Below are 136,324 nucleotides of genomic sequence, written 5' to 3' on the forward strand. Positions count from 1 at the left end.
TATTTTAATCACTTTCTAACAACAGTTGGCTATTTCATCTGCATTAGGAAGTAAAAAAAAAAAACTATATATATATATATATATATATATATATATATATATATATATATATATATATATATAGTTTTTTTTTTTTACTTCCTAATGCAGATGAAATATATATATATATATATATATATATATATATATATATATATATATGTATGTGTGTGTGTAAATGTATATGTGTGTGATAGTGTGAGATGTATGAGTTTGTGTGTGTGTGTGTGTGTGTGATGTATAACTTTGCGTGTGTGATGTATGAGTTTGTTTGTGTGTGATGTGTGTGTGAGTGATGTGTGTTTGTGTGAGATGTATAAGTTTGTGTGTGTGATGTATGAGTTTGTGTGTGTGATGTATAAATGTGTGTGCATGCACACGTGTGTGTGATGTATGAGTGTGTGTGCATGCGCATGTGTGTGAGATGTACTGTATGAGTTTGTGAATGAGATGTGCTGTATGAGTTTGTGTGAGATGTATGAGTTTGTGTATGATGTATGAGTTTGTGAGTGAGATGTACTGTATGAGTTTGTGAGTGAGATGTACTGTATGAGTTTGTGAGTGAGATGTACTGTATGAGTTTGTGAGTGAGATGTACTGTATGAGTCTGTGTATAATGTATGAGTTTGTGTGTGAGATGTATTGTATGAGTTTGTGAGTGAGATGTAATGTATGAGTTTGTGTGTGTGATGTACTGTATGAGTTTGTGTATAATGTATGAGTTTGTGAGTGAGATGTACTGTATGAGTTTGTGTGAGTGTGTGTGTGAGAGAGATGTGTGTGTGTTTGTGTGAGAGTGAGTGAGAGAGAGAGAGAGAGAGAGAGAGAGAGAGAGAGAGGTGTGTGTGTGTGAGAGAGAGAGAGAGAGAGAGAGAGAGAGAGAGAGAGAGAGAGAGATGTATGAGTTTGTGTGTGTTACAGTATATTTAAAACGCATGACATGATTCCCAAAGTAATTTAACTATTTATCGGTCAGAACATAATAGATTGGGGTCATGTGATCATGTACAGATATAAATCTTCTACATCCCCTTCTCTGCTTGTTGAGCCTGTAAGACTGACCGCCGATTTCTCCATCCACCCATTTTACGTGTTGTCTCCCCATGACAATTACGAGGTCGAATGCGACAAAAAAACACGGAAATGCCTTCTGTTGCACCCTGGGTAATGTAGTTATTCGCAGACCGTGATGACGCTGGCGTGAGGCCATGTAGAGTCGAGTCCGATTTGATTCCATGCAAATGGAGTTGAATTCCAGAATCAATTGTGCAGAATGACGAAAACGATTCGTGTCTAAATAAAGCGTAACGTTCCCTATATTCCATCTGCATGTCAGCTCTGCAGTTTTGCATAGAGTAAGAAAACTAAAGTACTATATCTGAGGTCTTGATTTAATCTGAACAATCCAGATAAACAAATGCAGTTCAGTTAGCAATGTAATTTATATCACTAACTGTAGCTTCATGAACTTAACTGGCTATTACGGACTACACACCTGACGATTACATGGCTTTTTGTGAAAAAAATAAACAAAACAACATTGCCAATAAACACGCAAAGGGCGATTTGTTACACACAGAATTCTCCTACTTGGAGCTAGAACAGGATCCTCTGTGCGGAGTCGACACCCAACTTTGGTTTCGAATCTCGGTTACCAATTCATGGAATCGGAGAACCGACACTTTTGGGATTTGAAGACTTCCAGCACTTTGAGAGGAGGAAGATGTTAGAAATAGGTCAGAAAAAGTGGTAAATATACAAGCAAAAGGTTTACAGAGTAAAATTAGAAACGCATGTAGACACTTTGGAAAAGAGGTATGGACACGAACCCACTGAATACTGAACAAAACGACAGAGAAGCGGCGGCGGCGGCGGCGGCCACAAACTCAGGCAGAAACCTCCGGGGTTCAGGCAGTACCGGTTCCAGCACGGAGACTTTAGACAGGTGAATGCTTTTTAAACCCATTAAACTCGGTTAGTGTGAATACACGATGTTTCGGTGTCACGGAGTGTGTGTAAAGATGAATTCTAACTGCCTTATCTTCATATATATTTCTTGCTTTGCCTTTTGTTTGTGTTGCAGTCCTACAGGTGCTCACGTTGAATGGTGTAAACAGCTATTTGCAGCCACAATGTCAAGTCAAAATCCTGGTGCCGTGACCTCAGAGGCTCGAGACTATAAGGTGAGCAGGACAGTCACATACACATGCATTAACAAATCCATCAGTTATCCAACACCACCAAAATAGCAGTCTATCTAGTGTTACATTGTGCATTTTGCCTTTAATTTTGCAGTCTTTAAAGTGTTCAACTTCATATTTTATTAGTTGATCATTATTCTCTTTTATATCAGTTAAACCACTCGCATTACAAAATGGCATTGAATTGTATTTTTTCCAGGCCAGAGTTTATAATGGAGACTTTGAAGCATTCAAACTTCTCTATTTTTTATTTTTTAAATCCTCCAAAGGTTAGGTGTGTTCTTTATAAAGAGAGACATTATACTTTAATGATAAAGTAGGAAAAACAGAGAAGAAAAGAGACAGAGAGTGCAGCATAATCCCTGTTTACATATGCAACTAGAATATTATGTAAAGATTATACAGCTCAAAATATAGGTGTAAATGCACCCAAAATACACATAGATCCCATTGCTGCATGACTGAGATACCAGTGCGCATATATATCTGGTGACTGTGGAGGCCACTTGAGTACAGTGAACTCATTGTCATGTTCAAGAAACCAGTCTGAGATAATTCCCGCTTTATGACATGGCTTGTTATCCTGCTGGAAGTAGCCATCAGAAGATGGGTACACTGTAGTCATAAAGGGATGGACATGGTCAGCAACAATACTCAGGTAGGCTGTGGCATTGACACGATGCTCAATTGGTACTAATGGGCCCAAAGTGTGCTAAGAAAATATCCCCCACATTACACCACCACCAGCAGCCTGAACCGTTGATACAAGGCAGGATGGATCCATGCTTTCATGTTGTTGAAGCCAAATTCTGACCCTACCATCCGAATGTCTCAGCAGAAATCGAGACTCATCAGACCAGGGAACATTTTTCCAATCTTCTGTTGTCCATGTTTGGTGAGCCTGTGCAAATTGTAGCCTCAGTTTCCTGTTCTTAGCTGTCAGGAGTTGCACCCGGTGTGGTCTTCTAGCCCATCCGCCTCAAGGTTCGACGTGTTGTGCGTTCAGAGATGCTCTTCTGCATATCTCGGTTGTAACGAGTGGTTATTTGAGTTACTCTTGCCTTTCTATCAGCTCGAACCAGTCTGGCCATTCTCCTCTGGCATCAACAAGGCATTTGCGCCCACAGAACTGCAGCTCACTGGATATTTTCTCTTTTTCGGACCATTCTCTGTAAACCCTAGAGATGGTTGTGCGTGAAAATCCCAGTAGATCAGCAGTTAATGAAATACTCAGACAAGCCCGTCTGGCACCAACAACCATGCCACGTTCAATGTCACTTAAATCACCTTTCTTCCCCATTCTGAAGCTTGGTTTGAACTGCAGCAGATCGTCTTTACCATGTCTACATGCCTAAATGCATTGAGTTGCTGATTAGAAATTTGTGTTAACGAGCAGTTGGACAGGTGTACCTAATAAAGTGGCCGGCCGGTCGGTCGGTGGATGGGTGTGTGTGTGTGTGTGTGTATATATATATATACATACATACATACATACATACACAGTATTTACCTGCCCCTCCCAGTACTGATCCATGACTCACACATGCCTTCAGAAAAAAGTCAAGAGACTTACGTAAAAACAAGAAACCACACAACACAAGTGAGTGGTGAAGTGCAATGGACTGATTACATGCATTTGACAACAATGTACATGTATGTGGTTAAAATGAGGATGAAAACTAGAAAACCAGAGCCAAAACACATGGAAAGTGCAATGAAAAATGGTGTGAGAGATGGAAAGGAGGAGATGGAATGAAAGTGCAAAATATGGAATAAGATACACAGGTATAAAGAGGGTAAGTGCGGGAAACAGAATTAATATATATTTATGTAATATTTTTTACTCCCCTGCAGCTGTGAATCATGTAATCATGTGAAAGTTTCTTTGGTGTAAGTCCTAACGTTCTCCTCGATATTATCACTCCACGGTCCACCCACAACTTGCTATTAGCGGTAAGTTGCAAGAACAGAATGAGTCACATTTGGTGGTGTTCAATCCCTAAATAACCCTGGACTCAGTAAGTAGAACTCCAGACATTTAGATAATGGTGGATTTCTTGACCAGGCTTTCTCTTCAGTAATACATTTGATTTCACTTTGTGTGTACTTCTGTTTATCATGTTTATCATAGGAAGAGGAAGAACCTCAATTTGTTTTGTTTTGTATTTTACTAGATTAAAACTTGAGAATTTTCTCTTGTGACATTTCCTATTCTGTTCCTCAATTTGTTCTTAAACTGTAAGTTGGCAATTCTCTATGCAAAGTTCTATAAATTGTTCATTGTTCTCAAATCACAGCACTGACTGCAGTGGGGACTGGTTTCTGTACTATAATTCCTCTATTCTTGTTTTCTCTTCCACTGTCCATCTTTCTTTTTTGTCCATTTTCTTATAATTTTCTGATATAGGATTATAATGATGGAATTCTCTTGGACAGCGATGCCCAGCATAAAGACTTCTGCTTGGCAAGTCGTGTGTGTGTCTGTGTTTGTTTGCTTGTTGTACCCTGTGCCCACCAGACAAATATGGTTTTGGTGTAATATATGCTGTTATGGTATAAATGGAATCCTGTTGTGTACATTTGGGCACCACAGAGACAGATTGTATGGAGAGAAAGAGATGACCTTTAAATAATAATGAATAGATGAATAGACAGAATAAGATAAGCATGTCATATTACAATGGCATTATAGAGTGTAATTGTAAGGTTTAGGGAAGTTTTGTGAAGGGAAATAATTAAATGAAAATTTACAAATATAAATATATTATAAAGATCAGTGAACAGAAAAGAACAAATGTGACCATTACCATTTATATTTAAAAGTGCCTCAGTTCTATAAGGTACACTTTAATGGAGTTTTAGAAGGTTACCTGGTTAGATCAGCTGTTTGCTCCAATGATCCATGTGATCATTACATCATGCATTTCCAACCTTTTAAATGCATTTTCATACTCCTTGTTCCAGTGTTTTTGACCGACAGAGGTGGAACCCAACAAGGTTTATTGCTGTTGCAGATGCGTCCTCAAGTTTTAGCATGTTCTGAGATGCTTTTCTGCTCACCACAATTGTACAGAGTGATTGAGTTTGTCTTTGTACTTGTCCTCTTTCACTATTAACTTTATTACCCCAAAATTAATAGCTAATATTGTATAGGTCCCCCTCATACTGCTTCTCTGACTCACCGAGACATGTAGTCCACAAGCCTTTTTATTGCTTCTTGGTCCAGTTCCGATGGACACCTGCCTATTGTAGGAGATTTTAATGGAAGACAGAGGACAACATGGGCAATGAGACTGTTCTGCAGTTACATAGCCTCATACACAACAAGCTGTTGTGTATGAAGCTATTGTTTCAGCAATTTGTGCTAAAGTAGTTTTTTTGAGGGATCAGACCAGGCGGGGTTGCCTTCAGTCCCCACGTGCATCAGTGAGCCTTGGTAGGTGCTTGACATTGCATACTGTGTAAAAGTGTAAAAATCATGCAACAGCTGCGTAATGCTGATGAGCCTAGTCACCCAGACTGATCACAATAGCCAGTGCCTTCTTAATAACAAGGCATTCTTTTGTTCATGGTAGTGAGTTTTGCCCTTTGACACACAGCTGTACATTGAATTGAAAGACTGCATTCTCTTCAGCCTTTTAAGACAAAGACTGTTGTCAAAGATGTTCCTTCAATATGGCAAGTTACAAAAATCACCAGATGTATGTTGAGATATAACTAGTCAAAAGTTCTGTCATTTGTAAGGTTTGGATCTTCTCTAGTGCATTCATTATTCTCTAGCCTCTAATAACATGCATGTATGTGTTCTGTAATACTCCCAACTTGGTCTTGATATATAATAATGTCATTCTGTACAAAATATTTTTGTTTACACATTGTCTTTTTTCCAAATTTCCACTTTTTATTTGTAGCATCTTCATTCTTTTGTAAATAAGTTGTACAATAGTGGTGCATTTACAATTTTCTTCTATTCAGAAACAATAAGGTCAACAAACATTTATAATAGACTGCATAACCTTGTAAACTGTTAGCAAGACAAGGTAGGCAGGTCATGAGAGACTCTATAATCCTCTGTGGAATCAGCATCTTGTCCTTGGTGCCCAGAAGACTGCTTTTGTATTTTCTCTTCTTTGTTGTTTTCCAATATTATTTTAAGAGCATTTAAATTTGACAGATTGATTTTTTCCCATATAAGCCTGAAATAATCTTTAACAACTTAAACAGATTCTTTGCTTTAAACAGCTCTGGCTTTTACAGCCTTTTACAGGCAAAATTATAGCCTTCTTTTCTTGTTTATTTTTGTTCTCCAGACATTGGGCAGAGCCGTGTTACTTTGCAAGGGAAACATTGTGCAGTATTCTTGTGCAGCCACTGCTTTCATCTGCCATTCATTTTTAAGCTTTGAGATTTAACAAGTAACAATTTCCTTAATCCATGTGTGTTGCATTGTCATATTACTATACTGGAATTGCCCCTGTATTTTTTACAACCTCTTCCATAGTTCACTAATTGCTCTTGTCTTTTTGCATGAATGACTTACTTGTGGTTTCCTTAGCCTTCTTTTTCTGTAGCATTTAACTCGCACTACAAGAGTGTGGTCACAGTTAAATTAAAAAATATAAAAATAAAAGTGTACTCATTTCATAGTGTGAATGTGGTTTTTGTTAGGCACTGAGGGATGGCAATAAACAAGCAATGCTGGAAGAGGCTCCACGTGTACCTGGAGAGACCATCAAAGCTATAGGTAAGGTAATTTTTGCAATGTGATGGTACTGATGATATATATCATTAAATATCATGTCTTTTCATCAACAGTTATACTCCAGTCCATAACAAATTGGACATCGACAAAGTTATTGTATTTGAGCTGTTAAATATTTTTAAACTTTGTTAAATATTTTTTAATTTATTGCTTGTCACCCAAAGCCTATGAAGTATTTCGGCTGAGTTCTAAAATCACATTTTTTCGCACTCCTGAAAAATCAAATTTTTAATAATAATACTAAAAAAATCTTATTGTTTATTATTTAATGTATCCAGAAATATTGTTTCAAGTCACATGAAATTTTGCAAAACAGAGACAAACTTGATTTCTATCCAGCTCATTGCTCAGAATTCACCACCAAAGTAAATGTATTTTTCTCAGTTATTAAATGGGAAATGTCTAAAATGCTAAAATGTGAATGATATTGTGGACCCCACTTTAATAGATACAGATGCTAGAATTCACATTTTATTCTTAATCCACTATATTTCGCTGACTTTTTGTCAAAACCTGAGGTCATGTTAGTGAAAATTGGAAGATGATTTTTAAATATGTGCTCTTTGATGGCCAGATGGGGAGGTTGACTCGCTTGGAGAATCATGAAAATTTGTGTGTAATATGTTTAAATTTGCATTGCTTAATTTTATCTCCAGTATATGGTGGTAGATTGCTAAAATAACAATACATTTGTCAATTTCCAAAAATATTTGGATTTTAACGTATTTCTGTAAATTCTCTCTCACCATTTTCTGTTCATCACAACCGTTTACAAGTTACATTCAATCAGTGTTTAAAAATATTTTATATGTCAAATTATCCCTAATCTGATCAAATGTACATAGATATATTAAAAAATATGTAGACATGTACCTGCAAGTCCTAGATTTCTGAGGTGAGCGTACCTGCAAGTCCTAGATTTCTGAGGTCATTTCAGATCAAGTGGGCAGATGCTGGTTGTTCATTTTAACAGTATCTGTAACATATGAAAAACAAACTCTCTCTTCACAGAAAAAAATGTTATGTACATTTGTCCTTTCTCTGGAGCTGTGAGTGGCACATTGACCATCACAGACTACAAGCTTTACTTCAAGAGTCTCACTCGAGTAAGATGGTCTTCCTTCTCTTTATCATGAGCTTTGTTTGCAAACATGTTTAAATACCTGAAATCAACAGATTTGTTTTTGTATTTTGCTTGTTGGCTTTTGTTTGTGCGGTTAGACTTGTGTGTGTTAATCATTAAAATAAAACATCCTACTTAAAAAATGCAAACATCCTGTAAAGAACAATGAAATTTATCTGCATCTAAATTTGTCTTGGTCTAAATATCTAGCTTGTTATCAATTTCATTGTTTGTTTTGTTTTTTGTTTTGTTTTGCCTGAAATTAAATATTCTTTGATGCAAAGGAGGTGATATGGATTGGAGTCGAGATACTGCTTTGGTTTAGAGCTCCTACCCGTTCTATATCTTTAAATTTATATGCATTTATATGCATATTCCTTATTGTTTTCGGTCAGCTTACTGTAAATGGTTTGTTTGTGTGTTATACCCACACACCTCTAGAGATTACTGCTTTTATGTGTAACATACCTGGAAATCTAAATCAGATTCTACTTCTGCTAGAATCCTCCTTTTGTATTGGATGTAAACCTGGGAGCTATAAGCCGCTTGGAGACTATCGGGGTGCAAAGCCACGGAGAGAACACTCAAGCCCTAGAGATAGTCTGCAAAGTAAGAGAGAGTCCTACTTTCCACCTTCACTTGTATACATCTAGACTCATTCATTTAACATGAACTGTTTCTAAAAAAAATTCCATGTTCACTTTAAGGACTTGAGGAACTTAAGATTTGCCTATAAAAAGCAAGGACAGAGCAAGTTGGAAATCTTTGAAACATTATCCAAGTATGCATTCCCTCACTCCCATGACTTGGTAAGGTTCACAGTAGTTGTTTTCTAACCTATTAATCAGTATGGTTTACCATTTGCTTTTCCAAGAGTTTTTATCCTGTGTTTTAAGGTTGCTGAAAGAAGTAAGCAAATTGTTACTGAAAAGTTAAACAGTTTAATGTTTTAGAACTTATTTGGGTTATTGTACTGTATTTGCTGACTATATTTTAGTACCAGACTTTATCAGGATTAATTAGGTAAAACCATGCTAGCTTACTCATTACTTCCAGAACTCCAACCAACAGTTATATTAAGTATATAAAAATATATTTACCCAAGGAACAAGCCATGTTCAACTAATTTGTTTTTAAATTTTAAATTTAGCTATATTGCCCACAGTGTTATGAAAATATGCAGTAAATCAAAGTTTTAGTGCTAACTTGTGCTTTCTTGGCCTGCAGCCTCTCTTTGCATTCAAATACCTTGAGAAGTTTCCAGAAGATGGATGGAAGGTTTATGATCCTGTCGCTGAATACAAAAGACAGGTAAAAGCATGTAACAACCCAGAAAGATTTATTGACAGAAGTGGATTATTAACGCTATTTTTATTTGAACCCCTCGGAGCACACACAGCTGCAGGTGGCTTTATCAGGTGGGCCAGTCTTATTGTACAGTATACTAATTGCAAATAGCAAGTTAACCAGATGTTTATTATTAAAAATAATAATAATAATAATTATTATTATTATTATTATTATTTACAGTGAAAAAAGGTACATATTTTAAGTAAAAACCTCAAAGCTGTACTGTAGCAGGAGAACGGACAAAATATTAATCACTTCAGCATGCAAAAATAATAAATAAACTAATAAATGTCTGTAGCGCTTTTATCAAGGATAGGAATTACAAGAGGGTGGGAGGGTTATAAATAATAATAGACACAGAGTTTTAAAAATAAAACTGTAATTAGTAAAAATAATAATAACTGCTCTTAGAATATTGCCCAGTTATATCAGAAACACATGCAAAACCTAATCAACACCTGCAGAAAGAATATAGCACTGTACACATCTCTGAACACACATGTACAGCTTGTTTTATTTTAATAGTGAAAGACTGTGATCCTACTGTACATGGACAATCTAACTGATTGTACTTACAAATGTAAAAGAAATGTAATTAGTGTCCGTGTTTAATTTATTAAATGGTGCATATGTATTGTGTGGGAGTTTGAGTTTTGCAGGAATCCCAATCATCACTATAATATTTGCATTCTGTTTTTATCCTCACTCTCTATCAGAAGGCATCTAATTGCATTCTGTAAATAACCTGCTTGCACCCTTTGCTGGATAACGTTTCATTATTTGATTTTTGGATACATTTTTCTTTTTTAACATTCTTTTCAGGATTCAAAATATATCAGGAATATTAGCTGTTAGTTTCTCATTTCTTTGGGTTTTATATTATGCCTCTGCCAGTAAATGGTGGGGCATTGTGTTTTCAGTTGTTTGGCTATTCCTGAGATTTTTATTAGATTCAAATCTGAAAAACAATTATATTATATAAGTATATTTAAATGCTTATTCAAAAATTCAAAAACATTTACTTTTTTTTTTAATACTGTAAATATTACGGGTTTTATAGTATAAAAAAAGAGACAAAAGAGAAGTCACGCAAGGCACACATCTTTTTTCTCTCAAAGTTCAGTGTGTTTTTCCACTTGTGTAGTGATGTTAAGGTTTTCTTAATGCAAGTTATCAAACCTAGTGAGATTGTGGTGTGTGGTAGTCTATTGCAGGTATTTTAATGTGGTACAGATAACACATTAAAATACTTGCAATAATACAGTACCACTGTCTTGCTGACTTTATTAATTGTATAAATTTAACCTGCTTTATTAATTGTATACATTTATTATAGTAGAATGGCAGAAGGTGTCTGTGAGACCAGTGCCTTTGATGGCCTTGAGTCAGAGTCTGAGAACAGCCCATTTTTCTGTTTTATTTATTAAAACATTCCATGACAGTGTTTCTTTCTTTAGCTTTATGCCTGAATCCACTGCTGGGCCCCTGAGCAAGGCCCTTAACCCTCAATTGCTCAGCTGTATAAATGAGATAAATGTAAGTCGCTCTAAATGTAAATATAATGTGAATAACACTAATGAACTATCAACACTGAATGATGATGAATATAGATTATCTGGCCTCAATTCCTGGTTCAGCTGGCTGCACAGGTAGTACTTTGCTCATTACAGAGTATGTTTATAGGTGGGAAAATGTAATACATGATACAGTACATATAGCATTGGATCAGGTAAACATGAGCATCTAAAGTCTGTATATTATTTCTCAGTTGGTCAGTGTTTTAAAGTATGTTCAGAAAATCAAATCATGACCCAGTCAGTGTGTGTGTGTTTGCTGTATACAGGGTCTGCCCAATGAGAGCTGGTTTATCAGTAAGATTAACTGCAATTACGAGCTGTGTGAGACATACCCAGCCCTGCTTGTTCTGCCCTCTAGCATTAATGAGGATGAGCTCAGGAGAGTCGCTGTCTTCAGGGCCAAACGCCGCGTTCCTGTGAGTCCAATCCGCTACACCACTGTTTATTCTAGTTCTTTAGCTCACACGTTTTGTATATGAAATCTTTGTGGCTTCTTCAATAACTTTATTTTAATGTCAGCATATTTACTCAGAATGATATACATACATTAGAGATGGGTAATATGGCAAAAACATCATCATGATGAATGATGTGGTCATGATGTATGATGTATCGACATTGAAACCACATTTAGCCGAAGATTTAGTCGTTTGTTTCTTTTAATGTTTACAAGTACAAAGAAAACTGTGTAAAACATAATTCTATAAATCACTGCAGATTTGACCACACTGAATAATGGATGAATGAGTTTGTATCTGGTTCATCAGTGTGTCATGTGACATCAAAATGAACGGTGACTTAAGTGCAGATGATAATTCAGCCTTAGCTACTGCTCTCTAGTCCTTATGTACTGTACATATTAAAGAGATATGAATGACAGGCAGCAGTTTACTCGCTTAATACCTGTACTGCTACTTATTCATACGATTCTAAAATCAGTAAATTATATTATTGCAGCAGAATGTTTAACATTTACAGATAACAGTCCAATTCATGTTCACTTTACACATCAGAATAGGGAAATTGTAAGCTCTGTGATTCTGACATGGTTGTTTATGCCAGACAGGTTGGTTTGAGTATTTCACAATCTTTGCTATGATTTTCTTATAGTCTCTGCATTTTACACACAACAGTGTGAAATATCCAGGTGCTCTGTGGGCAGAAATACTTTCTTCTTGGGAGAATGGTTAGACTGGTTCAAGCAGACAGAGCAAAACCTTAAGACAGATAGGGTGCAAACTCTTAAACCCCATAAGCCTTGTGTAAGCTGAGAATAGGAATCTGAGCCTTCGTTAGTCACAGGCTCAATAAAATTGGCCAACTGAATAAAAAGAAAAGTTTGTTTGATACACACTCACACACACACACACACACACACACACACACACACACACGCACACAAAACAGTCTCTAGAGTTTCCACAGAATGGTTATTGAATGAGTGAAGGGAAATAAGATTCATTAGTTAGTAAATGAATGATGATTAATATTTTGTTGTATAAATTTTATATTAATTGATCTTTATATGCCCAGGTACTCTCATGGATTCACCCGGAGAGTCAGGCAGCCATAGTGCGGTGCGGTCAGCCTCAGGTGGGCCCTTTAGACCGTCGATGTAAGGAAGATGAACGATACCTCCAGACCATCCTTGATGCCAATGCCCAATCACACAAACTCTGCATCTTTGATGCCCGTCAAAGCAGTGTGGCCATCACAAACAAAGTAAGCACAGACAGTTGTTGTAAATGAATTATTGATTTATCTTAACTGGTTGAATCCTGAGGAAGAAAATGGAAATGTTTTGTTCTGAAATCAGTTTTAAAGCTACCTTTAACTTGAGATCTCAATAAATATTTAGTGGCTTAATAAAAGTATAAAAGTACACATGTTAAATAGATTCAGTTCAGTTTTTCAGTCTTAATATCTTAGTTTTTTAAAGTTCTTATTAAATTGCTCGAAAAACATAATTTGATTCCATATGTAAACATATTTCTTTGTGAAACTAGAACTCAGGGAAGGAGGGTGTCAAAGGGCTAAACATATTTATAGTGGAAAGAAGTCAACAGTGGTTTAGCAAATTAGCTTAATGTGCCCAAGTGTAGATAACTTGTTTTCAGCTGGGTAGAATTTCTCACTGCATATTTTCCCCACTGTTGTTTTTACTTTCCCAGAGACTGTGGATCTTTTTTCTGCCTTACATCTAAGCCTAATGAGGCCATGAGGGGATTGCCTTCCAGTAATAAAGTGAATTAAAGAAGTGTCAAGCTTTCTGGATACATTAACACTTAGCATGTGTGTTCTTGGTCTTTATAAAAAAAGAAAAAAAAAGACAGGATCATACTTTGATAAAATAATGCATAGCAAATTCGTTCCCCTCTAAATATTTATTTTAGTGATAGCCAAATGACCACATGAATGAATGATTTTTTTTTTTTTTTTACAGGCCAAAGATGGTGGCTATGAGAATGAGAGTTTCTATCCCAATGTAGAATTGAACTTCCTGGAGATTCCTAACATGCACGTCATAAGAGAGTCCTTGCGCAAACTGAAGGAGGTGGTGTATCCTTCCTTTGACGAGCAGCGTTGGTTCTCTTCTGTGGATGCCACACATTGGCTTGAGTACCTCAGGGTGAGGGTGTTTAAAATAAATTAATTTGTAAGTTGTCCTGTGTGATTGTTTCTATCCTGAAAACAATCCTCACTTCATGACCGAGTAACCATGTGGGTAGCTTCCTCAATTTACCATTTATTCTACTTCATTGAGTTCCAAACTGCCAGGGTGCTCTTCTGAACTATTGTATGCCACATATCAAAGTTATTACAAGTGTTCAGGACTTAACCCTAACCATAACCCGGAGATAACACCATCACTGCAGGGACACATATAATTTAACAATAGACAGATCACTTAATTATGCTACATCATCAAAAAAAATCAAGACAAATCAAGTGAATATTATTGAAATTTTTCATGTGAATAGCTGTTGCTTGCTGGTGCAGTGCGGATAGCTGATAGAATCGAGTCAGGGAAGAGTTCAGTGGTGGTGCACTGCAGTGACGGCTGGGACCGCACAGCTCAGCTCACTTCTCTGGCCATGCTGATGCTGGATTCGTATTACCGCTCACTGAGGGGCTTCCAGGTCCTGCTGGAGAAGGAGTGGCTCAGTTTAGGACACCGTTTCACCTCAGTGAGTTGAAATCACCTACTTAAGATGTGGTTGTTTTCAGGTGTTTTTTTTTGCCTTATTTAATAAAAATCTGATTAATGTTTTTAAATTCAAATTTGGATTTGGTGAGTGTGTGTGTGTGTGTATATATATGCATATATATGTATATATATATGCACTATATAGTATATTCTTTCTATCTATCTATCTATCTATCTATCTATCTATCTATCTATCTATCTATCTATCTATCTATCTATCTAATATATTTATTATATATATATTTCTTCCTCTCTAAGATAAAAGGATTTGGGGGATCTGGAGGTGTTGTACACTAACGGTGTGTTTGTCTCTCCTCAGCGTGTAGGACATGGTGATGAGAATCATGCCAACTCAGAGCGTTCCCCTCTGTTTTTGCAGTTCATAGACTGTGTTTGGCAAATGACCAGACAGGTGAGTTTACTTTACATTAATGCAAATTACCCTGAAGAATTTATGAGCTGTTGAAAAGATCCAAATAACCTTTAAATGCTTTAATAGCCAGGATGTACAAAATATGTGCTGTGTGGGAATATGTATCTGTCAGTGAATGAGGAACTGTAGGATTTGAAGCAAATAAGGATAAATTCAATGCTGTCCACAATAATAATCAAGCACAATAAAACTTCAGCCTTGAAGTTTTAAAATACTCTTTTCATATTCTCTTTGAAATAGAATTTGCAGCTTTGTTGTATGCTATTTCAAGTGGAGGTGTGGTTTAAGAATTGTTTCCCGATATGTGGAAATACATCATCAGTATCATCCTTAAAACTTCTGTTGTGCTTCTGTAACCCTGGCCAGCTTTAACATTATCTGGCTCTATTAGCATGTGCATGCACTTCCTTTCTCCTTGGACTTCAGAATTCAGTAGAGGTAAACCGCTGAGGTGCTAGATCTGCAGTTTACTCAGACCATCTGTCACTTACAGTCGTATGCAAAAGTTTAGGAACCGTTGACAATTTCCATGATTTTCATTTGTAAATATTTGGGTGTTTGGATCAGCAATTTCATTTTGATCTATCGAATAACTGAAGGACAGTAATATTTTAGTGATGAAATGAGGTTTATTGGATTAACAGGAAATGTGCAGTATGCATCAAAACGAAATTAGACAGGTGCATAAATTTGGGCACCAGAACAGAAAAATGACATCAATATTTAGTAGAGCCTCCTTTAGCAGAAATAACAGCCTCCAGATATTTCCTATAGCCTGTAATGAGTGTCTGGATTCTGGAAGAATGTATTTTGGACCATTCCCCCTTATAAAACATCTCCAGTTCAGTTAGGTTTGATGGTTACCGAGCATGGACAGCCCGCTTCAAATCACCCCACAGATGTTCAATGATATTCAGGTCTGGGGACTGGGATGGCTGTTCCAGAACAATGTACTTGTTGCTCTGCATAAATGCCCGAGTAGGTTTTGAGGAGTGTTTTGGGTCGTTGAAATATGTCTTGTTGAAATATTCAGTGTCGGAGTAACTTCAACTTTGTGACTGATTCCTCAACATTATTCTCAAGAATCTGCTGATATTGAGTGGAATCCATGCGACCCTCAATTTTAACCAGATTCTCAGTACCGGCACTGGCCACACAGCCCCACAGCATGATGGAACCTCCACCAAATTTTACTGTGGGTAAAACGCTTTTCATGGAATTTTTGTATTCCATATTTTCATGGTTCTTTTGCCACCATGCATAATGCCCCTTGTTAAGACCAAATATGTCAATCTTTTTTTCATCACTCCACAGCACCTTATTCCAAAATGAAGCTGTCCAAATGTGTGTTTGCATACCTCAAGCGACTCCGTTTGTGGCATGTGTGCGATGCACCATCTGCCACAAGTTGGAGGTGGTCTGTGGCCTTTGGAGGTGTTCTGTGGGCTCTTTTTGACCGTTCTCACCATCCTTCACCTTTGCCTCTCCAATATTTTACGTGGTCTGCCACTTCTGGCCTTAACAATAAGTGTGCCTGTGGTCTTCCATGTTCCTCACAGTGGACACTGACAGCTTATATCTCTGCGATTTTGCTGCATATTGCACATTTTCTGTTAATCCAATGTAAACCTCATTTCACTACTGAAATGTTACTGTGTCCCTCAGTTATTTGATAGATCAAAATGAAATTTATGAGCCAAACACCCACATATTTGGCTCTGGACTTGCACAGTACAGTGCCACTTTACACACTCTGTGCACTGTTTACACACCATACTTCACCTGGACATTCTGGGGACACTTTAACTCTGGACTTGCACAGCACAGTGCCACTTTATACACTATTTACACACCATACTGCACCTGGACACTTTAAGGACAATCTTTAAAAAACCATACACATTTATGTATATGTATATTTATGTGTGTATGTGCATTGTTTCTTCATATTCTCCATATATTTCATATTTTTATATAGTTTTTATATAGTTTTTTTTTGCTTTTTTATACTTTTTTATATTCTTTATTCTTATACTGGACAGTTGCATAAAGCATTTCACTGCATATTGTACCCTGTATGTATGTGTATGTGACAAATAAAATTTGATTTGATTATTTTTTATATTTATAAATGAAAATCATGGAAATTGTCAGGGGTTCCTAAACTTTTGCATACGACTGTATAACCATGTCACTGTCAGAATCATTGAGATCAAATTTTTTTCCTCCAGTCTGATGTTTGGTCTGAAAATTGACTGAAGCTTTTGATAAGTATCCGCATGATTTTTTCCATTTCACTGCTGGCACATGATTGGCTGATATTTTGCATGCATGCACAGGTATACAGGCGGGTATACCTGTGTTCCTAATAAAGTAGTGAGACTAGAGATAATATTGCCAGAATTAAAAGCTTTCATTTCCAAAATTAAACTTAACACACATTTTCTGTTCTATTTTATAGTGTCTGTAATAATAAGACAAATGTCTAAATATTATGAGAATAATGTCTTAATATTAACCTAAGTCTGAAATGCTGAAAGTCTCGATCAATCTGATGGCTGCTGCCCTCTAGTGGAATGAAGTGGTGCTGCATCGGAGCCAGCAGTATATTCAAAACAAGAGGAAACTCAGCCTGCCTGGTGTTGTGTTTACTCATGTTTTGTGGTCTGTACTGTGTCCTTCTCCACAGTGCAGATTCCTGAAACAAATGAAACAAATTATATATGTTCAAACAAGAATAGATACCTAAGATTAGATACTTAAGAAGATGCCTAAATAATATAAACACCATTGCTGTACTGGCATGCTAGTTAGTGGCACAATGCTGATGATATATTTACTACATCCCAAAAATTACAGAAGATTACAGAAGAATATTTTCTACTCTGCCCACACTTGCCCCCCCCACACACACACACACACACACACATACATACATACATACACACACACACATATATATATATATATATATATATATAAAATTTTTGCAATTGTTATAATTGCTGAAGGGTTCGTATTTATTGGTACACAGACATATATTTCATGCACATACTGGGTGAACTACTGCTTAAAATAAAACATCCCCAAAAGACATTTTAGTGCATACTTCTATTGCAGCTACTACTGTGCTACTAATACTTAAAATACTACTACTAATAATAATAATAAAACAAGAGTTTTTTAAGTACATAGCCAAAGCTGTATTTGCACCTGTGGAACTGAGGTCTGTTGTTAAGTACTGCAGTACTATGAATAAAATGTGTGCCTGTGTTTATTTTGCTCTCATTCCTCAGTTTCCCTCAGCATTTGAGTTCAATGAGCTTTTCCTCATTACTATATTAGATCATCTCTACAGCTGCCTCTTTGGGACCTTCCTCTACAACAGCGAGCAGGAGCGAACCTCAAAGGCAAGAAATACACTCATAGTTTTAATAGAGTAATTCTCAGTTTTTTCTGGGGTATATTAAATATTTTAGGACACACCTTGGTCCCTTTGATTAAACTAGGAATTTAGGAATCTTAAAATTCACATACAGATTTCTGTTGTTTCTTCCCTTTTCCTTTTGTAAACTCTGTGCTTCAGGGGTACACATATCAATAGTCACGTTAAAAAACGTCACGCAGTTGCTGCGGTATCAGCACAGTTGTCAATATAAAAATATATTGACTACGAATAGAGATCATTAATTTTATGCAACAAACTAACAGTTTGTTTACATTGCTGGTAAAGGTGCTGCTATAATGTGGGATTTTAGTGCATTATAAGAATAACCACTACAGAACACAGTCTTTAGGAAATTCACAGACTAAGCTTTGCCTGCTGATGTCAGACAAGAAGACCTGGTGCACAGTCAGTGTTTCTGTGCATCCCTGAGGTCTTCAGTGGGGTTGAGGTCAGCACTCTGTGCAGGAGACTTTATGGATCTCACTGTATATATAACAGCCTCTTCATGCTGGGCACTTTATATCCAGTAAAAGGAAAATTAATGTTCCAGCATGCAAAGACCTTTCTGTGTATTTCCGCACTGTGGGGTAAATAAAGTTTTTGTTTTATTTTTTATAAATATATACTGTATACAATTGTGTGCTTCCATCTATGTGGCAACAGTTTGGAGAAGAACCTCATACAGATGTGACGGTCAAGTGTCCACAATCTTCTAATATATTTTTATAGTATATCTTTATGAAAAGAATATTTCTGTCTCTCTCCAGGGGGTGTTTACTAAGACTGTGTCACTGTGGTCATACATGAACAGTCAGGCTGAGGACTTTACCAACCCACTTTATCTAAATTATGAACATCATGTTTTGTACCCGATGGCCAGTCTCAGGCACCTGGAACTCTGGTTGAGCTACTATGTACGCTGGAACCCTCGAATGATGCCTCAGGTAGGAACTGTATAGGTAATATTTCACAAAATAGGCTTAGTTACACTATTTTTTAATAAAAGGAATATAGTGTCTCACTAGTGACAAAATGTTTACCATGTTTTACTTTAAATGACATGTTTCATTGTTTTAAAAACATTGTAAAATCCCTCTTTCTGTCAGGTGCCTATTCACCAGCATCTAAAAGAACTGCTAGTTATGAAGACAGAGCTGCAGAGAAGAGTGAAGGAGCTCCAGAGAGAAGCCTCTTCATCTCCATCACTCTCCTCATCTTCAGAGCTTGGGGGAACAGTTATGCAAACCACTGTCTGAAACACACAGAGACATGATCGACTCAGCAGTAATTCTCCTTATTCCACAGTGTTTGCCAGTGCTTGATATTGCTTGGTCAGAAAGTGTTGATTAATGTTCTAGCAGCTTTAGTGGCTGACAGTAGTAGCCGCTGCAGAGCAACTCACAGGATTATATTAGCACACCCATTCTAATACGTTACTATTTCTTTTGCACAGAGACTTTTTTTTTTTTTTTTAACAATTTTCATTGATGTTTATGTAATGGTCGGAGGAAAAAACTGTAACTTTATATTTTTTACCATGGGAGGGTTTTCAGACTTTGTGCCTCTTTTCAGTAATGACAAGCTATATTTTTCTATTTTATTAACTTAATAAGAGAGAAAACTGACTCATGAGGAAACAGCTGTTATTACGTAAGAGATAGAAGAAATAACTTTTTTTTAATTGTTGTGCTTTTAAAAATGTTCATTATCACAAAGCTTTACAGAAATATGATACATTAAGTAGATTTTAAGTTGCTCATTGCCACGTAACAGTTAATGACAATGTACAGTGTATGAAACTTACATTTAATACTATGACATGTATGAAAAATATAACTATACATGAATATAAAATAAATAATTTCTAATTATTAACTATACATTAATAATAGAGTTTAAATGTTCTCAGTCTTAAAATGTTGTGGAATAAAAGGTATATAGCACTTCAGCTTTGCATTAATCAGAAATCATCAGCTTTGATTATCTTGCTTTATGCAGCAATATTAATAATACCAACTTAATTATATGACAACCTTGTTAATAGTGACATAAACTATGTTAGTAAAAGTGCTAGAGATGTGGTATACCAAACGAAATTGTATCTGTTAAATACACTCAACATCCACTATAACACCTGTAGCCTTGCTCAGTTACAACTGATATGTAAAGTCTACAATCCCCCGTTAAATAAAAATGAATGAATGGAAGATGATGATGCCTGGTCCAAACGCTGTATAATTATATTACTGGAAACGCCAGTCGTAAGAACAAATCATTGTTAAATCAATAAATTAAGCATAAGATAGCTTTTTCCTTTGATTCCTTGATGTTGGCTCTTTGTGTGTTCTACAGGGTTTAAATGTGGATTTAAAATGTTTTGATAGCGCCTTCCCGCGCTGTATTCAAACGACAGGTAAGTGGCTTCCGCCTTTCCGACCAATAGCAGAACTTCTCCTTGAATAACTATGAGCCAGTGAACCAATCCTCAGCTTCAGAGGTGATTTTAAAGGCGTGCCTGAGTTGACCAATTCGCACGCTCTCGTGGTGAGCTAGCGCGAGGCTTGTGTGTAGTCTTCTATCGTGAAGAAGCGCGTAGCCATAGTGCGACCTGAGAGACCATAACGTTCAGCCGGATACTTCTGTGAGTATTAACGTGATTCCGCACGCAAAAGTATTTATTTCGGCCTCACTGAAGATTTTATGAATGATATTTAGTGTCTAATTGTTTTTTATTCCTCTTTATCGCGTGTATCAGCAAGTAAGCGCTATTTTTTTAGCTTTTGTATATAAATGGTGAATAAGTGTTCAGTGTGCCACCTGTTTACTTCTGTACCGTTTCATTCGCTTCACACTAAGACTGGATGTCCGTTACACACGTGAAGCACGTCGTGTGTCCGATGTGTTTTTTTTTTTTTTTTTTTTTTTTTTTTTTTTTTTTTAAATGGCCTGGCGTGTGAAATCTCCCTCACGCTAAAGTAACAACTACAGAATAATAATAATAATAATTCCGTTATAAACGTATTAACGAGAGGATATCAGAACTTTTGTTTTTTCCTCGCTTTTGTCTTTAATAACCTTTTAGATATCCGTTAAAAGCCCCGAGTCCCTCTCGCTGGTCATGGCTGGTTTCCTCTGCTTTTGTTACAGACTCTGCGGTGCTCAAAACTTTCTCCATCTTTAACTCACATATCGCCAGCTTTGGTTTTATTATGTTTATTAAATGACCGAAACGCGCCAAGAAAACCCTAAAAGCAATAAAAAAAAAAAACCAAACAAAAGCCCTTCGTGTATCGCACTCGTGTGTGTGTGAGAGGCTTTGTTAGCTTAAGCCGCCTTCTTTAGCCGAGAGGCCATTTTAATGAATGGAGTCCTATTGTAGCTCCTGTGCTGCAGGGAGGGAGAACTGGAGCTGCTGTAAGTGCTTAGAAAAGTGCTTACATGGTCGCTGTTCTGTGTTAAACCAGGCTTATTGGGAAAATCGGGGGGGAAAATCCGATATGCCATTGTTTTTAAAAATTCCATTTTCTATAATGAGTTTGAATTTCACAAAATGGAAGGTGAATAATTCCCTGTAGACACCAAGAGTCTCAAGCGTTTATCAGCCTGCTTCAATCATCGCGTGTTTACTGTGGTGATTTTAATCCTTATTTGCCCCACGCTCTTATTTCTTTATATTTATTTAAGAGTAAGATGTTTGGCTTTTATTTATTTTATTTTTTTCTGTCTAAGGGGTGGAAAAGTGTGTGATGACTGGCACACAGAATATTTCAATACTAGGGGATGGTGGTAGCTTCGTGAAGGTGTTGGGCTACTGATCAGAGTTCAAATCTCAGGTCCACCACGCTGCCACTGCTGGGCCCCTGAACAAGGCCCCCAGTTTCTGAGTTGTATAAAATGCAGGTCTTTTGTGGATAAGGGTGTCTGCCAAATGCTATTAATGGAAATGAATAATTACTGTATTATTACTTGTCATTTTAGGTGTGCACATTTTAATTGCATCCTACGTTAAGTGGCAAGTTGTCCAGACGCCAGGATGGCAAAAGGTGACCCAGCAAAGCCAAAGGGCAAAATGTCTGCTTATGCATATTTTGTGAAGACCTGTCGTGAGGAACACAACAAGAAGAACCCTGGGGTTTCTGTGAATTTTTCAGAATTCTCCAAGAAGTGTTCAGAGAGATGGAAAGTAAGTGGACTTTGACCTTGGTGCAATATATTTTGTAAAAACTCAAAGCTTTAACACGGGTAATAGGAGAGTTATGCAAAGCCGCCAATCAGTTTTTTTTTTTGTTGGTGGTATTGCCAATTTTGTTTACTGCTTTGGAGAACAGCAACATCATCAGCTCCCTGATGTTGGTCTGGTGAACTGCATATATTAAAATAAAAATGAATAAACCTGGAGTTGGATGATGGGTAATTTAAATTAATTTAATAATTAAATATTAGTCTTGTAATTGGCTAATGCAAATTGCAAACGTGCATGGTTTTGATTCTGGCTGCAAACCATGTTGTAATATGATTGTAATAGGATGTGCTACAGTGTACCAGTTGAAGTATGTCTGAGCAACTTCGCTGTTTGACTGTTGTTCTGCCTGTATAACTGAGGAAAGACAAGAACACCCAATTAAACTAGCCCTCCAGCTCCTGCAGATTAGGTGTAACATTCTAATTTAATTAACACCATTTACAGACATTTATTCCCCACATTTATAACCCCACCCCCATCTCCCATAAGGTATATGTTCTGATTTTTGCTTTCAAGCACAGTCTGTATGCTCTTTTCAGTAAAGGAATTTGCCTCCTGCTGTCCTTTTCAGGTTATGTCTCCAAAAGAGAAGACCAAGTTTGAGGAGATGGCCAAGCAGGATAAGGTACGCTATGACCAAGAAATGATGAACTACAATCCAGGCAAAAGGGGCAGAAAGATGAAGAAGGACCCTGGTGCACCAAGAAGGCCACCGTATGTATACTCTTGACGGTTATTAGAATGGACAGGCTGTTTAAACAAAGGCCCTTTTTGAATATGCAAACATCCAAATGTTGTGGCATTTCTCTATTTAAATGAGCTCCTCCTGCCTTTGTAGGTCGGGATTTTTCCTGTTCTGCTCTGAACACAGGCCCGGTATCAAAGCTCAGAATCCGAGCCTGGGCATTGGCGATGTGGCAAAGAAACTTGGAGAGATGTGGAACAATCTATCGGATTCTGAGAAGCAACCTTTCCTTTCAAAAGCCAATAAGCTCAAGGACAAATACCAGAAGGTAAATATCTTGTTTGAAAGAAACCCCAATCAGCATGTTTGTATTTCAGGAACCAACCTTTCCCAAGTGTCTTTGAAATGCTAATAAAATGACAGACCTATGTATTTTAGCATAAACATAAATTGGTATTTATTTATTTTTATTTTTTTCTTCCCTACTTTCTGGTCTCAGTGACTTGGGCAAATGAGTCCATGAACTACCATCTTCACTATTAATGTCAAAAGCCTCTTTGTTTGATCACTGCCTGGAAATATAGGCTGAATATTCTATGCAAAGGTTTGACACCTGTGGGGTGTTTAATTTTTTCCCCCATTGTCAGGACATGGCAGACTACAAGAGCAAGGGGAAAATGGGTGGAGGGATGTCTGCAAGCAAAGCAAAATCCAGGGATGATGATGATGACGATGATGATGAGGAGGAGGAGGAGGAGGAAGATGATGACGATGATGAAGATGGTGATTAAAGAACTTTGTATCCTTAATCTGACACTAGGGGGTGTTGCAGTCATTACTGCCAGTGTGAAATAAAATGAGTCAGTGTATTTGGCACCCATGGATAAGCCCAACTTCTGTAAGACTAAATGTTTTTTGTTTGTTTTTTTTAAATCCTGCAGAAGGTATGGCCTTGCAGTATGCTTTTGTTCATGCTACCCCAAAGTTTTTCAAATAGGGGGGAGGGTTTTTTTTGTTGTTGTTGTTTAGCCATAAACCTCTGGTAGCACAAGGATACATGCATGTTGTTTTGATGACTCCCATCTTAGAATGTACATTTTATTTTTCTATTTTCCCAGCTTGAAGTTGTACAGTTTAAGTTTGGCAGAACAATGTAGCAAAATCCAAGTTTTTGTTGGCAAATTGCTGAAAGTTGTTTTAAGCTCAGCCACTGTATGTAGGGTTTTCCCCTCGAATTGATTTTGAAATTTTGGGAAAATGCACTGAACCATTTGCAGAATGTGTTTTGGATTTAACCAGTTTAACAATGAGTACAAGCTCTATCTGGTTAAATTCCTTATTTGTGCTGTTTTTTATGCATAGGTAAAACTGTTATTTAAAATAAGTTTTAGATCTAGGAATTGTGACTTTTTATTTTTATGTAAAATGTTACATGTGATTTGATTCTAATTGCATATTCTTCTAATTTGTTGCTGTTGTATGAATATTTATGGGAATAAAGTGGTCAACATTGATGAAAAACTTGGTCTTGGATGTTCATTTAAGCATGATTCTAAAGCTTCAACAGCCTTTTCACCTGGTTTGGTAAACATTCACTTAACCAGTTTTAGCTGCATTAGCTGGTGACTAGACGCTGAGAGTTCAGGAAAAACGAGTATGTGCCACAAGCATAACTATCTGGACAACAGCAATCTAGTGAGGGAGAAAGGTAACCTGGGGGGGTCTACCAGCCAGTTAGCCTCAGTCATCTAGATATAATCCAGTGCCCCAGTCCTAGATTAAAAGCTGGTTCTCTTGCTCTCCCTGCAGTCTTACAAGACATCAGTGTCCTTACTCCACTGTAGTTATCCTTTTTAATTATAAACTAGCTCATCTCTGCTGAACAGCTAGCCAATGTGGGGTATGACAAATTTTTTTTTTTTTTTTTTTTTTTTTAAAATATGTCTAACCATTAAACCAGTAAAAACTCTCTAACCATTAGGCCACGACTGCACAATAGTAAACATTTGTTTACTATTGTGCAGTCGTGGCCTAATGGTTAGAGAGTCTGACTTGTAACCCGAAGGTTGTGGGTTTGAGTCTCAGGCCGGCCACGACTGAGATGCCCTTGAGAAAGTTTAATGATTATGTTTGAGATTTCACTCCAATTGTTATAAGGATTATTTTAAACCACATATCACAATTTTTGATATATGATTTGTTCATGACAAAATTCTAAATTAAATTAAAACGCAACACAAAGTGCTCGCATGCCACAGCCAGTAGACACAGGTTGGGTGTGAAAGATTAATTCCAGAGGAATTCTGTTCAGGGACCTTGGAACCACAGATGATTGCTTTAAGACAATACTGGAAGCCCAGCTTCTCAAAAATGATGTTAAAACAAAGCAATTAAATGTGTACTAAAGTGTCTATTTTTTTATTTTGTTCTTATTCAAATTCAATATTTTAGAAAATCAGAATTAATTTTTATCTATTAGTAAATTAAATAATCACATTTTCATAAATACAGAGCTTCAAAACAAACTAAAGCTCGTGCATCACTTAGTGTGTGTTTGTGTAGTCACTTTTTTTATTGGGATGAACGATTAACACTTATTGAACAACAGACTTTCGGTGCATTATTTTGAAAGCACAGTTTCACTGGGAGTATTTGTTTAGTGCTTTTTGCACAGAAAAAAAAATTCACAAGTCTAATGTTGCTAGCTAATGTTGACTTGATTGTAGAAGGGTTTTAAATGATCTCATGAGAAATTAAATAAATTAAAAGCAGACTTATGTCCAGACTTTAAATTAAAAAATTAAATCTATCCTAAGTATCCTAAAAATATAATCCAGAACTCTTAGATTAAATTAGCAAATCCAGGTAAATTTGTTAGGTTTATATAAACATTCTCTTTCTATCTTCCATTTACATACATCATGTAACCTCCCACAATTCAGTTCTGTCAGGTCTGAAACCCAGCACAGATTAATAAATCCTTGGTCATTGTGTCATATACAGACCAATACATCGAGCTCTGACCGCCCCATCCTCCAACCCATCTTAAAGCAAAATAAAGTACGTACATTACTGCATTACACATCCATGATGACTATTTGAACACTCTTGGTCATATGCAGAAATCAAAAACCAAACTGCTAAATAATCAAAGACAGATACACAATGTGGTGACTTATTTGGCCCATTTTAGTGCAGGGTTCATATTTAAACTGACCCATTTGAGAACATGAATGTTAATTGGCTCCTATATGTTTTGTATTCTGTATTAATATAATGTTTTAATCATTCAACTTATATCTATGTTTGTGAACGCTAGTAACCTAACAACATGGCAATAATAATTTTGATATATGTTAATATTTGGTGTAATACTATTATTTAAAAATACAAAGTGTTGAAAGTGCGTTCTGTGCACTAACAGCATTAAACCACCAGGTGTCGCACAAGCTTTCGTCAAATGAGCTCATTTTATGCTTTTTAAATATAATAATGCTAATAAAATGTTTGCATTTTACATGTTTGCAAAATAATGTAAGGATTGTGCTCTAGTTAAATTTAGTTGTAATTTGGCCTGAAAATAAAAATTCATCTGTCAGTATTTCTATGTGACAGAAACTCGTACTGGACCACAGCAGACTGAGAGAAGTTTTCCCCTGTCCTCCTCCTCCTAAACTCAAAGGCTGATGAGTCTTCCAAATTATTAGTGTTAAAATATGTTGACATTTTGTAATGGTTCATTTAGGGTTGTAACTCACTGACAGTAAACTCACTTCTCATGTATTTACCCTGCTTTTTATCTTGTTACACCAATTTTCAGCAAAAACATTGGACACTTAATATTTTGTTATGTTTTTGCCAGCAAATTTTGTTATTTTCATTAAAATTATATATTTAATTTTGAAGCCAAATTAGGGGCTAAGTGTATGACCATAATGTTTTCTTAATTGTGGCAAGTGCTGATCATTTCACAGAAATAATCATCTCTATGTTGTATTCTAACTAACCAGGTTATAAAAGTCACAGGCTCCCTGGTCCTGTTATACCTGCCTATCCTGCATGTTTTAACACACATAAACCTGAACTTTACAGCTCTTTACAAGCCCTTACAAGAAAAAAATATAAAATGCTCAGAACAGGGAACCCCAGAGTCCAGGACCAGGGATGGGACCCTGTGATCTAAGTGATTGTTGTTTAATCTCATACTCACAATTCTTAGCTGTGAGATAGAATCTAAATGGGAAGCTGAGAACTAGGCACAAAGCTATCTAAAGCCTATTGGAAGGAGGCAGTTGAAAGGGTCCATTCATCATCACCCTCTGTTTATACAATTCAAAAGTCTAGCACAGGGTTAATCCAAGTAAGGCAAGGCTCACTGGAATATACCATGGGTTGGATGCTGCAACCACAGCATGTTTTGGTCCTGCTCTTGTGTGGATAAATACTGGGTGTTGGTGTTCAGGAATTTAAGTGATGCCTTCATGGTAATGTTGAAACTGATTATTGGATTATTGGTTGTTTCAATGGCTATTTTTAGAACATCAGACAACATAAATGTCACTTTAACTACAAATCAGAGGGACTTCATTGCTTTTACATAGCCCATAGAAAAAATTTGTTGAGCTGGAAATCCACTACCGTCAGCAACAGTCTGCCTTGAAGATGTGATCATTTTTCTAAAACTAGAAAAGATCAAATGCACACTGAAGGACTCAGTGAGAATGTTTTACTCGAACTGGAAACCCATTTTTCATATTCTGAAGGAATTACCTAGCAGTTATTTATTATATGGGCATGTGTATATGTATGTTTATATCTACTTTTTAGTTAATGTATTTATTTACTTATATTATTATTTTTATTATATTTACTTATTATTTATTACTTCTTATGCATTGTGAAAGTGTGATGAAATGACTGTGTTAAATTGCTTTTGTAATAGTGCATTGTTCATTGTTCATTGTTCATACATTGTACTTATGTGCAGTAGCTGCTTAGGGAGGGAGGGAGGGAGGGAGGGAGGGAGGGAGAGAGGGAGGTTGTTTGGGGGATTTTTGGGGGGAATTGTTTAATTGTAAAATAAAAAAGGGTTTCCCTTATCTAGGTTAGAGGCTGCCACACAACAGACTGGAGGGTGCCATCTTTACATCATCAAATTAATAAATCTGATTGGACGTGTCCCAAATATCAAGTGCCCCATTATATATTTTGAGGATTTCTTACCCTTCTCTAATATTATCAGTACCTGATGTCACAGAGTCTAAATGGTGGATTAGGTCTTGCTGAAGAAAAACCTTGCCTTTATAAAAATCTCTAACATAATTTAACTAACTGACTAATATATGTGTAATGCCTGAATTTAGCATGGACTGTGCAAGCTGTAGCTTTTCACGCTTCACACCCAGTGTAGGAGAACTAGACTTCTTAATATTAATATTATAAAAAAAAGTCCTAGTGTTTGCATATGTATTGTTGTATAATGTGGAACCAGTGACTGTGTCTAATTTGTAATCAGTGATACTGCCTGAAAGGCCCAAGCATTGTTTAGAATCTCTTGTTTTCTAATGATGGGGAGGACAGATAATATAGAAGTACAGCATGGGGCCAAATGAGAATAAGGGTAAATCCAATGTATCCCTCTTGTCTTTCTCATAGTATTTGTGTCAACCTCTGCTAATCATCACACAAGACTTGAGGAATGGCTTAGGTGGTGTTTTGGACACTTTAGGCGATTTTGGATTGACATATTGCAGAACTTGACACTTTCACACTTACACACTTTCCCTACCTAACTGAGTCCTGTTCACAGAGACCAGTATGGAGTCCTAATTCATTTTGGGGGGAAATTAATCTTTACATAGAGTTTATCCCCAATCACCTAAACTCCTTCGGAGCACTTCTCTCAGAGCCAACCACACTCTTACTACCCAAGTCCACAACTCTGATGAAAGAGCATGCAAAAATACAAAAAAAACTCTGTATGAGGACCTTTTTGATTAGGTAAATGCAAAGATCTGGATGGTTCATAGGCATAGTTATTGATTTTCCTGCACATTTCTCTCTCTTTCTCTCTCTCTACCCCTCCCTCCCTCCCTCTCTCACTCACTCATTCATTCGTTCTTTCTGGGTGTGTTTTGAGTGGGACATTGTACTCCAGAGTTCCAAAGATCCCGACTCCTTCTACTCGCCGGCTGTGCCTGATCTATCCCGAAACATGAAAATTAATCACTTTAGCTTTGGGGATCAAACGATGAATATAAGAAGAGCGATGAATATGAGAAACAACAGAGAACCAAAGCATATTTTATATCAGACCAGTTTAGTCAAGTAGTAATATTGGAACATTGTACCATTTTTTTGTTACCTAGGTGTGTCCTATTAGATTGACTGTTTAAACAATAAATAGCTCTTAAAATTTACATTTGCTTTGCTTTCAGATTCAGTTGTGAAGGCTGTATTTGTTGTTAAAAAGCATATGCCAAGATAAAGCTGTTTATAGGAGCGCTGTTTATAGGAGAAAGCCATTATGAAGCTAAGACACTGTGTCGCATACTGTGACAGCTGTGAAACCAAACCAACTGTCAGTGACAACATAAGCATCCTGGACAAGGCAGGTGTCACAATCCACCGTTTGAAGAAGACTTCAAGATCAGAAATACAGAGATCATACTGTACCACAAGATGCAAACCACTCATCAGTAGTAAGAACTGGAAGGTCAGATTGTAATTCACAGTACAGAGATAAGCCGCAATCATTCTGAAACTAAGTTGTGAAACATGGTGAAGGTTGTGTCATGGCTTCAGGCTCATTAATCTTTATTCATGATGGAAGCATCAGAATTAATTCAGAAGGTTACAGTAACATTGTGTCTGCCAATTTACAAATTAATTGAGATAAACTATTGTGCAGCAGGATTTATGTGTAAGTCTGACAGTTTTTATAGAATTAAAAAAGAAAATAATTAATAGTTTGCATATAATAAAGGAAAAAAAACATTAATAAAACACCCAATTCCATCAGGTTCTAAATTTTTATAAATCAAGTCAAGTCAAGTCAAGAAGCTTTTATTGTCATTTCAACCATATATAGCTGTTGCAGTACACAGTGAAATGAGACGTTTCTCCAGGATCAAGGTGCTACATAAAACAAAGACAGGGTTAGGACATAGTAAGTAGTCTTAGCCACATAAAGTGCAACTGTGCAACCTGGTGCAAACAGTGCAGGACAAGACAGTCAATACAGTGGAGGACATTACAAACAAGACAGACAAGACAGTGCAGGACAAGACAGACAAGACAGTCCAGACAAAAGGTTACAAGACAATACACAAAATACAAAAAAGACAGTACACAAAAGACAGTAAACAAAAAACAGCGCCGACCGACCGATGCTGGGGAGCATGACCTCAGGAATAGCAGGAAATCCCTAAGGATGACAACCTTAAGTTTGAAGCTGTATTGCCTGATATCAATATGTGATCCATGTCTTGGCATTCTTCAACCTCCAGAACCACCTTCTTGATGGCCAAAAACTTCTTGATTCTGCTTTATTTATGGCCCCTTACTGAGAGTAATGTACAGCATGTATCGCCCCTCTACCACCGGGAACACAACAGCCCCCAGCCATCTGTCAGTCTACAGAACAAAAGGAACAGAAAAGTGCAGAATATTTAACAGTGGGCCCCACATGAAATTGCTTTAGTATGGCCCCATTAATTAGGCCAGCTATTCTGCTCTCTTTGTTCTCTGTTTTGTTAGTTTGGGGATACACCTGCCTATGGCCAAAATGGAGTCCTGTGGCTTAGTTCCTCCTCTTCTTCTTCTTTGGGTTTTCTGTAAGTCTTGTCTGTCTCAAAGATTTAAAACTGCTGTAATGTTGTAAATGCTGCTAATCAGTACTATAAATGTTTATGTATTCCAAATATGTAGTGTAATGTGCTCTATTCTTGAACAATTTTTTGTCCATGAGATGTTGAAATGTCACAGGGGCTCCAAAAACAAAATGGATGGGGTGACAAATTAAGTATCAAGAGACATTTTTTTCATCAGGACATTCAAGTCAGGTTCGTTAAATCAGTGTTGAAAAATATTCCCCTTGGTTAATTCAGTGTAAAAATGTAAAAAGTAATAAACAATCAATATATTCTAAACAATCAAGAAATTCATAAATGCATGGCATTGGGTATGTGTCAAATTTAGACACTGCATTGACATTTCTGAAGCAAATAACACAAAAACAGACTTATTTGTTCTTCTTGAGCACCAAAACCATTTAAGAGTCCTTAATGACTCCTTGGTCAAACATTGCTCTGAGTTCTTCCCAAAAGAATACATTTTTCTTGTTTTTAGGTAATTGGTAGTGGTGGCTGCATACCACCACAACTGGGAGAGACTCTGTGTGGTGCTCTATAAAATGAGAGGCACAGAAACCAGCTCTTGCCATTGTTTAAGGGTATTAGGGTGGTATATTTGCAGTGCATCAGAATATCCTAGCTACTTAGTGATTAACTTAGATCTCAACATGCGTAACAATAGCACTTTGAAACTGTCATTCTTGAACCTGCAGCAAATTCTCCTGTGTTAACTGACCCAAGATGTATACTTTTGCTGTCAGGTCCAGAACATATGTTCAGATACAGTATATTAACACTTGAGATGTCAGTTTGAAGTTCCTTAAGCATCTAAGGTGGTAAAGACATTGCTGGGGCTTTTTCCTCAGGATTTCAATATGACAAGACCATGAAATATCCTGTGTAATTTTAACACCTAGATATTAAAAACTGTCCACTCTCTCCACTTTGGTCTCATTGATTGTAAGTGGTCCCATTGATTCCTCTCCTGCTTTGTGCACTATCAACAACTTTCTCTTGCTATCTCCAGGTTTTAATCTCCAAGTTTTAAGTTTCTCTATATGGGCCGCCTTGCCATTGTTGATCAGGCCCACCATAACAGTGTCATCAGCAAACTTGAGATATGTCTGCCCACCTGTATTATTTGCAGTCTGTAAGTCAGGAAGTTGGAGATGATATGCAGTTCCAAGGCCTCCAACATGAAGGTGAGAATTATGTTAAAAATTTGACACATACATTCAAAACTACATACAGTATCTCACAGCAGTAAGTACACCCCCTCACATTTTTGTAAATATTTTATTAATTTAATGTGACAACACTGAAGAAATGACACTGCTACAATGTAAAGTAGTGAGTGTAGAGCTTGTACAACAGTGTAAATTTGCTGTCCCTTCAAAATAACTCAACACACAGCCATTAATGTCTAAACCGCTGGCCACAAAAGTGAGTACAACCCTAAGTGAAAATGTCCAAATTTGGCCCAAAGTGTCAATATTTTTTAAAAGCCACCAATATTTTCCAGAACTGCCTTAAACCTCTTGTGCATGGAGGGCATGGGCACCAGATCATTACAGATTGCCACTGGAGTCCTCTTCCACTTGTCCATGATGACATCACGGATCTGGTGGATGTTAGAGGCCTTGCGCTCCTCCACCTTTGAGGTTGCCCCACAGATGCTCACTAGGGTTTATTTCTAGAGAAATGCTTGGCTAGTCAACACCTTTACCCTCAGCTTCTTTAGCAAGGCAGTGGTCATCTTGGAGGTGTGTTTGGGATCGTTATCATGTTGGAATACTGCCCTGAGGCAAAGTCTCCAAGGGGAGGAGATCATGCTCTGCTTCAGTATTTCACAGTACATGTTGGCATTCATGGTTTCCTCAATGAACTGTAGAATGAACCAGACCATAACACTCCCACCACCATGCTTGACTGTAGGCAAGACATACTTGACTTTGTACTCCTCACCTGGTTGCCGCCACACACACTTGACACTAGTGATGTGCGGGTCGGGTTTTTTCCAACCTGCGGGTCCTGCTTTTATGAAATTATTGGCCCGCCCCAGCCCACCCCGCAGTAAAGTGACCCACGGTTCGGGTTGGGGCGGGTAAAGAAATTGTCACTTTACTGCGGGGCGGGCCAATAATTTCATAAAAGCAGGACTACTTGACACCATCTGAACCAAATAAGATAATCTTGGTCTCATCAGATCACAGGACATGGTTCCAGTAATCCATGTCCTTAGTCTGCTTGTCTTCAACAAACTATTTGCGGACTTTCTTGTGCATTATCTTTAGAAGAGGCTTCCCCCAAGCTGACCCCCCACCCCTTCAACCTCTGCAGCAATGCTGGCAGCATTCATACGTCTAGACATTAAGCAGTTTAGACATTATTGGCTGTGTGTTGAGTTTTTTTGAGGGGACAGCAAATTTACACTGTTATACAAGCTGTATACTCACTACTTTAAATTATAGCAGTGTCATTTCTTCAGTGTTGTCACATAAAAGATGTAATAAATAATTTACAAAAATATGAGGGCTATACTCACTTCTCTGTGAGATACTGTACATATGTACATACATTACACATTCACACACATCACTACCATCACCAACCCAAAGTCAGATACATTATCAATGTAAGCATCTCTATCAGCAACAGCTCAACCAATTACAGATAACTACTTAATCTCTGTAACTTATTTCTACATTTTTTCAAACTTCCCAGACTCCTCAGTCATAATCAGCAGCTCCTTTAACCCGGTGATCAATCCCAGAATTCACTAATCACTAGTATACATAAAACACAGAATTGGCAGACTACAAAAACAATGTCTGGCTTTGGGCTTGGTTACTATTGAGACTACATCACCAAAACACTTTCTATAAACTGATACAGTATAAAAACTCGACCTGATACAAAAACAAATACAAAATAATCCACAGGTCATAGCTTGCATAAAATGGGTTATGGAGAATTCGACATCTGCATGAAGTGCACACAAAATAAATCAGAAGTTTACACACATGATATTTGGACTGCACAACAGTTCTTCTAAAAAACCACTTCTAAAAACAAACCAGAAATCACTAAAGTATATTCACAACACACCAAAAAAGACACACATACACACAACACTCACAGCAACTAAAGTTGGTGTTGTACATGGTACTAACATCATCTGATATTCCAACAACTACTCAACTATTGCATATCCTACTATATCCTCAACTATTGCATATCCTTCCCCATATCCCCCATCCAGGTCCATGACATTTCTTTTATAGGTGACCTCGATTAAGACAGTGCAATAGTGTTTTGGAAAGTGTTTTTATTAGTGTTTTTTATTCATCATCACCACAAATGCCCACCTAATAGAAAGAAGACATTATAAAACTGAATGTTTTATGATATACCATCATAAAATGATGCCTTGAGCCACATGAAAAAAAAATTATTTAGTCAAGTGTGCTAGCTGGATAATTTGACCATCAATGGATCTGGAAGAAGAGAAGAAGAAAGGGGAGAGTGGAGAGAGCTTTATCCAGAGATGTGTGGCCCCTGTTATTGTCAGAAGTCAAGTGATGCACTGCACTAATAACACCAGCCTGATGACATGTTCCACCTCCCGCTCCTTCAGTAACCACTGCCAACTGAAGTCCTTCAGCTGCTGCATGTAGAATGTTAGGCTGACCTTGATAAGCTGCAGAGAAAGCTGCAGAAACATCTGCGTTGGTGTTGGTGTCCTCTAGTGTTGGCTAATGCTTGAACACGTTTTGAATATGTTCAAAGAAATATTGCTACTGCTGCATTAAATTTTTTTGAGAAAGGTACTTTGATATGCTGTATTGTGGTCATATCTGGCTTGTGTGTTTTAAGTTTAGACAGTGAATGGGGTCAGACGTATAGTCTTGTGAGCTTTTTTTGCATTAGCTAAAATTTCATACTTAATACTCAAACTCACTCATTTTCTCATTTTCTACCGCTTTACCCGAACTACCTCGGGTCACGGGGAGCCTGTGCCTATCTCAGGCGTCATCGGGCATCGAGGCAGGATACACCCTGGACGGAGTGCCAACCCATCGCAGGGCACACACACACACACACACACACACACACACTACAGACAATTTTCCAGAGATGCCAATCAACCTACCATGCATGTCTTTGGACTGGGGGAGGAAACCGGAATACCCGGAGGAAACCCCCGAGGCACAGGGAGAACATGCAAACTCCACACACAAGGCGGAGGCGGGAATCGAACCCCGACCCTGGAGGTGTGAGGCGAACGTGCTACCCACTAAGCCACCGTGCCCCCCATTACTCAAACTCAAAATATTTAATTTTACAGATTTCCTCCAAACTAGCTTTATTTTGAATTTTGTATAATTAGCCAGGTTTCTGCTAACATTCTATATTGATTGGGCTAATCTGATGTGTCTCTTTTGCTGCAGTAAATTTAGTTTAGTTTTTACAATACTTGTTTTACATATTATACTTTTAATAAATACAAGAAACTTCTCATTATCATTCAAATATATGATTTATTATATACTATCTATTTGTGAAAAATGACAATAACCTGTATATTGTAAAACAATATACATTTGCAAAAACTTGTACACAGCATGTTTTCTTAATTATTATAGAAAAATATACACTTTTGTTTTTACTTCTAATCTCTACATTTAATCCTGAAATGTTTCAGACAAAATAAATAGAAATACTTATCTTGTCAATACTGTCATGTGTTCATGTTTATCACTATCTCAATATATATGATTACAAAATAACTGAAAGAAAATATATCCAGCTTTAATTTTCTTTTTCATATTCTACTAAAAATGGTCAGAATGGTAAGTAGTTTCTGGCATGACTGATTTTTGTTTGCAGGTCTAAAATCAAAACAGAGTGAAAACAGAGATTGTTTAAAGTGTATTTGCTATCGGCTGCCATGGAGGACAAAATTGCATGCTGTTGCTATGATTTTGGCCTCTTAAATCCAAATCCTACGCATCATTCCTGAGATGGCCTCCCACATCACACTAAAGAGTGCCAGTTTTGCTGTGCAAGTTAACATCATTGCACTGAAACACTTGAAGCACATGACTGATCATCTGCCACTAGACTACATTCATTTGGTTACAGAGCATCAGCCTCACTATGCATATTTTTAATTTCTTGCAGAAATGGCCACAAATAATTTCCCAGTTTTCCAGTATTGTATATATTACAAAATAAATGTTACAAAAATCATATGACTGAGTAGACTGTAAATCTTTTATTTTTCTTTTATGAGAAACAACATTGGAGTTAATAACCTCCAGTTATTAACTCCAATTACCAGTGTGCAAAGAAGTCAGCATAAGCTGATTGTTTAAAGACAGTTGATTAGAATACAGATTTAGTATTGAAGACAGATTGAGAAATTGAGGTTTTTGTCAGTTTCATATTTCTAAAGACTGTGGATCAAACCCGCATCACAGTCTTGTGACAAGTCAAAGTCCAAGGTCACAAATTCCAGAAATTGTCACCATGAAACAGTTTAGAGAATTAGAAGTGAAACACAGACAAAAGATAATTCAGGGAAATGCAGATATAACAATGTACAAGCAGTACAGTTCACAGAGTCAAGTTAATTAACAACAATAATAAGGAGGGATAAGCATTCTGATTAGACACTGGAACACTGAGGGGGTGCAAGAGAGCCTATATGGTATCTCACAGACACCTAGTAAAAAATTACTCCAGACTACAAGATTTGCTGGGAAAGCTACTTCATTTTATCTTACATCAATGACATCCTAATCTATTCCCCATTGCAAAAGACTCTTGTGGCTCAACTTAAACACATTCAAGAAAGAAAAATGTTTAGGCTTTGCTAAATTTGATCACCATTTTAATGGTGAGTTTAGTTCCATGTACAGTCCACTTACTTCCCTCCTCAAATTGGGATCCAAGAGATTAAAGTGGATCTCAGAGGCTGAACAAGCTCTGCATCACCCAAGAACCACAATTACCACAATCCTTACGCTCAAGCATACAGACCCTGCCAACCCTTGCCTATGTTGTGCCCGTGTTGCACTCTTTCTGTGCCCATAACCAGGAGGATTGGGCTTTGTTTCATTCCTGAGGATAGTCTGCCCAAATTTTGCTCAGACAGCTCAGCCCTTTCCAGGGTGTTCTTCATTTTCAAAATCCACTAATTCCCTATGATATCAGGTCCACAATTTTCCAGCAGTATGCAAGTGCTTCAGCTGAAAGTGTGGGAGGCAAGCCATAACCAACTCAATCAGGTAACCCTTACCTCCCTAACCTACCTAAGGAGTCTGACACAACTGACACACTGGTGTATCAACCTGGACTCTGTCTTTCAATAAAAAACGTCAGCTCCAGCCATGTTGCTGCAAATTCAACCATTGGTATTTTGGTCTATACAATAGGCAACATACCTCAGACCAGCGATTCAAGGTCCCCTGACAAAGGGAACTCCTCTGACAACCCCCTTGAAACTTTTGGATCAACCAGTGTCAGAGTCAGAACAATGAATGTTTCAGTGACAGGAACCTTTGTTGTCCTTGGTTTTGGAGTTTTGCCTCACCTGCTGCCTGTCAGAGAAACAGTAGCTCGGTGGTTAGGGTATTGGCTTACTGATTGGAAGGTTGTGAGTTTGAATCCCAGGACCACCAAGCTGCTACTGATGGGCCCTTAAACAAGGCTTGTTACCCTTATCTATAAATGAGAGAAATGTGCTGGATAAGTGTATCTGCTAAATATTTTATATTGTAGTCGTTAAAAAGCACTCTCTGCAAGTGTTATAGGAGGTCAGACCAGATCAAATGTATATTCATAGATAATAAGTCCATAGAATCAATCTGTAATATTAAAAAAGACTTTAATTTTCTCCTTTTTGAAATAAATCTGTACAGTAAATGTTCCCACAAGGTAAAAACTCAAATGTATTCCATTCAGTTATTAATCACATGTACCATAGTAGTTGTTTGCATGCTGTGCTGTGCCTTAGAATGCCTTAATGAATGTGGATGTATAGCTCAACCTGTGGTATGTAATAGCTTTATTGATCTTGGAAACTTGGGCTAGGCCAAGACCCTGTCCTCACCCAGTTTGTTTGCCTCAGGACTGCCTGCCTCTCCTTAGGGACCTAATGCACATAATCAGACAAAATGGTTGAGAGAAGAATTTGAAAATCACTAGTAAAAACCTTCCTATAATAACAATTGATAATAAATTCATGGTCCATTTTACTAAATATATTTGTAAGAAAATGTAAGCATCTGATCAAAACAGGGTATTATAAGGGTACTATACAACATTAATGAAGTTATGAACACTCTATGTAGCATCATGTAACATTTTAATGCTTTATAGATATTTAGAGATTGGATATTTTTCATGCCACAGGTTGTTCTGGCTGAAAAAGCAAGCCCATTCTCTCTCTCTCTCTCTCTCTCTCTCTCTCTCTCTCTCTCTCTCTCTCTCTCTCTCTCTCTCTCTCTCTCTCTCTCTCTCTCTCTCTCTCCTTCAGACATGGTGTATCTCATTTTTCCTATCACTTTCAAAGGGTAGCATTTGCTGCAGCAGAGTCACTAATCCAATCTATCCCAGTTAAAATATTTTATTTATTTATTTATTTATTTTCTTAAATATAAATGTGTGTATATAATCTTGGACCTGTGTGTAATCACTAGTCTCATGTATGCAAAGAAGTCAGCAAAAGACAGTTGTTGTTTAAGGACACATTTAAGAACAATAACACATTAATGTTTTAATTCATATCATATTTTATAAGATGGTGTTGAATTAACTGTATTCCTAATATTGGCAATCTTTTCACAGTTATCGGATCTATTGCTTATTTTCTAATTATGTACACATTAAAGGTCATGACCTCATGTCCACGACTCCATGCTGCTTGTTTATAAATGTTCCCTCATATGTCACACGTTCTCATCCAGCCAAGTGACCCAGATGACCTTGAGGTCCTCCATAGAATCAGTTTCATATACATAATTTTCCATTGTACTTTCTTAAGTACTCATTTCCCTTGGAACTAGTGGAGACTGTATATAAAAGTCATTACAACAAAATTCTGTTAGCACACCTCACCCAACAGCAGTAACTAGTGCCGATACTGAGCTTTATTTAGGGACAATCTACAGCAATGACTCACAGTGTTGGTACTGTACCCCATTGAAGATTAGATTTGAGACACTTGAGAGTACTAACTGGATATAGGGCTGACCTAGGCACACTCTTTACAAGAGCAGCTAGGTTAATAGGTTTACTAACATACTGCTGGAACAATATCTAGCAAGAATGCTGTGTTTGGTAAGATTGTGACATGATGAAACGGTGTTAGTAACTGTGCATTTTTCAATGACCAGAAAAAATGTCTTGAATTAAATGTCATATGAGTGGATCATATGAGATGTTAACAACATGTCTAAATCTCACTGTGGGACCATCTGTATTTTTTGATAAGGCTTTTATGTCAAGTGCTTTGTATGTTCCATTATCTGCATACAACAGCATGTACATGGAGCATGCATGGACACTTACAAGCGTGTCTGACCCTTTGCATATGTGCATTATGGAGTTGTTTTAAGGACCAGACCCATATTTACAAGCTGTGGTCTGCTGTGTAACAATGGTGGAAAAGCATACAGCTGTTTATTTGGCATGTTGTGCACCAGGACACCCTGGACCAAATACAAAACTGCATGAATTCAACCATGTTTTTTTGGCATTTTGGATTATCAGAGGACATTGTCAGTGATTAAGGCACATTCCTTTATGCGAAAAGATTGACTTACATTATAATATGGAATTATGAACTGGAACTACAAATGTGGAATCTAATGTGTATATTTTAACATTGCCCTCATATCATACAGTTTGCCAAGCCAGCCTATATTATCGGTAGCACTAGTTAGGCCACTGGTGTAACTGCTGGCTGCAGTGATCTTGATCAGTGATCAAGCAATTTAAAAAAATAACAGTAAGATGCAAATGATGACATTCAAGCCTCTGGACTAATAATAGAGTTGAAGAAAATCCATGCAGATTTGATGTTAGATGTAAGAATAGTCTTATTTCCTAAAAGACAGGTCAGTCTCAGCAGTCTAAAGGAAGGAATAGACATATTCCATCTATCTAACTTCACACAGTGCCATGTAGCCAATATTGTATATATACACACATACAACAATTTGGAGCATATAAGACAATAGAAGTGACTTGTGAAGCTGTTTTAGAGATTCTCTGATCCATTTGCCTAACCTTACAATTTGGGCCTTATCTTTGCCCATTTTACCTGCAAACAACACATCAACTTCAAGTAATGACTGTTTGTTTGGTGCCTAATATATCCCACCCCTTGATAGGTGCCATCATAATGAGATAATCAAAGTTATTTATATCACCTGTCAGTGGTATTATGTGTAATGGCTGATCATTGTATATATTTCTGTAAAACTGATTTGTGTGTCCAGTGTTAAAATCACGATACAAATAAAATTTAAAATAAATAAATATATTTGCAGTTATTAATAAATGGATAAATTATTATTTTTACTAGAGTACATGTTTAACTTTGTGTTTTCATTTAACTGTGTACACTTTTTACAGTTTGTTATTTTTTGTAATAGTTTTGTACTAGTTTATTTATATTTTTCAATATGTTTATGTAGGACATGCATTTCAATGTATATAAATGCTTTTAGCTTTTTAAAAAATGTAAACTTGAATCTTCAGTCAAAGGAGTAATAAAAAATTTACTCAAATGTACTCATTTTGAAATATGGATTACAAATTGTGTATTTAAACAACCAAGAAATTACTGCTGAAAATATCTTCAAAGTCATATAATAATAACTCGTGCCTAAATCAATACCTTCATTCAATGCCACATATTTAGTATATTGTTATTTAAAGGATAATAAACATATAAAATGCAGTTATATTGGTATTTATGACAATTGTGCCCTTTATATTTAAAAATATAATTGTATGCCCCAAATTGATACCAACTTTTGTCCTGTGTTGTTTTGTTGCCCTGTACTGTGTTGTTTACCTAAATAAGTAGATTTAACATTTTGCGACACTCCAGAAATTCTAGTCCTACTAAAATGAAAAAAGAATTAGAGAGAACAAACGAGCACCCTGGTAAAACAAATCACACATGCATCTTAAAGCAAACCACTAGAACATTAAAACATAAAGGGAATCGGACTAAATTTGTAGTATTTCAAGCTTGAAAGGACAGCCTCCTGAGTCTCCTAGTCTCCACCCTAAGTGAAGATAAGAAATATAATCCTAGATTCTTATTTTAATACTGTAGCAAAATTACCAAACCAAACATACTGTACATTAATATTCAATTCAATTCCCTGAGATGATATTAGGAGAAACCTCATGAGGAACCAGACTCAAAAGTGTGACAATGCATAGTGTGATTAAAATAATTTTTCTATACTGTACACTATATAGTGCAAATGTATAATGAGGAGCTTCTAAGCAACTTATTAGGCTGAAATTGAATGTGACTCCACTAACTTAGAGGAATACATGGTATTAGGGATCAGCTACATCAGCAAGTGCATCAATGACGGTGACATAGCAGGTGACATAGGTGGCTTTTGTCAACAGTGAGGGCCAACCAGAAGGGGCCAAACAGCGTGCACACACTCAGAGAATCCACAGGTACTTCCAGGACAGTAGCAACACTCATGTACAGTAGGAGGACCTTTAGGCCATCACTAACTACAATACAACTTCACATTCCTATAACAGTGATGCTTCTTTTCCAGATGCACTGTACTACTTTTGTGCTTGGTTGAAAACATCATAACACCAATTAGGACCACCTCTCCTCCCAACATCCAAGTACTTTGACCCAGAATGTGACACAGACATGACGGCATAACCTCATGGAATATTCCTAGGATATAAAAACCCCAGCCACTGTGCTGTCAACAAACCTTAGTAAACTTATGAGTATGGGAGGTGACATCATTCAAACCCTCATCATTAAATACTCTATGCCCATGAACCCTCCAGATCTACTCCTTTACTTAAGAAAGATCTATTCATAAAAACCTGACTAAACAAATATGTTTTCAGGCTGGATTTAAGCAATGAGACTGTGTCTGAGACCGGAACACTAAATGCAACGCTATTCCATAACTGTGGAGCTTTGTAAGAGAAAGCTTTGTCCCCTTGCTGTAGCCTTTACTACTTCAGGTACCAACAAACAGCATGCACCTTTTGATCAAAGTAGGCATGGCAGATCATAAAAAAACATTCTCTCAGCTACTGTCAGTTGTAGTATTTTATAATCAATGCTTATATATATGGATGTTGTCTTGAGTATCCACAGGGGGCATTAGTGTGGCAATACCACTTAAATGATAAATGAATTCTGAAGAAAATGTTCACTTCTATTTTACAATATGCAGATGTAGATATTCTATAATATCCTTTTATGAATCATGTGAAGAGCGTTCGAAAAACTCTAGCATCATCCTAAGCACTACTGTATGTAGACAGACACTAATGGGTCCACTACTGAATCTTCAGAAGAACACTAGAGAGTTAATGAGCTATTTAGTGAACATCTGGTCTCCAAGTCATCTAATAGAATTCCACAAGTGTTTTATCTATGTGTTACACATGGTAATTTTATGAGAACTGAGGATTAATAACATTATTTAAAAGGAGGAATGGCATAGAGGGAAAAAAGGTATTTGCTCTACTGTTTGCAGATGGTTTACATTGACAAAACACCAAACACCCTTATCCATAGGAGCTTACATTTATGTTCTGAACTAACAACCTTCTGATCAGAAGTCAAACATGTTAACCACTGAGCACCCACTACTAACCTACAAAAACATTATATGCATCACACTTAAGAATGCTCCAGAGATGATCCAGTGCTTTATCTGCTGGCTGTTACTGTGTCTGGAGAAAAGTGTTCTCATCATTGGTGTGTGTGTGTGTGTGTGTGTGTGTGTGTGTGTGTGTGTGTGTGTGTGTGTGTGTGTGTGTGTGTGTGTGTGTGTGTGTGTGTGTGTGTGTGTGTGTTTGAGGGTGGGTGTATCCCAAGGCTGCTGTTCTGTTGGCAAGTGTGACAGCAGCAGCAGAAAGACACACAAATACACAAACATGTTGCTCTCTGATTTATAGTCTGCTCCAGCATAGCCATATGAACAAATTAATGCTATATGCCTGTGTTGTTTTCCAGGAGATCTGAGATTATAAGCAGTAAATGCACCTGCACACAAATCATCATTTTGACTGAGAGAAAACAAAAAATCTACATACATCCTCACCCATATGAAATACAAGTACAAACATGCATACTAATGACTGTGCCAGCCCTGCTTACATCACAATAAGAGGGTGTCAGTTTGAGAATGTTTGAATTTGAGGAAGCAGCCTTTTTTGAGCATGTTTAATGCCATTATCACCCCAGATGAGATGATGACCAGCTGTTGTCAGATTTAAAAAAAAAGGCTTTAAAGAAGTAGGGAGAAGGCATGCTGACAAGATGGGCAAAAACAACTGAATGTGGTGAAGGGGAGGTGGACGTACAGAGAGGGGGGTATTGAGGGATGCTGCAGAGAGGGAGGGGACACAGACAGAGAGACAGAACAGGGGAGGAAAAAGAGAGTAGGAGGAGGGGATCAAGCTGAGGAGAGAAAAAGCCAGAAATGAGTGAACAACCAGAAGGAACAGCATAAGAGAAGGAATAAGAAATAGGGAGACAGAGAGAGAAAGAAGGAGAATGATGTAGAGCAATGGAGAACACACTCCTTCTGGCAACCATGACAACCGAGGCAAGTGCACACCAAACACGGTGGCTATGATACGGGAGAACATGGAACGAAAGAAAATGGCAAGAGCAGCTGATAATGGCCACCAATGTGAAGGATACTTCTTCTTTTAACCCAAATCATTTATGGTGGATTTTTTTTTTTTTTTCATCCTTCTGCTTTTTTGACTGTGTTTTTTCCTTATTCGGTCTATAGTGGTGAAGAGGTGTGGGGGTGAATGGAATGCTTTCTATTGCTGGCCATCACAGAGTGCTTTCCTCATTTTCATGGAGAAATATATTTTTAAGTAAAAGTACTTCTATCTTGATGGAGTTTTTTTTTTGGATTTCCTGAGATGGGCTTAGCCTCACTCACATCACATGTTTCTCTTTTGGAACAAAAAAGCCAAACTGGAAATCACAACTCATCCTTTTCAAAACTGCACCGAAAATCAGAAGAGGTGAACCATGTAAAGATAATGTCTTTGGGTGAGTTCACATTTGCAACCTTGTCTAAGAAAATGTGAAATGTGTTGTTTCAGCCTAAGGCTCAAAATGTCTTTCCCCTGCAGTGTGTAAATGTGTGAATTTTATTGTCTGAATCAACTTACAGCATTTAATAAATTGCACTAACATATCAAGTGAGTTGCACTCACTTAATTCCTAACGGGATTTAGGTTAAAAAAGATTTGCTGTGGGTTTGTGCAACCCACAGCAAGACAAAATACACTGATGTTACACCAGTTTCAATTTACCCTGCAATATCCCCTTATCCAAACTGAGCAACAGCAGCGTTTGCTGTCTGTGTTACTTCAATACAGACGATTCTACTCAGGGCTTTTAGGGACAGATGACCTCTCTCACTCAGCAACCTTTTCAGTGGACACAAACACAATTAAGTGCTGCACTCATCAGTGACTCTCAACCAGTGATTAACAACGTTATGCCTGAAGACCCAAAATTATGGGAGGACAAGGAATAGACTAGGCATCTTTCTGTAAATTTTCAGTGAATATAATCAATTAATATTGGCTAAAATGAGAAAGATGGATACATACAAAAATGCTGTTAAGAATTGTTTTGCATCAGTTCACTGCAACAAAGTGGATTGATCTGTCTGAAAAAAAAAATCACTAAAACAAGGAAGGTTATGCCTTTCACACAGTAATTAATCAGCATAATTGCTGCTCCTGCAACTTCAACAATTAACTAAATTACATCTGCCAAAAAATGAAATATGGGTTAACCTGTGACAGCTATTTTTTAATGCTATTTTCTGTCTTTTTTCTATGACACTGAAAAATTGTAGAATCATCAGAGTGTCAATGATGATATAATCATAGTTGCTTGTTATATGGATGGTGTGTTTCTTTATGTTAATCTCTATTAATACATTTCAAATACAATCACTGAAACTTCTTAGTTGGTAAAATTCTAACACAGTAATAAAACAAAACAAATCCAAAACAGACTGTAATCACGTCAAATAGGTTCAATAACTATTTTGGGGCAAAGTACATAATTAAAATAGACCTTTCACATCTGACACTAGTTCTTCTAGATACAATGGGCAGAAATGTCCACTGCGTGTTTGGTGGTGTAGAATGACAAATGTTGTAGGCCTAAGGAAAGGTAAAAAAAAATCATGTACTTCAAAAAGACACAGTGTACAGTCCATGATAAAGACACACTGCTTAGTGTCCTCTGTTCTGGAGGACATTGTGTTTTTAGGTAACAAATGACCAGCATGCACTATTAAATTAAAGACTAAAACACCAAAGAAAGATTCCAAGGTTTTACTACCCACCAGTCTGCTCTAGGTGTGAAATCTCCATTTGAGAAATATAATGAAGGTCTGCTGTCATTCTTCATGCCTCTGTACTGCAATACTGGAAAGACAACGCTATGGAAAAAATATTTATTTCAGAAATGCCTTTTGCTCTAGTGACACTACAGAAGCCATCACCTGATGACCTGATTCTAACTGAAATCAGGAGCACTGAAGCAACATTAGTTTTCACTTTAGTTAGTCAGCTTAATGTAAACAACAGGTCATTTACCTGTCTGTGACTTTAGGGTGATGATTGCCAGATGGGTTTGTTTGAGTATTTCAGAAACTGCTGAGCTCCTGGGACTGTCACACTCAACAGACTCTACAGTTTACATAAAATGGTGTGAAAAACAACAACAAACAAAAAATAATCCTGCTATTGGAGGGTCTGCAAACTGAAACAACTTGTAGGTGAGAAAGATCAGAAGAGAATGATTAGACTGATCTGAGCTGACAGGAAGTCTGTATTAAATCAAATAATCACTCTTTACTCTTTACTTTACTGTGGTGAGCAGAAAAGCTTCTCAGAACACGCAACACACCAAAACACACACTCATGCAAACTGGATATTTTTTCAACTTAAAACTGATGTGTGTGAAAATCCCAGGTGATTTTCTCAATTTCTCAATCTCACCAACAATCATGCCACAACTAGTCACAGACAGAACATTTCCCCCATTCTGATGTTAGATGTAAACATTATCCGAAGCTTTCAGCCTGTATTTGCTTGATTTAATATATTGTGCTGATGCAGCCTAATTGGCTGATTAGATATCTGTAGATATACAGGTATTCCTATTTAAGTGTACAGTGAGTGAATATTCAATTAGAAAATAAAATGTTCTAAGGAAGAAAGGAAGAACACTAGGATTCCTTTCTGGCTCTCCCATGCATTTCCTACCTACCTAATTAACACCTTAGGTTGAATACAATCTGCTTTTCACCACCATTTAGATTTTAGCTAAGCTTAATAGCCAATGCATTCTCTGTGTGTTCTTTTCTTCCTTTCAAATGGTGCATTTGATATGAATCCTTAGTTTCTTTGGCTGAAACACTGACCTCTTGTTGGATGGCAATAAAAAAATTGCATTTTTAGGCACAGCAAATGTATACGGCATTTTTTTTAATTGGTTCACCTAAACATCTAATGAATGTTCAATCATGCACATGGGTGGGCTGTTGTCTGCTTGATCTCTGCTGAATAAAAAGCCACAGTGATGATTCTTGTCAACAATACATGAATTAAACACAATATACAAATGGTTTGGGCATTGGCCTTCATACCTATGTTTAGATGCAATAAAAATAAGAACTCGATTAACATTTAACATGAGAGATAAACAATGGAGTAGCAAGCCCCAAACGAAAGCTGTCCACAGAGCCCTTGAATAATTAATCCCTTCTTTATGATGCCATCACACCACATTAGCCAGAAGCAATCACCAACCAAAGAAATGAATAGAATCCTGCAGAACACCTGTGATCATAAAATTATCTATAGGTCCCCCCAGTTTTCAAGAGATTCAATTAACCAGTTTCAACCAAAATTATCCAAAGCTTCAGGTTGCTCCAGATTTTTTGGTATGTTAATGAGAATGTAGACAAAATGTCTCCATCTCTCTCTCTCTCTCTCTCTCTCTCTCTCTCTCTCTCTCTCTCTCTCTCTCTCTCTCTCTCTCTCTCTCTTACTCACTCACTCTCTCACTCTCTACTGTGCAGAGTGCATGCATGAAGAGCTTTCTGGTGTCTTGCCATACAATTTTATACATTGATTTCTTTCCTGAACATGTTATTTTATTAAAAATTAAAACCTGCAGGTAAACATGAGATAGTAGTAACTGTAAATAGTTTGTGAGCGAGTGAGAACAAATGAGACCCCATGGCCTCTGAGGCCTGTGGGGAGACACTGTCAGCATGGTGTCAGTTGTGTGCTGGAGGGTGAAACACTGCTGGACGATGCAAGTCAGGTGTAATTTATATCAGTGGTAACGCTCATGGGAAAGCAAAGTCTGATCAACATTAGGACTGAAAGTGGAATTGGATAAAGTTGTCCTACTTCACAAACTTTGGCAGCACAATTAAAACAAGTCCTCTTGGCTGTAAGAACGCCACAGTAGAAACATTTTCAGTCCTATATGGTACTGGTGTTACAGGCAGAGAACACATCAGAGGGGATCAGTTCAGATTAGACGAGCAATTTCTCTAGACAACTCAAAAACACCGCACCAACAGATGGATCTTGGGTTTGTGTAGCGTACACATATATGTGAATACCCAAACCTGATGTGTTAAAGGCATCTTAAATAGTAAAAATAAATTCTCTCTTTTTGTGTCTCAGTCTCAGTCCCCCCCCCCTTGCATTGTTCTACTGCTCCCCATCTCTCTTTCTGTGTGTCAGTGCCTGCTCTTTATGTTTCAGTCAATGCCCTCTCTCTCGCTGTGCATTGTAAACCCCCCCGCCCCCCCATCTGCCTGTATTTTGCCCCCCTCTATGCTGCTCTTTCTCCTCACAAAGTAATGTTTTTTAACTACCATTTTTGGCCACAGGCAAAGGCTTGTTTGGTCCACTGAGGGCTTTGCTGTCTGTTTCCTGCAAATGAGTAATTCCTCTTGCTGAAACACACACATTGGCATTGCTCTACCCACACAGATTTCAGGCATATATAGTGGTACTGGTTCTGGTCTTGGATATCTTCACAAGTACAATGAATCAGTGGCATTAACCCTTTCCCTGCATTGCCCACGCTTTTCCTAAGCTCAGCATCTATTGTCAGTGTCTACTGTCCACTGCATTTTGTGTACAGGTTTGTACTGGCTTACCAAACTATATAAATGGACATATTTTAAAAGAAATTTTAAATCTATGACTCTATACCTATAGATCAGCTTTTCAGATCATCTGTGTATTCAAATTAATGTTACTATTATACTGTGAACAATGACAAATCATTAAAGATCCAGGTAAAATCTGGAAAGCTGAAAAAAATATCTATATGTCAAGATTTTTACACAGGGAGATCAAAGAAAAAACAGTGTGCAGCAGTAAATATGATCAGATGAGTAGCTGCAAGTAAACACCATAATTGAGAATTTGTACAGTAAGCTTGCAGTGTTTGGATTGGCTTGTTTCTCCTGCAGCTGCAAAACAGACTGCAGTACATTCATCTGCATTCACTAGCTCACTGCCCAAGCAGAAAAGCAATCAACACACACTTTAATGCTAGTAGGGGAAAAAAAACATTACCATCCATCATGTTAGGAATATGGGTCAGACCCACTGAACCCATTCTGTATTCAACAAACATCTGAATGCTGTATTCATCTTCTGACAGCTACTTATAAGTCTAAGGAGTGTATGGTGGTTGTGTGGGTGTATTTGTGTGGGGGTATTGGTGTGTGTGTGTGTGTGTGTGTGTGTGTGTGTGTGTGTGTGTGTGTGTGTGTGTGTGTGTGTGTGTGTGTGTGTGTGTGTGTGTGTGTGTGTGTACGTGTGTGTGTACGTGTGTGTGTGTATGAGTGGTTATGTGTGTGTGAGAATGGATGTTGGTATGTGGGCAAAAATTAATGCAAATTCAAGCAAACACACAATGGCAAAGCTTTCTTCAATACACGTGCCTCAATCCTGAGTAGACCTATCATATATGTATCATCCCTGGTAATAATTTAAAAGAAGAATCCATTGACTGCAATTTTATCAACTAGTTTTATGCAAATAAAGTATAAAAATCTCCATAAGGCAAATTTTGGAAAAATAAACTGCTAAATCAAGCACCTTTAGTGGTATCAGTTTAAAGAGAATCGTTCACTGTGCTCCCTTTACGTTCACTTTTCCCTATGAAAACCTCAACTTGCAGTCGGATGATAATTCATAATATAACTACCAGGGTAATGCTTTTCGTTTTTTAATGAGTAGTATGTGAATGTGTATTTAGTTGAATGAGGAAATTCTATTTTTGTTATATCTAATTTAGTTTCCACAGATTTGATCAACAATGTTAGCTTATTAACTGCTCAAAGAAGGCTTGCTTATTGCTAATTATTTGGCCTTATACTACAATCATGATTTAGTAATCCTCAGGAGACTTTTTTTTTTGAAGAAATTTGTTCATTTAGTGGCTAGTTTGTTATTTTGCTGACGGAAATGCTGTGTATTTAAGAAAATAAACCATTTTAAAAGGTTTATCAGCATTACCTTCTTTTAAAAAAGAAACTTTTAAAAGTCATTTGTTTAACCACTGAATGTGCAAGCTTATGACTGCACAGTGATTATCTGTTAGTAGGTCTGTGTATCAGTTCTGCAAGAAGATCAACAGCAAGCAACATGATCACACTGATGATTTTTGTTTTTCAACATATATTTAATGAATATTATGAAAATAAAAATAATATACCTAGCTAGAGAGGATAAAGTTCAGGAATTTTAAAGGAGAGATATTTTTCTTCTTTTTCCCAACCTTTGTGGGGAAGAAAATGTCATCATTGGGCACACACAATTCTGATGTACATATACTATTCACTGCATAATTCACTCCATAATTCCCCTTTCTCTCTCCCAGTCCTTGCAATATGTCTTACAATAGAAATATTTCTGTATTTCACCATAGTGTCATGGACATTTAAGAAACTTCCTTGACAGACTACCAGAGGGCAACCATCCATGTTTGAGTTTACGTCTTCTTTAGTTGTAGGTGTTCAGTTTGGGCACCTGTTTTGTGTTAAGTTATTATTCGCCTTATTTAAGTTACTGTTTTTCTACAATGTCTTGGAATAGCTACTGTAATTTGTACAACACTGTAAATAAACTCATTTGTATCCACCTCCAGCCCTGTTTTGTGACAGAAAGCTATCCTAAAACATGAGGTTGCCACATGGGATGTCACCCCACTTCCTGGTTTTGTGGAGGATGTTACATCATCCCACCCTGCCCCATCATAGTAGCTGCTCTGCCTCCATGCTTGGTTGAGGAAGTCACTCTGCCCACAAAACCTCCTTGCTTTACTGTGTCCTTATTCCCTCTTTGGCCTTGCCATGTACCTCGCTCCACCTTGGGCCTCATTATATATTTCACTACACCACTGGGCCTCGCCATGTACCGCGCACCCACATTGGGCCTTGCTATGTATAGTACTTCACAGTACTGAGAAGGTCTCCATTTCTGAAGGTCCACTTAGGGAAAAAATTTGCAGGTGTGCTGCGGTATCAGCTTTAACTCCTTTTGGACTCAACTCCTTAACTCAACTTGGGGCCTTTATGTATCAGACTTGTTTTTCCAGAATATCTCATAGATGCTTGATTTAGATCTGGGGAATTTTGAGGCCATGTTATTTCCTTGAGCTCTGTCATGTTCCTTGGACCATTCCGCAACAATTTTTGAAGTGTGGCACAGTTTACTATCCTGCTGAAAGAGGCCAGTGTCATTTGGGAACACGATTATTATGAAAGGGTGTAAATGGTCAACAACCATATTTAGGTAGATGGTACATGTCAAAATAACATCTATGTGAATGCCAATATGCAATGTTTCTCAGCAGAACATCCACTATATTGCTTTCTTCTCCAGGTAAATGTACACATACCCAGCTGTTCACATTATGTAAATGAAAAAATGGGTAATCTGAACAGGCCACCTTCTTCCATTGATCTATGGTCCAGTTCTGATGCTCACATACCTATTGAAGGCATTTTCAGTGGATGACAGTGGTGGTAATATGACCAGGCTACAGCTACACAGCCCCAGACCCTGCACTGTGTGATTTACTGTACAGTATGTTCTGAAACATTTTTACCATAGCCAGCATGAACTTTTTTTTATCAATCATCACTAACTGATTCTATAGTATACAATTATAAAGGAAAAATATTTATAATCACGTTACCCTGGTCACCCAGGAAAGGATGAATTCCCTTTTAAGTCTGTTTCTCTCAAGGGAGTTTTCCTTGCCCTTGCCCCCATTACCTCTTGCTCATTAAGGATTCATTTAAATCTATATCTGGATTTCTGTAAAGATGCCTTGAGACAGATGGCCATTGTAAATAGTGCTATAACAAGTAAAACTGAATCAAACATTTTTGAGTGATATATAGAGGTGACAGAGATACTCTGCCAGTATTCCCTATCATACTTGTGTCAGTTTCACATGGAAGAAAGAGTGGGTGTAGCATGTTTATCAGGATCAAACACACAACTCTCTCAATCCACTTATCCTAATTCAGCCTTCTAAGGAGGTATCAAACTGGGAGGATTGCAGAACAAGCACAAAAGAAAGATGGGGAATGGACACATTTTGGATCAATATCACTGCGGATCCAAACAGCTACTCCTTCTTTAGAAATGTATTTATATTCATATGTGAAATGAATGGGTTTTCACTGCAATACAGATTCCTCCTCTACTTGCTTTAATATGTACAAGACAGTTCTCAAGGCTTGACACTATATTCCATATTCCCATATTTCACTTCCATGAAATACCCATAATAACCAGTTAAAACCTTGTTTTAATATTTATAAAGTTATACATCCTGTAACAATATAGTACAATGTACAGTATAGTTCACATTAAAGTCCATAAAACAAATAAAAGTCCAATAGAAAACAAACAAATAAAACAATATAACTAAAAGTATATAAAAAGCAAAATAATAATAATAATAATAATAATAATAATAATAATAATAATAATAATAATAATAATAATAATAAAGAACTCTATTAAAATCTCATAGTCGATGCCAATTCATTGCTGAAAAAAAAATTCGCTCGAGAATTCCTACATATTTTCCATAATAGTTTGTGTTACAATTAAATGATTTTAAGCTTTTATAAGATAAACATTTTTCTACTGTTCTGCATTACCGGTTTTCTAAAAATGTTTTCTAAAATATATAAAAGGATGTTGCATTGTGTTCCTCTCTTTCTAGATTCACAATCATGTTGCAGAATGTTCACTTTCTTATTTAACTCTACAAGGTTTCACACAGTTATTGCACCCAGTGGTCAAAAGTGGAACTGCAACAAGCACTAATAGCACTAACATTTTCAGTAGAGGAGGAACAGCAGACAGAACTCTTAATAATCATGATCACAATAAATGATTATAATCACAATAAATGATTATAATCATACAATCGAATTGTAGGTGTAGCCAAGGAAGAAGTGCAGAGAGTGTGTGCATGATACATACACTGAAACCCATGGAGAATATATTGTTAATATAAACTATTACAAATTAATATTGTCTTTATTTTATCTCTGCGCAGTTTAAAGATCTTATTCATGGCAGTATCTGTGGATCATGAGCCTGCGTGAACCCAAATGTTTTGGGCACTACAATTTATAGACTTCTCTGCTAAAGAATGGTTTATGTATCAGTCAGTCGAAATGTAACTTATTCTTTGTTTCTTTTCTGTCCAGATTTCTGAGACCTAAAATTCTCATGAACCTCATGGCGCAGCTGTACTACAAGAAGGCGAGTTATTCGCCGTACCGTGACAGGATACCACTGCAGATTGTGCGGGCAGAGGCCGAGCTCTCAGCAGAGGAGCGGGCCTACCTAAGCGCAGTGGAGAAGGGGGACTATGCAGGTGTAAAGATGGCTCTTGAACAGGCTGAGATCTATTATAATATTAATGTTAACTGCCTGGACCCACTAGGACGCAGTGCGCTTCTAATCGCCATTGAGAATGAGAATCTGGAGGTAATGGAGCTGCTGCTGAGTCATGGTGTGCATGTGGGAGATGCTCTGCTCTATGCCATCCGCAAGGAGGTGGTGGGTGCAGTAGAGCTGCTGCTATCCTATAGGAAACCCAGTGGTGAAAAACAGGCAAGTAACAACATGTTCATTTAAAAATAATGAATAGTGATTGCTTGTGTTCCATTGCAGCTGGAATAGGTCTTAACACCATAAAAAAGAAACTCTCGCTTTGGAAGTGCAGATCTTTTATACATAATATTTTCAGTCCTAGAGAGCAAGAGAAGAAAAATAAGAAGCTCTAGACCAGTGGTTCTTAACCTTGTTGGTGGTACTGAACCCCGCCAGTTTCATATGCCCATTCACCGAACCCTTCGTTAATTGGAAAAATATAATATGATTTTTTTCAAATTCAAAACATAAGTATATATTTTACTGGTGCACAAAATGGACCGTGCATCACAACATCACTGTGTTCAAAGAACAAAACCATTAAAACACGATTTTCACACAAAAACAAAAACATCATAATGAATATTTACTGCAAATCAGTGTGACTTCTGCTGTTGCCTTTCCGAGACCAGTTCAGAAATGCGTGGATTCACCTTGGCAAGTGCCACTCTCATGTCATTTTCGCAACAAAGTCTGTTCCTTTTCTTCGTTTTTATGTCCAGCATCCTCGAAAATGATTGCTCGCAAAGATATGTTGTAACAAACGGTATGAAAATCTCCAGAGCTTTCTTAGCAATAACAGGGTACGTTACCATTTGTTGACACCAAAATGAGAGCGTTGTTGTTCTGAAGAGTTGCTGTTGGACCTGGCTCTGCTGAATTTCAATGATTTCATCCAGGTATTCATCATTGACATCTGTTGTCTCAACACTAAACGTGAACGGCTGTCTCACCCATGCTGGATAAGACTCTCTTGTAGGGAAGTATCCGTCGAGAGACTTTGCAAGCTCATCTAAGTGCGTGGCAATTGCTTTCTTCAGTTCCGCGAGTAAAGAAATGTCTCTAATTCCAGATACATCTTCGATCTTACATACACAGTTGTCTAGCAGGGGAAAGTTTACGAAGTTATCGTTCTCTATTCATTTCCATAACGGTAGCTTTTTTTGAAAAGCCTTCAGGTTTTCTTCCGCTTCGATGATGTTGACTCCACCTCCCTGCATCTGTTGATTGAGATGATTGAGAGCTGCGAAGATATCAGCCATGTACGCTAAAATGAAAATGAACTCCGAATTTTTGAAGCAATCTGCATGAAAATGTTGGTGCTCTTGCAAAAACAGAGCTAATTCCACACGCAGGGCAAAAACACGACTCAGCACCTGTCAGAACATTTCTTTACACAGCTCACTGAAGATGCGGTGCCTCACGCACATAGTTCACGCATTCCACTACAATTTTTAATACTTCTGCCAGTGTTGGAGGTAAGGTTTTTGTTGCCAACGCATGCCTGTGCAGAATACAATGCATAACAATGATGTGTGGTGCATCAGCTTTTACTAGCGCACCAAAACCGGACTTTCTTCCCAGCATGACTGGAGCTCCGTCCGAACAAACTGCAGAAACCATATCCCACGAAAGATTGTTGTCTTTGAAGAAGTCATCCACAAGTTTCTTCACATCGGCTGCCTTAGTTGTTGTTGTAAGAGGCTTACAAAATAAAAAATCTTCCTTTATCGAGTCGCCTTTCACATAGCGCACGAATACAGCAAGCTGGCTTAGATTGGAAACGTCTGTGGTCTCGTCGAGTTGAAGGCTGAATTTTGCCGGGCTTGAAATCAGATCTGCAACTACTTGAGCCAAGATGTCTTTGCTCATGTCCTCTATTCTGTCACTGATGGTGTCATTTGAAAGAGGAATTTGGGATAACTTAACTTCAGCCGCTTTTCCCAGCATGATATTCGCCATCTTCAACACAGCTGGTTTTATGAGTGTTTCACCAATGGTGTGTGGTTTGCCCTGCTTTGCGATCAGGTAAGCAACTTCGTACGATGCTGTGAGGATCGGTTTGTTGATGGGTACAAAGCTGAGAACAGGCAAAGTAGCCTTTTCATCGAATCTGTCTCTCTTCACCTTGAATTCAGCGAGCGTTGTGTTCTTGTATTTTCCATCTCCATGCAGCTTAAGGAAGTGTTCTCTTAGTTTTGCCGGTGCTAGACTAGACTTGCTCAACTTGGCATTGCAAATAATGCAGATAGGACGCTGACTCCCATCATGTTCCGTTATACATGTGAATCCATATTGTACATATTCGTCTGACCACTTTCTTTTTTTGCTCGACATAGTTAGTATGAATGGATTAAAATATTAAGAAAGAAATCACACGACGTACCAACACGACAGTCACAAGTCAACTACTGGGTGCACCAAATTTCCTGCAGCACAGATAGGCCAAGCGATGTTGCATGATCACCTGCAGCCAATGATGGCCAAGGGGGACGTGTCATCACAAATCATATGAGTCGGGTGCGTCTTATCCTCCGCCGAACCCCTAAGTCTGACTCACCGAACCCCTGGGGTTCGATCGAACCCAGGTTGAGAACCACTGCTCTAGACTGAGTGATTCTTTTCAGTCTAACTGTAAAATCAATCTGGAATAACCTTTTTTCTATTTCGTGCAAGTGGGCAGTGATCGTTGAGGGTGATTTCAAATTTACATAATACATAATGGCTGATGCCATTATCCAATGTGACTTTTAACTGAGAAAGGATGCAGCTGAGCAGCTGAAGTTGAACAGATTCCTTGCTAAAAGACCGAACAGTAGTTAATTGTTAGATTTAGGAGAAGTTGTCTTCTTGACAAAACCATGAATCCAAGAAGGTGTCTACAGTTGCAGAACCAAATATCCAGTTGCAGAACCAAATATCCAGAGTACTTTTGTTAAATTTAGAAATTCTTTCTATAGACCTCTACTGCCACAAATCTCCGTTCAACCAAATTTTCATAAGATAAACACACTAAAAACAAAAACTTGCCTGCCTCTAAAGATTCTGTCACAAAACTTTAATATAAGGCTGATTAGATTGAGTGTCATAAAGTATTCGACTTTGACTTTTCTCTGAAATGGAAACAACCTTAGACAGAATTCAGCAATCAAAAAGTCCAAAGGAATCATTTCAATGTTTATTCCAAAGTACTTGCACATGATATTACACATGATAAACATCCTATCTGTCATATTTAATTTGAAGTCAGATGTTACGTCAAAAATAAAGCAAAATCAGCTTTATATTAGACACATTCATCAAATTCCAAAAGCATTTTTCCAGGGCATTATATTGAATGCTTTCATTAAGTTAAATTTCTATTGTACGGACATATATTCCATATATGTAAGTGCAGGTTTTGCTGTTAGGTAGTATATGCTACTTTGACGAGTCTGGTCTGTTCTGAGTGGGGTCCTTGTGGATGTGATCTAATGTGGTGCTTGTGATCTTGACAATTTTAATTCTTCTATCCCTTTGACAGATGTTAAAGTGCAAATAATTTATTTAGAATTTAGTTATTTGCTTGATAAATCTGAATATATTTCCCTTTAGTCTCATTATTAATTTTAAGAATAAAAAAACTATTGCAAGGAGTTAGATATGGCAAATATGGTGGATGTGAAGCTTTTCATGCCCATGCGTCCCAGCTAGTATTCAAAACAAAAAAAATAATAGCATAATAAATTATGTGCATCAAGGCAATGATAATTGCATTTTTTGATTCACCTACAGGAAATGCACCTGCACACACTCCATCACTTTGTTTTTAAGCAGGAACAATGTGGTTATTACTTCATATCCACCGTATTTGCCAGATCTCACTCCTTGTGACAGCAATAATAATAACACTGCTTTTCAAGCAGTTGTCAAATTACTTTTGAGAGCAATTTTAACCTAAACTAGTTATCTTAACCTTAAGAGGGACAATGAAAACAGGCAGTTATCAATGCAAAATTGTGTGGTATGTTGTATACATATATTTATATTTTTTATTATTAGGTACCTGCACTAATGATGGACACCCAGTTCTCAGAATTCACACCTGATATCACTCCTATCATGCTGGCTGCACACACCAACAATTATGAGATCATTAAACTGCTTGTGCAGCGCAAGGTTACTGTGCCACGGCCACACCAGATCCGCTGTGACTGTGTTGAATGTGTGTCAAGCTCAGAGGTTGACAGTCTTCGTCATTCACGCTCCCGACTAAACATTTACAAGACATTAGCAAGTCCTTCACTCATTGCTTTGTCCAGTGAGGATCCTATTCTCACAGCATTCCGTCTAGGCTGGGAGCTGAAGGAGCTCAGCAAGGTGGAGAATGAATTCCGGCAGGAGTATGAGGAGCTCTCACAGCAATGCAAGCTCTTTGCTAAGGACTTGCTGGACCAAGCAAGAAGTTCCCGTGAGCTAGAGACAATCCTCAACCACCGTGATGACCACAGTGAAGAGCTGGACCCCAGGGAATGCAGAGACCTAGCCAAGCTCAAGTTGGCGATTAAATACCACCAGAAAGAGGTAAGAATGTTAAAGATTTGGCATTATTCGGTGCTATTTGGTAAATGTAAAAGATGCAGAAAATAGGAGGAACATTTTTAAAAGAACATATATCTCGCTTGGACAAACATGTATGAAGTGAAATATTTAATTTCAACAAGGCCAGTTAATACAGTATCATGATATCCACATTAAAATTGTAAATAAAATCAAAAAAACATTGCTAAATCTTGATAATTAAAGAAAGAAAAAAACACATTGTAATAAATTTGGCTGTGACAATAAAAATTATTTACGTATCATTGTATCATTTGAATTATGATTTTACAGTTAAGCTATTGCTTTTTCTGAAACAGAAAACATTTACTGTATATGGACAGTTAGACAGAGTACAATGGAAAATATATGTCTTTGTAGTCTCACAATTAAAATACAGTTTATGTCCAATAGAAGTTTTACATTTAAAGCATACATGAAACACATGAAATGGCATGGTTTTTAAATTTAGAATTGCAGATTACTTAAATCCCCCTGTATGTCATGCCCTATGTGTGTGTGTAAAGTCGTGAACAAAAGAACACCCTTCAACAAGTCTATGTCTTTAATTATTAATATATAATATATGTGTGCTTGTTACCAATATCTATGAAAAAAGATATCGCTAAAAAAGATATCTCCTGTACAACACTTCTTTACTTTATTAAGGTTTGAGGATTTTCAGATTTGCTGGTTGTTGGTTTGGGAACTCTATACTATTGCATGATGACCAAACATTAGAATGAGACATATTATCAAGCATTTTTATTATAATGTAGTGGATAAGTATAATGAATTAGGTGACAGAAACATGAGGGCATCCTGGGACTTAAAGTAGTCAGTCTCTACACTGTCAACAAACCTGAATGAATGTGAAAGAGTGATGAACAAAACAATATCCAATCATCCCAGTTCACCAAAACACTATTCCTAATGATTATTGCAGTATTCCCACAGTATTGTAGTATTTCTTCTTCTACTTTCGTCTTTTCCGGTTAGGGGTCTCCACAGCAAATCATCTGTTTCTCTCTATCCTCAGCATCCTCTATTCTTGCACCGGTTACCTTCATGTCCTTTTTCATCACATCCATATACAGTATCTCCTCTTTGGCCTTTACTCTTGACCTCTTACCTGGCAGCTCCATCTCCAACATCCTTCTACAAATATAACCATCTCCCTCCTATGCACATATCCAAACCATCTCAATCTTGCCTCTCTTATCTTGTCCCCAAAACAGACAACCTGAGCTGTCCCTCTGATGTGCCCATTCCTAATCCTGTCCATCCTCATCACTTATAAATAGAACCTCAAGAACCTCAACTCTGCTTCAGTGTTTCTAATACATTCTAAAACTGCACATGAGGTCATACAGATTTACTCTGCAATCAAAGCTTACTTTTAGCTGCATTTGGTTCTAGTACATGTACAAGCAGGGTGTTAATAAGCATTTACAGTCTGATGTCCTTTACACATTTCTCAACTTTATGAAGCTGGTGCCTCTCGTTTGCCGGAAAAAATAGTAGAAGCTAATACAATATTTGCAAATAATTTCACCCAGAGATACAGTAGCATATATAATATGCATAATCCTTTTAGTACATATTTTGTTACATATGTTTAATAGAATGTTGACTCTGTTATTTAATCAGTAAACAAAACATTTTGTCCCAAAAAAAAAAAAAAAAAAAAGTTAAAAAAGTTAAAAAAGTAGTCTCAGGTCCAATTTGTACAGGTGAAAAGTGGTGATACATAATATATATTTGTATATGCAATGTCAAATGTATATACTGTATATGTATATGCAATGTCAAATGTATATATGTATATGCAATGTCAAATGTGTATATATATTTGCATGATTTTTGCTATTGTTGCTACATATTGATGTGCATTTTTCTCTGATGCATGTTTCTGTCTTATTCCTGCTTAATCTTGCTATGGTATTTAATAATGCAGTAAATAATCTTCAGTTAAAGTGAAGAAATAGAAAGATTTTCTCCTTGCTTGAAATGCTACTAGTATAGTTTGCTGTCACTTATAGTCTAATTTTCTAGTGGTCTTTTTTAATGTGTGTGTGTCTGATCATTCTACCCGGTGTTAGGTTTTTATCTCTAATTATTTTTCTCTTAAGTGACGCTACATTCTCTAGAGCATAGTGAAACGCTGACACTGAAGTATTCAGTCACCTGATCAAATCCAATCATAGCATTTGATCCCCATATAACTCTGGGAAACTATTGATGAACCTTAATAATCTGATATGAATATACATTTGACATTGCATATGTTAAGACACTGAGATGAGATAATTTACTGAAATAATTCACAAAACATTTACTGTAGCATGTATTGCTGTAAAAAAAATCTACAATGGGCACATGAGCATTGAAATCATACATTGAAACATTGAAAAGTAATGGAAGAAGCTGGCCTGGTCTGATGAATTAGTTTGTACATCATATTGATGGTTGGGTTCATGTGCATTTCTTAATTGGGGAAGAGATAGAATTAGAATGCACATTTGAAAGTGGCAAGCTAGCAGAAGCCATATGATCCGTATGAGCCGTATGTTTTGGCATACATGCAGATGTTACTTTAACAGGTGCCACCTATCCAAACATTGTTGTAGACCAAATAAACCGAATAAAACTCGGTTGAAAATTTTGCCCTGCCAAACTGCAAAAAATTTGTTACGGACTGGTTTGAGGAACATGACATAGTTCTAGGTGTTGACTTGGGCTCCAAATATCTTGTTACCAGACACCACAGCACACCTTCAGAGGTCTTGTGAAACCCATGCATCAACAGGTCACACACAGCCTAAAACAATATTAGGCTGGTGGCTTTGATGTTATTCCTGAATATGTGTCTGTGTTATAAATAAAAGTAGCTATAGATATGATAGTGATGAGTCTAATCTGTTAGCTGATTAGTTGCTTAGTTTTTCTTCATTTACTACTACTACTTGTAGGCTGCATGTAATCAACTATATTATTGTTGGCTTGTGGTTTTTAAAATAGGGAAATCACAGCTATCTGTGCATCCACAAGAAAGAGCATTAAGATACTTTTTCAGAAATTGGTCCACAACTTTGGCCATGCCTGCCATTTACATTTTGGAAAAATTACTACATATTGAAATCTGTTGCTTTTCTGTCACTTCAGATTATTTGTTTATAGAAGATGGTAAGGATCACACAATTGTTATTTAGGTTCTGATAAATTGAGGGTGTACTTTTTAAGCAGAATGTATTTTTAAAAATAAATTCATAGCATATTTATGTATAAAAAGCAAATCAACATCAGCAGAGCTGTCCCAGCTATTTATTATTTTTTCAGTAGATTAGTGTGTTGTTATAGTATTCGTATATCTTACATACTGTAACTATGTGTTCTGTCTTTTTCTTGATACAGTTCGTGGCTCAGCCAAATTGCCAGCAACTACTGGCCACACTGTGGTATGATGGCTTCCCTGGATGGCGGCGACGTCACTGGGTTGTTAAGTTGATAACATGTTTCACCATTGGCCTACTTTTTCCTGTCTTCTCCATCGTCTACCTGCTGGCACCAAAGAGCACACTGGGTCTCTTCATCAAGAAACCCTTCATAAAATTCATCTGTCACACCGCCTCATACTTGACCTTCCTCTTCCTCTTGCTCTTGGCCTCACAACACATTGTGCAAACTGACCTGCATGTTCAGGGTCCACCACCCACCATTGTGGAATGGATGATCCTACCTTGGGTTCTGGGTAAGGATGCCTGTTAATTTGATCATGCATGTCTATGTAGTGGTAAATATGTTGAAAGTAATTTAAGCATCCCATGTCTGTCTGTCTTTTCATCATCTTGGAGCCAAACCTAATTGCCTAGTTGCAGTATTTTAATACTTGGATAAAATCTAAACAGTGCTGCAAGGCTTCAATATGTTAAGAGAAAGTCTACAAATTGGTATAGGCATTCATATAAAGGGCATCCAAGTGTAATATTATAATAGTGTGCCATAAGGTCCCCTGTGATAAAATCAATAAAAAGTAATAAAGAGCATCTATGTGCTAGCAGAAGTCTCTCAAAATTCCTTGTTAATCTACGGAGTTTTAGGGTGCTTTCACACCTGTCTTGTTTAGTTCGGTTGAATCGTACCGGTCTCGGTACGCTTTCAAACGAACTCTGGTACTGTTCATTTGTGGTGAGAACACGATCCGAGATCGAATAGACCTAACTGCAAAAAGTATTGCGCATTTTGAACTAAACCAGCTGCCGTAGTGGGTCGTTGGCAATATTTTCGGAAGATGAGCATGTCACAGTTTCGCAAAAGTAATGCTCGCCTCCTCCTGAAGTGTCTTGCGATGCGTCTTCGCCGTTTGCAGAGCATTAAACTGATATTTTCAAGCCGCATCCACGCTTCATTCTGAAAATTAAGACTTTGCATAGACTGCTGTATACAAGCGATGTAGTAGATTACAACCACGAACATAATTGCAGCGCGCAGTCGTCTCTCCTTGGTGTACTGTATACTGTATTTTCCTGTATTTTCCTCTTTTTGTTTACTTCCGGAGTTTCGTTGAAATTTCCCAACACAAAAAAAACAAACAAACAAAAAACACAAAAGGTTCTACAGTGATTAAAAAGTTTCACAGTGATTAATGGTGACTCCACTAAACAAATCATTAGACAGCAGACGTAGACAACATTCAGATTGTAATGACCACAGGTTTTTTTTGTGTGTATATAAACAACTGCTTAATGGTAATTTAGTGCAGCTTTTATGCCCAGTTCAGCAATGAAATTCTGTCCCTGTACTGATTGGCATGGCCTAGGACCTAATGAATATTCAAACTCTCCCCACAACAAAAAGCATCTTACAAAAAATCTCATCTAGGCACCAACAACGTTTATTTACTCTATGAACCCTAATCCAGAAATCTAAATGCCCCTCAAACTGAAGAAGAGCTGCTGTCCTCTCTCTTCTTCAAAAAGCAAAGCTTTTGGCCCAATGCCACATCTCCATCCTTGATTTGCCATTACTGAGGGTTCTGGAGAATTACAGCACAGCCACTCCCAAAGTGCCCACTTCCAGTCTGAAACAAATGGTCTTAAGCAGCTTTTCAATTCTCTGTTAGACCCAATAAAATAAAATAAAATAAAAAAAAAACAAACAAAAAAAAAAAAACACTTTGTTATACTCAACCCAATAATGTAGACACCCATTTAATCATAATCTCAGGTTGCAGCCAGGATCACATACCATTTAAGTCAGAGCTATATAAGCCCTAGGCTCACTAGCCCAAACACACATGGTAGGCCACTATATTTTGTCACACTCACCAAAGATCAGATCACTAGAGTTAAGCTATTTGCCAAAGAAGTCCCAGACACACATAGTTAGTATACACAGGCATCATGGCTCCCCAGAGCAGCAACAGTTATTGGTATTTAGATCTGCACTGTTGAGGGGCAGGTCACAGACAGCCGGCTCACTCCCTTTGGAGGTTGGGGGGTGGTGGTCCTCCTAATGTACCATTCACAGAAGCAGCATGGGTCTTTTATCTCCATCTCCAAGCATGAGTTCTTATATGTACTTACTCAGAGACAATAGCAGCTCCATAACAGATCAAGTCTGCCAAGGCCTTCACATCAAGGCCTACAATCCATTCACATCTATAAGCGTAATAAAATAAACTATAAAAATTTTAATAATAACTGCTACATTAATTTTGTAGTTTCTGAGAAAATTGCCTAAAGGTGTTTTGACTCTCAGAAGTAATTAATTCTCATAAGTGATTTAATCAAATTTTTAATTGTTTCATGAGGACACGAGGAAGAGAAGAAACTTTTCAAGCAAATTCTGTGTTTTAAATCAGATGGTGACATTAATGGTGACATTCCTGAATAACATCTTATAGATGCTTGTTCTGATCTTTGCAGGCTTTATTTGGGCTGAGATTAAAGAGATGTGGGATGGAGGCTTCACTGAATATGTCCACGATTGGTGGAACCTGATGGACTTTGCAATGAACTCTCTCTACCTAGCCACCATATCTCTCAAAATGGTGGCCTACTTTAAGGTAAAATCCTTGTGAGTTCTGCAAAGATAAGCTGTAATATTTAACTACATAGAGATTCAAAATAAGATTTGTGGACACCTGACCATCACACCACATCTTCCAAATATTGTTGACATAAAATTGGAATCACATAATAGAGAATGTCTTTATGTGCTGCATCATTAGAATTTCCCTTCACGTCAGTGGCCTGAACACATTTGGGATTAACTGGAATGCAAACTGCACCCCAGGCCTTTTGTGTTTGCACTCACTAATGTCTTGTGGCAAATATCTATATACCTGTAGTCACATTCCAAAATCTAGTGTTAAGTCTAGTGGGGGTTATAAGATGTGAGAGTCAGGTGTTTCCAAACTTTTGACCATATAAGTGTACCTATCTTGTAGCTTTCTGAATGGATGTTCTGAAAACAAAATCTGACAAGCCTTATTACCATTTCATTTATGACAAATTTCTTGTTTGTGGGGTCTGACAGTACAACAGCTCCCGTCCTCGTGAAGAGTGGGAGATGTGGCACCCAACACTGATTGCTGAGGCGTTGTTTGCCATTGCCAACATCTTCAGCTCACTTCGGCTCATCTCGCTTTTCACAGCCAATTCTCACCTGGGCCCACTGCAGATTTCACTGGGCCGAATGTTGCTTGATATTCTTAAATTCCTCTTCATCTACTGCCTTGTACTCTTAGCCTTTGCTAATGGTCTCAATCAACTCTATTTCTACTATGAAACTGAAGCAGCCGATGAGCCAAACCACTGCAAAGGCATTCGCTGTGAGAAGCAGAACAATGCCTTCTCCACGTAAGTTAGGAAAGCGTCTTGGGCATCATTAAATGTATTCTTTATTGTTTATATGAAGTCAAGCTTAAATATACTGTAACAAAAAATGACATAAATTCAAAACACTGACCATGAGCCTTGTCTCTCAGCTGAATTTACACATTTTTAAGTAGTAAGTAAGTTTATTTCTAAAGCACATTTAATTTCAGCTCTAGCTGAACATACAATCAAAACATAGTCAATAATAATAAAAAAAAAGTACACAGTAAAACAGGTAAAATATAAGAAAGTTAAAAAGGTAATAGCCTTTTTAAATCCCAGCACTTAAATCCCAGTTTCTTTTCAAGTTAAAATAAGAAATATAAAGAACATCTAATGTAGCACAAATTACCTTATAAGAATTCACAATATTGTTTAACATTTTTTATTTCATGAAAGTATATAACCTAAAACCTGACTTGATATTGAGACTTTGTTTGTTGTTTGTAAATGAGTCAGCTATGAAACAAAATTTTGTATCAGAAGAATCGCAATAAATACTCCAGATTCCTCCCCCAGAACAAGTGTGTAAATGGGTGTGTGTGTGTGGAAACAGTATGTTAAAAATCGGAGGATATTTCAACAAATACAAAACAATGGTCCTAAGAGGGATGAAAATGAAATTTCTTTAAAAAAATAAAATACATGAATTATTATCTGTTTTATGCCCTGTCAGCATTCACCTTCTTTCTTTCAACCTTGAAAGAAATGTTGTTGGGGACAAATCTCATGTGGTGTATTTATATTTGTCCTTGAGTCATAGGGAGACAGATCTGTCTTTCTTTTTCTTCCTCTCTGTCTGACTGGAATGCCCTGCATTATATGTCCTTAACAAACTCAACAAAGTGAAAAATTGATTGGAATTTTTTGTGACCTAAAAATGAATGCATGCCTAATTATTTTCATACATGTTTTATCTCTTTGTATGTGTATCTAATCACTCACCAAAAATGCCTGTTTAGATTTTGTGTGTGCATGTCTGTCTGTCTGCATATTCTTTCTATCACACAGAGTCTCTCTTTTTTCTATCCTTTCCATTTAGGTTATTTGAGACACTTCAGTCTCTCTTCTGGTCTGTGTTTGGTCTGCTCAGCCTCTATGTAACCAATGTGAAAGCTCGGCATGAGTTCACTGAATTTGTTGGGGCCACTATGTTTGGCACCTACAATGTTATCTCACTGGTGGTTCTGCTCAACATGCTCATAGCTATGATGAACAATTCCTACCAGCTAATTGCTGTAAGTACTCTTTGAGAATATACAGTACCAGTGAACAATGTACTTGGGCAAATAGAATGTTAATATTAATCTTTAGTGACTCTGAAAGTGGGTTTATTATTTGGTCAAGGTTGATAGATGTTTCAGTTATAAAAACTGCTTCCCTTATGGCTTGCTCATGATGTAAATCTACAGTGCTTTCCTAAAAAATCTTTTTGCTGTGTTGTAATATCAAATTTATTTACAAAAATTATAATTTTCACTAACTCTTTCAAATTAGGTGCAGAACATTGGTGGACAGCAATTTTCAGCCCCAAGTTTTTGGATATAAATATAGACTTTGCTTGTCAATTTCACAACATAAACCTTCCTTTTTTTCAAGCAATTTATATGTCATTTTGGACCTTGTGTCATTGTCCTGTTGTAATGTAAATATAGTGGATCAATCAGTACATGAGCAGTTTCATTAATAAGCTGGACATTTTTGATAGTGCTTGAAACAATACAACTCTAAAAATGAAATTACATTTTAAAATGTATATTTTTTCCTTAAATGAGCAAGCCAGGGGCAATGGCAAAGAAAAACCCTGAGAAGACACAAAGACTTTTTTTAAAGTAACCCATCAGCATCAGGGTGACAATGGTTACAATTAACAATGGTTCCATTTTTTTATTCAGGATCACGCTGACATTGAGTGGAAGTTTGCCCGCACCAAGCTGTGGATGAGCTACTTTGATGAAGGAGGGACACTTCCACCTCCTTTCAATATCATCCCGAGTCCCAAGTCATTGTGGTACCTGTGTGTATGGCTGCATAGCCATTTCTGTGGTCGAGGACAACCTACCCCTGATGAACAGCACAAACATGACAACCTCAAAGAGTTCACGGTATGCATTCAGAGATTATGTCTTTATTAATGGATGATGGTGGTGTGTGCAGGGTCAAAGCCAAGTCAGCTTTTATTATGCAACACACCAAAAGGCATATTTATATATAAATAGCATAGAATACATAAACACACATAAGCACTCAGACAGTAATAAAGGATAGAGCACTCCTCCAGGAACTGCATCACATACCATGGCAGCTAAGTGCAAACAAGAATGACATTAAAATAACAGACAAAATAACAAAAAGATCAACCTCAAAACAGGTACCCAATGTATCTAAACAGCAAGCTGCAAAGCATGTCTGATTTGTTTTCCTCAATGGCATCACACTGGTTTTGAGAGTGCTGCCATTCAAGTATTTAGCATAATATTCTGACACTCTTTCTATCCTACTTTGTCTTATTATTTCAACAAACATGGAAATATATTGTATGGATGGCAGCATTTTAAATTTCCCTTATGAAATTATTAATGGAAAAATCTCTTTGCTACACACTGTCATGAAAATCAGCATTTGTTTCCCAATGTTTAAATCTAGATATGATAAAGGACTTAGAACCAGGTACCTTTGGTGGTAGACCATCCAGAACAGACTCTAAATGAAAAAACACTTAATGTTTGGCTGCATATTTATTGCTTGCAATAACTGTATTACGTTTTTATTTAAGTTAAGGATTGATTTGGCCAGTGGGTCATTGGGTCAATGTCTGCTGCATGATGCTCCCATTAACATTGGACGTATTTCTCTGTAAATTGGGAGACAGAATGTTTTTGTTTACTTCTAAATTAATTCTGTATAATTAAATACATCATATAGAAATATTAGTAAGTTTGTTCCAGAAGCAGCCATACAAGATAAATCCATGAAACCACCTCCATCATGCTTGATATGTTTTGCAGGAATAGATCCTTCCTTTCACCATAGTTTGGCCTAATCTTGGACTCCTTAGTCCATAAATCAGCAGTTCCCAAACTGGGGGTCGGGGGTCACGAGATGATTTCCAGAAACTTTATTTATTTATTTTTATTTATTTTTTATTTTATTTTATTTTTTTATATGTTAAAAAAGGTTGTAATGATGTCCCTTTTGGATCACTTTTGTGGGGTGGGGGTCGCGGGTCATCAGCAGTCTAATACTGGGGGTCGCGGTCTGAAAAGTTTGGGAACCCCTGCCATAAATCACGTTTGGATCCTGATTTTTACTGCTAAGGAGTGATATTCCCTCTTAAAAAATGCTTTTCTGATATAGATAGTTTTCTGTTATTCCGGTTATGTTTTAATTTTTAACAACAGATACACATTCTAATAGGGCCTGGGCAACAATTATTTCTGATCATTTAAAAATGTGTGGGTTCTACAAGAGATAGAACATTCTAGTTTGTTAAGCACATCTAATGTCATTAGGAAAATGAACTTTATTAACTTCAATAAACAAACAAATAACCACAAATGAAAACAAAATCAAATTTCAATATGTAGTCATTTGTCCACAAAAGTAAATGAACATTTAGGAATAGAATTTCATGATCCTACATTTACATTCAGATACAAAGGAAAACCCTACATCATGTGAACTATAGGCCTCTGTAAGCACATCAAATCTTTGTGTATTTTATTTTTAAACACATCTGGTTCATGACAGCACAATTAGAAAAAGAACGTGTGGCTTGTATGGGAGGGTGTTTAGGATTTGAACCATAGTTTTGAACCATATCCATTGAATTGAGAACACTAAGATGCAGAGGTTATAATGCACAGTGCCATGTTTGGGTGCTCTTGGGTTCTATAATATGGAGTAACGGAGGAGGGCATCCTTGTAGCCAGTAGACCTGGGAAACATTAATTGAGACAATGATGAACTGCACTTTATACCAGAATATACGACAAATGTGAGGGCTTCTGTCCAACAGTTTAAACTAATCCTAAATTGGGTCATGAAACAGGACAGTGCCTGTGACCACCAGATGAGCCAAATTCCAACCAGAATAAAGGAAATATATGGAGGAAGAGTACGGATAAAGAAAGGAACTGTTTATGATCCAAAGCATACTGCCTCATTTTATAGCCTGTGTGGCTCATGATGTGAATGATTGAAAAAGGCAGAGGGATGATTTCTGAAATATATATCACTAATGTTATCTGTTTAGATTCAGCCAAATACTTCAAAACTCACTGGCGGATGTTTTACAATGCAGATGGATAATGACCCGACGCATGCTGTAAAAGCAAACCAAGAATTTTTTAAGGCAAAGCACAATGTTCTGCAATGGCCAAGTAATCACTTGACCTGAATCCAATTGCAGTTCATTTGCTGAAGGCAAAATTAAAGGCAAAACACCACATTAATAAGAACTGAAGTCAGCTTCAGTAAAGGCCTGGAAGAGCAGCACCAGGGAAGAAACCCAGCATCTGGTGATGTCTATGGGTCCCAAACTTCTGGTATTCATTGACTGCTAAGAATTTGTAACTAAAACTAACTAAAATTGTATTTATCAGCAGTGCAATGAATTGTGTAGCTCCTAGTGTTACCTCAGAGAATCTTTCTTATGCTCAAGGTCACTTTCCAAACAAAACCTGATGGTTGACGACTACCATTGGTTAATTGGTTACAACAAAGAAAACCCAGCAGGGTTCATGCTGCAAGGTCAAATGATTGCTTAAAGTCACTGACTTTGGGAAGAATATCTGGGTCCAGACACTTGTTTCTTGTTAAAGTAAACACTAGGAAACAGCCAGCCTCTGCATAGACCCATTTCAGTTCTGCACTCTATATGGCATCATAAGAGTATATTCTAAGGTACTCCAGTATAATAGTGAGAAGCCATACCCAGACAAAGCTGCCTTGATTACTTCAGAAGGACTGTTAAAAGTTTAGGAGGCCTTGATCAAGAAGACACACTTTCGATGTAATCAGTCATTTTCTTTCAAAGTAAGACATCATGGTAGTTGACAGTGCATTAGATCCATATCATGCACAACATTTATGCAACAATTTTCACCTGAGAGCATTCAAAATCCATGTCCAAAAGGGGTGTTTTTTCACTTCAGGAAGGCCAGGCCCACTTGTTTTTATTTTTCTTTGGGGACTGCCAAACAGCATTATGTCCCCCTACAAGTCTATGTTGCAGGCATTATTTATGATAACAGCATCATGAATGGCTTCTGTTTAGGAGCCTGTGATGAGACTTTCCTTGTGCTTGTGCCTCTTAAAGACACCCCTTTTAGGTCTATGTGTTTATATGATTTGATGCAAATATCTCTAAAAACAGCATTCTTGCTATCTGTCACATCAGCTAAAAGATTTGGAGAACTGTATACTCTGGAAACATGCTCACCTTGCATGCATTGTAGAGTAAATCTATTGACCTTCTTGGCTGTGCCTGGCTGTCCCTTATTTAGCTTGAACAGGAGCCATCATATCCTCAACCAGTAGTGAATGTGTGTATGTTATAAGTAAAATTATACTTTACACAGTACTACATAATATTATGTGATAACTTTTCTTCACAGACAAGTAGTATTTAAGGAGAAAAAACTCTGATTACTGTGTTTGATAAGTACAGTACAAGGGACTCGGTGACCTACAGTAAATCTAAAGTGATGGGTAAAACTGTAAGCACAAAAACCTATAATGAGATTGATGTAGTACAGACATAATAAAGGAACAATGAGAGAATGTGAGAAAATCAGGTAAGTATGAGTCACCCCACAAAAATAAGAGTGTTTGTGTCAGAAAAAAGAATTGAAATGTCCCAGCAAATTATTAAGACATAATATCAAAAAGTAAACATGCATAGGCTGCCTACATTTTGAAGCAGACTTTTCTATCCATATATATTACAGAAGAATTTTTCATACCCTGTGCAATACAGACATTTTCTGGTTTTAAAAGGCATGTAAGATGCATTTAGCCATAGGGAGGTAATGAACCTACATTGTTTTGCATAATACATTAAACACAGCAGACAGTTATAGTGCTGCACTCAAAAGAAAGCCAGCCATTCTTCTCTTTCTAAAAGAAAAGGTTATCAGAGTATTATTATTGTTGCATTTACTACTTTTTTTCCTATTTGACAAACAAAAAAGAAACCTGTTTCCAAACATCGTACTAATGCAATATACAGAAGCAAGAAAGGCTCAAATGACTTCCACTTAAAATGATAGTCTGGAATTAAAGTATTTCATTTTTTCATACATGCTGAGGAAACCTTTTCACATTATATTTTTTGTTTTGGCACAATCATCTAGATGAACAAATCATTAAAACAATTTTTAATAGATTCTGGCTCTTGTATGTCCAGCCTTGAGTCACTGTAGGCCAGAGGCAGTTTCTAGGCAACCATTTTTCCACCATGCCAGTACCTCTAATATGACGTCTTCCATCAGCAGCTGAATTCTCTGCCTAGTTTTCCTTTTTTTTGGAATATATTTTATGCCCCTCCCCTGTAAACTCACTCACCCACAGACTCCCACACATACTGTACAGTTTTTGGAATCAAATAATGAGTTATGTAAGACAGCTGAAATTTATATATGGATGAAGAAGAAGGTGAGAAGTGATTTTAAAAATGAACAGATTTTGACAAGATTTTCCCACCTACATTTTCACTTAATGGTGTTTGTGTTACAGTGATTGCTTCAGTAGTTAAGGTTGTAGGTTCAAACCCCAGGCCTGGTCAGAATATCCCATTTTACATACTTGTAAGAAAAACAAGGCTCTTATTACAAGGTTCTACATGCACTGAACTCTGCCTCACATTTAAATAACTTAGAGAGAAGGCATAAATGGATAAATGTAAAGTTATATGCATTATTACTATAACCCTCCTTATCACAGCAAAGCACAACAGAACAACACAATTGTTTGTTGATTACTAAATGGAAATTAACTGTCAAATCCAACTGTTGAACACTGTTGGGTTGTAGTAATATTGTTCTTTTTTTAGGAACGACATGCTGACAGCCTCATTCAGAACCAGCAGTATCAGGTAATTTAACTGTGCTTATTAAAATATAAAGATTTACTCAAATGTGCATGACAAAGCTACATTTAAATGCTTGGAGACTGCTGTTTATGTTGGTACTAATGAATCATGAATGCTGGATGAATTGTGGAGGAATGTGTGTAGCATGCATTACACTGCTTTATATTGGATGGCTGTACAGTGATTCAGGAAATAGGCATGTCATTGATGCAATGTAAACTGGATTCTTTATATGCCCTGTTACATCATGTTTTAACAAGCAGGTCTGAAACAAATTTAGTGTGTAAAATGTTAGACTAATGTTGATGGTTAAAATTCAGATCCTTCAGGTCTCTTTGTTTGCATTGTCTCTTGCCATTCTTCTTTGACCCCTGCAATCCATGATCAGTGACCCCTGTGATCCATGATCCATGATATTTTTCCCTCAGTATTCCTAGTGGAGTCTGTTGTGAGAGTGTGAACAATAGCCATTTCTGAGATTATATTATCAGTTCACTTGGCTAAAAATGTCTAATTCAACATTATTTAAATTAGTTTTAAAGACTAAAGACTAAATTAAGATTAGATAGTTTTAAACATAATGAAACATTATTCAACATAATCATCTGTTCCATGAAACATAAGCATTGCACAGGCATGATAATTACACTGTGCCAAATTATGCCAGCAGCTTACTGCAGTATTACAATTGCCCTTAATGCCCTAAATTGTTTTGTGCGTTCATACTGCATGGAAAAGATGATCAAATATTAAGTAGATTATTGCTGAAAGGATAAAATCTGATCTTAAACCTGGCAGTGCCATACAAATATGGTAACTCAACATTGGGAGCATTGCAGATAGTCTAGTTATCTCTAACTATATTCTATTGCTAGTGTTGATTATTTAAAAAAAATATATATATATATATATATATATTGTACTTATATTTTGCGATTTCTATTAAATGAACTTTATTAGGAACCAAAAAATGTACACAATTACATAATCATCCAATGTTTTGGGAAATGTCTACATCAATCAAAAAAGTTTGAACTCTGTGACTGATTCTTGAGGCTGCTTTGATCAAAAACTACTGATCTCCTCTAATTTTCCCTCATAATAATCTCTAGATTTTTCACAGAAAAGAGAATAAATAAATAAATAAATAAATAAATAAATAAATAAATAAATAAATAAATAAATAAATAAAAACAACAAAAAAAAGAAATTTCTTTGGGTGGAAATGCCTTACTGATAACAGAGGTCGGGAAAATGACCAGGTTAGTTAAATGGAGAATAGTAGCTCAGTCACTCTTCATAAAATGGCATGAACAGTAAAACATAAAACACACCTGTCAGCCAAGAACAGGAATCTGAGGATATAATGAATGATTGAATTAAGTAATTTTAGTCTCATTCCCAGAATTAAATGTTGGTAGGAGTAACAAGATGGAATCAGAGAGACAAAGACCAGGCACTTTACAACAAAGAATGAATATGTTGAAATTATATAACAGGAAGGTAATAAAACTGTAGTGGCTTGATTGTAAATATTCAGATTCTTTTTGTTACTGACCTATTTGATTTCTTCTTGAATAATTTTTTTTTAATGAGCAACTTTGGTTTTTCATTTAATATACAGCTGTGAATGCAGTTTAAAACGATGAAATTAATTAATAGTTATACTAATGGTATAACAATAATAGTAATTAATCAATAATAATAGTATAACATTATACTATTCATCTTGTTGAAACTAGTTATTAGAATTGTGCAACATTTTCTAAAATAACAGTTTCAATGTCTTAATTATATCATAAATAAATGGTGTCCTGCTTCTGTGACCGTTAGACTATTGGCTGGGGGGTATTGGTTGAGGGCAGACATTTTGGGTTAATATTATTGTAGTCCTTAGTTAGTCACTTACTGTATGAACTTAGACTTTGCTCAAAATTGCTTTCAGGTCCTTTATAAAAACTTTCTACTCTTACACAACTACTTTTTACAAAGGATTTTAAAGAATAAAGCCATATCTGAATTAAAAACATATGAGTCGTTTTCAGTCTGTAAACCCGATGCCTTCCATTCTGCACAAACTCTAGACACTGATGTGTTTGGAACTCCTAGATCAATAGTATCTGAAATTCACAAACCAGCCTGTCTAACACCAGCATCTGTGCCACTGTTAATCTCACAGGTCATATTTTTATTATTATGGTGTTTGGTGTGAACATTAACTCAAATCTTGGCCTTCATCTGTACTGTATGTTTTTAAGCATTGTGCTGCTGCTAAATAGTTGAAATTGCATAAATGAGCAGGTGTACAGGTGTTTCTTTTAAAGTGACTGGTGAATGTATGCTTTATACTGTATGTTCAACCTTATGTACTGTGTATCTACTCAGCCACTGTACCATGCTTTTGCAGATTTTGCTCAGCATATTTCCAGTGGTTCCTGATTTTGACACCCTGTGCATGAATATGTCAATATTAATGTGAGCAGTAATGTTTCTTTGTTTTTTTTTTTTTTGTGATGCTTATTTTAGGAAGTGATCAAAAATCTAGTGAAACGATATGTGGCGGCAATGATCCGCAGAACCAAAACAGATGAAGGGCTGACTGAGGAAAACTTCAAGGTGTGTCAGTTGTTTAATACCTAAAATTATAATGTAGACATTATGAAGTGTTAAATAACATGTAAATAGTATTCTACACTTTAAGCATGAGACATTTACGTCAGATTGATTCATTTCACCCCCTGCCTGTTTAACCACCATGGGCGCTAGAGCATTTAGACGTATCGCTCATCTCTGGAATTCTTTCTCTCTCTCCACATTTAAAAAGGCTCAAAACCTACTTGGTCAGAATGACTTATTCCACACGATATTAGGATGCACTTCGATCTCAAATGTTTAATATTAGATAACTGTTTCTTTAAATATTATTTTGTTGTTGTTTACTGTTATTTTATTTGTTACTTGTTTGAATTTGTATGGGTGACCTTGAGTGCTTGAAAGGCATCTAAAAGTAAAATGTATTATTATTATTATTATTATTATTATTATTATTATTATTATTATTATTATTAATATTATTATTATGTCCTTTTTACATTTATTAGCAAAAATAATCAGGTTTCCAATTATTTTACATACATTTATTTGAGCCTTCTTACACTTATAGGCTCCTTATAGGCTTACCCATATAGGAGCCTTGGTTCACAACCTGGTTTCACAAGCCTATAAACTGGATTCTTTTGATTACATTAGAGAAATATTTCCTGTAATTGAGTGCTGTGTAAATGAGTCATGTTTATTTGCTTTGCATTTTAATTTCATTTGCATCTCTCGTGGTCAATTAAGGAGCTCAAGCAGGACATATCAAGTTTCCGTTATGAGGTCCTGGACCTGCTGGGCAACCGCAAACCGCCTCGCCGCACCTACTCCTCAAGCAGTGAGGCCACACAACCTGATGGTGAACAAGACGATGAGCAAGATACAGAGAAGCGGAAAAGAGGAACAAGGCCTGGAGGACAAGCACACGCAAGTTCTGTCTCATTTGCCCAAGCAGACAAGAGGAGGCGTGATGGCCAATTTACCGTTTCAGCTCTTTTCCGCTCTATGGCAGGTTTGGGGGATGTGGATGATGGACCAAAAAGCAATGGCTTCAAGAAAAACAGGTGGTCCCCTTCATTTGTGAGGACAAGTGGTCGCTTGCGGCACTTCTCACGCTCAAAGAAAGACTCATTGCGCCGTTTGGGATCACTGTTTCGTCGTGTGAATGGACATGTTGTGGAATCACGATTCAAGGGTCCCCAACAGCAACAAACCTACAGCATTTCAGATGGAGTTTTGCAACTGCCAACATCCTGGCAGGACTCCCATGCACAGCCAGAGAACTGGCCGTCAAGAAGCAGCATGCACCTTCACACACTCAGAGGAGAATCTGGTGCAAGAGACAAGAATCAAACTCAGTCAGTGTCCCAGCAGGCAAATGACACAGACAACCTCCTTCTAAGACCCCCTAGCCTACACTGTGCTTCCAGCCTGACTGCCTCCAGTTCCCGCTTGCTCTCCTCCAGTGAGGATCTGTGTCAGGGCTTGCCAGGGCCCTGTGAGAGCATTGACTCCTCCTACTGGGAACAGGAGGAGTCAATCACCACACAGCTCTAAACTCTCATTGGCTGCACAAACAGTATGCTGCAATGAGCAAGGCAGGCTTGACATGTCTGTATTCATATTAATATAGGCAACGGACAGCACTTGTACATACAGTATATTCAATTTGCTTTTATTACATCAACCTATAATTAGCAAATAAGTAGTCTTTAAATACTGTATTGAGAATGTTAATGATTCAGTTTCAGCAATATGGGAGTGCATTTGAGTAATATCTCCTAATGCAGTGCTTTCTTTTTTTCTTTTTGTTACAAGTACACACCAAATATCATTTGCACATATACTTAACAGCTACATATAGCGATCAATACATCTCTCATGGAATTTATTTAATAATGCTTCCCTCAATTCTAAGGTGTTGTGTAAAAAATGCAATCTGATCTTGAGAAAAACAAATTCAACAAGCTTTTGGAAGCAAATGGAAAGAGATAAAATTGGCTGAGACAAAACGTCTCATTCTTGATGATCTTGTGCCATATTAGGCATTAGCAGCATTGCCAAAAATGCCAGTGTGCCCTTATATAAATTTACTGTTATATAATTTTGAGCAGAAGTTTCAGAATTATAGCACACTAAACGTTCAGACAGCATGATCTTCACTTACAGTCAAATATTATTCATTTGTCTCTATGCATTAAAATAAGGGCAGATTAAATACAAAGCCCCAGAGGCAGAAGCCAAATTTTTGACTCTTGAGAAACACAGAACCCTACAGACATTTCATGCAAAATGCCACATTTGGAAATAAGCATCTGAACAATTACTTGTGCATGTACTTCTTGTTTAGACAAGAAGTGAGCATGTCTCCAGTGAATGGCTCTTTTAGTGTAAGAAGAAGCAAATATAAAATGAGAAAAATAAATGAATGCATCGAGTCAGGTCAAGCATATTAAGATTGTGAAAGGTATTCAAAATGATATTCATTATTATCTAATTTTAATCTATACAACGGAATCTAATTTTCAATAGCCACTATACTGTTCGGTAATTTTAGTAATAATTTGATCTTTTACGCCAATAGGCGAAGTCAAACTGTTGTCTTAACTTTTATGAAGCTTTCAGTTTTTTAATGAAGTTATTTTTCTACATTTTGCATTGATAAAACAGGTTTCATTATGCTTTTGTCTCATGAAAATGGATTAATTAACTTTGACTTACAGAAACTTAGCTTGCTTTCAATTTCTATAATTTCCCCAATATGTGAATGAAAGATAGCATAGAAAACAAGTCACAAATTCAAAGCTAACAAAACTGTAATTAGAACAAGGTATAATATTTTTATTCCAATTTGCATGGACAACATTGTTAGGAAAACTTATTTATTAAAAATTTGCAATTGTCGGTTTCCCACATTCTGCTTCGGATCACTGAAATATAATCATTCAATACAAAAAAATGCTGTTTTTTTTTGTTGTTTAATTTTGTACTGATTGTGGGTTTCGGAAATGTTGGCTACTTTGAATCATTTAACAGAATCTAAAATATAAATAGAAAAAATACAAATTGCCAGCGAATGTTGTAAATTATTCAGAACTTTATCCTACAAGATATACTCACAGTAAACTTTAACACCACCTGTACTTCTGCTCATTATCTAATCAATCATGTGACATCAGCACAATAGATAAAATCATGCAGATACAGGTCAAGATATTCTGATTTTTGATGAACAATTAAGCACTTTCTCTGTATCTGGATGATTAATGCACTGTACTGACACCAAATGATTGGCTGATTCATATAACTGCACAAAAGAGCAGGTGTACAGGTGTGAAGAGGATAGTGAGTGTATTATACCTTGTGATTGTAAATACCTTACTAGATAATCTCAATCATTTACAATTGTTTACATAAAACCCATTTTTCATTGAGGAGTAGAGTGCCTTGGACAGTCGATCAACACTATAGCAATGTGCTTTGAAAGTCTGGATTTTACATTTCCTCAGGCTGTAATCTGGAGGGCTGACTTACTTTCTAGACTTTATTCATTCCAATTTGTCAAAACTATTTGTGGGTTGTTGTTTTTTTTTAAATAATTTGCCCAGTGATCCTTAAATTGTTTAAAAAAATGCAAATGGTATGCAACCTACTGGGAAACTTAACTCTTTAATAAAAGAAAAACCAATATTCAACATTATGACATAACCCAAACAAGTGCAAAACACAGGTGAACAGCTTAAAATGATTAATTAGGGGAAAAAAAAGTGTTTAGGTGAATCAGTGATTCAGAACAGGACTAGTGAGAAGTTACATACTAGGTGGCACAAACTGTGCAGGGGTTACAAAGTGTGCAGTGGGGGTAGGGGTAGTGATGTAGTTCACATGAGTGTGGGTAGAGGGACAATATGGGTTGTGGTGAAAGCGTGGATTCGGAATGGTCCCAGAAGTCCAGGGTGCAAGGTAGTGGTAGGTGGTGGAAAGCACAGGCATATATGGCTCATAGGATGGATGCAGGGATGGCTGGCACTGCTCTTGAACCAGTGGTAAATATGTAGTGCCTGGTGCTACCACAGTGGGGGACTCCACAGTCATAGTGGCACCTGAAAATAGAGGTGGAACTATATGAAGAAAGATACTGCACAATGAATTAAATTTTCATACGTCAAATTACTTTATTTGTTGAGAAGTGGTATTAAGAGATTCTTCAAATGATTTGGATTAAAAAGACTATTAAACTCTTATGAACAGTCTTTCTACAGGTAGAGCAGAATGTGTGAGGAGTTCTTAGCTTATGTGCCAGCTGAGTGTATGGAAGTTTTTAGAGGTCGTACTAGCAATGAGGTGCTGACCATTGCTGGGTGTCTCACCCTGAGGGGGTGGGCATGAACGGGCAGAATCTGGGTATGGGTGGGGCACTGTGTGGTCAGGGTTTGCAGAGGCTCCTGGACCTGGGTAAGGGTGAAACTGAGGCTCCCCAGGTGGCTGTGGGTACACCTGATGAAATTGCACCATGGAGTGCCAATAGGTCTGCTGATAAGCCTGTGTGGGAACAGAAATGTTTAACTGCATATCAGCATTTTACAAAGAATTTGTTGATGCATCATGGATAGCTGGTCATGCCAGAAAATGTTTAACAAGCCTTATGCCAATGCTACCTGCACACCCAAGTTGAAAAAGTACTGGAGCACCTTGCAATCTGTTTAAAAAACAAAAACACAATAATGCGTAATTTCACATTAATATACAGATGTTGCTGGGGAAAAAAATTATTGTTTGCAGCTTCACTGTTCTGACCTCTAGGTAGGTCATTGCCATTGGGGTCATAAGAGTAAGGTGGGGGTGGGGCCACAGTGACAGGTTCTCCCATTTCATTCACAAACCAGGGACATGCTGGAGGAAACAGCATTGATATTAATGGAAACAGCAAGCAAAGGGGTTTCATTTTTAAAAAGTTACCATTATGTGCTATAATCATTGTAGAAGCAAGGCTATAAATAATAGAAGAAATAAAAGCATATTTACATTTACATTTACGGCATTTAGCAGACACCCTTATCCAGAGTGACTTACAACTGAGCAACTGAGGGTTAAGGGCCTTGCTCAGGGGCCCAGCAGTGGCAGCTTGGTGGACCAGGGGTTCGAACCCATGACCTTCCGATCAGTAACCCAACACCTTAGCCACTGAGCTACCACATCCCTAATAAAGCATATAAACTAATACATGGGTATATGAACAAAAACCAGGCACACAAATTTGAATAATTAAGAGATTTTAAAACAAATGTAAAAAATTTCACACTAAAAGGTAAGCATCTAATATGGTATCTAAGGTAGGGTAAGCATCGACTATTGTTTATAAACTTAGGGGAAACAAATCTAAAACTTGTTACCCTATCAAAAGCATTCTTAAAAGATGTCACTGAGTAAGACTTATTCTGAGCAATACACACCAAAAAAAAAACCCTCTGGTTTATTTTAAGGAGTAGAGACCTTCATATATTAATCATTAATCACATACATTAAATCATAGACTTAAAAGGAAAGCAAGTAAATCTGCCACAAACTCAAAAGCTAGAACACAGCCACTCATTTAGTGTTCAATCTAAAGCCACAGCTTCAAAAGCGGATTCAAATGTAGTCTTAGCACCTGGGAGGGAGATATTTGAACGCTATTAAGTACTCAAAATGAAAACATACTGGTCAATTGAAATACTACTTTATAACGGCTCACTTGTGTTGAATCAGAATGAACGATGTGGTGGACAAACCTGGCCTGCCCAGCATGTGTAAAGGTGGTGGTTGTCCTGGGGTGATGTTCGAAGCCTGCAGGTGATTTGGAGAGCTCTGAGAGCTCACAGTTGAGGACGGAGAGGAGTTGGAGGTAAAAATAGCAGCTGGGGCAGAGTTGATGGGCTGAGAGGAAGAAATGACTGCCGATTTCACCACTACCTATATAATCACCAATTGATAAATGGACATTGCACCAAAATACCAATAACAAGACAATGCAACAAGACAAAAGCAAAAGGTAAGCAAATGGCAGACAAAAAATCCAAATAAACAGCTTTTGAATGGTCCAGTACAGTCAGTATTAAAATGTAAAACACAGCGCACACACCTGTTGAGAGTAGCTATAGGTCGCAACGCCCTCTTGTGGTGATCCAGCACGTGATCCACCCTCTTGAATGGTCTGTATTTACACATTTCAATACTTAAATTTTTAATATATGTATCTTGTGCACACATGTATGCGTGCGTGTGTGTATATGCACACACAAATTTGAAGGAGAAAAAAAAAAAAACACAGCCATGGCCAAAAGTTTTGAGAATGAGAAAAAAAATTCACAAAAGTCTTCAGTGATTTAAAATTTTTTTATCCTGCCTTGATGCCCGATGACGTAGAAAATGAATGGAATGAATATTTGCAGTGTTGACCATTATTTTTGGCACGTGTTCAATAAACTTCTGGGTGACATCCTGAATGGTGGCTGCCTATTCTTGCATAATCAATGCTTGAAGTTAGTCAGAATTTGTGGGTTTTTGTTTGTCCACCTTCTTCCCGAGGCATGACCACAAGTTCTCAATGGGATTAAGGTCTGGGGAGTTTCCTGGCCATGGACCCAAGATTTTGGTGTTTTGTTCCCCGAGCCACCAAGTTATCACTTTTGCCTTATATCAAGTGCTCAATCATGCTGGGAAAAAAGCATTGTTCATCACTAAACTGTTCTTGGACAGTTGGGAGAAGTGACTGCTCTTGTACCGTTCTTTATTCATGGCTGTGTTCTTGGGCAAAATTAAGAGTGATTCCACTTCCTTGGCTAAGAAGTAACCCCACACATGTATGGTATCAGGATGCTTTACTGTTGGCATGACACAGGACTGACAGAAGCCTTCACCTTTTTTTTTTTCTCCAGACATGTTTTTTCTGGATGACCCAAACAATCAGAAAGGGTATTCATTAGAGAAAATAAACCCTGTAACTTTTGAAGAATGTCCTGGTGTCAAGAAGGGCAACAAAGAATCCACTTCTCTTCAGGAAAAACATCAGGGACTGACTGCTATTCTGAAAAAGTTTTAACCTCAGTGTGTGCAGATGCACATACACCTACTTTCTGCCATTCCTGTGCACTGGTGGTGCCCCAGTTCCACAGCTCAATCCACTTTAGGAGGCGGTCCTGGTGATGGCTGAACTTTACCTGAAGCCTTGTTCACAACAATTGAACCTCGCTCCTTGAAGTCTTCTTGATGATGCGATAAGCGATTGTTTTAGGTGCAATCTTTTTAGCAGCAATATCCTTGCCCGTAAATCCCTTTTTGTACAAAGCAACGATGACTGCACATTTTCTTGCAGGTAACCATCGTTAACAGTAAAAGAACAATGATTTCAAGCATCAACCTCCTTTTAAAGCATCAAATCTGTTGTTCTAGTTTAATCAGCATGACCGTGACAAAGAGGACAAAGCTGGAGATTACACTCTCCTGTGTCAAGAGAAATCACTAATGTGATGTCAGCTGATCCTTTTGTGGCAGGGCTGCAATGGAATATTTTTTTTTGTTTGATTAAATTTATTTTCACTGCAAAGAGGAACTTCAGAGAACCCTTCATAAAATTGTCATCATAAAACCTGAGGCAACAGACTTTGTGAAATGTAATGTGTATCTCACAACTTTTGGCCATGGCTATGTATAAATAAAAACTAAGTCCTTAAAGTTGTCAGACAATACCAGGTTGGCACTAGACTCAGCAGTGTAAACAGTTGGACGCTGAAATCCTGCATCTGCAAGAAAAGAGGTAGGCACAACAATCAAATGAACATGGCATATAAAAGCTATTAGAATTAGCGATCTGTTAAACATGTCACAGATTTTGTACAGTATATACACCAACCAGCAGCAGCAAAGATATACTCCTCCGAGTATTCTCCTGTGAAAAAGGACAATGTGTAAATGTTTACATATTTAAAGTGTAATCATCTAGATATACAAAATGTGTGAAACATAAAAGCAGGCCACCATGCCCTGCAGTGGTGCTTCTGTCATCAGGATCCTCCTCAGATGAGGTTATGGGCGGTTTGCCTGGTGGAACAGGGCTTGGGCCTCTTGGCACCCAGTAAGTAGAAGGGCCAGGAACCATGGTGCCATTCACAGCTTGTCCCTGCAACAAGCAGATATTTAAAAAGATTCAGAATTAAAAGTAATGCAAATTCTTCTGAAATCTATTGTTATTCAGGCTAGAGTGACACCAACAGCAATAGGAGTGAAAGAATTCTCATCAGCCTCCTCCATCTCATAGAATGTGATGCTCTCCTCCAAGTCCTGGGCTTCCTCTCCTGACTCAGGCACAAAGCTAAACTGACACTCCTTGTTTACAGATTGCATCTGACGCCTGCTTCTGCTGAATATGACACACAAACAGTCATAGGATGCCTTACAACAGTAAAATATTTTACCATAACGATGTATGTATTTTTAATATTAATGATGATTAGCCATGAATCCTATATCTTTAGTTCACAGATTCCCAGCCCCAGTCCTGGAGTACCCCTGTCCTAAGGCATGCACCTCAAGCTTTTAATCACTTCATTTACTAGAGTTATTTGTAATACATTTGATTTTACATTTAGTTAGATCTATTTAATATACTATGTAGTCAAACATTTGTGGATAATTGACAATTATACGCACATTCAGAAGCATGTTGTTCATTGTCTTTTTTAAATTCACTTTCCGTACATTTGACATTTTCCATTCATCAGAACTAAGGGTCCTTTAGCAAGCCCAAACCTGTCTCAGCATGATCAAATCAACAAAAGACATGGTTTTACCAAGAATTATATGGAAGAGCAAATGTCCTGCACAAATCCTTGCTCTCAATCCCACTAAACACCTCTGGGATGAATTGGAACACCAATCGCACCCCAGGCCTCACTGAACATCACTAAAGCTCTTAAAGCAAATCCCCACAGCTGCACTTCAAAATTTAGTGGAAAGCCTTCCCAGAAGACTGGAAGTTATGACAGCAAAGAGGACAGAACTCCTGTAAATATAAAATGGGATGTTCAAAAAGCATGTGTGATGTCGGGTGTCCACAACATTTTTACCATAGGAGTTTTTTCAAATAAACCCCATTTACCTTCACAGAGAGGGAGGGAACTGAATCAGTGCAAATTTCAGGTGGTAAAAGGAGCTTGGCACCCAATGCAAGATCAGGGGAAGGGTCATCCAGAGTGGCTAAAAGTGGCTGTGTGCAAACATAAGTGGGCAAAAATGTGGAGGAAGATAGAGTAGCTATTGTTTTCATGGATAAGGACGAATAAAGAACAGTGCAGGTAGTGCGCGTTTTTACAATTAGTTAACTTGTAGAATAAATAAAGCTTGTATAATTTCTCATGTAGGGTATGACCTCGTTTGATTGTTTTTGATGGTAATAACCATCTTTTGTTGCAAAAAAAAAAAAAATGCAAATTCAGCATGCTGGTGGAGAAACTAGTGTTAAGATCAGTTTCAGTTTCTGTGTATTACAATTCACAGCCTAGCAAATCACTAGCCTGTGAATCCTGGGACAACAAATTGAGGTAAGATTTTTCGTTAGGCAAAATTTTCATGGAACTTTGACAAATTGCTCACCACACATTCCTCAGGTGAATGAGTAAAACTGCAGAAAGATAAAATAGAGAAGTGACATGCAAATTTGTGAATGTGTGCATTAAACCTTGTTTTTTTGTATGGGGAATTCACAGAGAAAAATTTCTTGATTTGTGGTCTAGTGAATGAGATGGCACAAATCAGGAGCCACAAAGATGAGACAGATGAAAATGTGGTATGCCATTACAAGTAGAACATTCACAAAATACTGAATGTAAAGTAATGAATGTAAGGTGTATGTAGAAAATACAAAAGGAGGCAGAAAATTAAAGATGACAAGAGGTTTTCAATGTCAATTATATGAGAGGCTTGTCATTTAGCTTACCTGCCAATTTTATTCAGGGGGTGAAAAACAGCTACTTTTTGCATGGTTTTGAGCAATAAACTACAATTGGAGTATACTTTGGAGTACATTTTCCCTTACCGTGACTTGAATGAATAATTGTCAAAACTCTGGTAACAGCGTTTACTAGGGCTGGCATAGTAGGCCACCTCAGGTCCAATAAAATGGTGTCTATTCAGGAAACGTGCCGAGCTTCTGAGCAGAACAGATAAAAAGCATAGAGAGGGTAGGAAACAAAACAAAAGGCATTAGCATACAGAAATGGAATGACAGATTCAGCTTTTAGTGAGGTAGTGTTAAAGCACCTTAAAGTTAACCAAGTTTTCTATCAATGGACCAGACCCCCAGCACCCATTTTAGTTTAGGTTAAACTACAGTTAGATTTTATTTTAAATCATCTAAAATATTTGCAGAGAATTTTAAATACAAGAAAACAATACCCCTGTTACCAGTTAATTTTCATAAAAGCATTACCTGGATGGACTGTATCCACGTGGTGGTCTTGGGGAGTGTGGTCGATAGTGCTCATAGGCCACACTTGCTTGGGGCGGAGCAGGGCTGTGTACTCCAGGACTGCGCAAAGGCCCCAGGTTCCCTGGACAAGGCTGTAGACGTGGGGGAAGGCCAGCCTGAGGGCGGCCATATGACATGGTCATCAACATTTCTTTACCCCGAGACTTCTTGAGAAATCTGCGTCTCACACACGAATCTGGGTCTGGGCCAGACAGACATATAATAATAAAAAAAACATTAGTGGAAGCATCATTATATAATATACTAATTTTACTACTGAAGTCAAGTTATCTTCTAGGAAAAACCTCCTTTAACAGTCTGTTTTAGGTGGTTTTAAAATAAATAAATAAATTAATTGATTAAAAACGTCACCTAGTTCTCCTGGAAATTGTTCAGCATTGCTATAAGAATTGCTCTTTCTACTTGGTGTAATGTTCCATGCTGGGACAGGATTCACTGGTTTCAGATTAGTCAAGGACACCAAGTGTCTAAGACAAAGATAACACGAATTTACATATTTTATTTTACATAGACCCAATAAACACATTATGCAGAACTCACTTTTCCCCCAGCTCTTCAATAAACACTGTCACAGCACTGGAATGAGTCCCTACTTCTTGGATGAAAGCATTGTAGTACTTGCCTTTTGGATCCAAACGTACCTGAACAACAAAACAAAGAAAGCAAATTATATGGCACAAAGTTTTTGAAGACCTGACCATCACACTGACCATTGGGGAAGTCATGGCCTAATGGTTAGAGTGTTTATCTCCTAACCCTAAGGTTGTGGGTTCGAGTCTCGGGCCGGCAATACCACGACTGAGGTTCCATTGAGAGAGGCACCGAACCCCCCCAACTGTTCCACGGGCGCCGCAGCATAAATGGCTACCCACTGCTCTGGGTGCTTGTTCACTGCTGTGTGAGCACTTTGGAGGGGTTAAATGCAGAGAACAAATTTCGAGTATGGGTCACCATACTTAGCTGTACGTCAGGTCACTTTCACCCATATACCATTGCAGGTCTTATTTAACTCTTCCTTTGGGGTTAATCTCCATTCTTCCGGGGAAGCTTTTTACAAGACTTCAGTAGGGGGATTTTCCCCAATCAGAGTCACACTAGCATTTAAGAGTTCTAAGACGGAAGATGTCAAGCAAGAAGGCATGACACTCAGTTGGCATTTCAATTGTCCAGTGGTGTTTCAGGTCAGGGCACTGTATGTATCTCTGCAACAGCATACAAATAGATTCTAGATAATTGTGTGCTTCCAGGTTTGTAACAACAGTTTGGGGAAGGTCTACATAAGGGTGTAATGGCCAAGTGTCCACATGCTGTATACCTTTAAAACACCCTGAAAAATCAGCAAAAACTAAAATTCTAATAATAATACAGTCAGTCAGTCATACCTGACACTTGTCCCCTAAGAAATACTGTCGACCAGCAAACACCATATAATCAGTCTTCTGGAGTTCTGCAACACCAAATTACAATCATACATTTAATAATAAAGGCAACATTTTAAAATCATACACATACATCCACACAATGACAGGAGAGAGAGAGACTGAGCTTTCAGTTTCTTATCTGCAGTAGCCGGATACAAATGTAGTCAATAGGCTGCAACTCCCATCACAAGGAAAGAAAAATGCCCTATTGCATAAAAGCAACTTTAATTTGAGATAACACTGTACACACACACACACACACACCCCAATAAATTAGAATGTCGTGAAAAAGTTTCTCATTAATTCAACTCAAATAGTGAAACACTGGTATTATATAAATTCAGTACACACAGACTGAAGTAGTTTAAGTCTTTGGTTCTTTTAATTGTGATGATTTTGGCTCACATTTAACAAAAACCCAACAATTCTCACTCAAAATTAGAATACTTTCATAAGACCAATAAAATAAGTGAATTGTTGACCGTCTGAAAATATGTTTATTTACTGTATATGTACTCAATACTTGGTTGGGGCTCCTTTTGCTTTAATTACTGCCTCAATTTGGCATGGCATGGGAGTGATCAGTCTGTGGCACTGCGGAGGTGGAATTTCTTTAACAGGGTTTCTTTAACAGTGGCCTTCAGCTCATCTACATTTTTTGGTCTCTTGTTTCTTATTTTCCTCTTGACAATAAGGTCTGGGGAGTTTGCTGGTCAGTCAAGCACACCAACACCATGGTCATTTAACCAACTTTTGGTGCTTTTGGCAGTGTGGGCTGGTGCCAAATCCTTCTGGAACTGGTGCAGTGACTTTGGTTTTCAAAAAATACATTGGACCAAACACCCACAGATGACATTGCACCCTAAATCATCACAGACTGTGGAAACTTAACACTGGACTTTAAGCAACTTGGGCTATGAGCTTCTCCATCCTTCCTACAGACTCTAGGACCTTGGTTTCCAAATGAAATACAAAACCTGCTCCCATATGAAAAAGAGGACCTTGGGCAACAGTTCAGTTCTTCTTCTCCTTAGCCCAGCTAAGATGCCTCTGACGTCTGTGGTTTAGGAGTGGCTTAACAAGAGGAATACGACAACTGTAGCCAAATTCCTTGACACATCTGTGTGGGGTGGCTCTTGATGCCTTGAACCCAGTATCAGTCCATTCCTTGTGAAGTTAACCCAAATTCTTGAATTGATTTTGCTTGACAAGCCTCTCAAATCTGCGGTTCTCTCGGTTGGTTGTGCATCTTTTTCTTCCACACTTTTTCCTTCTACTCTACTTTCTGTTAACATGCTTGGATACAGCACTCAAAACAGCCAGCTTCTTTGGCCGTGAATGTTTGTTGCTTACCCTCCTTGTGAAGGGTGTCAATGATTGTTTTCTGGACAACTCTCAGATCAACAGTCTTCCCCAAGATTGTGTAGCCTACCCTAGTAAACCAAATTAAGAGACCATTTTGTTGGCTCTGGAAACCTTTGCAGGTGTTTTGAGTTGATTAGATGATTGGAAGGTCGCCACATTCAAATTTTTTGAGATTGGTGGGTTTTTGTTAAAATGTGAGCCAAAACCAGTACCAAAGACTTAAACTATTATTAAAAGAGAACACATTCTTTTCAACCATAGAAACTGCATACGTTATTTTAAACAGATGACAAGTGAGAAACATGCAAGGCCACAGTTTCAATTATCTGTGTACTAGATAAATAAATAAAACAAATAATGCACACCAGACTACGAGACAGGTAAAACAAATAACATCGATTATCTTGTTACAATAGCAAAATTAGGCATATGCAAATTGTGATGGCAAGACAACTGAGTCAAATTATTTCAAAAACAACAGGTCTTGTATGTTGCTCTTGGTATGCAGTGGTTAATACATACCAAAAGTGGTCCTAGGTGAACAAACTTGTTATAGGGTCATATAGCAACCATGGCTAGTCAAGTGAAGGCTAATGAGTCTTCCACAGAATAGCTATTGTAACACACATTGCATCACAGCTTCCTGAGTATGGGGCTGCACTGCTGCAAACCAGAGTGTCGTCCATTGTGACCCTGTCCAGGGGTACCCTGGGTCCCCATTCTGTGCCTACAGCTGGCACCTTAGCATCATAACTGGACTATGGAGCAATGGAAGAAGGTGGCCTGATTTGTTGAATCAGGCTTTTGCTCATATGTGGATAACCAGGTGCATGCAGATTGTTTAAATTGGGGAAGAGATGGCACCTGGATGCATCATGGGGAAAAAAGAAAGCTAGTAGAGTCAATGTAATGCTCTGCAAAATGAAACCTTGGGTCCCAACATTTATGTGGAAGTTACTTTTACATGTACCACCTACCTAAACAGTTTGCATGAAGTACACCATTGAATTTGTTGCCATGAAGTGAAGTACATCACTTCATGGCAACAAAATTCCCTAAAGGTAGTAGCCATATTCAGCAGGATAATGCACCCTGTCACACAATCCTCCTGCCATTTTTGAATATTTTTGCAAAGAGTTCAAGGTGTTGATATGGCCTCCAAATTCTTCAGATGTCAAATTAAATCAAGCATTGGGTCATTTGTCCAGCACATCACACGCCTCACAATTTATAGGAAAAAGACCAATATTATGGATGATCTCACACATATGTAAGCACATTTATACACACGAGAGGGAGGGTGCGAGAGAGTAATAATTATAATTTACACATACCTTTACAACAAACCAGGAATACAGATCCACAAATTAAATGTGATTGTCTACTAAACAGGAACACACTCACCTTTGCGGCTGTCATGCCACACATCAAACTCCACATTGCGGTACAACTCTGTCTCTAAGGCCTTCAGTACCTTGTATGGAAGAGCAAGCCTTACAGAGCCATCTGTAGGCTAAAGTCCAAAAAAGTTACCAGTTAAATAACTAATGAACATGGTTTTGTTTGAGTGGAAAAAACTTCATATTAAAAATCACCTTTTGGTCTTCAGTTCCAACTTTCGCTTTTTCCTCAGACCTGTTGTGACCACCTAGCTCCCATTCCTCTCTATGAAAATTTCACACACACACACACACACACTTCATAAAGTTTGCAGAAGAAAAAAAAATCTATAATTTTGCAATGGCTTGTGTGGAAAACTATTAAATATGCAAAACTACAAGCACTGGACCCTTCTCTAAAAATGTAATTACTATTTATAATATCTGTATTTATATTTGAGACACAGTTTTGCAGTAAATAAAACTCAAGCTCCACATAAAATAAGTGTTTGATTTTGCCTTAATTCCTGTGCTCACAAAACACTGTGGGGAACCAGGTTGTTAATAATAAATAATAATAATAATAATAATAATAATAATAATAAAAAGGGATCCAGGTAAGGTATTTAGAAAGCTGCCCCCCCCCCCCCCCCCATTACTGTTATGGTATATTCACACTGTCCCCCATGTGAACCAAAACAAAACACAGAGAGACCTGGGAGCACTGTCCTCAAGGGGATCATAACCAGCATCCTCACTGCACCCAGAGAGGCTGTTTCGGTAGCGCCTCCCTCCTCCCCCTCTGAACACATCCAGTGCAATATGGAGATCTTCCTCTTCAATGCCCAGAACATGTGTGTACAACATCTCATATAGAAGGGCTTTAAACATGAGGAACAGAGTTAAAAGATCCAACCAATGCTAAACAATTTCTTTTCATGAAAGTACCCATGCCTAGGGAGATAGACTGTGCAGACAGACAAATAAAAACTACTTCCTAATTCCTAAGGGATAAATTATTATTATTATTAAGAATAAATATTTTCTTATTGTGGGTAAATCTGTAACGCATATACAATTTAAAAACACCTTTAATAATTCTATCCAAGAGACCAACAATGGTTGCAGACTTCAGTTTGAAAGCTTATGCAAAACTTACACTGGCATATTGCGGCATTCACTGGGTACGTCCTTGGGTACACAATATCATAATGGCCATTATTTGAGCAACAGAGCAAAATCTGTAAGGCATAAAGTACTGTTTAAAACTACATCATACAAAAACCAGTACAACAATATTGCAAAGGCCAAAAGTGTATGAACTCTGTATGAAAGAACAGTGGTAAGTGTTCAGGTTATAACATTGCATTATAACATCAGATGACTGATATACACTGGGTTTTTGTCAAATGTTTTCTTTAAAATAAATAAATACTTCATATTTTTGGTGATGTAATATCCAATTTTTATTTATAATTAAACAGCAAAAGTCTTTACAACAAAAAACCAAAACCATCTTTATACTGTAGCACCACTTTCTGGTAACAGAAGCTATAACTCAAATGTTTATGCCAATGAAGAAAACCAATTTTATGCACCAATCACTCCCTGACATGTCACAGCTCACCTTAGAAAAATAATCCTCCTCTCCAATCTCAGTTGGTGACTTCCCAGGGTATCTGTAAATAATGAAGTGCCGCCTGCACCAAACACCATATTTACATCACAATCTAAGCCCAAAATTACATCTAGCCACATGATTAAACATGGCCATTCACAACAGTTTCATCTATGCCCTGATCACAGTAAAAGCATGCAATTATAATTAACACAGGAAATTTCATTTACAAAAGTATTCCTTATTGTAATATATGGTGAGCAAACATTGGGGACTTTGTTACATATCAGCGTTAACAACATAAATAGAAACAATTCAACTATAAAGTAAAGTAAGCATCCCACCTGTATAGCAGAGACAAAGCCTTAATCTCCACTTGCCCCACAGTCTCCTAAAAATACATTTAAATGACATTTAACAGAAATCATTTTTGACCTTACTAGAACCTGGATGGTGCTTTATAAAAGCTGGTAATGTGGAAGGCTACAATTATGAAGTTACAAGCGAGAGGTTTATCCTGTGAGAATCTCGCTTCAGTATTTTAGTGTCATTTATATACATCCTACTGGAACCCAACATAGCCGAGTCACTGCCATGCTCTGGTCCAGTAATTAACCTGCTGAGTGCAAACAGGTGTCTTGGAGGAAGAAACTCTGGATCAAGTCTGGACCTTCAGGACTGCAACTGATAACGTAAGTCTTCTTTAACGTGGAATGAGTCATTGCAGTGTTCAAATAACCTGTACTGCTTTATCAACATGTTCTGTTAGTTTTCTTTATTGCTCAATCTAAAACTACAGGGATCGTATGACCAGAACATGGCTCATTAAAATACACAAAACAGCACATTGATTTAAAAGCACTTACCTTCGGGTCGTCCAAACGCTCCAAATACTTCTCAAAAGACCCTTCAACAAACTGCGACAAACAAACAACCAAAAAGTAACGACTTTATAAAAACAAGTCCATTTGTTCATAACAGGCCGCGGAAAACCTGGACCAAGAAACTTTAAATAAACTCACAGGCTCGAAGGTGCATTTATTAGCCCTCATGAAGTTGACGCAGTCTTTTCTTACTTTATGATGGTAATTCTGAGAGAAATAAAGCTATCAACGTAAACAAAAAAGTCAGTCACATAATATACAGGCCACAAAATCAACAACTTTGCAATTACGAGGGGTTTTTTTTTATTTTTTTTAGACGGAACAAACTAAGGCAATTTTCCAATGTTATCCTAGAATGTACACACACAAACAAACAAACAAACAAAAAACACAGTACCTGCTCAGAAACAGCTCGGAATAAACACGACGCGTCCCGAGCCATCATTTTCCGGTACAAACCGAGACTGGCTAGGTACTCGTCCATGTTCACGAAATACTTCTTCAACGCTTTCTGCATCGTAAAGAAAATTATATTCTAGAGAGAAAGCAAGGTACGCAAACCCTCATAACTTTTCATGTAGACAGAAAACAGGTCGCAAGAATTTTTTGGGGGGGTTCCGTGGGATAACAGGTGCAGCCAATGACCACTAATTATAGGTCTGGTCTCCACAGGTCGGTGTCAGCTGATCGCCTGCTGCAGTGTGCATATGACTTATTTAAATTAACTACCACAAAAGCGCCTTTTTTGTCTTGTGGATACAACACACTTCCACAAAGCATTTGCTCCACCGAAATCCTCTCCAAAGGATTAAAGGCCAGTTTAATGAATTTTCACTAAGGGGTAAGTGTGCATCAGATACAGACCATTCTTTATAAACCTCTATTATTATTATTATTATTATTATTATTATTATTATTATTATTATTATTATTATTATTATTATATAAATAACTACTTAGTCAAAAAAAAAAATAGATGAATTAGCTAAACAGTGAATTATTCAATCAAACATTCATGTTCAGCTACACAATCACCATTATAATCTATTTCACACATACTTTTTCCAATCAAAAGCTTAGGTAATAAAAACTTATCTGCTGATTGTTGCTCTTAAGTTTTAAATTGTTGCTCTTGAGTTATTCCCCGCAAAGGCTCTAAGGGCCAGTCAGTGTCCCTGGTTCTGTGTGTTTCCTGTGTGGTCGAGATTATTTGTCTAATCGATTATTTAAGATTTTCGTTTGTTTCTTTACTTTGTATTTAAGTCTTTCTCTGGAAACAAAACATGCATTAAAGAACCAATCCATGTGAAATCGAAGGAGGTGACTGACTAGCTATCTCAGCTTTGTTTCATTCTGTCTGGAAATAACATTAGTTTAAGAGAATTCATGTCTTTAACACCGGTGTGGCCATAATTGTGTTGTGGGTGTCAACAGTTGCATATTTCAACTACATATATTCCAAATGACGGCTTGCTGAAATTCTTGTTTGACCAAATATTGCTTTAAAACAACTTTGTCTGCAAAATTAATGTACTTTTCAAAGTAGATCAAATTGTTTATGTAAATTGCACCTTTTTATTTTATTTTAGCATACTAGGTGGCAGTTATTTAGCCCGTCATTAAGATACCTAGATTAGATACTAACAAACTAACAAGTTACAGACCCAAACCTTCCGTTTATGTCCAAAATATTAGAAAAGTTTGTGTCTGTTCAACTGTGCTCCTTCTTACAGGAGAACAATATCTTTGAAGAGTTTCAGTCAGGTCACATCATAGCACAGAAACTGCACTTGATAAAGTTACAAATGACAATTTCTGAGTTTCGGACCACGACTGCATGTCACTATAGATTGTAACATTCTCCTAGATCGCTTACAAAATTGTACAGGCATTCATGGACAGGCTTTAAGTTGGTTTAGATCCTACCTGTCTAATCGATACCATTTTGTAGATTTAAATGGAGAATCAATCTCGCTTGTAACAGTTTGAAGTGGGATTCCTCAAGGTTTTTAAAGCTTTTCTTAATATACATGCTTCCCTTGGGAAACATCATTAGAAGGCATGGGATTAGTTTCCATTGTTATGCTGACATTACCCAGTTATATACCTTATCAAAACCAGATGAACTATCTGAATTGTCTAGGTTAACCAAGTGCATTAAAGATGTAAAAGATTGGATGATCTGTAATTTTCTATTGCTAAATTCTGATAAGACAAATATTACTTATCAGCCCAAAAACCTGTACACAGAAGCTCTCACACTTCAACTTCCATTTATTGTAGAGGGATGACCTGTAAATACTAACTTAACAGTGAAAGACATGGGTGTTATATTAGACAGCAACTTTCTTTTGAAAATCATATTACCCATATGACAATAACAGCCTTCTTCCACCTTAGAAATATTACCAAGCTAAGAAACATCCTATCTACAGTATATCTGATGCTGAGAAGTTAGTTCATGCATTCGTGACTCCAGACTGGATTATTGTAATGCATTACTATGTGGTTGTCCTACAGTGCATCCTTAGTTTGCCAGAGTTCTTACCAGGACAAGAAAATATAATTATATAACCCCAAATTTATCATCTCTACACAGCATCCTGTTAAGTTTAGACTTGATTACAAACTGCTGCTACTTGTATACAAGGCTCTAAATGGTTTAGCTCCTTTTTTTCTACCTTTTTTCTAACAGGCTACAATCCTTCACTCTGTCTGAGGTCACAAAACTCGGGATTTCTGGTAGTTCCTAAAATATTAAAATCTACTAATGGCGGTAGAGCATTTTCGTATATAGCTCCCAAACTTTGCAATAGCCTTCCTCATAGTGTTTGGGGCTCAGACACACTTTCCCTGTTTGAATATACATTAAAGAAATATCTCTTTAGCTAAGCATACACATGATACTTTCCATAATCTTGTGCTGTACATCTGATCAAATGCACATTATTATCTAGTGCCTGCTAATATTATGAACAGCAGCTACACTAATTCCTCTCTCCTGAGAATAAACCCATTTGGTTAGGGTTAGGGTCGCCCCAGTTGTGTTTTGTGTCATGAAGATTTCGGACCTGAGGATCCTGAGGCATCCGGTTGGATTCCCACTTCATGAAATAGTTAGACATTCTTAGAGGAGATGCCAATTACCTGTGGTCTTTGAGGACATCATCTTTATAAATATACAGTCCGACAATTGTGTATTGATTATCACACCCCCAGTGTCACCCAAATGTGGATGGGTTCCCTTTGGAGTCTGATTCCTCTCAGGGTTTCTTCCTCTTCCATCCAAGTTTTTCCTTGCCACAGTCACCTCAGTCACCTCAGGCTTGCTCATTGGGGATAAATACAAACACATTTAAATATGTCTAATATTAATCTTGAATTTTTAAAAAAAAAAAAATTGTATTATGTTCGTTCTGTAAAGCTGCTTTGAGATAATGTCCATTGTTAAAAGTGCTGATACAAATAAAATTGAATTTAATTATTTGTAATTCTTATGTACTGTATCCTGGATTATCTGTCTATGTATGGCTGGATTATCTGTCTATGTAGCTCACAATAAGGATAGGCCTGGCTCTTCTTTCGCAAGGAACTTAAACATCTATCCATTCTCAACACTGCTGGGTTGCAGGGAAGCTAGGGCCTATACCAGGCGGCCCTGGGAACAGAGCAGGGTACACCCTGAACAGGATGCCAGTCTATTGCAGGGCACAATAACACACGTTCGCGATACCAATCAGTCTACAATGCATCTCTTTTTTGCACCTTGTAACAAAACCACACAGCAGAGGCAGGAATCACACGCATGTGATAAACACAAACATTTCAAACAATTGAATGTTACATCACATAGAAATTCATACAATTGCCACTGAAAAGTGTTCCTACTGTTTTTCTTGCCTAACTTGAGTTCTGTCCTTTGAGATGTGTATAGAGCGGTAATTGCATATTAGTGAAAGGGACTTCATTTCAAGTTTAAACACTTTTTAAAATTTTGGTGTTACCACTATTTTACATTGTGACGCATATATATAAATCTTGTGTCCTTGACACAACACTGCTAAATCCATGTCTAACATAACATGGATGGGAGCTTTCCATTTCCCCTCTTACAAAATAGTGGTGTGATATTTCACAATATTTTATCAGCACATCACATTACTGTAGATGCACATTTGCAAAGAACTTGAGAACAATTTATAGTAGATGTTGTGACAACCCTGCTGAAGCACAGATACTGTAGCTAAAACTGTCACTTGTACAATGTGTAAATATGGACCAAAACCAGCTGTTTTCTGGAAGTTTAAGATTTTTCCCGTCACATTAGAAATTGTCTTACTCCTAGTAATATCTGGCCATCTCTATTGAAAATGTTTGCACCAGTGTCAATCATTATATAATCATTAAAAAAAAATCTCCACTTTATTAGGCAAGAATATCTGGGCAGACATTCCAATAACATCCAAACAATGCAAGTTGTTAAGCTGAATTAAATGTGATGTCTGAGACAGAAACAGACCTGCATCCATTTCTACAGTATGTTTAAACTCATACCATGCTGCTACTCACTAAGGATTCAGTAGCCAATATTTCATTGTTACATTGGCTTCTTCAACCTTTTTCCATCTTTGAGTCTTTATTCACCATTGTCGTGCACTGCTGGCTACTACTGTATATCTATACAATAATCATCTGACTCCTCACCAGAGGATGACAAAATTTGTTTTTCCAAACTTGTGTGTTAGATCTGCTCTGATGTTTTTTGACTGGACACAGCAGCACATTTCCTATTAGCACAATCCTGGCCAATTTAGTGACCTGCTCTTGCAGCTTAGCAACATTCTCTTCCCTATCTTGAATCTGGCAAGCATAAAACTGTCTATACTGTACCCTTTACACTTTTATCTAAAACTTACACATTTATCTAAAACCATTTAAAAACAGCTATTTACTCCATCTGTCTGTTCTGAAATTGACCACTTCCTATCCACAAATTTCTTTCAATATATCTAGCATATGTTTTGCTTAGCACTCTCAAGCTGCCACTGTTGGGCCCCAGAGCAATGCACTTAACCCTCTCTGTTCTAGAGGTGTTGTATCACGCCTAACCCTCCACACTGAGCCCAACTTCCTAAGCTGGGATGTACACAAAGAATCATTTTACTTGTGCTGTAATGTATACATGACAAACAATTAAAGGCTACAGCTTTATGTTGCAAAACAACCTTCAGAAGCTGGTCATGAATGAAAGGGTTAGTTTGGTGGTTAAGGTGCTAGACTACTGATCAGAAGGTTGGGAGTTGAATCCCAGGTCCATCAAGCTGGATGGAGATATCAGCCTCAATTGCTCAGGTGTATAAAAATATAAGTCACTCTGGATAAGAGAATCTGAAAAATGATAGAATTGTAAATCAAAATGTGGAAAAAGTGTATTGTCTGTGGCAATGTTTATTTCCTGTCTTGGCATTAGTTCTCACATTTTCTGATGTTTGTCTTGAGGTTTTGCTGCAGTATTTATAGATAATCCTCTTTCCTCCTGGTGTCATATTTTCAGAAATATAACAGTTTCCAGGAGTTTATTCCAGCAGCAGTTTCCAGCAGTATATAGCAGTATATTCCAGTAAAACTCCCCCACAACATTATTCTGCCTCATGCTTCATAGAAGAACAGTTGGGATGGAGTCAGTAAATGTTTTTACTTTTTTTTTATTTCTCCTATCTTTTTAGATAACTGGTATCACTCAGACAAGTTTAATAATTAGTTTGCCAGGTGATCTTAATTAAATGGGGAAACCTACTTAAAGAGGTTGTTCCACGTTATTAAGCAGGTCACAGTTCTTATGCAATATGGGGCATAAAATGGTGCAATGTCTTGCAGTGTACAATAAAATGCAATGGAAACTTTTTTTTACAAATAAGAAAGTGAGCGCATCGAACTGTGAAATGATTTGTGTGTAATTTGGGGCACAGACAAATTCAGTCAGATGCTTATTAAGGAAAGTTTCTGTTAGGCAAATTAAAAGTATGAAAAATGCAGCTATAAAAAAAGCCACTGTTGCAGCAAACAGATATTCAAAGCTCATGGTGTTTCTGGAGTTTAAAGAACCCTTCAATGTAAGATCCTCCAGAGGCCTGATTTGGATAAAGACTGTATAAAGACTTATTTCCAAGCAGTTTTATTCACTGATGAATGTCTTGCTACACTGTTTGGTCCAGATGGAGTTGGATGGTTGGTGAATTGCAACGTCAAGAACAAGGTGGTGGAGTGATTTTCGGAAAGAATATTGGGAAGTGGTACAGTAGGTCTTTTAGGGCAGTGGTCCCCAACACCGGGCCGCGGACCGATACCGGTCCGTGGACCAAATGGTACCGGGCCGCCCAAGGAACATTAAATTACTTCTTTTTTTTTAAAAAAAAAAAAAAAAAACGTTTTATTTACTGTGGTGTATTTCTCTCGGGTTTGTGCGACTTTCCATGGACGAGAGGTTAACCGGGAGCTGAGAGACGTCACCTAAAGCCGCACCAATACCGCGCATGCGCAAAATATCATGACATCGGGCCGGGTTTAGGTGACGTCTGGAGCTGAGCGGCTGCAAGCGGCAGTGGCGTTGTAGCTTTGGTGGAGAGAAGGTGTGTATCGCTCTTCTCTCTGTTCACCGGTACTTTCTCATGTTGAACAGTGCTTGGTGTACGTGTATATTGTGTTTGCTCAAATTTAACCCACAAATTAGCAAAAAATTAGTACGAAACAGACGTCGTTAGAAAGTTAGAAACTCTGCCGGTGTTCTGGATTAAAGTCATGGCGTAATACCCTGAGATTCCCACCACAGCACTTAAATCCCTATTGCCATTTCCGACATGCTATCTGTGTGAAGCGGGGTTTTCTGCAGTGACAGCAACCAAAACAAAACAACGGAATAAACTGGACATAAGCAACACACTTCGGGTGTCATTGTCTCCTATTACCCCAGATGGAACCGTCTCCTTGCAAGGAAACAAGTTCAGGGTTCTCATTGATTTAGCGTTGTAGTGAGTTAAAAAGGCATGTTTAAATACTATTAAATTAATAATTATTAATTTTTAATTTTGTGACTAACTGACTAACTCTTTCTTGCCTTGGTATAAAAAGAAAATTGTACCTTCTGGAATACAATTATTTTATGCAGGATAATGTACTATCTGATGCTGGAAAAAAACAACATTGACTCATGGATATACTCAAATAATATGCCAAAGAAAGTGATGCCAAAGAAAGCCTCGTATATTAATGTTACTTGATCTATATGTAAGATTTAAATGTTATTTATTTAAATGTATTTTTTAGAAAATGGCAACTTATTATGGCATATTGAATGTGTTCAAATTGCATTGTGGTAATAATTTAGAATTGTTCTTTTCAAAGCATTAAAAAAGTTCAGCAGTAGTTTTGCTTGTACCATCGTCCACATTATAATATTATTGTTGAGGATTAAAAAAAAATTAATCATATTAACTGTTTAGGAAAAACAAACCAAAGCTGCATGTGCATAATAATTTGAAACATGGTGTATACACAGTATTTGACAGTAAGCTCTGTGGCCCTGACTTCTAGGCAAGGCTAAGCAGTGATGAGGCAGGACCTAATAAACTTTGTTCTCATAGTTGTCAGAGGGCTGTTGAACCCACCTTGCACCCATATTCTTCTGTTCTCCACAACTAGGGTGCTGAAGTGACACTGTCCTTTCAGCCCCCTGGTGGTAGTTATATGAGGAGGATGTTCAGGCTGTGTATGGGTGTCAGTGGGGGATCAAAGGCATATTTCTTCTTAGCAACATGATGGCACCCAAGTGGTCTTATTAATAGTTTCAAAATGTGAGGTGAAGGTTGCTGTAGAGGTAGTGAGGGGTACTGTCACTGAAGCCTTGAGAGGAACCAGGCTCAGAAGGGAACCCATCCTCATTTGGGTGACACTGGACAGTTAATAATGTAAATGTTAATAATGTCATTTTTACAGTTTATGATAGTGCAACGGAGAGCTCGTAAGGATCTAATGGGTCAGCGCAAACTCTGAGTTCACAATGGAACGAACACTAATACCTTCCTGTCAAAGACCATACAGCTGACTGACGCAACATTGGTTCAAAGAAGGTATGACAGTCTCCGTCTTGCCCCATCCACTACTATCCAATGAGTAACTGTTTGATCATGTCTATAAATCCCTGGCAGGGTGACCACAGGGCAACGAGACTCCAACCAGGGGAAGAATGTCAGGCTTGATGAAGTAGCTCCATAAGAAGTGACGATCAGACTAGGAACTCAGAACTCCATGTCTCCTTATAGCTGTCCCAACCCTTTCTTGCCTCTTTTCCACCGGAAAGAACCGGGTGCTGGTTCAGAGCTAGCACTGGTGCTGGTTCAAAGTTGGTTCCACTGGCGAACCTTCTAAGAACCGGTTTGCCTTTCCACCGGCTAGAGAGCCATCACAGGGCCGAGTCTGATGTCACTGTATACGTGTCACGTGTCCCAGCAACTTTAGCGCAGCGGCGGCAAACGCAAACACATCAACAATGGCGGATGTTGCTTTACTGTTAATGCTCATAGCTTTGTGAACCTACATTAACATCCAAACGCGGTGAATAAAATGTGTACGTGCAGCTCCAAAGTAATCTGTATAAACAGAGGTTGTAATCGAGAAAGTACATAACGTTATTTTATCATTAATACAAAAAAGTTAGCCTTAGCATGTAGCTACCTACTATCATGTGTGCTAATAAGTGATTATATTGGACTTAAGAACCACTTTTCCTGGTTCAGAGCCGGTGCTTTGGCTGTCGAAACAGGAAGAACTGGTTCTAAATTAGGCTCTGGCTCCGAACTAGCACTCAAACTGCCTCGGTGGAAAAGGGGCATCTATGTGCACCTGGTCTGACTGGTGCTGAACCACAAATCATCCCTGCAAATCATATTTTGGTAGGCATGATTTGGAGGTGTGATTCATGACATTGCAGCCCAATAACAAAAATATTCAGTACAAAAAGCAGCAATAGTGTAGGTGTAATGTGGAGTAAATAGTTTGTAAAGAGCCTGTTGGTGCTTTTAAACACCAAATTGCATATAATCAAGGTCAGCTGTTTGAGAGCGATTACCTACAGAAAGAAAGTGTTCCTATGCCTGGCAGTCTTGGTGTACAATCGTCTATAGTGCCTGTCAAATGGCAGAAGTTGGAAAAAGTTGTGTCCAGGTTCTGAGGGGTCTGTAGTGATTTTTTTTCCCATTTCCTGGATCTTATAGATCTTATACAAGTCATGTATCTGCTGTTTTAACTGTTTGCTGCAGTCTTTACCTGGCTGCTCCACACCAGATGGTGATGAGGTGCACAGGATGGTTTCATTGACTGCAGTTTAGAACTGCACCAACAGTTTCAACTGGCACAGAAAGTGTATCCTCTGCTGGAGGATGGAGTTTATGTTGGACTCCCATTTCACATCCTTTTCGCAAATTGTAAGTACAACTTGAGTGTTGGGTGAATTGTTATGGTGTTATGAGGTTGTGTTATGTTTAGAGGTGTGATGGGGCAATCACTGGGGGTGGGTGGGTGAGAGCTGTGAAGATCTTCTGCAGATTTGAAAAGAATAAGATGTTGAAGTCTTTGTTTGCCTCTGTGGGTAAGGGTGGTCTTCTGTAATTTGTTATGTCTTGCAACTCTCTCCACAATGATGCAGATTAGAGTAGCTCCTTTTAGCCATTCTGAACTCCTTTGTCAGTATGTTCTTGGCCATCTTATACAGGGCTCTTACTTCACTTCTGTAGGCATTCTCCTTGGCCTAGCGAGGTTTTTTCAATCTGAATGTGAACCAAGACAGTATGTACGGAAGGTTTTTGGTTGGCACACATACATCTTCACAAAAACTTATGTAAGATGTCACCGTGTCAGTCAGTTCATCCTGATTGCTAGTTGTAGTTTCAAAAGCCCTCTATTAAGTGCAGTCAAAGCAGCATTTTAGTTACCGGTACTTCTTTGCATAATTTTTCCCATCTCTTTACTGTTTTGACCATAGGCTTAATAGATTTAATAGGTTTCTGCCTGTAGTTTGGAATAAGATGAGTAAAACTGCCTGGGGTACTGAGCCTTATTATGTTGGCTGTTTTCCTACAAAAATTTATCAAGAGTAACTCCTCCTGGGGCTTTTGAGCCACATGCACCAAATTCTGAGATGTTGTAGACCCTGGTCTGAAGTTTGTTTCTATTAATTTTCTAAGCGATCCGAGTACCAGTACTTCCGGTACCGGGTCTCAAATTGGCGTTTTTCCCCCATAGACTCCCATTATAAACTTTGGAGGTTTTATGCAAAATTATCCCCAATTATGCGAAATCAAAAAACTTTTGACAACATTGACATGTGACATATCAAAACACTCAGAACAATGAGGGGAACTTCCTCACGGGTATTCTGATGACGTCATGGGACGTCACGTGATGTCACATGAAAATCAATAATTAGCACAACATGGATATGTGACATATCAAAACACTCAGCCCAATGTGGGGAACTTCCTCAAGAGTATTCAGATGACGTCACATGCTCGTCTCCACTTGCCTCCAAATGTTTTGGCACCCTAGCTTTCTGTCCACTTGCCTCCAAATGTAACACTGATCCTTATGCCCACTCGCCTCCAAAAAACACCGAACTTTGCGAATACTTGCTTTGTCAAAGCCAACATCAAAGGGGGTTTTTACACCTGATCACTTCATGCGTTTTCTGTGATCCGATAGCTATCCGATCATAAAAAGACTAGGTGTAAATGCCCTCTGAAACGGTTTCGAGACGGATATAAATCCGATCGCTCAAGCCACTTCAGGAGGTGGTCTGGGACACATTTCAGATGAAACTGGACAGGTGTAAATGAATGTGGTTGTTCAAGCCACATATGTCAGCGCTATACTCCTCCCAAACGGAAGCGAGTCGTGCATCGCGCCAGAAACAAACATGTTTTCCCACCAGTGCTGGCTCCGATCTTTCACCCAGGTGTCTCGTTGGGTCTTAAAATGCACTGCTGTCGCCAGCGAAAATGCAGCAAACAGTAAATACTGTTTTTCGTAGCAACTTCACACACCAAAGCGTGTTCAATTTCAATTACCCCGGAAATGAGTAAAATATATTTGCATATTGGGCGGGAGTAGAAAGATCAGATTGATATCCGATTTGCCAAGACACATTTATGTGGCCTAATGTAAATGGAACAGTTTTAACAAATCAGATAGCTATCGGATCAGAGAAAACACATGAAGTGACCAGGTGTAAAAAGGCCCAAAGTTTGTCATAACAAACTTTACAAATCTAGTTCAAATTCAAATTTATTTATAGCACTTTTAAAAATTAACATTGTCTCAAAGCAGCTTTACAGAACATAAACATAAAACAAAAGGTTAATATAAAGATTAATATAATACAAATTATATAAGATTATATGTCCCCAAAGGCAGGCTCTTACATAATTTCAGCCAGCTTCTCGATGATTTTCACAGATCACAGAAGGTATCCTTTGTTTTGTTTTTGTTTGTTTGTTTTTTCTTGAGGATATCAAATGATGTAGCTCTCATCTATAGCTAACTTGTGAAAGAGCTTTGAATCAATAATCATTAGATTACAGGAAATCGGAGTATTATAGGTTGTGTGACAGATTGCAGTGCCCCTTTTATTGAGACCGGTCTCTTATTTGAAGCTCACATATATAATATCACAAGGTAAGCTCCTTTCATCTTAGAAATATTGCTAAGATAAGAAATATGATGTCATTACATGATGCAGAAACACTAGTTCATGTGTTTGTTACCTTTAGGTTGGATTATTGTAATGCTTTACTGTCTGGATGTTGGAGTAGGAGCATAAACAAGCTCCAGTTAGTCCTAACTAGAACCAGAAGATATAAACATTTACATTTACGGCATTTAGCAGACACCCTTATCCAGAGTGACTTACAACTGAGCAACTGAGGGTTAAGGGCCTTCCTATCAGTAGCTCAACACCTTAGCCACTGAGCTACCACATCCCATGAACATATTACCCCTATCTTATTCTCATTGCATTGGCTTCCAGTAAAGTTTCACATTGATTATAAAATACTATTATTAACCTATAAAGCACTTAATGGTCACGTGCCACAGTACCTGAGTGATCTTTTGTCTTTTTTTATGATCCGTCACGCCTACTTCGATCAAAAGGTGCAGGCTATTTGGTACAGTAGTACCTCAAGTACAAAAGGCTTCAGCAGGCAGAGCTTTTTCTCACAGAGCCCCACAGTTATGGAACAGACTTCCAATTAGTGTTTGGGACTCAGACACAGTCTCAGTATTTAAGTCCAGGCTAAAAACACATCTGTTTAGTCAATCCTTTTATAAATAGCTTTTCTTAGGTAAAGGAGTAGATCTAGAGGGTTCATGGGCATAGATTGTTTGATGAACCGGGATGTCTGGATGCTGTCAGCTTACCACCCTCGCAAGTCGCTTACTGTAGGTTTGCTGACTGTGGAGTGGTGGGGATGCTTTACATCCCAGGAAGCCCTCATGTCTGTCACCTTCTAGCTCTAGCCTTTTAGGTATGCTGTCATAGCTAGTATTTCAAGCATGGGTGAAGTCATGGCTTAATGGTTAGAGAGTCTGACTCCTAACCCTAAGGTTGAGCGTTCGAGTCTCAGGCCGGCCAAAACTGAGGTGCCCTTGAGCAAGGCACTGAACCCCCCCAACTGCTCAACGGGCGCCACAGCATAAATGGCTGCTCACTGCTCTGGGTGTGTGTTCACGGGGTGTGTGTGTGTGTGTGTGTGTGTGTGTGTGTGTGTGTGTGTGTGTGTGTGTGTGTGTGTGTGTGTGTGTGTGTGTGTGTGTGCACGCACTTTGGATGAGTTAAACGCAGAGACCATATTCCGTATGTCACATCACTATTTCCAGTGTCACTGTCTGCACTTAATTTACATTGTCCATCACCTGATTACAATCATACCTAACAATTTTCTCTCTCTCACTCTCGTTCTCTCGCTCACTCTCTCTCCATACATGCCACTCCTGAGCTCCCATGGTTTACAAAGTAAATTTTCAATATGAAATAATGTAAAGTTGGATGATCTGTACCACACTCCCAAAAATATTCATAACTTAATGGTCGTCGTCTTCTTTGCACCTTCCTTTATTCATCTTCTTCATTGAGTCCATTGTTACAAATATTGTTGATCATAGTCAGTACCGTACACTTTTATGCAAAGTACTACCATAGTTATGTAAACACACGTGAACACACTTGTAATGGTACTGTTAAGAGTGAACAATGCTGCCTTCACTGAATGTCTTATGCTACAGTACCCGAATGACCTTTTAAAAATGTTTTTAAAAACTTTTTGTAAAAAAAAAAAAAAAAAAAACTACTTTGATTTAAAGGTGCAGGATTTTTGGTAGTACCTCAAGTATTAGTACCTACAGTAGGGTACAGCACTTTCTTACAAAGCCCTGCAGTTATGGAACAACCTTCCAATTAGTTTTCGGGACATAAACACAGTCTCAGTGTTTGGCCTTACTGTAAACACATTTGTTAAGTCAAGCTTTTTGTGAATATTTTTGCTTATGTAAATGAACCGATCTGGAGGGTTCATGGGCATAGAGTGTTTAGATGCTGTTGCCTTACCTGTCTCGCATGTTCACTCGGGTTTGTTGACTGTGGAGTGGTTGGATGATTTTTACCCCAGAAAGCCCTCATGTCTGTCTGTCTTTTAATTATGCTGTCATAGCTAGTCTTGCCAGAGTCCCTGCCTGGTGTGCTTTTTCTTCCACCATACAGTTTTATGCAAAATCCCTAATCCCTATTTTAAAGTGTGAGAGTTTAAATTATGAAATATTGTGTTATAGTGTTATTATTTTTATTTATTTAATCAGATTAAAAAGGCAAAATATAATAAATAAAAGGCAGTTGTCTTTTACTTTTTGCAATTTTATTAAAATGTACCTTAATGATTAAAAATCAGCCACTAGATGGCCTCAGAGGCATTTTGAAATAACTCTTAACTAAGCTTTCCATCCATAGTGAGTGGTCAGAAACCCTTCATGGCTGTACAAAGGACATTATAACCGACATTATAACAGACAGTAATGTGTGTGTGTGTGTGTGTGTGTGTGTGTGTGTGTGTGTGTGTGTGTGTGTGTGTGTGTGTGTGTTATATATATATATTACACATATATATTACATATATTTAAAAATCAATTTGTGTGTGTATAATATATATATTATACAAGTGTTGAATTGAATTTTTATATATATATATATATATATATATATATATATATATATATATATATATATATTACACATATATATTACATATTATACATATACATATATATATATTACATATATATAAAATCAATTTGTGTGTGTAATATATATATATATATATATATATATATATATATATATATATATATATATATATATATATATAAATTCAATTCAAGTTTATTTGTATAGCGCTTTACAAAGCAGCTTTACAGAAGATAAACATAGAACAGAAGTTAAACATAAGGAGAAAAAAGAATTAATATAGTAAAAAATTAAGATATATATATATATGTATGTATGTATGTATGTATGTATGTATTTATGTATTTATTTATCCCCAATGAGCAAGTCTGTGGTGACTCAGGCAGCAGTGGCAAGGAAAAACTTAAATTGGTACGGAAGAAACCTTGAGAGGAACCAGACTCAAAGGGGAACCCATCCTCATATGGGTGACACTGGGGGTGTGATTACAAATATACAGTCAAACAAGTGTTGAATTGGTGTAAAGATCACGTGGAGTTCAGATCTCCTCTTGGTATCAGAGTCCAACTGGAGCTGGTAGATCTGTAGATGTCTCAGGATTTCATAGAGTCAGCCTCATCTCAGTGGAGGTCCAAAATCTTCATTGCAAGTCTAAAGTATTGGTGCATAATTTTATGGGATGTATTATGTGTGTGTGTACGCCTGACTAAAGAGGTGAGTTTTTAATCTGCTTTTGAACTGGGAAAGTGTGTCTGAGCCACGAACACTATCAGGAAGACTATTCCAAAGTTTGGGAGCTAAATAAGAAAACGCTCTACCACCTTTAGTAGACTTAGATATTCTATAACTACCAGAAGTCCTGAGTTTTGTGATCTCAGAGAGCGTGAAGGATTGTAACATGTTAGAAGACTAGTTAGATACATGGGAGCTAAACCATTAAGGGCCTTGTACGTAAGTAGCAGCAGTTTGTAATCGATTCTAAACTTAACAGGTAGCCAGTATAGAGATGATAAAATTGGGGTTATATGATCATACTTTCTTGTCTTAGTGAGAACTCTGGCAGCTGCATTTTGGACTAACTGTAGCCTATTTATTAAAGATGCAGGACAACCACCTAGTAATACATTACAATAGTCCAGTCTAGAGGTCATGAATGCATGAACTAGCTTCTCAGCATCAGAGACAGACAGGATGTTTCTCAGCTTGGCAATGTTTCTAAGGTGGAAGAAGGCTGTTTTTGTAGTATGGGCGATATATATATTATAAAATAAATTTTTTCTTTACTGTTTACTGTATTTACCATAACTTTTTATATTAAATTTATTTTCCAGGTTTTTATTGTAGTATCCAGTTTATTTATTCTTTTGGCTGAAAACTGAGACGATTCTCAGCACAAACTAAGGTCCATTTTTACGACCAAAAAAGCATTACAAGTTCATGTGCACAAATGAAATTAAAAGGGTGATTAATATCAAAGAAAGGCATTTTCCCAGATGCAACTGCCATTATTAGTAAGATTTAGTTTAGCCAATCATTTTAAAATAATTAGAATAGGTTTTCATTTGGATTTGCCCAGTAAAAGAATCAATATCCCCAACTGTAAGTAACAATTGATAGAAAGCATCATGATTAGACTTTTGCCTCTTAGATCAACTGTATTGTAACTGCTTACAGTAGATGGCGCTATAATGCAAATAAAGTACTAGGCCCAGTTAAATAGTTTTCAATTTTCTGCTCTTCTTGAATTATTTTTTAATTACTTGTCTAGACTAGTATTTGTAAATACTGTCAGAGATTAATTCTCCATATTTGCACTAGGTGTACCATTTAACCATCTTCAGGATAGCATTTTACATATATAATGTACACTGCTTAAAAAAGTTAAGGTAACACTTGGATCTCAAGAAACAAAATATTCAAGTTGAAAACCTTTACTCATATACATTGTGTAGTTTGTTGAAAAGAAAATAATGTGACAATGGTCAGTGAACACCAAAATAATCAACCCACTGAGGGCTGGATTCAAAATCACACTGAGACTCAAAGTTAAAAATTTTAATTACAGGCCCATACAATATGTATGAATTTTACAACAGCAACTCAGTCAGTAGGGTGTAGGGCCCCCACATGCCTGTACTGTAGGTACCGTTGGCAAGCACTAATCACAAAAATAGAGACAATTCAGTCAGGAAGGATATGGAGAGATCAACTGTCTGTGACAACCACCTGCAAAACTATTCCCTCTTTGTGGTTATCTTGCTTTTGCCTCTCCAGTGCACCTGTTGTCACATTCATTTACAAAAAACAGGTGAAACTGATTTACTTTTGCTTCCTAACTGGACAGATTTATATTCCTGCAGTTTAGTCATCATTTGTCTGTATCTTGTGTCCAATGTACATTTCCAGCAACAATTCAGCTATAGTAATTATCTTCTGAATGATGTTATACTGATATTAACCTTACAAATCATGTAGCCCACTTAACTCTCTAATGCCTGTTTTCATAATTGATGCAGTATCTTGTAAGTCACAAACACACATTCAAATTAAATTTATTTGTATAGTGCGTTTAAAAATTACCATTGTCTCAAAGCAGCTTTACAGAAGTATGGAAAAAGAAGAGAGATGAAAATTATGAACTTAAAATATTATATATCTATCCCTATCCCTAATGAGCAAGCCGGAGGCGACAGGGTAAGGAAAAACTCTGAGATGATATGAGGAAGAAACCCTAAGGAACCAGGCTCAGAAGGGAACCCATCTTCATTTGGGTGACACTGGACAGTAATTAATGTAAATAATGTCCTTTCTACAACAGTTTATAAGAGTGGAAATGAGAGCTCCTGATGAACTAATGGGTCATTGCAAACTCTGAGTTCCGCACAGACCTGATTGTTGATTAAGACCAGACCATACAGCTGACTGACAACATTCAAAAAAGGTATGACAGTCTCCGAGCAGGTCCATCCACAACAATCCCATGAGACACTGTCTGACCATGCCAATCAATTCTTGGCAGGGTGACCACGGGGCGAAGAGACTCCAACCAGGGATAGAATGTCAGGATTGATTGTTGCTGTTGTTTTTTTTATATGTTCGTTCTAATAATTTGTAAGATTTTGCAATTATTGAGATCTACTGAGATCTATAAGACACAGGAAAGCTGATTACCATCTGATTAAAAATAGAAAGATTTACAGCATTTGTCAGACACCCTTACCCACTGAGGCTTAAAGGCCTTGCTCAGAGGTGACAGCTTGGTTGACCTGTGGCTTGAGCTCACAATCTTCTGATAATAGGCTAACACCTTAACCAGCGAGCTACAATACCCCATTTCCACAGGAAGAATGAAAGAGCTAGAGAGAGAGAGAGAGAGAGAGAGAGAAAATTAATTTCTTTCATATGACTAATCAAGCCCAGCTTCAAGAATAATGACAAGTAAGACATGTCTATACAGTAGAGAAGGAGCTAATTATATTCTTATTTTACAGTCTTCAAGAAAGCATGGCATGTTTAAGATCCATATGTCGTACTTTATTAACCTCATATGAATTTGGTATACATAACTAATTAGGGCTTTATGCATGCATGCAGACGAAAGAAAGAAACACTACTTACAAAATTAGGAATGACATGATTTTAAGTAAATGCGTGTTTGTGTTTCTTTGAACTGGTATGTGTATTAACTCGTGGCTGTCAGTCAGAAATTAGTTCAGTCTGTATTCTATAAGTGAAATGACCAAGTATCAAACAGCCAAATTAATTACTTGAATTAATATATACATTAATTCTTAATAATAACACACACACACACACGTGCGCATATATATACTGTACAGTATATACAGTATGTGTGTGTGTGTGTGTGTGTGTGTATATATATATATATATATATATATATATATATATATATATATATATATATATATATATATATATATATATTATATATAAAATACACACACACACACACACACACTCACGTGATTCTCACATACTGGAAAGCAAAACATATCATGACGTTAAGAAAACTACAAGTTCTTTTGTCCACAGGCTCCAAACATCTGTTGCCAGATGTTCGTTAATGTAAGAAGTGATTAAGACTCGCTTCCTCCTGCAGTATTTAAGACTGGCCATCAGACAGGCAGCAGTAATGCAAAAGCATCTTTGCTATCAAGCAAAAGAACAGAGTTATATTTAATATTTTTATATTGCAGTCAAACAAATGCATACAAATCAATGAATTAATCAAACAAGTCATTATCTTAACTCCATATCATACACCATATCTAAACATTTTTTACAGCCCCCAAAGATTGAGTAGCATATACAGTATAATGTATAATACATACACAAGGGAAAAACCTACCTTATGATTAAGCATAGGCAATTCAAATACTGTTTTAAATAAAATTATTAACCATTTTTATAATTTTTAAACTTTTCAGAGGACACAGAGCAATGATTTAATGCTACATATTTGCCTAAAATGTCATCACTACTAATCACTGTTCACTAGTGTTGTTTCCCCATCCTCCCTTTCACCTAATGGAAAGTGAAACACTCCAGGACCCAATCCTTTTAATGAAAATACTGCATTAATTTTATTTTCTGATGTGTCATTGTAATTCAAGTGATGGTTTTTAATCTTCAGATTGCCTCAGCACAAGCCATTTCAGAAATATTTGGCAGCAGCCCATCTCCCATTCTACCATTTTGCTGAATGCTCGTCAAAGACAGACATTAAAAAGGCCCGCTTTATTTGAATAAACTATTCAGGGTTTTAAAAAGGCATGGTGTAAGGTATGTAAATGGAACAAAACAAAGTGGCGTTGTGTTGTTCCCATGTCTGGGTGTTTCAAAACATTTGCCCCCCTTTTGTTCCATGGTGTCTTTTCCATTATTGGTTTTATTGTTCTATTGTTATGGAGTTATAGTGCCATAAAAGTTCAAAAATGTCTTTCATTACAAATGTAAGATTACACTAGATTTACCCCCCATGTCCTTGCACCTGTATCCCTAATCATTTACAATTTTGGCTATAATATACTTTATAAGTCATTATGAAATGCATCATTTATCGATAAAAAAGAATAATGCAGCTTTTACCATAGCAGGCATAAATAAGATTGCTCATCAAAAAAAATAAATCCAGGCATATTGCATTCTGCTCAAAAGTGCAAACGATTCAATCTTGCTGTAGTATGTGATATTTCTAACTAATTGAAATATTAGTTAGAAAAATTCTGGTCATGTGAGCTTTTGCTGGTTGAAACGCTTCCTTATTATAAAGGGGTTAATTTCCTGTGATTCATCATACCTAAAATGTTAATCACCATGTCTGAAGCATGTGAGTTGTTGCACATATTGCATAGTACATTTCTATTCTCTAGAATAGAAAAATAATTCTTAAGTCCAGTTCTAATATACTGTATGTATTGTCAAAATTGCAAATTAGAAAATATCAGTATTGTACTTGAATACAATTTAGTGTCCACACAAAGTATTCATTTTAAAATTTAAAAATGTTTTAATTGAAATTAAAAATGAAAAAAATTATCATGGACTACTTGTGAATGTGTAACTTTGTGTTAATTTGGAAAGTGAGAGAAAGTCATACCACATGTACATGTAAGGCTGCACTTTTTTATTTTTTAAATGAACATTAATGGTGTAAAACAAAAGCAATCCTTTTGCAAAGATTGAACATTTTAGTTTAATGAAACTGAATTATGTTTAGCATTTACAATAATATAAAATATGTAAAAGATAAATTTTAAAAGTTTATGCAGTAAAAAAAAATTAAAATACTATAAGTACATTTTTGTAATTGGTTGAAATTTCTGGTTTTCAGAATGATGTTTAAGCCTTGAAGGGGTGGAAATTTTCCCTTAAAAGGTGAATTGAGAACGCTGAAAATCTCAGCCCGGCTTTTAGGAGAGTAGTCAGTATGAGTGTTTTCATTGCATCTTGTTAAGTAAATGCCCTGCCAATGTTTATTCAACAGGCTTGATTCTGAACATGCACAATCTGGTTTGGCATAGTTTCTGTCAAATTTCCTTGCCATGTTGGCAGGTATTTACTGCTGAGAAAACTTAGATGGTGTTCAACAGTAGAATCCAACTGGAGCTGCAATTTAAAAAATTCCTTAGAAAGCTAGAAACCCTAAAAAAACTTGATATTCAACAGATCATAAGTAATTACTCTCATTCCACTATTGAATTCTATAGATGAAAAGACATTCAGTGTGTGCACCATGGTCTTCATGATTACAGCAACACTTCTTATAAGATTATTCACTGAATAAAGGGTGAAACTTGGGTATAAACTGTTTTGGGAAACATGTTAAGCATCTTGTAATAAATGAAATAAAACTGCAATAAATACTTTATTTCTCCTCAACTGAAGATAAAAATAAAAGTTAAATAAAACAAATCCATGCCTCTGGATGGTTTCATTCTCATACCTGCAACATCTCCAGTAACAATGCAGGCAAACAAACATATTTTGAACAGTTTGAACTAACCTTAACAAAAAAGACTGGGTTGAAGGTTACTTTAAAAAAAATGTTCAATGTCTAATTGAGTCCTCTTCGTATTCATGACATCAAAATTTTAACTTGCCGGCTGCAGCCAACCAAAAATGCGTCTGCTTCTGTGTGTCGGATTTTGCAAGTCGGCAGTTATGACGCATATTTTGAGCAACAAAAAATTAAACACTGTTTAAGAGCATCATAATCTTAGAATTTCATGACATTCTGAAATGTCAGGGAGATAAAGTTTTTTATTTTGGAATAATGTGTATTCCAAATGGACTGAACTGTACTGAACTGAGTTTCCATGCTTGCATTTCTTTCAGAATTGAGTAAAACTGCTGCTGAGGATTACATTTTCAGAAAGACTGAGGTCAAAAACCCAGTCTGAAATAAATCAATTGTATCAATACCCCTCTATAACATCTACCCAATACAGATCTCCTGCATTAAAACAAAACCTTAAAACAGAGTAGAGTGGAAATAAGTGAGGTAATGGCACATCACCTGAAGTTAGAAAGTGGATGATAGCTATACTATAACTCTGCTTGTTCACTAATATTTTGAGGAGACAGAATTAGAACTGAAATCCTGGTTTTAAAAAATAAAAAAGACTAACAAAAACTTCTGCTCCCACTCAAAGAGTTTTTTTTTATATTAATCACATTAAATTTAGTCCTTTTTTGAACAGAGAGAAAACAGAAATAAAATGGACAGGTTGTACTACTACTTGGAACAATACACAGCCCAGGAATCTAATCCGTTGCGTTCTTCATATGGATGCAAAAAGAGCAAACAAAGAAGCTAAGAGACAACTGGAGCTTACATGTACAAAGCATTGAATTGGTCCACCATATGGTCTACCATATGCTCCCTTTTAAGGAGATTTCTTCAGTACTTTGCAAGATACTCACTTTTTACAACACAGGAAATAACAACCTACTTACATATCATTGTATACAAGCTACCATACAAGTTAAGTGATCAGTGAATAACAGTACATTTTGTGAAAAGTGTGTGAAACATTCAAAATTATTGTAAAAGGCTAATGGAGTTTCAAGATTTGCTGGATTTCATTGAAAGGCAGACATATGATCCTTTTGTGGTGTTTAAAATCTTGATGTATAGGAATTCTGTGACCATTTAAGCCAAAGGCTTACAAGGAAAAGGTGGAATTTCTAAGAATTTAGGTAATACATTTTGGCTGCCTAATCAAAGGGCACTTGAAAAATAATGCATTTAAAGAACTTGCACAGTTAAACCAAACGGGTTTGCACATTTAAACAGAGATAAAGATGAACAAGAACAATTGCCATCATCGAAGTAAAGGTGAAGTTAAAATTTTTAAATAATTTTCAGCCAGGTTTTTTTTATTTTTTTATTTTTTTATTTATTTTTTTATTAATTAATCTGGGGAGTTTAGCAACCTTTTTTTTACAAAAGCAATGTTAAATGTCACAGGTAAAAAAAAAAAAAAACATAATATGTACCAGCTGTGTGATATCTGGTCTTGGAATGAACAGAATGTGTTTACAGCCCAAATGCAGACTTTCCACTGGTGTACCACAAGGGTCTGTACACGGCCCTTTTCAGTTCCCTCACCTCACTTTTTGGGGGCCACTCAGTCTATTGGCATTTTGACACTGGACTCCAGCAACCTCTTGGCAGGGTTGCACCTGAGCACCATTCAACCTTTGCAACTGATCAAGAAAGCAACTTTGTTCCTTCTACTGGCTATCTGTAGTTGCCTGCATCAAAATTAACACACTGTATTAATACTGATTCCTGCCTACAAAGCCAAAAATAGATCTAAAGGATTTATCTCACCCTGCACTGCATAATAGTCCCTCTGATTCTTCACCATTGCTCAATAGGTCCCACCATCTCTCAGAATACAAGAACATGCATTTTCTGTTGCAACACCTGCGTGATGAAATTAACTTTGACTAGATGTACAAACAATTGGATTCTCCTTTTAGTCTCACTGTAAAAGAAATCCTGCAAGAGTGTTGTAAGCATAATTTTGCCAGAAATAATGACCTTCCTGAGCCATCTGTGCAAAGGTGGATGTTTGTAAAACAGGGCTGCATCAAATTGAATGGCTCAGCATAAACAAATATGTTAACAAAACTCTTTGGCCTAGTAAAATCTTTATAGCTACATCAAATCATTGATGCCTCTGAAAAATCATGCAGTATCACCTAATTCCAAAAAGGAACATGTTCATTTACTATAGGAAATCATGGATCATTTTCACCCTTAAAGCAAATCAAAATGCTGAGTGCACAGTCTCTAGATTTTACACAGAATGGCATGAAAAACAAAAAAAGAAAAGCACAAAGTAAGTGTGTTTTGCAAGCTCCATTACTCTCTTGCTTATGTTACAGGAGTCACTGAAAGCTAAAAGATACATTATATAGACTGTCAGTAATAAGACACAGGTGAGAACCATCATGAATTACCTGCAAGAAAGTCTGTTTGTATGGTTCTGTCCACTGGACTGGATACACTGTGTTCCCTTTTTAGTGGGCATTGAGCTAGCAAAATCCAAAAAATTAGGTACAAACCTTCCCTAGAACTACCTTACCCATCTTTTTTTGTCTTGGGCACACTCACTGCTGCCTTATAAATCTGAGACACACCTTCTTTTGATCAAAATGAATTGCAATGAGAAGCCATACAATGCCATAAGGCTTGAGTCTAGAAAGTTATTTGATTGAGGAAAACCAAGTGGTATTTTTGGGAACCACTTTGGGAACTCTGCATACTGCAGATAACAGGGCTTTAAGCCACTTATCCCAATACCACGCATCATTATGAACAAACTTACAAATCATGCAAGGGTTCCAGCTATTGCTATTGTGCAGTCTGTTTTAACAGCCTGACAAGTTCCATGCCATTTTTTTATTTGGAGACCTTGATCAGTGCACGTGGAAACAGTGGAGTGGCTGGTGGGTTCACCACCTGTCGTTTTTTTTAAATGTCACTTAATGGGACTTATAACTTAATTACTCTCTGTTGGACAAACGTGTGCCCCAGGATCTCATCGCAGATCTGTTCCAAAGAGACATCTCTGAGTGGAAACCCCAACAATAGCCCAGACTAACTGAAACATCCACTTTATGCTATGTTAATGACTGGCACAGTGGCAGGAGACACTGCTGGAGATGTTGCAGGTTGAAAAGCTGTCTTGAAAAACTTAAAATTCTTGCACCAAGAAATGATTTAACTCTGTGATTGATGTACAGTATTTTCAGAATAATAACTGCAAATGATGGCTATTTTTATGTATATAATTTAACACATGATGGTATGAAAATATTTGGAATATATTATATTAAGTCATATTCAAACAGTAGTACTTGTTTTCTTTAAGAAAGTACAAAAATAGGATGGCTGGATATGCAGGATCCATGTATATAATATATAAATGAGGAACAATGGTACCTAGAGGTGAAATATTGGTTTGGAGAGAATTCAAAGTTTAAGGGCAGATAATGAGTGGGTTTGAATGGAGTGAAGTGGTTAGTAGACTTAAAGTTTTTAATATTTCGGATTTTGTCACTCTCTCTTTGTCCATTTTGTATGATTTCCCATATCATTTTCCTAAAAATAATTTTCATATTTGATTGCGAACAAAAGTTTTGGTTAGCCCTCTTTTTTCTAATACAATACATAAAACAATTTGAAAAAATAAGTGCTGGTTTAAGTGTTTTAGTAAGAAGTTTTCACCCATTGTTTTTAGACAGCTTGTGACTCAGCTTTTTAGACATCTAAAGGAAGTTGGTACCAGAACAGGAAAGAGTCTTGACGTATATATTTACCTCTTATCCTGAGAGATGGTGGAACCAGTCAAGCAGTTCAAGTAGATGATGAACACTGATGGACTGTGGTACTTTGAGGTAAGAGGACACTGGGCCATTTTTGGCTTTGTAGGAAAGCATCAGTGCTTTGAATCTGATGCATGCAGCTATTGGTAGCTAGGGGAGGAATGCAGCAGGGGGTAGTGCATGAGAACTTAGGCAGGTTGAAAACAAGTTGCTCAGGTTCAATTGTTTCACCTGCAAAAGACAACTTGCTTTCAGTGGTAAGCCCGCTAGCAGAGAGTTGCAGTAGACCAGCCACAAAATGACAGTACACTGAGCAAGCAAATGAGCAGCCTGTATATCCATGTTCTTGTAATGAAGAAAACAACATGAGCATATCACATTAGCAACATGTCAGAAAAATGACAGTTGATTTATTGTTATCTGGGACCAAATCTCTTTTCCCTGATGATAGTTTCTGGGCTGAGTTTTTAGAAGGGTAGGAGGTGTCATTGATTACTTTCCTGCTCAGATATTTGTCCTGATGATGCATGCCATGTGATGACAAAATGCAGCTGATGATTTTCTTAGTGGGTTTGATAGTTTTCTGCAACCTAATGATAGCAATCTTAAGGACGCTTTCTATAGTGCAAGTACAGAATTGCACCAGTATAGTCTGGGGCAGATGGAATTTTAACTGCTGTAAGAAATGCATCCTTTTTTACATGCTCATTCAGACCTAGGTGAAATTTAGAGAAACCCATGCTAACATTTCTAATGCAAGGAAAATACCTCCACACAGACAGTAACCCAAGCCCATGATATAACTGGGTCCTTTAGCTGTGATCTAACAGTGTCTTTATGGATTTACTTTGTGCACAGTTTCATTGACATGTTGGAACATTAAAATGTAATAGCAAACAAATATATTGTAGAAAAGTAGTAGAACAACAGATATTGTAGAAAGGGCTGGCATAGGTGTATGTTTTTATTCCGACCAACCAAACACCACACCACCTGCACCCATACCCCTTTCATAAAGATTGGATCCCCGTTATAAACTATTTCGTGTACTTTTCCTCCTTTTGGTGTATGCATATGCATACACACATTATCACCTACCATTATTTCATTTAAGCCGTAGCTCCAGTGTTATGGCTATGGGTCATTGAGTCCTTTCTGACACTTTCTAACACTGATGACAAAATTACTATTTGAATTCAGCTGCACAATTCCTCTACATTCTTTGCTGACATAGGTTCTTATTGCTTTTATCCCATCCTCAACACTGCTGAACACACAATTTTGTCACACTGTCTAGTGAATTTTTTATCATGACCACATGGCTGATTTCCTCTTTACAACTGCTACATATGGCAGTATCCACAAATGGACTCAGCTAGAAGCGCTGAAGACATTAGAGTCTATTTGGAGCGAAAACAGCAAGTGAATTAAAAATAAAACAATAGGGCCTACTTCTTTTATGGGAGAGGATTGAGGGAGAAATGTATATTTTATGTGATTTTGTGTATATGTGCAGTTTTTTCTGTGTATTTAAATGAAGCTTGAGCTATTTTACACACTGATGACTTATAGAAATGATCTAATTTTTAAAAACCTTATTCTGACATAACTGTAATAATAATAATAATAATAATAATAATAATAATAATAATACCATTATTGTTTTAAAAGCTGAAGTATTGTTTTAATAATTTTCTAATCTATTTAATGCCATCATATTAAATCATCATATCCACATTTAATCAAATTATTAAATCAGTTTTCAGTCTTGAAGACCTAAGCTTATGTAAATTCTTATCATATGCGTCATATCAGTTTGTACGCTGTGCTTCTAAATTAGACTTGATTATGAAGATGTTAAACATAGACTTTTCACGCCATTCCTTTCTAATTCAGTATCAAACAGCTAGTGACCCTGGCTTCACATACAGTAAATCCACCTGCAAATATTCCGCTAGAACCTGAGAAAACAATGAAGTCTTTATAAATTCTGTAGGCACTTTGACTAATTAGCGGCAATGACAAAGGGGCAAGCACTGAGCCATGGCCTAATGCATTGTTGGGTTTGAGACAGACATGTGGAGCAACACTCCCACATTGCCCTGTTATTAATGGATGACCTTTACGGACATTAAAGGGTTTGTTGAATACATCTACTCCTTTGCTCGTTTGTTGCTGTCATCTTCCAAACTCCACCAAGCTGTTTCTAACCTCTTGGGGCTATTATTTATTTATTAATTTATTTACTAAAAAACAATACATAACACAAAACTCAGTCCTTCAGCGAACCACCAGACAGTATACAAAAATAGTACAAAAGCACAATAATGAAACTCAAACCAATAAAACAGACTCTAGCAATAGCTTTATCTTAAAAAAAGTTAATATACAATAATGAAAATCAGACTAACAAAATAAACATTAATAGCTTTATCTAAACAAAACTAAATATGCAAATTTGTCTTTCCCACACCCTTCTTTTCACGTTCCACTTATCTTCTCCCTCTCACCACTCACCCGAGAGGCCACCAGGAGGCCCCTAACACAATGTTCTCTTGGGGCTATTTGCAAGAAGGGAAAAAATTGGATGCATTTTTTTTTACCTTTGAACAACCCTAGGTCAAGTAAGAGTTAGAGTTAAGAGACTATTTCATGGATATGTGTTTAGCTCATGTTTGTACTATATACCATTTACTTAAGTTAATTCTGAAATTTCTTCAAATGGGAAAACCTCATGTTTTTTACACAGTTGATTGTTGTCTGTAATAGTCTAATGCTCTATGCATGATGCATAATGATAAATACTTATAACTAAGCACTCATGTCCACCTCACCTTACTTCTTGGTCAGCAAAAAGGAATTTTATTGTTATGCTGGGCATTCCAAGCAATCAGCTGTTTGGTGAGGAATAGGTGCTCATGCTTTGACAGTATAAGCAAAAGTTACTACCACAGAACTGGCTCATACCTTTTGACTGACTATGGCACCCTCTTGTAACTTAAAAGGAAGTGACACATCTATATTACTCCATGCAGTTTCCTACCAAGTCTTATGAAAAAATATACAGTACAAAGGCACTTCAAATGACCAGCATTATGATTGTTCCTTGGGTTTTTACTGGCCTGTTCTAGGTTGAAAGTAATTTTTAATTAGACCAGTGAAAACAAAAAGGGGTGAGGGCAGCAAACAATATAACCACAACAAGATCAGATGGGAAATCTCATTAAAAATCTCATCAAAGCTCCCCCATGAGACTACTTGCCTCAAGTTGGACATTCATAAAAAGCAGGAAAATAAATGTCTTTGAACCTGTTTGTTATATCCTAAACATTATCCATTCAGTCAGCATCTGTCACAGGTGTAAACCTACTAAAAAGACTTCATAGCCATTGACTTTAGAATTCTCTTTCACCTTTTCTAGGTGTGTATTTATGCAGTTTTAGTACAGTCATTCCTCCCTGGTTCTCAAAGACTGTGTTTGTTGAAGCAGGCAAGTTATATAGTTCAATACCATGAGTTAAACCCAAACTTGATGGGAGAATTGATCTGGAGTGACTTCATTAATGTAATGTTCTTATGTAATGTGTTTCATTTGAGTGGGATATGTCTATAGACGTTTTCAGACTTCTGATGAAAATGATGTCAAAAATCATTGATTTTCACATAAGCCTTGCTTATCTGCTATGCTATTGTATATCATTGGTCCTGTGTCCTCTCCTCCAAAGAGAGAAAAAGCAGGGGCACACCCGTTAGCAATGTGCTCAAACTATTCCTGACAGGCCTGGCATATGCCATCCTTTAATTAATGTGCCAATCCCCTCCCCCCTGCTGTTCATGCATCCTTCATGCATAGTGTTATTGGTTTCGGGCTGAAGAGCCATCACACATTTGCACATCCATCTGCATAAGGAGCAACACCTCTCACAACCAGGCAAAACATTTTACCCACATGTTACAAACACAAATAGTGACTTGTGTCCTAATATGAGCTGTGACTAATGTTATGTTGAGCTATGTTTCTATATGTTGTATGAGAATCCCACAATTTCTTCCCTTGCTCTCATTTTGAGCATCAGCCAAATTTACGTAAGTGTCCTCCTCAAAAGTGCAAGTGTATCATTTTTGTACATAACTACGCAATTGTGTGTGCACACTGTTGAGTAAGTCTGTGAGGACTTGTCTGTCAGACACAAAATAAGCAGATGGACTGATCATTGAGATCTAGGCCTGTGGTTAGTCTCCATCTCTCACTCTCTTACACATACTGTACTCACACACAAAGTACAAGGTAAGAGAAAATTTCCTATTTATTGGATAAAATATAACAAATATATTTGATATAACATGCTCTAATCTCTGTCTCATCCTAAGATATTTGTTGATAGAGTATAACAATTTTATTCTAACTGTAAGGTATTCTGCTCGTTTTTCAAACAGGACGGAGCAGTGGTGCTCATCCTACCACCCACAAACAACAGAAAATGTCTCCTTACCTGACTGGCACTATTCTGAAAGGATGGCACCATAGAAAACAGAATCAGCATAACAAGGGAAGGCAAACTAAACACACCCAACAGGCAGCCAATCAGGGAGGTGCTTTATGAACTGTCCAGTTGCTAGTGCTTTTCTTTGTTCTTCCCTTTATATTACTTATTTCTGACTTGTTGCTGTTCATGTTCAGCTACATGTGTATATACCTTAAAATGAATAAACCTGGTGCATGTAGTTGATCCCCAGGGAGTGCATCATTTGAAATGAGTTTTCCTCTTGCTAGGCTTAGCCCTGGGGAAATAGTTGAGAGGGTTGGTATGGACAAGTTATTTTGAGCTCTCTGGAGAGCATAAGGCTGTTATCCTACAACCCAAATATATGGTGGCATTTCTGGTGTGCACCCTGGCCTCCCTTGAGATCAGCAGGGGAGAGTGACAAGAAACTGCCCATCTCAGCCCCATGTTTTACTGTCTGGACCTGAATTTTGCTGACCAACCAATGCCCACTAAACCCATGTCAATGGCACCACACAAGAATGGGCACTCCTGCTGTGGCTTCTGGTTCCTCTTTGGCTGGGGAATGACTGGCCAGAGTTTTCTGCTGCTGCCAGCAATGCAACAACCAAGCCCTGTTTGAAAAGCAAAGGATTTGAGCAACAAGACATCGAGAGGAACTCTGAGATGTCTTCTGAAGGTAAGTCACACCCACACACAAACGTGTGTGAGGTGGCATATTTAAGGGTCATTGTTGAATAAGGCTTTGAATTTGTAAAAGAAAAGCTGAATTTTTTTGTAGCTGCTGTATTTATACTGGGAACAACTTTTTATGACACAGCTACTCTTGCCTTGATTTTAATGGTTCATATGATAGTTCTTTGCTTTGGTCTTCCAGTGCATGCTGTGCATAGGTTTGATAATGCTATCTATTTTTGCAGAGCATCTAGTATTCTGCAAAAATTGGTGAAATGAAATGTGATTAAGGTCTGGCTTTGGACTTGCCATTCTAGCACTCGGATTTTTATCTTCTTTAGCCATTCAGATGTTAATTTGCATGTTTGGAATTTTTGAACTCTTATATAGCCTACCCCATTTTTATCCCAGTTTAAGCTGCTGGACAGATGGCCTCACATTTCTCTCGATGACTGCAAGTTTTAGGTCCTGTGGGCTGTACACAGTGCTGTCCATGGACACTAAATATCTCCACCTTGGTCTCATAGAATCAAAGGTTATTGCTCTTGATTTTTTTTTAAATTTATTCAGATGCAGTTTTGCAAACCTAATCATGCTACCAAATTCTTTTTGGTGAGACGGGGCTTCTAACTAGCCACCTTTTAATGTGCTTAAAGAAGCCTGATAATATCTGAGCATTTAATGTTAGACTAAATTTGCTGGGATTCACACTCCTGGGAACAGTGGCTGCCATGAAAGCTTTCCTTTTGTAAACAATTTGAATTGTTTGTAGATGCCATTATAACCATGACTGAAAAACAGCAACAGTTGCTTCCTTGACATCATGGCTGATGTCCTTTCTTCTTGGCATGACACAAGCTGACTACTCCAGAACACACAACTGCCAAAAGTTCTGCACATGTGTCTAGTCACACATTTAGATGATTCTTGAGTATCGGTAACACTAGGCTGTTCAGTTGTTCTCTTACTGTTTGTAGAAACCGCAAGAGTGTAGGTTTTTTCCCAACTTGATTACTTTTGGTGAAAAATCATATTGAAATCTGTGTTTTTTGTTGTCACTTTGCTGCTATTTTATATATAAAGTTGGTGAGGAGTACACAATTATGTTAAAGTACATAAGTGTTCTTTAACTCTCTTTATTTGAATATATTTTCTTCTGGTAAGGAAGGATTCTGAATTTTGTGTACTATCTGCTTAACCTGCTTTGTTCTAGAGTTTTGAATTTTGTTATATTGTGTAGCATTGTTGATCCTATAGTGTTAGTTTGCTTAGTAGTTCTCTCAGCTGATTATCAAGAGTAGTTTCAGTCTCTATTAAGTGTAAAATGCTTTCCCTTCCAACAGAACCCCTCTGACAGTGCTTAGCAATTTCAACCTCCCCTCTGACAAGCTTCAATCTTCTTCCCTCCTGATTCTTCTGGGCTCATTCGCCCTGATGCTCAACAACTGCCTCCCCAAATGCAAGGGAGGAAATGTCCTGAAATGTTCACCTGTCCTTCCCCAACTATAGAAATGACTGCTACACCACTTCACATCTCTGATCATCACATGGTATCCTTCACCATTACTCTCCCTATCCTACCTAATCAGCATTTCTCTCTTACCCAAAACAACCTCTACTCTGTCTTCCCTTGTTCTGTAGCTTCTGGCAATCTTTCATCTCTTTCTGATCCTGACTCTTTCTCTGCTCTCTGTCCACTAAACCCAAGAAGACTTCTTGTTCTGCTCCTTGGTTTTCAGAAGGCTTGTGCAGCATTCAAAGATCATCAGGGAGAAAGTGGAAGCAAGAACTTGACGCAGATCTTGACTCTTACAGACTCTTACACTCCTGGCCAAGTTATCTTTTGATGTGACTTTTGCCAAGACTTCCTTCTACAAGAAAAAGCTTGAAGCTTCTGCACAAGACAACATCTTCTCATATCTAATCAACTCCCCGGCTCCACCTGCTTCATCCTCCTGGACTGCAGAAGACTTTGAGTCTTTTTACCATGAGAAGATTGAGAAAATCTGTAGGACCTTCACTTCTGTGCCAACTGCACCTACAGTACATTTCACAGTCAGGATTCCCCTACTCCTTTGTTGTGCATTTCTCAACCGTAATAGCAGAAGAAATTTTACAACTCATCCGGTCTTTCAATCCTACCACCTGCCCATTGGATCCACTCCCTATGCTCCAGACCATGTCACAAAACATCTGCCCTTCATCACCACAATCATCAATGGATCCCTAGCATCTAGTCATGTAGTCATCTAGTCATTTCTCGCTACGGTCCTCGGTAACCTAATCAGGACTGTCTTTATCTGGTAATCCACATTTAAACTTTAACCTGTAGTGGGCTCTTTGTGTCAGTTAATGTAAGCATAAAAGAGGAGGCCAGTCTGAATGACTAATCAGATTAATCATATTTCTCAAGACTAAAGAGCTTCTCTAAAAGGGAGCAGAATTAGGCCATCTCTGAGGGTGAGTCGGTTGAGAGGAGAGGGAAAGGAAAAAAAAAATAAAATTATTTGCTCATTTCAAATCTTCTGTTCTTTTTGGTCTTCTTGTGTCCTTTTTTTAACTTCATGGCCTCGTGTTCAGGAGAGTGGGTATCAATTTTGAAGTGAAATCTTTCAACAATTATCAATTATCTGTTCATCTGCCCTTCATCACCACAATCATCAATGGATCCCTAGCATCTAGTCATGTACCAACTACCTTTAGGCAGAGCAAGGGTTAAGCAAGATCCCAACTAGTCTGCCTTTAAAGCAGCGCATTTGACAGAGTCAGCCATGCTGATGATACTCAACGTATCCTCAGCTACCACAGCTTCTGTTCGGATCTCGCATGTCTGGCAGACATATCATCGTAGATGAAGGCTCATCATTTGAAGCTCAATCCCAGCAAATCTGAACAGCTGATAATCCCAGGTGATCCATCCTCAGGCAATGATCTTGTAATATCCCTGATCTGATTTTTCCTTAAGCCACAGCTCGCAACATTTGGGTAACCATAGACATTCAACTGTAATTTTCCTCTCATGTTGCTAATGTGACACACTCATTCTGGTTCTTTTTCTATAACATTAGAAGGATTTGGCCATTTTTGTCCACACATTTTTGTTCTTCAGATTCAGTCTTTTGTCATCTCAAGACTAGACTTCTGCTGGCAGGTCTACCTATGAATGCCATTCAACCTCAGCAAATGATCCAAAATGCAGCTGCCCAACTTGTTTTCAACCTGCCTAAGTTCTTGTATACCACCCTGCTGCTGCGCTCACTCCAATGGTAGCTGCATGCATCAGATTTAAAACACGAATGCTTGCTTACAAAGCCAAAAATGGACCAGCACCCTCTTATCTCAAAGCCCTTATCCCTCCACGCACTGCACCTCGCACCCTCAGAGTTACCGGCACTGATCGACTGGTCCCACCATCTCTCAGGGTAAGAGGTAGGTATACAACAAGACTCTTTTCTATTCCTGCACCAAGGTGGTGGAATGAACTTAGGGCCAAACAACATCACTGGATATCATCAAACGACGGATGAAGACCTACGTCTTCATAAAATACTTGAACTAGCACTTTCTCCCTGTTTGTTGTATGTGTGTATTTAAAAAAAAAAACTTTGAAGAGTGTTTTAGGCTCATGGTATCTTAAGTCTGTAACCTAGTAAACCATAGTTAATGTATTCAATGATACGTTAAAAGCACTTTTTTTAAGGATCTGATTATAATTTTTTTTAATAAATGTTGAAATAAAATTTTTCAGTTATTTATTTTTATTATTCTCTGTTTATATTATAGAATACAATGTGTTTTAAAATATAAATGTGCACTGAATGTTGTCCAATATATATGTTTTAATCACAGAGATAGACAGTTGTGTCTTCACTGGTAGCATTTTTAGAGTCCAGTGCTTGCAATTTCACCAATTCTTGTAATTTGTCATAAAAAAAGATCGCAGGTTAAAAAAAGCAACAGCAATGTTTTTTGTGATTCTGACCACAACAGTCACATAAAATCTGGTATGCATATGGGGAGTGTAGTGGTTTCCGGAAGTGGATCTCTTCCATGTTGTGGCACAGGTTCATAGCTCATAGCTCTAAAGCAATTAGAGATATTACTATGCTGAATCCAGTCCCATGCTGAGAGAGGGTTTAGAGAGGCTCTAGTACAACATCCTCCTCTTCTCCATTTTTGCAGTGGTTTAACAGCAGGAAGAAGACAGAACACTACTGATGGAAACTTCCGAAAAGACGTATGCAGTTAGTGTGCATTCTTGCAGGTGCCAGGCTCTTCCCAATGAGACTGCTTGAGGAAATTGGACAAGCACTTTATATAGAGGCACACAGCTGTTATACAGGGAAGGTTTTTATATGGGGCTGTGGCCACAAACAGTGATGTAGCAACATTTCAACCTCATGAACGTCTGTGATAGAGAGGAAACACTAGACCAAATATTTGTTAGAGTAGATGTTAAGTACACTGGTAATTTTAGTACAACCAAATATTAATTTGAAACACTAGACCAAATATTTGTTAGAGTAGATGTTAAGTACACTGGTAATTTTAGTACAACCAAATATTAATTTGGTTGTACTAAAATTACCAGTGTACTTAACATCTACTCTAACAAATATTTGGTCTAGTGTTTCCTCTCTATCACAGACGTTCATGAGGTTGAAATGTTGCTACATCACTGTTGCTACATCACTGCCAAGTCAAACTTGCTACTAGATCTTTTTCCTTTAACAAAAGCACTTACTTTTAAGTGAAATGTTTTCCACGAATTGTGTGTCTTTTAAGAAGCTTATTGCAGAAATAAAGCTTTTTCATAGGTCAAGACTCATATCCTGCAACCCCACCCCAAACGCTCACCATACCCCCCCACCCCCACACTTCAACAAACTGTTTCTCATAGACTTGTTTACAGAACTGTCAACTTTGCTTTCTCTTAATCTAGCCTTTGGTCTATGTTTTTATAAGCAAGAATCACATGCTCTGTAAAAGTTCTGCACCACTTGGAAGGAAAACTAAAACAATCCATCACTTGTCAGGATTACTGAACCAACTTGTGAAAGAACCACAGAGGGATGGCAGAGGAATTGGAAATCTTGTTCTTTCTTTCAGGTGACAGCAATCTTCTAATGTATCTATCTGTTCATACAATTATACAGTCATGCTTTTTAATGTATTTGAAGAAAAGGATGAAAAAGTTTTTTTTTCCAGATCTGTTTAGTGTGTTGCATTGTGTGCACCACTCGCCTTAGCACTAGCTGTGTGTTTTTCTACTGCTGTCAACCTGCTGACAGAGGAGCAAACTTTCAGTTTAACATTTGTCCTGTCTTGCAAATTGTATTTTCTGCACTCAACAGAAACATGTCAGGTTTAGAAAAATGGGTTAAGTTAACATGGTTATCATTTTGCAACAAGCATATTTTCTTGTGCCCACACTGACAAAAACAAGAGAGACCCCATATTCCCCTGCAAAAAATGATAGGGTACTGGTTTGCAGGAGCCGCAAAGGAGGGAGGGAGTGAAAATGCTCACCAGAACTGCTGAATGCCATTTTATCAGTCACATACATCTGATACTGCAATCCCATGTTAGAAGTATGTGGTTAATACTTTGGTGCCACCCTGAGAAATCTTATTTTACTGTATATGATGTAGTTAATAAGTCCAGAATAATACAAACATGTAGCATTAGTTTCAAGACAGAGAGACTTGGATAAATAAATAAAAACCTATACAAGCACTTGGTTCCCTACCTTTACCATGATTTGATAATAAATAAGCTCGTCAAAATATCAGTGTTAACATGACATTTCCTCATCTTGTGTAATATCAATATTGTGAACGGTATTAAATATCACTGTATAATAATGATTTGTTTGACTGTCAACATGTCCAGAAACATTACTACTTATAGTGTGGTGGAGGAGAAATGAACAAATATGACAGAAATGCTGGTCAGACAGTGTACTGGAGCCCTATGCTTTTCTCTGTGATGATTCCATTCATCAGACAGTGACAGCCTGCTTCTTCAGCTGTTCAAGATCACACTTATGAACTGAACCAGTGTGAAGCTGCAGTGCAGTGCACAAGAATATTAAAATTCATAATATTTAAGAGTTAAAAAATTTGTTTAGAAATTTACTGAAGCCTTTTAGTCTACACAGTGTGGAGGTGATTTATCCCTTTGAGAGCATTGAAATGCATCTTGACATTTTTCTACTGTGGTGTAGCCCAGTTCTGGCATCATGCTTCATTATGTGACACTCTCAACACGATTCACTACTCAGTAAAAATAACCTATACACAGAGAGAAGGAGTGTGTGCTCAATACTCCTTGCTGTTCTCAGCTGCACTTGAATCTCCATATGTGTATGCACTATAACAACACTGAATCCTCAAAGCAGCCAGTGCTATAAGTGGCTTAAAAACAGTAAACACACATCTTTGTGTTTATCATCAAAAACTAATCAAAACACTGTGTAGATTCATCTACCTCATTCATTCAAATAGATTCAGAAAACAGAACCACTTGTCATTATCACAAAAAATGCTTAGGCTCTAACATATTTAGGTAGCTAAAAACATAATGAAATGCTCATAATCAGTTCAAAATGCATTTTGATTGCATATATTACCTAATGTAAATAAATGATATTTCTGTCAGAGTTTGACTACATGAGGAAATTAGCTTCAGCTTCTATAATGGAGGTTATAAGGTTTGAAGGTGAGTTTGAAGTGAAAAAAGTTTAAATGATTGAATTGACTTTTGCCTCATTTTGGTTATAAAAATAATACCTCTAATATTATAAATGAATGTACTAAAGGTGTTTACTGGAATTACTTTATTTATTGAGCACTTGGAATACAGAGGTCTAGGTGGATTGTCCCACAAAAATCAAATGCATTGGATGTATCAATGCACCCAGTAATGTGCTACTGTGTAGCACCCAGTAAGCTTGTGTAACAATATTTCTTTTACTAAATTTCTTGGTTTGAATATTCTGAGGGGGGCACGGTGGCTTAGTGGTTAGCACGTTCACCTCACACCTCCAGGGTTGGGGGTTTGATTTCCACCTCCGCCATGTGTATGTGGAGTTTACATGTTCTCCCCGTGCCTCGGGGGTTTCCTCTGGGTACTCCGGTTTCCTCCCCGATCCATAGACATGCATGGTAGGTTGATTGGCATCTCTGGAAAATTGTCCATAGTGTGTCAGTGTGTGAGTGAATGAGAGTGTGTGTGCCCTACGATGGGTTGGCACTCCGTCCAGGGTGTATCCTGCCTTGATGCCCGATGACGCCTGAGATGTTTGGATAAGTGGTAGAGAATAAATGAATGAATAAATATTCTGTAGTGCTTTCTAGGTTAGTTTCCCACAGTAAGTCAAGCTTTCTATAATTCTGTCACTTAGATGAAATGCATGAATGCATTAATGGATCCATGATGTAATACATAAATGGACACACTCACTGACCACTTGATTGTAAATCTAGTAAACCTACTTATTATTATCTAATAATACTACTAATAATAATACAGATATGGGCCAGCATGCCACTGTTCATGCCAAATATCAGAATGGAGAAAATGGGATGTGGTAGCTTAGTGAATAAGGCATTGGACCACTGATTGGAAGCAGTAGTACTACCAAAAATTTAGGTGATTGATAAAAGCCACTGGCCTGGAACAATCCATTTCCATAGCATAACATTTTATGCTAGGAGTGCAAAGCTGTCCTGCAATGTCATGTATTGATGAATTGTTTGCTGTTGATCCATTGAACCATTGATCCTAGCCATGACTTATATTTCATCCCAAGAACAATATTTCAATTGACATGTATCAGCTGCTATTGATGGAGAAAAAAAAATATATAGAAAGGAAGGGAAGAAAAAGCTGGAGAAAAACAGAATAAAGTGAGGCCTGGCTAAAAAAACGTCCTCTCGGTAGCCAGGCTCAATTGCAGTTCTTTTTAATAAAACTCTTATAAATGGTGTATTTTTCAGTGATCCAATTACACCAATTGTCTTTTCATAACCTCGTTAATCCCCATAATCATGAAATAAGTAGTTGCATAGAGAATAAGTAAATAAATGGCTAATTAAGAGTAGATCAAATGATCAAACTTTATTTGCAGTACAAACGCAGTCCTGAGAGTGTTTGCATTTTTGTCAGTCTGGACCTTAGGCTCAATTAGGAGACTGCTTTCTTCCTCAGTGCATCTTTATGGGTAAGGGAGGACTAAGAGAACATGACTCATTTGGTCAGTTCCTTCAACAGGTGAGAAACACAGTAATTAGTTGCTACAAAACCATATACCTGTAGGAAGTAGTCCTTTAAGCTGACTATTGCATTTTTATCATTGCAAGCTTATTAACTTTATTCTATACTCACATGCATGTTAACATAACTGAATTACATGAGCATTTACAATACATTTAATAATGCCAAATAATCAAAATATATTTTAAGATATGTATATATTTAAAACAAAATCAATCTTAGTCAAAGTATTAAAAGAAAGAGAAAAAGGAAAAACATCTCTTATGGTAGGGAATGTTCTTTATCTCATTATTCTTGATTTGGGGATTTGTAATTGGTAGCACTTACTGTGTTGCTGCAATAAAGTCCCTAACCAGAGAATTGAACTCTATTACAGTACTTTTCTTTTGAACATTGGTAAATGAAAGGACATTTACTGCTGATGATGATTCAGCAGGCTAGTTTCTGAGCATGATCAATCTGGCATGACTGAGCTTGTGTTAGATATCCATGCTGGGCAGGCATAATCAAATGTGTGCAATGTACATCTGAAATCTTTAGTGGTCACTTCTAACCTTCTCGGCCACCTGATTTTCAAAACACTGCTGCTCTATGATCAGATTGAGCATCATTTAGCATTATCTATTGTTCAGACAGGTGCAGAGACATAGAATGAGGTGTTTTCATATTTAGTACACATGTGGAGTGAAGAGAAGCACTGTAGCCCTTTGATGAGGCTTATCTTCTAGCTAAGTTTTGGAAAACACAGCCACCGTAATGCAAACTAACTTTGGACTAAACAATTCACTTGTGAAAATGTCTTTTAACTATGATTGATTATAACATCTGTTAAGTCTTTAAATGAGATTACAGTAGGACATTTTGAGTATGTTAGCCTTTTATCAGGGAACATTAGCGGAATGCTGCTTGTATGCATAGCACCTCAAACATTTCTTATGTTACTGTATGCATAACCAATTAGTCTCATTTTAGGATACCAAATGTGGTTCTAATGATACTAGAATGACAAATAAAGCCTAATAACAGTGTGAACTGAATTTGTGGGTTAAAAATAAGTTGAAGAACTGTATAAGTTGTTTAGCTGTTGAGCTTCTCAGTCTTTAGGGGTGTTTTAACTTGACCCTACACTCTGATGCCATCTTTCTTCCAAGATTAATTTTATTTAAATTTCCAAGATAAATCCCACCAAATTATAATTTTACTGTACACATGTAAATATGAGCAGGAAGACAACCTAATTTTGTTTACATTGGCTATTTGACTCAAACTATAAAAAAGGACTGCAGTAAGAGGAAAAAGTCTCCAATTTCAAATTTATTACTTCAAAAACAAAACCCCAAATCTATGAAGATGACGTCCATACGGATGTTTTATTTGTCATGTTATGTGACTTGTCGGTGACTTGTGGTTATGTCATCATTGTGTAACATCATCCGTAGCTGCCAGAATCATAACCAAGATCTAAGTTTCTCCAGAAAATAGATTAGAAGAGGCAGCTTTTCAACTTTAAACAGTGTAAATTGTCATTACTGTCATCAGTGTTGTATCTACAAGCATGCTTGCATCAGATGTGCATAAGTGTACTTTATTTACTTATTTTTTTATGTTTTTACATCTGTTTCATTCATTCAACACTAAAATGTATCCACTTAATTATGACAAAGGAAAAGTGAATGCTAAAGCATTTTACAAATATTTATAAACAAAGGTAAAAAGAGAAGGGGAATTACAGTAATACTGTATTCATAGCAGTTTTTGTCTTATAACTTATTTCATCCAGGAGCACTATAGAGACTATTGTCAGAGGGGCAAAGGCATAAGTACAAAAATGTTTCCACATCACGTCTCATTTGAAATGTTGATTAAACAACAAAACAAACAAAATAAACATTATGATAAACACTTTAAGGAGGAAAACGTGATGCTTCTACATTTCCAAAACAAGAGTACGATACGTAAAAAGGGAGGCAAAAAATGAAGCAACAAATTTGATTGATAGTTCATAAGAATTTGCTGGTTTTGAATGGGATTGTTATTTCATCGATGGTCATTTGCTTAGTTGCTTTAGCTGTCCAGAATCACTGCTGTACATTGGGTTAGCTAAAAGCAATAACAATGGGAAATGTGTCCAGAGAACAGTAACCACAGAGGAGGACACTGATGTGTGCTTCACGAGGACATGAACAATTGACTGCAAAGTATACCTTTGTCCAGGAGAAAAGTTTCAAATTGGGTAGGACATAGAAGTTCTTGAAAAACAGAGAAAAAGTTGTTGTTTTTGTTTTTCCTTCTTTCTTTTTTTTCTATAAATTGTGATGCATCGGAAGGTTGCCAACAAGCAGCAGTCCTTGGGTTGCCCATTTGCTCTGGACCCCATTACACACTTGAGTCCAGTATACAAGGTTGGGTGATCGGTGGTCAACAACCTCAGCACTAGCACTTGAAATCTCCAACGTCAGAGTCAAAAAGTTCCAAAGTGGAGTGAAGAAGCCATCTACTGGTGAGGAGGTACGTAAGAGGAGCTGCACATCCATCTCAGTACATTATGGGAGGTTTGGAGTAGGGTCTATTCTCTGTGTGAAACACAAGAAAAAAATGAAAAACATGTTAGTTTATTTCTATTGGAGTATTAATGGGACAAAATAAATGGAAAAATTGGTTCCTGCTTAATTTCCAACATATGATGTACAATGGCTCATTTAGCAGACTATGTTGACATGAAGACCCATATCATGATTGGGCAAGTGGTTAAGGCTTTGGGTTGGTAATTGGAATGTCAGGGTTCAAGTCCTGGCACTGCTAAATGGTCATTGTTGGCCAATTGAGCAAGGCAATTCACCATCCCTACTCAAGGGGCACTGTATCATAGCTGCCCCTGTGCTTTGTCCCTGACCAGTTCAGTTGGGTTCAGTTCTGTAATGAAATGCTTTTACTGATTGTAATTATTTGTGCTATTGAGCAAAATCTGAATGTTGTAAATAAATGTGCCCAAAGTCCCAAAGTCTGCAGAGGGAAAAAAAAAGGCACACGCACAAGACATACTGTATTTCCTAGTTAATCCAGACACTTTTATTCATCTAAAAGCAAACATGAATTTTATTTTCAGGGCAAAAGTTTACATACACCCAGGCAAAAGACATTTAAATTCAATTTTTAACAAATATCATGTTTTCATACACTTCTTTTGACAAGCTAATTAGGGCATCTATATCAGTCACATCAAAAGTTGTTTTTTAAAACAATTGATTATAGACTCTAGAACCTTTTAGGTGAAGGTGTGGAGGAAGATTCAGGAGACAAATGAAATGCTCTGGGTTTGCATTCATTTATTCTGTGCTTTTCCAGAACACCTTCAAAAACTCAACATAAAAGCAGAACTCAGCAGAAATGTGTCCATCCTGGACTTGCAGCTTTCACTCCATTGGGTTCACACTTCCCTGCCTGTGTGTGTACAGGCGTGTCTCTCAGGCTTTGCCAGCCATATTGAACTCTCACACCATTGCCAGAAAAGTCTGGTTACTAAAAGCACAAAGAGACAGAAATAAGTAAACTTGTCAACACACAGGTTGAGAAACATCACACATTGGCTGCCAGTCCAACCAAGCTCCTCTCCATGCACAATTGATGCTCGACCATGCCCCTGCTGTCATGTCATGTCATGATCCACTTGACTCTTGCCAGGGAGCTGTCTGGTCCACAGCTGACTTCCACAGGAAATAATCTGCCACACCCTTCTGTACCCGAAGCTGTGAACCACCTTAAATATTAATGGCAGATGTGCAGAGACCAAACCAAAGGGAGACATAAAAGTCAAAAGAATGCAACACAGGCCCCACATAAAACCAATTTTACCTGGGAGAAAGACAGCTTGCACTGGTTATATCCACAGGCTGCAGTTGTTTCTGCCTTTTTGGTTTGAGGACACACTAGGATATGGGAAAGTGGTATACTTCCTCCCATCCAGTTGCGAAAATTTGGTTTGATTTAAACCCCATTTCATCTTAAAGATTTCAGGACAACCACGAGACAATCATTACTATGAATAATTATGTCATCTAAGTAGGCAGAATCATTGTACTAAGGGAGGGTCCTTCCCAGTAGAATTTGGAATGTTGCTGGAGCTCCATACAACCTAAACAAAAGGGTGACAAATTGGTGTAAGCCAATGTGGAAAAAGCCACATTTTCATCAATTGTGCATTTGCCAATGCCGCACATTGATTGGGTATTGATGGACAGTGTCCTGGTTACACACAGGTCTACCAAGGCTTAATAGGGATGGGTCTGGGCATCTCCAAAATGGTAAGTCTTGAAAGTAGTAGCTACAAAATGAGATTCGGGGTAGGACTACTGGTGAACCATTGACATGGGTGTCATAGGTGCCCATGGATCATTGAAGCAATACATATAAGAACTGTAGCACAAATTGCTGAACAAATAAATCATATAAAGGTGTCAAACCACAGTGCATCGTTGCACTGCTGCATATGTGGCGATATTGCTGCAGAACCCATCCTGACCCCTGCCTACTACTGAAAGCACATTTAATCAGCAAGTGAGAATTAGAACTAGTCCAATGAGCAATGGAGGAACATGGCGTGGCCTGATGAATCATCTTCTCTTTTACATGATGTGCATGTTAAAGCTTTATATCAGTTTTGTCAGGAGGAATGAAGGGAGAAGATTATGGATGGCTACCCTAAGTGACTGTTTCATGTAATTAATTTAATCGTGTAAATACAAGTCAAAATGCAAAAATTTAAATTCTGATTAGTAAACAAAAGTTGAAATAAATCTTTTAGCTATTACAGTGATACCTTGAGATACGAGTGCTTTTGACATGCAAATTTTTTGAGATACGAGCTGTGATTCGACCAAATTTTTGCCGTGAGATACGAGCAAATTTCTGAGATATGAGCATCCAAGCCGCCGCCGCCGAAACAAAGATCCAGAACAACCACGTGTGCTCTGTTTCCCCCACCTCAGCTTCCTGCGTCTCACTCGGTTAAAGCCGCCTTTCCACTGCACACGACAAACGACGGTCGATAAAACGGAAGTCATTAATTTCCTATGGAGAATCGCAAAAGGGGTGCGTGAGGTGCCGACCATCTGCGGATTCATAATTTTTGGATTTGTTTTGAGCGTTGGATCCGTTAAAAAAAATTTGTGCGACGACACCGCATCCGATATGCCGACCGAACAGGTTTTTATTAAAACGACCGGCAGATGTTAGTGAGGAAAGAGTGACAAAAAAGGCAAAAACAAGTGAAGAGAAAAGCGATGAAGAAAATTAAGCAATATTAATTTAAAGAAAACAGAAATTGTAGCAATTAAGTTCAGTTTAGTTAAGAGAATTTCAGTTAAGTTCGTTAATTTTAGTTCCATGTGTAAAGTAGCATTAAGAGTGTACAGTAGCGAGTAAGTGAACGAAAGTGAAAGTGTAATTCCGCCTAACTCCTCCGCCTGTTTACTCCTCCGCCTGTTTACTCCTCCCTCAACCTCCGTGCGCATCTTCCGTAAAGTAAAACCAGTTTATTTTTTTAACATTCTCTTTTATTACTGCATGTTTTTATACAATATTTGTCATTTATAAATACAGGTACTGTACAATTTTCATATTCAAAACACATCAACAAACAAAACAAAACAACTGGAGTGGAATTTTGCGAGCTGGAATGGATTAATGGGATTTCAATTAATTTAAATGGGGAAAATTGCTTTGAGATACGAGCAATTTGAGATACGAGCAAGGTCACGGAATGAATTAAACTCGTATCTCGAGATATTACTATTGAAATAGTCGCAATGCCTTAAGCTAAGGTTATATTTGCCATAACATTGTAACTTGGCCCCAATTTGTGCCATTCACAGGGCACCATTGCCTTCAACATAACATAATAACAGAGGTGCTCAGAAGAAAACATCAAAGATGTGTTTCATCATGCTGTAAAATTAACTTAATTGAGCCATATGACAACAATTAATATGCGAGTGCAGCTCAGTGCAGGGATTCCTAGCATCCTAACAATTCCAAATGTTTGTACATGGATTACTGATTTAAGTGAATTATCCTGTTTTTACCAGATCCAAATCAAAGGTATTGTGGGTCAAATCAAAGGTATTGTGGGTCAAAACTATTACTATATACTAAGACATTCACATTTACATTACAAGATGTCTGTAAACTCAGACATGCTCAGGTTAAGTAGATGAGCATTATACATTCATAAATCATTATGCATGAGTCAATAGACCACTCAGTCTCTGTTAAATGTAATCAATAATTTATTAATTTACAATACTTAAAAAGGATAACTTTTTCAGATTACTTTTAGAATACTTTTTGAATACATATTTTAAAATAATTAAAGAATAAATGAAAACTTTGTCCTATTTTGCTTCTTAGTGATCAGTGTTTTAGGTTGATGGCTTGATAGAAGTAGTGAGTATGTTAATTATTTTTCATTATTTAGAGATAAAGGCAACAAAATTGTTCAACAACATCCCTTAACATTTACCGTTATTGAGAATTTTTAAATGCATTTAGACATCACTGGTTAACAATATCTACATAAAGAATTTAAGTTTAAAACATTGTTCCTCCCAACTGACAGTAAACAGTGATGTGTATTTATAAATTGTTTTTGTGCTGTTG

At 37.3% G+C, this 136,324-nt stretch overlaps 5 protein-coding genes and 2 long non-coding RNA genes across 21 annotated transcripts in view; 5 read left to right on the forward strand and 2 right to left on the reverse strand.

Annotated features, from left to right (window-relative positions):
- The first annotated feature begins 1,702 nt into the window (after positions 1-1,702).
- On the forward strand, positions 1,703-20,460 carry mtmr1b (myotubularin related protein 1b). 2 transcript variants are annotated; one of them, XM_047805957.1, is made up of 16 exons: positions 1,703-1,984; positions 2,123-2,222; positions 4,648-4,704; positions 6,909-6,984; positions 8,014-8,108; positions 8,627-8,734; positions 8,833-8,934; positions 9,353-9,436; positions 11,319-11,468; positions 12,586-12,774; positions 13,496-13,681; positions 14,034-14,240; positions 14,580-14,672; positions 17,990-18,103; positions 18,909-19,085; positions 19,248-20,460. In XM_047805957.1, the coding sequence occupies exons 1-16, from the start codon at positions 1,857-1,859 to the stop codon at positions 19,395-19,397; spliced, it is 2,016 nt and encodes a 671-aa protein (XP_047661913.1). In that variant the 5' UTR covers positions 1,703-1,856; the 3' UTR covers positions 19,398-20,460. The 2 variants fall into 2 exon arrangements, with proteins under 2 accessions (XP_047661913.1, XP_026995895.1); XM_027140094.2 differs by lacking the exon at positions 4,648-4,704.
- A 168-nt stretch (positions 20,461-20,628) lies between these two features.
- Positions 20,629-24,590, forward strand: hmgb3b (high mobility group box 3b). Its single transcript, XM_027140095.2, has 5 exons — positions 20,629-20,782; positions 22,120-22,324; positions 22,956-23,098; positions 23,223-23,397; positions 23,717-24,590. The coding sequence occupies exons 2-5, from the start codon at positions 22,175-22,177 to the stop codon at positions 23,858-23,860; spliced, it is 612 nt and encodes a 203-aa protein (XP_026995896.1). The 5' UTR covers positions 20,629-20,782; positions 22,120-22,174; the 3' UTR covers positions 23,861-24,590.
- An 18,978-nt stretch (positions 24,591-43,568) lies between these two features.
- Positions 43,569-77,676, forward strand: trpc5a (transient receptor potential cation channel, subfamily C, member 5a). Its single transcript, XM_027139966.2, has 11 exons — positions 43,569-44,243; positions 53,000-53,408; positions 57,270-57,791; positions 61,221-61,557; positions 63,734-63,873; positions 64,347-64,669; positions 65,730-65,925; positions 66,583-66,792; positions 71,742-71,783; positions 74,307-74,396; positions 75,123-77,676. Exons 2-11 carry the CDS (start codon positions 53,022-53,024, stop codon positions 75,930-75,932), a joined length of 3,057 nt encoding a protein of 1,018 aa, XP_026995767.1. The 5' UTR covers positions 43,569-44,243; positions 53,000-53,021; the 3' UTR covers positions 75,933-77,676.
- Positions 77,677-78,025: 349 nt separating this feature from the next.
- alg13 (ALG13 UDP-N-acetylglucosaminyltransferase subunit) lies at positions 78,026-92,221 on the reverse strand. 11 transcript variants are annotated; one of them, XM_027139972.2, is made up of 24 exons: positions 91,965-92,221; positions 91,706-91,774; positions 91,550-91,600; positions 91,028-91,074; positions 90,693-90,765; positions 90,225-90,306; positions 89,781-89,946; positions 89,282-89,351; positions 89,091-89,199; positions 86,283-86,347; positions 85,441-85,541; positions 85,252-85,367; positions 84,841-85,081; positions 84,448-84,561; positions 82,626-82,773; positions 82,392-82,533; positions 82,267-82,302; positions 82,104-82,156; positions 80,497-80,568; positions 80,147-80,327; positions 79,173-79,268; positions 79,034-79,074; positions 78,710-78,917; positions 78,026-78,478 (listed from the first exon to the last, which is right to left on the reverse strand). In XM_027139972.2, exons 1-24 carry the CDS (start codon positions 92,082-92,084, stop codon positions 78,186-78,188), a joined length of 2,694 nt encoding a protein of 897 aa, XP_026995773.1. In that variant the 5' UTR covers positions 92,085-92,221; the 3' UTR covers positions 78,026-78,185. The 11 variants fall into 11 exon arrangements, with proteins under 11 accessions (XP_026995773.1, XP_026995772.1, XP_026995771.1 ...); XM_027139971.2 differs by having other exon boundaries at positions 82,626-82,770; positions 84,448-84,558; positions 91,706-91,789; XM_027139970.2 differs by having other exon boundaries at positions 82,626-82,770; positions 91,706-91,789.
- LOC113638632 lies at positions 91,081-121,393 on the forward strand. Its single transcript, XR_003439638.2, has 3 exons — positions 91,081-91,375; positions 92,240-92,408; positions 120,651-121,393. It is a non-coding gene; the product is annotated as an uncharacterized LOC113638632 (long non-coding RNA).
- A 4,878-nt stretch (positions 121,394-126,271) lies between these two features.
- Positions 126,272-136,324, forward strand: part of LOC125139861 — a 17,883-nt gene continuing 7,830 nt past the window's right edge. Inside the window, exon 1 of the long non-coding RNA XR_007138994.1 lies at positions 126,272-126,502. This is a non-coding gene — a long non-coding RNA (uncharacterized LOC125139861). The remainder of the gene's footprint in view (positions 126,503-136,324) is intronic.
- dacha (dachshund a) overlaps positions 130,972-136,324 on the reverse strand; it is a 113,008-nt gene continuing 107,655 nt past the window's right edge. For 2 of the 4 annotated variants that reach the window (XM_027140005.2, XM_027140004.2), the window contains exon 12: positions 130,972-132,243. In XM_027140005.2, the coding sequence (XP_026995806.1) occupies positions 132,206-132,243 (38 nt within the window). In that variant the 3' untranslated portion in view covers positions 130,972-132,205. Of the gene's footprint in view, positions 132,244-132,274; positions 133,190-136,324 lie in introns of those variants that run through there. The other 2 variants (XM_027140003.2, XM_027140001.2) reach the window with 2 other exon arrangements.

This window comes from Tachysurus fulvidraco, chromosome 21 (genome assembly GCF_022655615.1).
Source record: "Tachysurus fulvidraco isolate hzauxx_2018 chromosome 21, HZAU_PFXX_2.0, whole genome shotgun sequence".
NCBI lineage: Eukaryota > Metazoa > Chordata > Actinopteri > Siluriformes > Bagridae > Tachysurus > Tachysurus fulvidraco.

Coding starts and splice junctions, on each gene's coding strand:
- mtmr1b (XM_047805957.1), top strand. CDS start 1,857: ATGGACACGAACCCACTGAATACTGAACAAAACGACAGAGAAGCGGCG. Junction 4,705..6,908: donor AGCATAAAGACTTCTGCTTG/GCAAGTCGTGTG, acceptor GGTTTTTGTTAG/GCACTGAGGGATGGCAATAA. Junction 8,735..8,832: donor CCCTAGAGATAGTCTGCAAA/GTAAGAGAGAGT, acceptor GTTCACTTTAAG/GACTTGAGGAACTTAAGATT.
- hmgb3b (XM_027140095.2), top strand. CDS start 22,175: ATGGCAAAAGGTGACCCAGCAAAGCCAAAGGGCAAAATGTCTGCTTAT. Junction 22,325..22,955: donor AGTGTTCAGAGAGATGGAAA/GTAAGTGGACTT, acceptor TGTCCTTTTCAG/GTTATGTCTCCAAAAGAGAA. Junction 23,099..23,222: donor GGTGCACCAAGAAGGCCACC/GTATGTATACTC, acceptor CTGCCTTTGTAG/GTCGGGATTTTTCCTGTTCT.
- trpc5a (XM_027139966.2), top strand. CDS start 53,022: ATGAACCTCATGGCGCAGCTGTACTACAAGAAGGCGAGTTATTCGCCG. Junction 53,409..57,269: donor AACCCAGTGGTGAAAAACAG/GCAAGTAACAAC, acceptor TTTTATTATTAG/GTACCTGCACTAATGATGGA. Junction 64,670..65,729: donor CAGAACAATGCCTTCTCCAC/GTAAGTTAGGAA, acceptor CTTTCCATTTAG/GTTATTTGAGACACTTCAGT.
- alg13 (XM_027139968.2), bottom strand. CDS start 92,084: ATGCAGAAAGCGTTGAAGAAGTATTTCGTGAACATGGACGAGTACCTA. Junction 85,542..86,282: donor TCTTAGGGGACAAGTGTCAG/GTATGACTGACT, acceptor TTTGTTGTTCAG/GTACGTTTGGATCCAAAAGG. Junction 82,774..84,447: donor AATTATTCATTCAAGTCACG/GTAAGGGAAAAT, acceptor TGTCATATTCAG/CAGAAGCAGGCGTCAGATGC.